At 45.1% G+C, this 122591-nt stretch overlaps 2 protein-coding genes across 3 annotated transcripts in view; both read left to right on the top strand.

The window, feature by feature from the left end:
- The first annotated feature begins 2320 nt into the window (after nucleotides 1–2320).
- Nucleotides 2321–91053, top strand: CORO1C (coronin 1C). The gene is made up of 11 exons (XM_027864347.1): nucleotides 2321–2396; nucleotides 39569–39768; nucleotides 68271–68393; nucleotides 79628–79757; nucleotides 82571–82752; nucleotides 84023–84142; nucleotides 84765–84869; nucleotides 87427–87572; nucleotides 88975–89032; nucleotides 89115–89363; nucleotides 90426–91053. The coding sequence occupies exons 2-11, from the start codon at nucleotides 39574–39576 to the stop codon at nucleotides 90543–90545; spliced, it is 1428 nt and encodes a 475-aa protein (XP_027720148.1). The 5' UTR covers nucleotides 2321–2396; nucleotides 39569–39573; the 3' UTR covers nucleotides 90546–91053.
- A 30107-nt stretch (nucleotides 91054–121160) lies between these two features.
- Nucleotides 121161–122591, top strand: part of SELPLG (selectin P ligand) — a 12707-nt gene continuing 11276 nt past the window's right edge. For both annotated transcript variants that reach the window (XM_027864733.1, XM_027864740.1), the window contains exon 1: nucleotides 121161–121342. The gene's annotated coding sequence lies outside the window, so the exon portion shown is untranslated. The remainder of the gene's footprint in view (nucleotides 121343–122591) is intronic.

Here is a 122591-nt window from a genome sequence, read left to right as displayed (position 1 = left end):
ATACAAGGAAAGGCAAAAGACAGTTCCCGTCCTGAAGGAGCTCACAATCTAGTGGGAGAGATGTCAGTCAGTCAGCATTCATTAAATTTTTCAAAACTTTTTCAATGTTTTTCAATAAATTGGCATCCTTTGTGATCCTCAATATTTTATTTTGTGCATTTAAAAATATGATTCCGAGAAGGGCTCCATAGACTTCACCAGACTGGCTGCCAAAGCGGACCATGACACAAAGCAGGGTAAGAGGCCCTGCTTTAATTAATGATTAGATGTGGGTTAGCAGGCTCTGCCAGCCCAGAACAGGCTTTGGTAATAATAACTTGACTCTTATGAGGCCCCTTAATGTTTGCCAAATGCCTTGTATGTAACATCCCTCTTAACCTCACTCTAACCCTGTGAGGTAGGGTCTTGGGATTGCCCCCTTTTACAGATGAGGAAACTGAGGCTCAAAAATGGTAAGGTGTTTTTGCTTTTTTGGTTTTTTTGCACATGGTCAAACAGTATCTTAGGTGAGATTCATACTGAGGTTTTCCTGACTGCCAGTCCAGCACGATAATCCACTCTTTACCACAATGCCTGGTAGGTGAAACTGTGCCCCTGCTCTGAAGACCTGGCAAAAAGGGAGCATAACCAAACCACATTTAGTCTTTTCTAGCTTCAAAGAGGTGAATCATAGCATTAGAGGATTCTTAAACGTCAGAGCTAGAAGAGACCTTAAAAATCATCTTGTCTTAGTATCATAGGGTCAGTCCATCAACACGTATTTATTAACCAAATACAATATGCCAGGCACTGTGCTAAATGCTGAGGATACAAAGAAAGGCCAAAAAAAAAAAAAAAAGAATCCTCTGCCCCCGACCTCAAGGAGCTCTCACACTAATGATTACACTTTAATCTGGCTGAGTTTGACACCTCTGATCTAGTCGGCTCCCCCTTACATTTGCAGAAGGAGAAGCAGAAAAGTAAAGATGCCTTGCCCATGGCTACCACATGGCAAGACAGCGTGGTGCTGTCCAGACTATAGATTTAGAGCTAGACAGAACACTGGGGAAATCATCTCATCCAGCCCCATTGTTTTACAGAAAAAGAAATTGAGGTCCGGAGAGGTAAATTTGGTCACCGCCAGACCAGACTATAGCAATCAGAGTTTATTTTTTATGTAGAGGGGAAAACAGGCTTAATTAACTTACCCAAGGTTACATATGTAGCAATAATAAAACATTTTAAAAAAATCTCTTTTGTCGGGGCAGTTAGATAGGGCAATGAATAGAGCACTGGCCCTGTAGTCAGGAGAACCTGAGTTCAAATGACGTCTCAGACACTAGATACCTACTAGCTACAGTGATCTTGGGCAAGTCACTTAAACCCTATTGCCTTAGGAAAAAAGAATAAAATCTCTTGTCCCTCAGTACCATCTTGGGAGGTAGGTGGCTCATTTTCCTCATTTTACAGATGGGGAAACTGAGGCTGAGAGAGGTCAAGTGACTTGCTCAGGGTCACACCCTAAAGCACCTGAGGTCACATTTGAACTCAGTTGGTCTTGTAGGTCCAGAGTGCTATCCTCTGCACCATCCAGGTGCCTCTAATAACCAAGGCAGGATTCGAACTCAAGGCCTCTCACTTAGGAGCCCCGAGTTCTTTCCAGGTTTACTAGTTTCCCACTGAACGGGGAGGAGCTTTGGAGAGCACTAGGTGTGACTGGGAAAGGAAAGGAGGGCGGGGTGGGCATGTGAGCCAGGGCGTAGGTCTAGGTGGTGGGGCACTCCCAGCTGCCCCATGCCGCTCCTTGGCTGAGGAGGCGGGGCCAAAGACTCAGTGGGAGGGGTTTTATGGAAGCAGTGGGCGTGGCTCTGAGAAGACGGTAAGAACGCAAGGAGGCCGCCTAGGGAGTTTCTGGGGAGAGTGGGCGGAGCTCCATGGTGCTGGGCGTGGCTTAGCCCTGGGGGGGAGGAAGGAGAGACCGGGAGTACGCGGAGCGCATGCGCATTATCATTTGCTAGAGCCTGGGGAAGCAGACAGGGCGGGGCCTGAAGCCACCCCTCCCCGTGATCCAGGGGCGAGGCTAAAGCAGGCGCTGTTCTGTCCCGCCCCCACCTCTGGGCAGGGCAACCCTTGGCTAGGGCGGTGGCCCTTGGGGAGGAGGCGGGGCTTGAGCGGGCGCCGTCTGCCATCGCCCCTCCCCTTGGGCGGGCCCGGGGGCGGGGCCAGGGGCCGGAGGCGGTGCTCGCGTCCCTCTCGGCGATCGGCCCCGCCCCCGGGCCGCGCGCTCCCCCGCGCGCCGCGCCGCCCTCAGTGCCAGGCGGGAGGCGGCAGCGGTTGGACGCTCGCTCGGCGGCTGCGGAGCTTGCGGGACTTGGGCGGCGGCGCCTCGGGCTCCTGGCGCGGGCACCTCTAGGCAGGTGAGCCGCGCGGGCAGGGGGGGAGGCCGGGGTCTGGCAGCCGGGCCTAGGCGGGGCTGCCGGGCTTGCTGCTGGGGGGTGGGCGCAGGTGGGGCTCTGCGGCCGGGGAGCCGGGCGGGGGCCGGGGGCTAGGGGCTAGGGACCGGGGGCCAGCCCGCCTGCCTCGGCCCTTTCCCTGCTCCGCGCTTCTGCCCGTCCCCTCTTTGTCCCCCCTGTGCCAGGGGGGAAGCTCCTCTCACTCCCCTTCCCTCTCCCCCTTCCCCACCTCCCCCTGACTCTCCTCCCTCCCCTCCCCCTACCCCGCCTCCTTTCCCCCTCCCCCCGCCTCCCTTCCCCCTTCCATGCCTCCTTTCCCCTTCCCTTTTTCCTCCTCCCTTCCCCTTCCCTTTTTCTTTCCCCTCTTCCCTGCTTCCTCCCCCTTTCCCTTCCTTTCCCCTTTCCCCTCCCCCTTCCCTTCCTTCCTTTCCTTTTCCCTTCCTCCCTTCCATTCTCTTTTCCCTCCCCCTTCCCTTCCTCCTCTCCCCCTTTCTTCCTTTCCCTACTTCCTCCCCTTTCCCCTCCCCCTTTCCTTCCCTCCTGCCCTCCCTTTCCCTTTTCCCCCTTTCCTTCCCTTCCCCTTTGCCCTTTCCCTATATCTCTCTTCCTTTCCCTTCCCTCTCCCTTTAACCCTTCCTCCTTTCTCTTCTCCTCCCCTTCCCTTTCTTCTCCCCACTCCTCCCTTCTTCCTCCTCTTTCATTTCTTCCCCTTCTCTCTCCATCCCTCTGTTAATATGTCTTGCCGTTTCGTCCTCCTCCTGCCCTTCCCTATCTCCTCATTTCTCTTCCTAGCTTCAGTGATTTGAATTTGTTCAGGGAAGCAGACTGACAGGCTCAGCAGAACCCCAGAAGAAAAGGGGGCCTTTCCAGGCCTCAGCCCCTTGTGGTCCTGCCCTGGGAAAGGAAACCCTGCTGAGTGTACTGCGTGCATCTTGGTGTAGAGCACTCACACACCCTATATTTGGCCTTAACTGTAGGCCGCCCATTTCGTGTAGTGTATGGAAGTGCCCGGCATGTTAAATACTCAAGTCTTAGTTGAAAGCAAATTGGGAGAGGTTCTCTTTGCTCACTCCTTAGGAGAATTAGGCAAAACTCCCTTTTTTCTGTACGATTTTTTTTTTATCAGAATTAAGTTTTGTTGTCCTTTTTCTTTTACACTGGTACAGAGTGACGATATTTATTAAGGGTGATAGTTATATAAAAAAAAATCATATCCTTTTATGGTGTAGACTTCATGCCTGAGACCACATTTGTCTTCTCTAAATCAGTAATGGCAGAAATCTTAGGCACTCTGAGAATGAATTTCATTGTCCTCACCCTACAGATCACTCACTCTCCTGACACCAACATCTAATATAATAGAGGGGGAAATGATTAAGTATAGGCAGTTGCTTTGTACCGTCTGCTCAGTTGCAGCGACTGCATTCCATATTCATCTATATCCACCATAAAACTAAGAAGGGGGGGGGTTGAATCCTCCACAATCCACAGACCTATTTCAGAAGAAAGTGACTTAGGAAGAGGTTTTATTCTCTTACTTGTAGCTGTGTGTTGTGGACTTTGGCCCTGATTCCAGTGGTTATGGGAATATGAGTAATAAAATGAAATAAAAGTTAATTTGATCGGATTGCAAATAGTCATTTAACTGAAGTATTTTGTCCTAGCCGTTTTTTTACAGATGATTTCTTAAAGAGTGGTTTAAAGGTCAGATACTCACATTTATTAATAAATTCAGAATGGGTTCTTGTGGGGTGTATGCATTTTTGATTGCTTGAAGTAAAGGCCTTTTGGATTTTAATTGATTGTAGAAATACTGCTCATGATAGTCAATTTTTAATAATCATTTGTTAAATTGCATTCTGATGGCTTTAATGAGCGTTTATGTCTGTTCCTTTATATATAGTTTCGGATCAGATTCTTTTTTAGCAAACGGCCTTTCCAAACGCTATTGAATTTTTTTTTTTTTTTTTCGTTAAATCTTCATGCTTACTGCATCTGTCACTTCTGGGATCTGCTCCAAGCATGAGGTGGAGATTCACTATAATGCCAATGAAATGGAATGCTCTAAAAGAAGGATAAGTGATCAGTTCCTAGTTCTATAGTGAGGAATGTAAAAGATGTTATTTGATAGTTTGCTAGATGCTAATTAGCATTTAAAGCATATGTGTGGCTTTTTGGACAGTTTTGCCTCTTTTTTTTCTCTTCCCATTTATCATGTGAAGATCAATTTGTACAGCCCTTATTCAGAGCCTGAGAAACCTTTCAGTCCCATTTGGTGACCTCAACATAGGCCACTCCCTCCATTTAAGAATGCTGTCTGTTATTTGTGAACAGAACCTTTTAAACCTAAGAAGTCTTTTGTAGATGGAAATCTTGAATATCTATGAATATTTCAGCACCTCCTAGTACCTTGGATGTTAAGTAATTGCATCTCTCAGGATTTTCCTTGCCCTAGTTCAGTTCAGATCCTTAACAGGGACGGAGCATGATTCCATATTTCCTTTTCCAGTGCTCACTTTGTACTTTGGTTAGACATTGTTTCAACCTTAAATCACAGCCTCGTCAACCCTTTGACATCAAAAGCCAAATGTGAACTTCATTTGGGTTAGCGGAGGCTTCATATTGGTTCCTTTTAATGCTGTGCCTTCGAAGAGAGCAGGATCTGTACCCTGAGGGCAGTGGACGTCACTGACTATTACTAATGAATGAATAAGCTACCCTTCTTTCTTAAGGTTGAAGGAGCTTGGGGGGGGGCAGTTTTTGTCCGGCTTTTTGCTTCCCACCTCAGCAGCCAAACCTAGCACTTGGAAAAAATTATTCAGATGTAAAAACCAAACATGGTAAGCACTTTCCCTAGGGCAGAGAATCCAATTTGTCTAGGTGTTTTTCACTTTATCAACAGCAATGACTGGCACGTAGCCTGTGTGAGGGCAGATTGCCAGGGAATACATTGAGTGTGGTACATTTCAGTGACCACAGAGAGGCTGTTCTGACATTGGGGTCACACCTGGTCTTATCTCGGGGCCTTTTCACAAGTGACAAAGGGTGTAAATTGGATTTTGCTAGCACATGTTTTCTCTTTTTTGGGGGGAGGAGGGTTAGTTTAGTCTTTTTCTCTGGTAATTTCGAAGCCATCTTTAGTGTTTTGCTTTGTTTTGTTTTACTTTTTAATGTGGCCTATTTTGAAATCATTTCGAGAAACGTTCTTTTGTCCCGAACAACATTCCTGTGAATTCTGAGAACTCGTTTGGCTTCTTTGGGGGCACATTTTCTTCTGATGGTTCCTGTACATTAAAGTGATTGGATACCCAGTACAATCAGCATCATCTTGGCAAATTGGGCCTAGTGAATTAATTATTGGTATTTTTAGAAAGTTTCTTATTCTGATGAAGGTTCACATATTTTCGCGATCATTGTTATGGAGGCAGAGGGTTAGATGAGTCCTGGGTTTGAATTTAGGGGTTCTTGTGGGCCCATCCCCAGCTTTAGGGGGGAACTTTAGAGGCTCTCTAGATAAGGGGTTCTTAACTTGGGTTCGTAAACATGATTCTTAAAAAATATTTTGAAAATGATTTCAATATAATCTGTTTCCTTTGTACTCTTAGTTTTTTATTTTATGCATTTAAAAACCTTATTTTGAGAGAGGGGTCCATAGTTTTTACCAGGCTACCACAGTGGTCCTTGACATCAGAATGGCTAAGAATCTGATTTAAACCTGAAACAGAATCCTCTCAACAGCAGACTTGAGAAAGCCATCCAGCCTTTGCTTAAAGTCCTCCAGTGAGGGGCGGCAGCACGTTGTCTCCCAAGATAACCATTTCAATTTTGCTTCCATCCAACCTGAATTTGTCTCTTCCTAGCCTTTGCCCTTTGCTCTCCTGGGGCTGGATTTAGTATGGGTCTTCTCTCCCCCCAGTTTGTTTGACCCCCTGCTCTAGGTTAAACATTCCTGGTTCCTTAAGCCAGTCCTTATATAGCATGGACTGGACGCCATTCAGCATCCTGGTGGCCATCCACTGAACAGTCTTCCTTCCTCAAATACGTCCAGAAACAAACATGCACAACTTCCTGAGCCTCAGTTTCTTCATCTGTAAAATGAGGATCATGATATCTGTAGCACTTGCCTCCCAAGGTTGTGGTGAGGAATCAATGATAGAGCATGTGTGTCATGTATGAAGCATTCTGTAAATGCTGGTTTTTATACCTTGATGATAGACCTTTAGACCTGAGAGGGGTCCATCTCAATCCAATGCCCCCTTCATTTTATAGCTGAAAAATTAGATAACATAGATGCTGCCATTAGAATAAAAGGCAAATGTCTTTTTTTCTGATGCTAAGAACTTGCTAAAACCAGAACCATGAAGTCTTAGCCCTCCTTCTGTTAGAACTGAAGTTGAATTGCTAGAGGATTATATGGGGAAGAGGAGGGAAAAACCCTTTAATATGAGGGAAGGAGAGAAATGTGGGAAGTGTGAGAGTATATTAAGCATGTCTGCAATGCATCAGTAGGTCCAAAGGAAAAAGGCTTCTCTTCCAGACAAACAACTCCAACTGAGAACGGACATGCATTTTAAGCTCGTGGCCAAAGATGGACACAGCCGTGGTTCGACAGGAAGTGGCAGTGTTGAGAGATAGTCGAAATTGTGGTTCTAATCATCAGGGCAGAAGCTTGGTCTAAAGCCTGTTATAATCCTGTGGAAATGCAGGCTGGCTGGGAGTGATATCAGGTTTTACATTCACATCTTTTGTAATTCAAAGGAATGAGAAGCCTCAGTGGGAAGGGGTGGGTAGACCTTTATACAACCAAAGGCATGAGTACGAACATAAAATAAACTTTGGGGGGGTTGGCTAAGTACATTTTACTTTTTGCATAATAACTCATGTGTTGTAGCACTTTATTTATTTATTTTTTTTTTTAGGCAATTGGGGTTAAGTGACTTGCCCAGGGTCACACAGCTAGTAAGTGTCAAGTGTTTGGTCTGAGGCCGGATTTGAACTCAGGTCCTTCTGACTTCAGGGCCGGTGCTCTATCCACTGCGCCACCTAGCTGCCCCCACTTTATTTTTTTTTTTAAAGTGAAGGCTTAGAATCCTAGAATGTTAACATGGGATGAGATACTCTGATCTAACTTTTTCACTTTATAGATGGGAAAACGGAGGGCCCAAAGCTTCTGTTTGCTTAAGGTCCCACAACTAGGCTGTGGTCAAGCCTGGACTAGAGGGCAGGTCTCCTGTTGGCCCTGCCACTTAGTGCTCTTAAAATACGCCACACTGTTTCCTGGGGTGTCTCAGTTCATTTGCATCTCTCCACTGATTGATCACATGCAGTTTGAATCTCAGTGTTCTCTTTCTCATCATTGACCTTCCTCCTCCTCAAAGCATTCCCAATCCACCGGCTTCAGTTACTTTCTTTTAGTTAATCAACTATAATTTTTAGAAAATGATGCTTTCTTTTGTATTGCATTCTGATTTTGGATCCAGATTTTCAAGGGCTTTGTTGAAATTCCGAAAATAGATTATTTTAGAAATTCTTACATTGAGCTTTACGTGGATTTTCTCTTTTGGGCATTTGGATACATCACATTAGTTTTAATGAAGTATTTCCTTAATTCCACAGTCTGACCACACACGAACACTGGTAATAATTGTAGCCTATTGGTTATTTAAAGGACTAATAATATTCCTGTGTTCTTTTGAGGACCCGTACAGCTCTGACACATGTATGATTCTTGGTTCTCTTCTGAATACATCCTATTTTGAGTGCTCAGAACTGGCAGTACTGTGTAGTATTGATAAGAAAAAAATATCAAAAATCAGACAGGAGCAGCTAAAGTCCAGTCCTGACAAACTATACCAGTTGTAAAAGACCTAATTAAAAGCACCAGAGATTAGGAAAAGATGGTAATTGGTTCAAAGCTGGACCAGGCAGGCTCTCTGGGGACTCAAACCAGACGGGGTGGACTGTGCACTCGAGCACTTCGGATTGAGAGTCTTTCACCAACATGAAGTTGAACATTTATTTCCAGGTCTGAGCAACTGTTGAGGTTTTAGTCCTTGATCAACAAAATCATAGCATTTGAATTATTCTGAACAACTATAAACACAGATTTTAGGTACAGGAAGCAAAATGGTGACGTATGACGTGGAGGTTTTTTCACTCAGAGTCCTAGGAGTAGCTTGAAACAATTCATACTTCCTCTCTTCCAGCAGGTCCCCCCCCCCAAAAAAAACCCAACAAAAACCAAAAACAAACAAACCCAAACCCACTTGAGACAGAAGTTTGGTGTCATTTTAGGTGAGAGTTTACATGATTCTTTAATGTCTAAAAGGAGTTTTTCATTTCCCCCATATATAAGCATAAGGTAGTATGTTTGCTAATAATTTTTGTAAAGTAAAAATTCATTCACTATTTGCTTCATAGTAAGATAAAAAACACATTCCTCCGCATGATTGTCAGACATTCTTACTTAACAAAGATCCCAATTCCTTTCATTCTCGGGAACTTAAAAGAATGGGAAGCAATTTATTAATTAAAAAACATAGCTATCTGATGCTGTAATAACATGTCGCAGCAGTAACGTTCACACATGCCTTGTCAGACATCTAGTAAGTAGGGGCATCTCTTAGGAAGCCCTGCCCCTTGAGAAGCTCCATGTTGTATTCATTTTGTGGTTCATCATGGTATCCTTCTCTTGCTGTGGGCATATTCATTTTTCTTGGTAAACGAGAGAGAGTGTAGATCCTCTTGGTGCTGGCCTCATCTTTTTAAGGTGGTATTTAATGAGCTAATGCCTTGTCTGCTTTGGACATGCACGGTGTTCTGTACCATGGGGCCCTTTTCTCCATGCAGCATGGGTATTTCTCAGTCATTGCACTAGAACTTCTGCATTTTAAAAACTGACTTCATTTCCCCTTCCTCCCCATGGTCCACATCTCCCTCATCCCCTTCTCCCTTTGCTTCTCCTTTGCTGGAAAGCACTGGAGATAAAGTCTTTGGTGGTGGTGGTTGTTTTAAACAGATCCGTAGTGGCTTTGGGCTTTTCCCCAGACTGCCAATTTGCTGGTGCATAAGGCTACAAATAAAGAAGTTTTAAATGTATTTGCTGAATTAAATTGTAAAGTTGATGGGAATGAAATAATATGCTGGCCTGGCGAAGGATGTATGAATCACAGAATTCTTCAGTAAAGATGGACATACTAGAACCCTGACGCAGTTACTATTTAGTAGGCAGCTTGGCCGGACTGCCCCCCCACTGCTTGTGAATGGATTCTAACCCGAGTTTCTTACTTATTTTTGTTGGGGATTTAGAATTTCTTTTCCCTTTGAAACAATGTTACCAATGGTGGGTAGGGTAGGCTGGGCCACAGAAACAGCCTGCTTTTACCCCTAACGTGACTGAAATCTCCCACTCACTTGAATTCTGAAACATCCATCAAGCTTTGTACCTTCAGATGGGAGAGCGAGAAAGTTTATATACAGTGCCATCCTTGCCCTCATAGACCTGCCATAAACACTGATGTTTCATACAGTAGCCCAGAATAAAAGTATGAGAAAGTTACCAGAAAAGTGCCATGGGAGATGCCAAGTGAAGGAAAGTGGCTACGAATGATTTCAGGTAAGGAACATGTGGCCTCTAGATCCTCAAGTGTGGCATTTTGACTGAGTCCACGTTTTACAGAACAAATCCTTTTATGAAGGGGATTTGTTCTGTGAAAAAATGAAAAAGCCTGGAGGCCGCAGGTTCCCCACCCCCGGATTAGATTTAGGAAAGCTTTCTAGGGGGTAGCTCTGGAGTGAGGCAGCAGGTAGAGGGAAAAGCAAGGAATCTATGTGGGAGGGCAGGGTAAGTAGTTTGCTTTGGTCCCAGTGTGGAATATATAAAGAGTTGAACCAAGAAATAAGGTGGGAAAGTCAGGCTGGTGCCAGATTGTGGAAGGCTTTGCCAAGAAAAGGCTGTTCAGCTGTTTTTGGAAATTAGTGTAATTTGGGATCCTGAGTCTTGTTCAGTACATGACCGGCCTCTGAGACCTACATCCTTCTTTTCTGGATGCACAGCTGGCCCTAGACAGAGTTTTGAAACAGGCCAAGTTTATATCTTTGTTAAACTTCCCACCTGTCTTTTTGTGTCCTAGTGTCTGCCAAACTCCAACAGTTTCTTGTTCCAAAATTATCTAACTCTTCTCACGCCTCCTCTGTGGATGATCATTCTCGTATAGAGGTCGTGTGCAGTGGGGCCTGCCTGTGGACAAAAACTCAGCCCTACTTCTTAGCATCGCTTTCTCTGTCTTTCACAGACTCAGAATTTTAGCATTAGAAGGGACTTTAGAAGCCATTTAGCTCAACCTGTACCTGAAGAATTCCTTCTACAACTCTGCTTCTAAGTAAAGGCTGCCAGTGAAGGGGGAACCCCGATGCTCCTTAGGCAGCCTTTCAGTCTTCTCACAGTGGACCTAACAGAAGATTTTTTTCCTTAAATCAAGCCTAAATTTGTTTTTTGGCAGTTTCCACTTCAACCTTAGTCTGGTCCTCTGAGACCAGGCAGAATGATTACATTTCTTCTTTCACATATCCATTCTTTGAACATTTGAAGACACTTGTCATGTTTCCCCTCTTCTCACTCTCTACCCCGTCTCCGGGTAAACACCTGCAGTTCTTTCAGTGAATTCTCATATGGCTTTGAGCAAAGCCCTTTACCATCGTAGTTGCTCTTCACTACAGCTTATCAACGTCCTTTCTAAAATTTGCCACCCACGACTGAATCGAATACTCCAGATGTGATATGACCCAGGCAGAAGACTATAATCACTACCATATTCTTGGAAGCTGTACTTCTCTCTGTCTCTCCTCTTTTTTTTTTTAAGCTGTACCTCTCTTGATGTAGTCTACAAGTGTGTTTCACTTTCTTGGCTGTCATGCCATCCTGTTGGCTCATTGAACTTAGGGTATACAGACCCCCCTGAGGCGCCCACTCCACCTACTGGAGAGCATCGTCCAAATTGACATCAGTTAACATTCTTCACTCAGCTGTCAGATTTATCTTCTAAAATGCAGAGTCATCTGCCTTTTCAGTCTACTCTAGTGGCTCCCTATTACCTCCAGAATCAAATATAAAACCCCCAATCTGGCTTTTAAAGCTCTTCCTTCCTTTCCAGCCTTACGCTTTACTCCCCTCTGGGTACTCTGGGATAGAATGACACCTGTTCCATGCAGTTATTGGAGGACACTCCAGTTCCAGTTTCTGTGCTTTTTCCCTGGTGTCCCCCATGCCTTGGAACATTCTCCCCTCCTCATCTTGCCCTCCTGGCTTCCTTCAGATGTCAGCAAAAGTCCCATCTTCTGTAAGTGGCCTTTTCCCCAGTCTTCCTTTGTGCCTTCCCTCATAAATTACTTCCCAGCTACCCTTTCTGTATCTCATTTGTGCAGTCCTTTGCATGTTGTCTCCTGCATTAGACTATACAGGGGTGGGGAGCTTTGTGGCCCTTTGATTGAATCCAAACTTCACATCCCTTAATAAAATCATCCTTAAATCCCTTAATGAAAAGATCAGTTCTGTAAAACTTGGACTCAGTCAAAAGGCTGCACCCAAGGACCTAGAAAGGAAGTCAGGGACTGGCTTGGCTTTTCTTTGTGTCCTCAACTGTTAGCACAGTTCCTGGCACATAGAAGGCCCTTCTTGACTCAACTTGACCCCTTGAGTCTGGCATTCATACCTGGCAGCCAGGTCTGAATTCATCTGATTGTGCCATCTTCTCTCATCCAGATCCATCTTTTCCATAAGAACCACATGGAAGACTTCTCAAGTGCTTTGCTAAGATCTGGGTGAACTGTCAGTGCCCCGTTTGGTGGATTTAGGGGACAGTAATCATCCAAAAGGGAGTGCAGTTAACCTGGTAGGACTTTGGCTTGCTGGAAGCCGTGCTGGCTCTTTGGGACCATTATTTCCTTTCACATTTGTTCCCTAGCCTCTCCTTGGTAGTTCCAGAATTTTGTCTGGAATCATGGTTAAGCGCACCGTCATGTGGTTTGCAGATTCCAGTCCCTTCCCTTTTTTGAAAGTTGAGGCCTTGCTCTTCTCCAGTCATGCCTCAGCTCTCATGTTTTCCACGATCCTCAAAGGTCACAGTGATGGTAGCTCAGCAGTCCCGTTTGCCAGTTCTTCCCTCACATACTATAAAAATTAGGGACTTAATGATAACGGTTCACTTGAAAAATGCAGACTTTGCAAAGTGTGTTTATTTCTTTAATTTTATTTTTTATTCCTAACGTAAGCACCAAAAAACATTTCCCTGTAGATGGCAGAACAGAAGAGAGGCCTGTGCTTCACGTGAAGCTGTGATTCTCCGTTTCGTACCTCTGGGTTTGATGGAGGTGATCATCCTGTGTGTTCTTTCACAGCCGCTCCTTTTTTGAACTTCCTTTTGTTCCCCTTTTTGGGGGTGTCATTATTCAGCTTCCCCTCCCCCTTTTCCCCTCCCTCCCATTAAAAACCGAGAGAAAGGAAAAAATCCCTTGTAACAAAAAAGAGTATTCCTGGTTCTACTTACTTTGCATCATTTCATATTCCTTATATTCAGGATTCTCTGAAATAGGCTTGCATTTTCTTTCCTGAATTTGGGCTCTGTGCTGTGCCTTCACTCTGGGTCTTCTGGGTTCTTGTGCTGGCCTCTGCTTCCTGGATCTTTGCAGTTGAATGTGTTGGATGTTCAGTGTCCTTTATTGTTCCTGGAGCCCCAGGGGCTGGGCTGTCTTGGTGTGAGTGCCTTCCTTGGGTCTTTCTAGGGGTTCCTCCTCTCGCTGAACTCAGACAGGGCCATATAGATTATACACGTGTCTCTATAGCCCTTGTCTCTGGTCTGTGCAATTGCTTGTGCAGTTCAGGTACTTGGGAGTCACTGTGGTTTTTTTTTCTTTGGATGTATTAATCATTAATTAGTCTGGTACAAATTTCAGGTTTTTGCTAGAGTAGATATGTGGGACTGGGATAAGGGGTCTTCTGTGTTCAGACCACCATCTTGGCTGGAAGGCCACAGAGAATGTTTCAGTGACATTGGTTTTTTTTTTTTAAACCTGCAGGGATCAAAAAGGCATTTTCCTTTGGTGTCTGTCTTGAGAATACAGTGGATTGAATTCCCTGTATTGGCTTTTTAACATAATAGAAACTTAATACAACATTTGAGACACTGAAGTATTGATATGTATGATATACTGATTCTTTAGGAAGTTACTAGTTTGTTTTCTAACTTCATAACATGCCCTACACGTGGATCTGTATCGCAAAGTAAATGTTCTGATGGGTTAGTTCTTTATTCCAGTGATAGTTAATGGCAACCTTAAAAGGCCTCAGGCTTTCTTAGTCTAAAAGTAAGCTAAAAAAAAAAAAGCTAAAAAATGAAACATTTGTATTGCTCTTTTGAAAATTTTACTTGATGTGAAAAAATGTCTTTGTTTAAGAGAGAGTATAATCTTGTAAATTGTCTGTCTTTATAGTGTAATTTCTCCTATTTGGAGCAACCTTTCTGCATTGTCTTCAAAATAGAATGTAACTCATTAGCCTGTGTACTCATGAGTCCTGTTTCCTCCCTCCTTGTGTTCTGTTTTTTTCTTTTTATAACACTGAGTGACCAGCCTGTTGATGAGGCGTGAGATGAAATTCCACTTTTGGGAAAGGTCTTTCTACCACTGTTGCAGGTGATATCATTTGTATAATTTGTGTCTTGTGGTTGGCTAGATTGTTAGACATATATGGTGATGAGACCATTCGGTTAGAGTGTAGTCATGTTCTACAGAGGGATTCTTTTCTAAAATTGGAAGGTGAAAATCATGTATAGTCAGAATTACCCTTCAGGATCCCATAAAGGGCAGTATCTGGTAACTGGGGTCTGGGACAGAGCCAGCTCATGTAGTGATGTCGACAAGAGTCAGCATCTAGATGTATCTTGATGGCCTGGAACATTGGGCTCAGTCTCAGAAGGTGAAATTTAAGAGGAATAAATGTTAACTCTTACATTACAGAATATCAGCTTCACAAGTCTAATATAGGGGGGTGTGGCCAGACAGTAGTTCTGAAAAAGCCTGTTGTGTATTCTTGGTTTGTTTTGAGGGAGGCTGTGAGTAGGATGATGGTAAGCCCAATAGCCTCTGTTCTGGTCAAACTCTTCTGTAGGAGTATCGTGTTTAGTTTGGACCTCTGTCCAGAGGAGGGTGACCAGGATGGAGAAGAGCTTTGTGTCCATGACATAGGAGGAGGGTTGGTTGGAGGGCCTGGGGATGTTTAGCTGGAAAAGATGCTATCCACATATCTGAAAGGCTGCCCTGTGGAAGAGGAATTTGTGTGTGTGTGTGTGTGTGTGTGTGTGTGTGTGTGTGTGTAGGTAGATATACACACGTATAAAATTTTGGGGGGGATGGGGGGATGGGGTGGCCTATGGAAAGCACAGAGAGGCTAGTTTAGGCTTGACGTCAGGAGAAGCATCCTGTCATTAGAGCTATACCAAAGTGTCCTGGGCAGCTTTGAGAGGTACTAGGCTTCCCCTCACTGGTGTTCTCCTCAGAGAGGTTGGATTACCATTTGGTGTATGTGATGGTGATTTCCTTTGTGTTTGGATGGCTGCCAATGTCCCTTCCAACTTTAAAATTCTGTGCTTCTGTGTCTTTAAGAGAAGGCAGTTTATAGCAGATCTGATATGGTGGCTATGGAAACAAATGGGTGTAAATTTTATTTTTTTTCTATACCTTGCTAAGCTATTGATGAAGAGGGAGAGGGGAGACCGGGACTTTGACTGAAATAAAAGAAAACAGAACCAAGTAAAGTAGCAGGAAAAGGGATGATACCCTTGAAAGGTCTTTAAATGCGTTTATATTAGGAGATGATCTCACCACCACTTAACTCTTTCTTCCTGCCTCACAAAGAGACAAAAGGCCCTAGGAAGTATTAGGGAATGAATGCAGCCTGAGACTTGTGGCTGATCAAGAAGGCCAGGTCAGGCTGCTGCTCTCCTTCGCTCCACAGGCCTAAACAGGGGAAACTGACTGCCTGTGGGCAGGGCGGAGAGGAGTTTGGAATTACACTGTGCCAGGAGAGAGGCGTTCACCAGACCGCAGACTACAGAGACAAGCCAACAGTAGATTCATGGCTACCGCCTCACACTTGTTCCCAGGCACATACAAAATTGAATGGTGTGACAGAATCACCTTCACTTGAAAAAATCCCCCCACCCCACCCCCAGTTAAATGAATGAATGAAGGCAGCAGCTCCTTTCTTACCAGTCTGTTGCTTAGCTCTCTTTCAGGCTGTAGAAAGCAAGTTCCTGTCCTCAGGAACCTTCCAGGTGAAGTCAGAATAATATGTAGCTCAAAAGAACACAAGAAAGAAAATAAGACTAGGGAGGCCGCCTGAAAAAGCATCATTTTGGGAGGCAGGATCCTTGGTTCTATTTTTGGTTCTACTCATTTTACAGTTGGGAAAACTGAGGCCTCAGAGAGGTTAGATAAACAATTTGTCCGTCACAGGTGTGAGTGGCAAAGCCAAAATTTGAACATAGGTCTTCTGACTAAAATCCCATGCTTTTTGCATTATATCATGCCAGAGGAATCCAGCAAGGGGAGCAGTCAGTATGGGTAGGCTAAGATTTCTTAGGTAAGGCTTCATAGAGAAAGAAGGATCTAACCTGAGCCTTAAAGGTTGGATAGGATTGGTTTAGGTGAACAGGAGAACAGAGGAGGCGGCATTTCGCCCAATCAGTCTCCTTTGCTGGCTTAGTAAGGATGGGCATCCCCCAGCCTCTGTCTCTGGGGCTCTTCTCGCTCTGCAGTTTCTCCCTTAGTGATCTCAGCCACTCTTAGCTCCCATTACATGCTTTGAAATTGAAGTCTTCAGCTCTAAACTCCAACCTGAATTCCAGTCACCATCTGCCTGCTAGACATTTCCACTGAATATCCCTTAGGTACCTTAAACCTCAACATACCCCAAACAAATCCAGTTTTATTCCTTTCCCTTTCCCCCTAAAACAATCCCTGTTCTGTTTCTTTGAAGGCATCAGAGTGCTTTCACATCACATCTCATTTCCAAACTTGGAGTCATCCTGACCATTCCCCAATATCCCCTTGACCCCTTGACCCCTCTATCCAGTCAGTTTCAAAAATCTTGTCCATTCTGCCTTTCCAGTCTATTCCCATCTGTCTCTTCTCCCCTCACAGCCTCTGCCCCATTTCAGACTCATTCTCTCTTGTCTGAACTCTTACAATGGCCTCCTACTTTCTATATCTTCCCTGTAATCCATCCTCACACAGCTGTCAACTTATTATTCCTAAAACAGACGTGACCCCATGTCACCCTCTTCCCCTACTCACAGATCACCAGTGGCTTCCTATTGTGTCTAGGATAAAATACACCCTCCTGGCACTTGCATCTAAGCCCCTCTCCAGGTGGCTCCCACCTAGCTTGTAGTCTTCTTTCAGTGACAATGAAGATAAACAGTTGTCCGAAGAGATGGATGTGGATGCTCAGAGAACTCATCAGCATCCTGGGGAGATTTTAAAAGATCTGCGGAGGGTATAGAAGGAGGGCAGGGCCCTATCTGAATACAAAAACACTTGGGTGGAGAGTGTTAGGAACACCTGGACCCAGAATGAATAACAAAAAGGGGATCTTAGTTTTTAACTTGGTAAAAATTGTATTTTATTGGAAGAAAGGAGATCTAAAGATGTGATAAATTGCTGAGTGGGTGATGGTGATCAGGCTGAACATATGTGGAAAGGCAGAGCTGCTTATTTCTGATCTTGCTTGGTTTTTTTTTTCTGCCAAAGAAAATGAATGACCTTTGGACTGAAAAGGACCGAGTGAAAATGGCTAATGGGGAGTTGGTAGCCAAGATAAGCACTGTGGTGGTAAGAGAACCTCAATATTCTTAGTGAGTCCAAGTCATCCAGCCCAGAGGAATGACGTGTATCCCAGAGGTCCTGAAGGAACTGGTAGGTGTGGGTGCCCGTCACTGATACTGAAAGATCCTGGGGAGGTGTATGGCACACCTGGAAATGGACCAGGTCTAGGTTTTGGTTTTGTTTTTTTTTTAAAAGAAGAAAATTCTAGACGTAGCAAACTGTATCAGCAAGTGAGTTTGACTTGGACCTTTTGCAGAATTTTAAGAATGACTGTTAGTAGTGGTAGGGAAACTCTAGAGAAGGAGCCGACCCCCACGAGCTCTCCTGGTGTCAAGGAAGCCCAAAGCCTGCAGATTTACAGTATGGCCCTTGTTGGTAAGATCCATACTGGGAATCTGGACATGTTCTATTATAGACAGAGTTTACTGAGATTTTAGCAGAGCATTTGATGGTGTTTCATGAAGCATTGTGAAAGATGGAGAGATGCGGTCTAGACAAGCCAGTCAGTTGATTTGGAACTGATTGGCTAGAGTCCAGGGGTGGGGAACCTGTGGCCTCCAGGCCACCAGTGGTCCTCAAGGCCCTCAGGTGTGGTCTTTTGACTGAATCCAAGTTTTACAGAACAAATCTTTTTATGAAGAGGATTTGTTCTGTGAAGTTTGGATTCAATCAAAGGGCCACACTTGAGGACCTAGAGGGCCACTAGTGGCTTGAGGCCCCAGGTTCCCCACCCCTGGGTAAGACTCAAAAAATAGTTTTTAGTGGTTCATTGTCAACTTAGTGAGTCTCCAGTAGAGTGTCTCAGGGATCTGTTCTCTTTGTTGTACAGGTCACCAGTACAGGTATGGATGGCATGATTTTCGAATTTGCAGATGACTCTGAGCTAGGACAGATAACTATCAAATTGCGTGAAAATTAGGATCCAAAAATACCTTGACAGACTTGATTACTTGATTTGGAGGTAGCTATTGGACCTGGTTCAAATACCCCCTCTCCCCCCCCCCCCCCCCCCCGTGACTTTGGGCAAATCATTTAACTTTATTTAGCCTTAGAGAAGAGAATTGATTGAAATGATCTCTAAGGCTCCTTCCAGATTGAAATGGTCAGTCTTTGAAGTTGATAAGATGCAGCTTCATAGGGGCAAGTGGAAAGCCTTACACTTGGATTCGAAAAATGCACATTTTTCGAGGAAGCTCTTACTACAGTGTATTGAGTAGAATTGGGGAGTGGAGGAGCTGGAAGGAGAAACATTTATCCAGCCATTAGTCAGCAAACATTTATTAAGTGCTTGCTGTGTGCCAGCTACTGGGCTAAAGAGGCAAGAACAGTCCCCATCCTCTAGAGCTCCCAGTTAATACACATAATGAAATCCTTACCAAATGGGTCCAAAGTAAATAGAATAGAGAGGGTCTGGGAGGGGTGTGGTGGAGTGGGGAAGACTGGGAAAAGCTGAAGATGGGATTGAAGGAAGCCAGGAGTTGGAGGGAAACAGAGAGAGCACAGAAGGCCTGGGGTACAGCAGTGAAAAATGGAAAGAGGAGATGGAGGGGCTTGTGAGAGGAGCAGCAAGCAGGCCTGTCGTATTTATTATAGAGTGCAATACAGAATGTTTAGAAAGCAGGAAAGTATAGGGCAGAGGTGGGGAACCTGGGGCCTCAAGCCACATGTGGCTGTCCCGGTCCTCAAGTGTGACCCTTTGACCCAATCCAAACTTAAAAGGATTTGTTCTGTGAAGTTTGGATTCAATGAAAGGGCTGCACTTGAGGACCTAGAGGGCCACATGTGGCCTCAAGGCCACAGGTTCCCTTGGTAGCAAGACTGGGAAGGACGGGGCCTGGGTAGAAAGGGCTTGGAAAACTCCAGGATTTTATATCTAATCTGGGGGCATTTGGGCATCACTGGAATTGATTGCATTAAGGGGGTGATGGGATCACAGACCTGGCTTTAGGAAAATCAGTTTGGCAGCTGAGTGGGAGGGTGGACAGGAGTAGGGAGAGAGTCGAGGCAGGTGGAGAGGTTAGAAAGCTGCTGCAGTAGGCTGAGCATAAGGTGATGAGGGCCTGTCAGAGCAGATGGAAGCTCTGGAGAAGGGGGCAGCTCAGCGAGATGAGGGGAAGGTAAGAAATGAGAAAACAGACAACAGATTGGATCTGTGTGGTGAGTTCAAGTGAAGTAGCAAGAAGGACACCAAGACTGGGCAGCTGGCAGGGTGTCGTGCCCTTGAAAGGAATAAGAAAGTAGGATAGAGAAGCGTGTTGCAGGCGGGGATGGTGGGGGGGGAAGATAACACATTCTTTATTGGACAGATTGAATTTGAGATGCCTCTCAAACATCCAGTTTGAGATGGACAAGAGGCAGTCTCGCAAGACTGAGCTCAGGAGAGAGTTCAGCCCTAGGTATTACTTAACCAGAGAGGTGCTAATTGTATATCGGCGCTGATGAAACCACCAAATGAGATAGAGGGAGAAGAGGAGAGGGACCAGGACGGAGACTTGGGCGAGACACACTAGACCATGAGCTCTGAAGAGCGCAGAATCGTTTTCCAATAGTGTTTTCAAATCTTCCTGAGTTATTCCATGGCAGTTGCCCCTCTTTGAAGTCCTGGAGTGTTTTTTAACCTTACTGGTTATTGAAAGAATCAAGACTGGACTCATTTACAAAGGGAGGCCAGGGATAAACCTAGGAGACGCTATTCCCATTTGACTGAAGGTAGGAGGCAGCATGGAGGAGGTGACGTGGCAAGAAAGCTGTGTTTGGAGTCAGACAACCATAAATAAATCATTAGCATCAAGATGGCACTTTAAGGTTCGCAAAGAGCTTTCCATAGGTTATCTTCTTCAATCCTCACAATAACCCTGGGAGGGAGGTGCAACTATCATGTTCATTTTACAGATGAGGAAACAAATGAAGTGACTTGCCCAAGGTCACACAGCTAAGTAAGGGTCTAAGACTGGATTTAAACTCCACCTTTTGTGCTACTGAGCTCCAGAGGACCTGGGTTCAAATGCAGGCTTGGCTTTTGACTTTGGTCAAGTCACTTGACCCTTGGGCCCTCAGTTTCCTCATCCCCAAAATGAGGGAGTTGGACTAAATGATGACCTCCAGGGTCCTTCCAGGTCTAAACCTGCAAACCTCTACATAGGAGATGCCCGGGTAAAGAGTCTCCTTTGTCCACACGGCTGGTAAGTAGGGCAGCGCCAGGCATGAAGGGAAGCAGTGCTGTTTTCCAGGAAACCTCCTGGCTTTTTTTTTCCCTTAACCTGTGAGAGAATCTCCTTTGGCAGTGAGTAGATTATATTTGGGAGGACATTGAATTTGGAGCCAGGGAAATCTGCTTGTCACTCCATGACATTGCTTTGTGACTATGAGAGGCCATGCCACTTCTGAATTTTCCCGGAATCCTGAATTTGATCTCTAGACCTAGAGGCCGATGGTAGCTCTGCCCCTGGGGATCTGGATGAGCGTAACCCTTCAGGGCCTCCTGTGCCTACCTCACAGCTAAAGTCCGGGGGTTGGGTGAGATAATCTCAAGGCCCCTTCCGTGTTGCTATCAACAGGGTGGACTCCACGTTCTCCCTCATTCCAGCAGAGCTCTGAAGTTCTGTGCTTCCCTATGTCTCTGTACAACAGTAACATTTGGAAAGCTTTGGGCACCGGTTGTTAAGTCCATCATTTAGCTATAGCTTTCCATAAGATCCTGCGCTGCCCTTGTTGTGTGGGACAGTTTGGAGGTGCCCTCGAAAGGACAGATGTGAGTACGAGCTCTCAGCAGCACCCGAGGCTTGAAACTTGTACTCCGCTCAAAATCTTTTCAGTATGAAACCACTGCCTTTGCTTTGTGGTAGAGTCAATTTTCTATTTTTGGTTAGTGCTGCCCAGTCCACTTAGTTTTAACTTGGAAATTTTGGTGCTGAAATTTTCTGTCCCGGTCTTGATACAACATGAAAAAGAAACTGAGGTCAGGGTAGTTGGGGCTGCAGTCTTAACAAACTGGGGTTTAAGATGCTATTGCTCTTACACTGGGAATTCCCCCTGCCCATAATGGGACCTGCAGTTGTTGGGGTTTTTTCTTCTTCTGATTTTCTCCTGGAGGAGGCAGCTCCTTTAGTTTTATATCTTTGGTGAAATTGGGTGATGTTTTCCTTGTAAAAAGCAGAGCTAGCCCATGTCAGGTGTTGGGGAGTGGTAAAGTATTTATTTGGTAATAAACTCTAGTTTCCCTCAGCAACAAGTTACATTCTTGAAGTTTTTAGTCCCTTGTAAACAAAAGGGAATGTAAACTGATAAGATAATATTTGGAAAACTTAATAAAAGGCATCAGGGGTATGTGTGTGTGTGAGAGAGAGAGAGTGATATAACACACATATGTATGTATGTACACACACACACTTTTGCTCTCAAATGAGTGTCAGAATGGTCTGTCTTCCTTCCAGTGGGCTTAGATTTGAGGAGCAGGACTTGCTGCGTGTTTAATAAGGGAGTGCCCTCTTAGGCTCTCATTCCTGTTAGTGCTGCGGCAGACAAGTCTTTCCTAAGCTGGTGAACGGGCACTGCCTCAGTCAAACTGAGACCCGGGAAAGACCTCAGCTTCAAAAGGCCGAGGTCCCCCACTGCGTCCTGGGCCGTCTGCAGTCGTCCTGATGGGTATCTGGCCACTGGACCCAGATGGCTCCGGGGGAGAGAGTGAGGCTGGTGACTCTGCACAGCCCTGCTTCACTTCAGTCCGGTTCACCTGCATGTCATGGCATCATCTTCCTGATGTCATGGCCCTCTTCCATATTGAGGGATAAACAACAGTAGCCAGTAATATAGGGCTTTAAGGTTGACAAAAGGTTTTCCTCACAGCCATCCTGTGGGATAGGGCTTAGGAGAATTATACCCATTTTATAGGTGAGGAAACTTGAGTCTTAGAGCGGTGAAGCCATTTCCCTAGGCTTACTCATGAAATTGCGGAGCTAAAACTCCAACCCAGGTTTTCTGGCCCTAAATGGAATGCTTTTTCTTCTTGGTTTAATTAGCACTTACGTAATTTAGTGCTAGCTGTCACTAGGCAAAGTGTGGGGTAGAGTGCAAGAACACTGGCCTGAAGATATTTAACAAAATAAATAAAAATACAGTAGGACATAGATGGTGTTAGTATGTGATCAGTCAATGTGAATTCCTTACGTACCGCCAGTCCTACTGAGTTTGACACTTGGATTAGATAATTGCGAAGGTCCTTTCCAGCTCTAAAATTCAATTTTATTCAATTTGCAAGGGACTGTGCGAGGTGTTGGGGGCACAGATAGGAAAAAATAACCTAGTCCTCTCTCCTGTAGATGCTTTGAATTTAGTAAAGAGATAAGAATGTATACAAATGGTTATTGTGAACATTTAGAATGTAATAAAGGCACAAGAGAGAGGTCCAGTGGAGAATCAGGACACTCCAGGAAGCAGAATTACTTGCTGAAGAAATGGGCAGGGTTTCATGGAGAAAGTGGTACCTGAGCTGGACCTCGAAAGAGACGTTCAGCCCATCCATTGTCAGGAGGGGGACTAGACTTGCCCAAATGCATGCTAAGGGGGCTAGTGGAAAAAGGGTGAGTGAAGAGCTCAGATGGCAGAGGGATTCCTTCCACAGTGGTCGGGGCCCCTGATGATTCCTGTTTTCTCTTGACATTGTTTTGATTGTCTCAAGCTGGGGAATACCAGAGAATCTCCTAAATGATGTGTCCAGGCACTATTCCAGGCACTGGGAATGCAAAGACAAAAGGGAAGGGAGGTAGTTCTTGCCCACAAGGAGATTATATTTTAACAGAGGGAACAATATATGTAAGAAAATAGGTACCAGGAAGCAGAGTTTTGTTCTGGGAAGTCACAGGGATGGTGACTGGACCTATTGGACAGTCCATTGTCATACGCTCCAGCATCAAGAGTAGAGGTGTTGACTTACTGAGCCCAGAGCCAAGGGGTGGGAGGTGGCCAGGTACTTCAGGATGTCTAGGGTGGACGTACATGAAGCATGGTCTGGGGCTGGCTAAATGTGGGCGTTCAGATGAGTTGGTGTTCCCTGCCGGCCAATAAACACAGCCAACTTTCCAAACTGCGGGGAGGCATCTCCTCATTGTGGGGAGCAGGCTTTTGTTCAGACTGTGATAGAAGGTGAACGGAGTGTCCGTAAACATCCGCTCCATCAAGACCCCAATCTGGGACAGACCTTGGCGTTGGGGAGTGAGCTGTGCAGGCCCATCGTGGAATAGGAAGGAGAGGGCTGCCTCATCCGTTCCATGCTCTCCAAAGCCCGAGGCCGTCTGTTTGATGTAGTCCTTATTTCCTGTTAGAATTCTGTCAATGCCCAGGGTCTTTGAGGTAGCCGTTTCTGGATACCTGCCACCACTCTGAATTCAACCTTGCTTGTAACAAAGAAAACCAGACAGATAAGCAGAAGCACCTGTCATCGTGCCCATGTGCAGACCCATGTTTGGAGCTGAGGTAAGTGGGATCTAGAAGTGATGCAGAGCCAGTCCAATCCCTTCATTTTATTGAAGAGGAAACTGAGACCCAGAAAAGGGAGGGGCTTGACCCAAAGTGCCTGGGGCAGAATTTGAACTTGGGTCCTCTTGTGTATTATGCCACACAGTCTTGCCTTCGTGTGATGCCCGAGAGATGATTCTGGAAGTAGAATTGACAGGATGGGGAAGGTGAGGAAACAGGAGGAGTCAGGTCTTCAGCTTAGGGAGCTGGTGGCCCTATCAAAGAGATGTGGAAGTTGGGAGGAGAAGGTTTTGGAAGCAGAAATGAGGGTTTCAGCTTTGGACTTGTGACCTCTTGCCCTGGATACCTGAGGGCTGATACCAAGCAGGCTGTGGATGATGTTGGGCTGGAGCGAACAAGTGAAGGAATCCTCATAGAAATGATGATTGAAGCCATGGGAGTGCATGAAGTCTTCCAGGGAGACAAGGAAGCTAGAGAAGGGAGGGCCTTGGTGCAGGAGTAAAGAGAGTGAAGAAGGAATGAGCCTCTCTTAAGGGCTTTCACGTGTGCCGGGCACTGCGGGGGCTAGAAATACCAAGACAGAAGTTAGCCGGTGCCTGCTCACGGGAAGCATGCATTTAAAACCACTTCTCTTTTGTTCTTCTTAACTTGATCAACATGAACAAACATGGACATTTTCATGTACAAGGACCAGAAAACAGGAATCGGACTTCTTGGGACACCCAGTGTACAGCTTGTTTTTTTGTAAAGTACATATTATATTATATAAAGTATATATGGAGTATTATAAAGTATATTATAAAGGCTATATTGTATATTATGTTGTATAAAGTATTATATATTGGTAGTATCAACACTCCAGCTTGTCTGTCTTCTTTTTCTTTTCTTCTCAATGTATTTAAAAATGTTTTATTGATTTATTTATTGTTTTATTGTTATTTTATTAATGTTTTATTCTTCGTCTTCCTTCTCACTCCTCTCCTTCCTCGCACCCCCCAATTTACATTCTATATGTACATACATAGATATAGGAGTATAGAAAGGGAAGGGACCGTTTGGTGAGTCATGGTCACAGGGATGATGAGTTGATCCTTCTGGCAGTCAGTCAGTTGACCTGCCCTTTCCAGGAACAGTAGAAGTAGTGATTTAAGTACTGAGCCCAGAATCAGAAGTTCAAGCCCTCTGGTCCTCTTGCCCTTTTATTCAGTCTATTGCTTTCACCTCCTATTTGATCAGACCTCCTTCCCTGTGCTGCTCGGTGGGGCAGTGCACAGAGTGCCAGGCCTGGAGTCAGGAAGACTCATCTTCCTGAGTTCAAATCTGGCCTCAGACATGTACTAGTTGTGTGACCTTGGGCAAGTCACTTCACCCCGTTTACTTCAGTTTTCTCATCTCTAAAATGAGCCGGAGAAGGAAATGGCAAATGACTCTAGTCTCTTTGCCACGAAAACGCCAAAGGAGTCACCAGGAGTCGGACACCAGACGACAGCAATGACCCTGCTTCAGGCCTCTTTCCTTCAATCCATCCATCCTTTTCTCGCAGCTCTGATCTCGTTTCCCCCCTCAGCAAACTGCAGTGGCCTCTTTTTGGCTTCAGGATCAAATGTAAACTCCCGGCATTTAGAACTCTTCACTACCTGGACTCCTTTGCCCTCACCAGGCTCTTCTCACCAGTTACTCTTCCATGATCCCTGCCTCATACTGGCCTGCTGCACGATGGTCCCCACACACAGGCACTACACTTCCACAACCGCTCATGGGACTGGAATTCACTCATCCCTTCCTGCTCTTTTGTCAGTATGTAAACATTCATTAAGCACCTACTGTGTGTCCCTATTGTTGCCTCCCTTGTTGAGAATAAGCCCCTTGAGGGTAGATACTGTTTCTCTTTTGTTTATCTCCATTGCTTGCCTCCGGGCCTGGCACATATGAATGCTCGATCCTGGGAAGGAATAACCAGCTGGCCTTGGTGGACTCCTGGAAGGGATGGGATGAGATGATCTCGGCTTGTGGTCTGGGGCCAGCTAAATTTAGTGGTTTATTTGGATTTGCTCTCATTAAGTTTCAAAAACGCTTCCACAATTGGGAGCATTTTTTCTAGATATGACTAGAGGCAGAAGTGGGGGCGGGGACCAAGAAAGAGCATCTATAAGTGGAGAGGTGGGAAGGTCTTGGCTTGAAGTCCCCAAACTTGAGATGGAATCCTAGCTCTCTGCCCTTGGCTTCGTAACTGCAAATGTAGGTGAAGCGCTTTACCTTGGATCCCTCCGGTCTAAAGTAAATGAAGCGTCTGGATGTTGATTCCAAGGGAGCAGCAGGTTGGAGAGTCAGATAAGACCTAAGGAAGGAAGACTCTAATTCTGTGACTTGCTCAAGAGCATGTGATATGATAATTAATAAAGTCCGTAAAAGCTCTTTTTTTTGTGTGTGTTTGAAATTTATTTTTATACTTTTGGCTCAGCTTTCCCTGAACCCTCCTTATTCCTAGATGGGAAGCTACAGAACATTGACTGAATGTCCTAGTGACTTCATTCCACGGTAGAAAAAAGACTAGCCAAGAATCATTATACTCTTATTCAGGAAGAAAAAGCTGTCTTTGAGCCAGGCAAACAAACAGTGCTGAGAACTGTAAGTTCTAGTCCCGTTATACACTGTAATCTTCAGTGAATTGTTGATAAGGAAAGTAGGTCATTGGTATAGAAAGAGGGTTTGTGTCTCTCGACCAGTGGTGGGATGAGTTTAATGAGATTGTTGAGTTGTTCATGACTTTGAAAGGTCTACATTTGTTGTGAGAATTCTTTGGGGAATAATGAGCTCTGAGGGGCCCTTTTTTTTTTTTCCTAAAGTGTAATCAAGAGTACAGGCTTTGAGCAGGGGTCCTCGTGAGAGGCAGTACTGTCAAAAGAGGGCACAGGCCTTTTCCTATGGTTTGGCAATGTTGGTAATTTTCCCTGTAGCCATCTGGATCAGTTTTCTCTCCTGAGTATTCTTAAAGGAGCTCCTTCACTGCAGAAGTCAGAGAAGTTGGGCGGTGAATTGGAGGCCTCTTTGTAACTGATAAGTTGGAGATGTTCTATTGAATTTATCATTTATTAGGGTCATCCTGTATGCCAGATAACTTGATGGAATATAAAAGTGCTTCCTTCTTTCAAATTATCTCCCCCCACTCTCCCCAAAAAAATCCTTCATGTTTTCTGCCATTTGTATTGTCAATGTGTATATCAGCACGAATATATACCACATTGAAATATGTCTTTAGTATAAATATTTGTTATATTTAAGTGTCAACAAACATTTATGTGTTTTGTGCCAACCCCCATTTTGGATGTGTGGAAATTTGCATTTTGCATAAGAAGATAATTACAATCATAGATAGAATTTCTGTGATGCCATTCTTTTTTTTTTATTTCTTGTTTTTCTGTCTTCTCCATTTCATCCTCGCTTTCTCTCTCACAGCAAAGAAGAGAAAAACATTCCAGAAAAAAATGGAGCCACATCTCCCCAGTGTCTTGCTGTGATCAAATGTGGGGTTCTTCTTTAGCTATAATCCCCTGCCTCTGTGCACAAGTGAGGGGAGATACCTTCTCATCTTTGCTTTGGGGCCAAGTTTGGTCATGAGAATTTTGCAGCATATGGTTTGTCCTGCTAGGTTTTTTTTTCCATTTACTTCATTGTCATTGTGTATATTTTTACCTTGGTTCCACATATTTCATTTTACATCAGATCATTTAAGTTTTCCCATGCTTCACTGTACTCATCATGTGCTTATGTCATTCCTTATAAAGCTTTTGTCTCAGTGTGGGGTCATCGAATTGAGGAACTGAAGAGTTGGAAAGGGCCTTAGAAATTTTGTGCGCACTTATGTTGTTTCCCCTGGAAAGTATTCAGGCTTCTTGAGGGGTAGGGACTCTTTAAAATTATTTTTGTCTTTGTATGCCCAGTGACTAACAGCCTGGCACATAGTAGAAGTTTAATAAATACTTACTGATTGGTGATCTAATCTCCTCATTTAAAAGATGAGAAAATTGAATCCCAGAGAGGTAATATTTGCCAACAGCAGAAAGAGATCTGGATTTGGAGGCAGAGGACCTGGGTTCAAACCTTGACGTTGAGTAAGTCAGTTCACCTCTCTGGGTCTCAGTTTCCTCAATTGTAAAATGATGGTAGCCTCCCAGAGGAGCTCAGAAGCTTATTTCAGCTTGAAGTCTATGATTCTGTGATTTGTCTGTAGTCTTATGACTTGGTGGCAACTCATTTGGCCCCAGAACTCAGGACTTCTTTTTGCAGGATGCCACTTTTCCCCCTCCCTAGTTTGTTTTAAACTGTGTGAAAGAGTTAAGTGATTTTACGATGTGACCCTTTTATCTTTGGGATCTCTTGGTCTGTGGTGTTTTAGCATTCATATCATATTTGTTTCGACTTGTTAGCAGCCATTTAAAAAGTTATAGTAGCCTGATCTTTAAAAAATCAATTTGGTCAGTGAATATTTATTTTATAATAGAGTAATGACATCATTTCTGTTATGATTTCTTTGTGTATTATTTTGCCTTACTTAAGTTTTCTGTTTAACCGTAGCTGTGTGAACCTGGGTAGATTCTCCCCATGCCTGTCCTGGGCCTCAGTTTCCTCACTTGTATAATGAAAGACTGCCCTTTACTTTCTCTAGATCTGACATTGTGTCCTCTAGGAGCCTGAGTATGTGTTGATGTTTTATTTTCCAGTTTTTATTTGGTACCTGTAAAGTCTCAAATATTTCAAGTATTCTAAGAATCTGGCCCAACTTTACATAGGAAAAACTAAGTGGATGAAGAATTCATCTGGTCCGGACTATATACAAGTGAATGAACAGCTTGGGGAGCCTGTATCTTAATCAGAAATTGCATCTGGACAGTGAATTGGGTCCAGAATTCAACAGGAGGGAGCAGGTTGGATTGCCTTTGGAAAATTGTAAAGTTCTTTGAATGATCCCAAGCTTTTCCTTGATGCAAAGGACTGTCTTTTGAATGCCCGTATCCTTTTGGTGAGGATGTGCGGCTGTGGTGTTCATGGAACACCACAGTCCCCGGTGCTTTGAAGTTGAACATCACCCAAAGGGCAGTAGAGAGGCTTATGATGGATGGGAACCAGCTGTAGCACCAGAAACACAAGGCCTTAGGAAGGAGAAGTGGTCTAAAGGAATCCTTTATATAAACAGAGGTCTGATCAAAAAAGAAGCTTGAGTAGTCATATGGAATAGTGTGGTGAATAAACAATGGGCAGACTGTTGGAGAAGATGCTGCACCGACGTTTCAATGCCAGGAACTTCTGGGGGTGGATACATGGGATGGATAATCATGGATGCGTCAAGATCTGTTTTGTTGGCAGAGTACCCATCTCTGTGAGGTTACAGATCCGCAGGAGCACGGAGATATTGAGGCACCTCAGAGTTCCATTGGAATACTGGGTGACAACTTTTGTGGTGAGTGTTTGCTACTTAGATGCATAGGTTTGATACTTTACTATAGTGAAGTGGTTTATTTCAGTAGAAAGCTGAAGCAGTAGTAGTAATGCAGCCTGGGGTTAGCCTCTCCTCTCTCCTTCATGGTCAGTTTTGGGTCCATTCTCATTATTGAAGAATATGCCAACATATTCTTTATGAAAGCCTTTGATGTCAAAGGACCTGTGTTCAGAGCCCAGCCCTGCCTCCACTCTCTGGCCCTTCCTTTCCTTCTTGGCTTCCCTTCCCTTTCTAGCTCTCTCTGTGATTCTGTGATAGCACTTGCAGAGGAGCAAAGGAGCAAAGGAGCACTTTCCTTCTGGTGCTCCTGTGCTCTGTCAGTCATTAGAATTCCCAAGGAGGTGCTCCCTGCCTTGTGGTTTTTATGAAATACTATAGGTTGTGCCTTCTTATCTTTCTCTTCAGCTACCAGATGACAAACTGGAAATGCCCCCCATATGTGGTTAGATTGAAGCCCTCAAATTTGACATGAAGTGCTTGTGTGTGGAGAAGACATCCCCGAAGGACTTTAAAGAGATTTTTTAAAATCTCTTGGTATACTTGATGTTGTTCTTTTCTGCTGTTTTTTTTAAAGTATTTTAAATATTCCTTTTTTTTTTAAGTACCAAATTCTCTCCCTCCTGTCAGGTCCCAGCCATTGAAAAGGCAAGCAATATGACAATATCGATTATACATGTGAAATCATGGACAACATACTTCCATATTACCTGTGTTGTGAAAAAAAAAAAGGCAAGAAAAGAAAAAATTATCTTTCAGTTTGCGTTCAGAGTTCATCAGTCCTCTGGAGGTGGGGTAGCGTTTTTCATCGTGGGTCTTTTGGAATTGCCTTTGATCGTTGTCTTGATCAGAATAGCTAAGCCTTTCATAGTTGATCATCATGACAGTATTGCTGTTACTGTGTATAGTGACCTCCTGGTTCTCCTCACTTCACTTTGCATCAACTCATAGGTCTTTAATAGGTTTTTTTTTTTTAAACCATCCTGCCCATCATTTCTTATAGCACAGTAGTGTTCTATCACAATCACCTTGTTCAACCATTCTTCAGTTGATGATGAGCTCCTCCTCAATTTTTAGTTCTTTGCTACCACGAAAAAAGCTGCTATAAATATTTTTTGTCCATGTCTTTTTCCTTTTTTTTTTTTTTTTGACCTCTTAGGGATACAAACATAGTAATGTTGTTTCTGGGTCAAAGGGTATTCACAGTTTTATAACCTTTTGGATGTAACGCCAAATTATTCTCCAGAATGGTTGGACTAGTTCACAACTCCACCAATAGTGCATTAGTGTTCCCCTCAGCATCTGTCATTTTCCTTTCGTAATGAGTTAGCTAATCTGATGGGTGTGTGGTGGTACCTCAGTGTTATTTTAATTTTCATTTTTGTAATCAGTAGTGATTTAAAGCATTTTTTAACATGAGTATACATAGCTTTGATTTCTTCTGAAAGCTGCTTATTTACGTCCTTTGCCATTTATTAATTGGGGAATGGCTCTTATTTTATAAATTTGACTCAGATCCCTATATATTTGATAAATGAGGACTTTATCAGAGAAACTCGCTGTAAAAATTCTTTCCTACTTTCTTGCTTTCTGCTTTTAGCTGCATTTGTTTTGTTTGTGAAAAACCTGAAAAAAAATTTCATATAATCACAATTATCCATTATACTTCCTGTGAGTCTGTCTATTGTTTGGTCATAAACTCTTTCCTTATGGGTAGATCTGACATGTAAAATTTTTCACTTTTATGTTTAATTTTTGTCTGGTATTATGATTGAAAAAGAAGAAGGGGGGGTCACGTGATGAGTGGATGATCCTTGTGCTCCACTGGTATTCTGTCATGTCAGGAGAAAGAGAGGTGGCCCCTGTGCACGGTAGAGGTACCTGGAGGCATAGCGATGCCCAGGAGGGGCAGGCTGCAATTCGAATTGTGGAATGAACCGTACACATTGAAGAGGTCCCATTTATCTGAGTATTGACTGCCTTGGTACTTTCAGTGGGGTATAATTTTTGCTTATAGACACGTTTGCCAGATTTGGACTCGGATATAAATCCTGACTCAGCTTTTTCAGTACCTGTGTCCGTCAGGCAAGTCATTCACCCTCACTGATCCTCAGTTGCTTTACTTGTAGAATAAAACACCTGGATTAGAAGGGTCTTTTTAAGGCTACTCCCAGCATTGAATCTGTGATCCCAAGCAGAACATTTCCATGTTTGTTTGAGTGATAATGGAAAGTTTTTTTGTTTTAGAATATAAGAAAATAATGGCTACACTGTGTATGTTAACCCAGCGGTACCATGGTACCACTACTTGGCAAGACCTCCTTCTTGTGGAGCAGCCAGAGGGCAGAAGGGAAGGTCTTGGATATAGGAGAATGCCAGTGGCAAAGCAGGTGCCCACTCTTTGGGGAATGACCAGACAAACTGGTAAATGAATGTGATGTAATGTATACATAAAATGAAGACTAGAAGAGGTTCAAAGTACCTTGGGAGCACTTGGTGAACTGATGCAGTTTAAAGTAAGTAGAACGAAGGCAACAGTCTACACTGAGGGTTCTTACCTGTTAGAAAAATTTGATACAAAAATCTAGTACAGGAGTGTGTGAAGGAAAGCCTTTGTTACGCTTCTCACGGCACACCACACCCTGGTGGCATGTGTGCACCCTTTACCTGTAGAGTCAACTTTTAAATGGTTAGTAAAATCCATACTCCTCCCGTTTGAGTTGGGATGGGACCAGCTCATTTGGATTGCACTCTTCCTGAACTGTCCATCCCATGTTCCTCCATGTTACTCCTTGTCACGTTTAACCCTTCCAGATCATACCTCCCATGTTCAGAAATGGCGGCTATCTCATTAAGCAAGCGCAGTGGAGAAAAGCCTTTGCTTGTCCTTGACCGGGAGGGGTTGCACCTGGTTGAGCCTCCAGGGCTCTGTCTTAAGGGCACTTTCTAATTGTTTGAGGGACTATCTGCAAGATCTTGGAAGTCCTCCCCAGAATTCCTGGGTTCTGCCCTGGAAGCCCAACTTCTACATTATTTCCCAAATTACCCTTTTATGTATTATGGACCCCACTAGGAGGCTGTTGACTCAGGTTTTTAAATGCACATTATTTAAAAAAAATCAATTTAACTGGAAATAGTTACCAAATTATTTTTAAGATAAGCTCAGGGACACCCGTTTTTTTAAGAACCCTGATGGCCATGAATACATAAAGGAGAATAACATTGAAAGATTTCAAAACTCCAATGAGTGCCATGATTGATCCCTTGTGACTTCAGAGGACTGATGGGAGAAACCTGCATCTGGGCCTCTCTCCATAGGTTCTGAAGGAGGAATCCCATTTTAGACATAGGAGATGCATTGATTTGCTGGACTATAGAGACTTTATTACTAGGTAGGGTTCTGGCGAAGGTCATTGGGAAGAAACAATGATGATTTTTTTTTTTTAAGAATCAGTAAAATTTTTTTTAAAAACAATTTATCATTCTATATAATTTTTTTCTTTTCTAAGTTTGGGTCTTCTGAAATGCTGTCCACTTAGGCTGCTTGACTTGAAAAGCTATTTCTGACCTGGGGGCAGGTTCACCCCTCCCAGGCAGGCACCCCCTCTCCCACTCCCACCCTCACCCTCACCCCAACTCCTCAGCCTCCCTGGTGTAGGGGATTACTGTTCTGTACCAGCACACCCAGCCACCCTGAATAAGTCTTAATGTATTTAGTCTTAACATATTTAAAATTCCGCCTTTGTAAATAAATAAATAAATGTTTCTTTGACTTTGTTGTTTACGTTTAATGAACTTACATTTCTGACTGGCTTTAGGAGATTTGCCTTCCAAGCTTTCTGAGATGTTGGCAGGCCTTCTAGCCCAACCTCCTCGTTTAATCCTGTTTCTATCCCCTGGGATAAGTAGTGAGTCATTCTGCCTGCTTCTACAGCTCTAGCTACCAGGTGGTCTGTCCTTCCCTCCCTCCGTTGTTGTACTGCTCTGACTGATAGAAGCTTTCTGGAGCACCACAGTTTAGGAAAAGTGATCTTGGGGGAGGGCAGAGAAGGTCACCCCAGAAGCTCCTTGAGGGCAGGGCTTGGGGTTTTGTCTTCAGCTCCCTACTGCCCATGCATAGAGTTCAAGAGCTTGCTGAATGAAGCACCTCAAGTCTGTGCTGAATGGGGATCTGCTGAATGCCCTGAGCTCTTTAGAGAAGACTGGAGGAAGGTGATCTTTAAATATTTGAAGGACTGTTAGATGGGCAAAGGATTAGATTTTTTTCTGTTTCTTAGGTCTGCTGAATGCCGGACCTTCTTTCTGTTGATTATCTCCACATTTTCCTGGCTCTTGTTTCTCCCCCCTGAGGGCTGGGAGTGTCTTTTTCATATTTGTACACCAGAGGTGCCCAATAAGAGTAGTTGTTGACTTGCTTTGCCTCAGAGAGTAGGATGAATCAATAAACTTATAAATGCCTACTTTGTGCCTAGCACTTAACTAAGCATCGGGCATACAAATAAGGAAAGGAAAGACAGCCTCTCCCTCTGGGAGCTTACAGTCAGGAAAGACTAAACAACACACAAAAGAAAACCGGAAGGGAAGTGGGGGAAGAGACCTCAAATAAATCCAAAATGACTAAATGTCTGAGAAATCTCTCCTGAGGAGTACCTGACTCCATCCTCTAAGGCCGAGAGGCAGAGGGCACAGATGAGGCTGATTGGATGCTGCAAGACGAGCTTTATCCTTGATGAGTTCACTTACTTGGGGGGCTTGTGTAAACAGATAAACAGTGGCTACAAGTCACAAAACGATCACCTTAGGCTAAGGGTCAAGAAGGACCTTCTGACAATTTAGAGCTGGGGGCAGGTGAAATGGGCTGCCTGTGGAAGGAGGGGGTGCCCATTCCCTTATTTTTCACAGTGTCTAGAGGAGCCTCTTCTCAGGATGTTGTCATTAGATTTCTTTTTGAGCTACGGGTTACACTGAGGGCTCCGCGGTCTTGCAAATCTGACATTCTGGGATTCAGTGTGATTCCTTGTTGAGCCAAAATCTGCCTCCTTGGAACTTCCACATATTGGCTGTGGTTCTGCTCGTTGATGCCAAGAACTCTTGGGTTTCACTGCACTTCTGTGTTGTAGTTTCTTTATTTGAATAATGGGCATCAGGACGTTGACTACCTGACAGGGTTCCCAAGCTCAGATGTGATAATGGAATAATAACTATTTCATATTTACTTAGAATTGAAGTTTGCAAAGCATTTTACATACATTAACTCACTTGAATCTCATAGACCCTAGAGAAGTCAGTGCCATTACTATCCTCATTTTACAATGAGGAAACTGAGCCTGGGAGAAGTTAAAGGAGGTATTTGCCCAGGGCCACACAGCGCTGGAAGTAGGTGTCTGAGGTAGAGTTCAGACCTGGGTCTTATTGGCTTCCAGTCCTTTGCTCTCTGTGGGAAAATGCTTAAAAAATATTAAAAAAATATACCGTTATCATCATGTTATTTGCTTCTATACTATATCTTCAGATCAGTTTTTCAGTTTAGTGAGATCAGTGTTTGTACACACTTTCTCTGGGTGTACAAAAATAAGCCTTGATTTTTAAAGTGGTTTATAATCGAATGATCAAATCTTGCTTGTCTTTTAAGAAGGGAATATACATTTTTTCCTCTTTAGGTGATTTGGGGTCTACCTAATGTGATTGGCTGGTCACTCCTTTTAGCCTGCTGCTACGTGCTTCTGAATAATTGGACCCTTGGAATAATCACATATATGCCAAGCAGGATTTTGCCATTAGCGGAGGGGTTTTCCTGTATGTGTTCGTAGCAGGATGCATTTCCTCTGGCATAAACAGACTGCAAGTTCTCGAAGCCCCAGAGGTACATCTGTTTGAATCTTTAGATGGATAGAACTTTGTTACAGAAAAATCGGCAAAACTGTGGCGATTTTTCTGATCCTTGATGTAAGTAGAGAAGGAAGTTAGATACGCAGACATTTCTCTCCAGGTGTTTTCAGTTTCTTTGTTGCCATTTAAACGAAGACAAGCCCCTGCCTTGCCCACATTTGTTCTCCTAAAATAGTTGTTCTTAACCTTTTTTTCTGTGTCCTGAATACCTCTGGCTGTCAGTGCACTGAATGAAGTATATGGGATTTATGAAGGAAACTGAGTATATTGTAATGTAGTTAGTTATCAAGGTATTTAAACAAACAAGCCGAGTTTATGGACCCCAGTGTGTAAGAAGTAAGGGCTCAGTGTCTAACTTGGTTTGGGCTGGGTAAGGAGGTGCAGATAACCCAGTAGCAGCTCTGCTGGGCACCAACCTTGTGACCTTGGATAAGTCAACTTCCCTCTTGTTGGCCTCTGAGGAGTGAGTTGGACAGTGCTAATCTCTAAGGTTCCAGGATCTGTGTACTTGGGCACTATCTTTCTTGGATCTCCTGAAATGCATGGACACTGCCAAGTGTCCCTGAATTGAAAAAGATCTGTCTTGAGACACTTGCTAAAAGAAATTGCTATTGGGAGAAGACCTTCAATCACATAAAAAGCAGTTTGTGTTAGTATATGAAGGTAGAGTCCTTTGTTATCTGGACACAGTGGCCCCTATTGTATCAAAAATGTTTAGTCCTTCTCAGTTTGTACACATAATTCCTAATCTCTAAGGAGACTAGTAGTAATAAACTTGTAGATTAAAAAATATTTATCTGACTGCAAAATAAGGACAGATTATCTGCTGATTTGAAATTGGTAATTCCTGGGTACTCAGGACTAATCTCTTTCTTGGCTTCCAGTATCACCTTAAATGATAAAACTTCTCTTGAAAAAGCAAACAGTTTTGTATGAGTTATCTTGACCACCATATTAATGACCTTTCATTAGTGGCCTTATTACAACTTGCTTATCTTTTTGTTTTTTTCTTTTTTCCTGGAGAAGAGCCAAAGCAAGATGGCCTTGATCCAAAGTAGTGTCATTCTCTTTGATATGGAAATTGGTGCCAGTAAATCTCTCCAGCTGGTGTTTAATGTACAAGATTCCTATAGAGAACAGTAAGTGGGGGTAGGCGACCCCAGTATGTACTTTGTGTACCATTCTTTAGATTGAATTAGGATTCTTAATTTTAATTAATTGGTAAAAATGAGGGTGACCTTTTTTCAGTCTCTTTTCTAAAAAGAAAATAGAAATTGAATAGAAAGACATAGAAAGAATGAGTTGGACAATTTCAAGTTTGGGGCAGTGCCTGGAAAATTGCAAATGGAGAGTGCTATTGTAATTACCCAGAACATTAGCTCATGTGGGTGAAATGGTTCTGTCACATCCCCAGATCTGCCAGCTTTCTGTATTCAGAATGTTTTGTTTCCTATTTGTAGTACTTTCTTTAAAAATTAGGGTTTAAGTTTGGGGAAACAGGTTTGCGTAGTTCATTGCATGACCCTGCTGGTTTAGGGGGAGTTTAACTGGACTCTTTTGGAAGTCTCCTGGTAATCAGTCCTTGCAGCTAAAAATTTCTGACTAGATGTTTTTAAAAAGGGGGAAGCTCCAATATGAACTGGCAGATGGGGACAGCTTCCTAGGAAAGGGAGTGGGGAATATTCCCATTCTCTGCATGCATGCCCCTATTGCTTTTCCAATTTGGGATAGTTCTCTTTGCCTTAAAAATTTTAAAAAGTACTCCTTTAATGCCCAGTTGCTCCAAAGGTGAGGTGGTCCCAAGCTTGCTGAAGGAATCGTTATGCTCCAGTCTGCCTGCCTTTCCTGTGTGGATACAATGCTGCTGACCCATTGTTGAGGTTTAGGGGTGCTGGGACCCTGAAATAGCAATGCAGGTCCTGTCTCAAAAGAATTCGACCCGTCTTTTTTCAGCCAAAGACAAGGTTTATTAGAACACTCATCAAGGTGAGTGTGATTTAATTGGGGAGTGGGGCTTCCCAGGGCCCATATTCACCCTCAGCATGGACCATTTCTCCTCCGGGATTTCCCCTGGTGCTCCCTTTCAGTGATTGTCATTCTCTGGTAGTTCTTTTGTGGCCCAAGCCACCTCATTGTGCCCCTAATTACGGACTACACTGAATCCTCGGGAGACCACAGGGTCCTTTGAACACTGAGATGTAGTGCTCATGGATACCTGGAAACTGGCCCATGTGTTTGCTGTGTTTGTCCTGGGAGAGGGCCTGTCATTTCTGACTTGTCATTGTGTCAGCCGACATTTGTACCTTGTGTGGTGGGAGAGGGCCTCTTTGGTCAGTGTAACCACTATGAAATAGCAAATTCAACAGAATGTCAGTGAAAGCTGACAAAAGCTAATAATGGTCATCCAGCACTCATCTGATTAGTGAAGGGACTGATGGCCAGAGAACCCCAGCTCTACTTAAAGTCTTTAAGACCACACCTCTTTGTTAGTTAGCTCTTTTGGGAAGGCTTTCTGTAGTTTAGAAACTGCATCTGTCTATATAGGTCATAGAATGTGGAAGTTGGAAAGGACCAAAGACATCACTCCTTCCGTGCTCCAGGAGCATGCCTGCCCCTCATGGGAGGCCCCTCAGCAGCTTGGAACCGATTCTTGCCCTGCACCACTTGCAGTTCGAGTGTGTGGATCTGTGCAAACTTTGGCCGGTCTATTTCACTCATTTAACTGTTCAGCACTGTTTTTTATTAGAAGTAATTTCTAGCCATATTTAAGCCTACAATTGACAATTTATCATCTTTTCATTGTTTTCAGTTGTGTCCAACTCTTTGTGACCCCATTTGGAGTTTTCTTGGCGGAGATACTGGAGTGGTTTGCCATTTCCTCCTCCAACTTGTTTTACAGATGAGGAAACTGAGACAAACAGGGTAAAGTGACTTGTCCAGGGTCACACAGCTAATAAGGGTATGAGGTCAGATTTGAACCCAGGAAGTTGAGCCTTCCTGACTCCAGGCTCAGAGCTCTATCCACTACAGCGCCACCTAACTTCTCTGTCACCTCTACCAAGTACTTAAAATCTATGATCACAGTAGGCAACTATAAAATCCTGGCAGCGAGTGAACTGAGAAAAGCAGATGTTCGGCTCCCTGCCCATGAATCTGTGGCTGCAGCCCAGCTGCATGCCACCCGAGCTGGAGAGGGCCTGCTTTTGCACATGACTCTGAATTGAGACAGTGAGGCTTGGGTGGAAGTATCTGGTCTGCTTTAGGGGTGAGTTCATGGCAGTCTACTGAAAAATCTAGGAAGAGAATCCAAAGACCTATTTCTGCTTAAGAAACCTGGATCCCAACTGTGTTTTTAAACTCTTACCATCATCTTTGCTTTCTCTTGCCAACAGTTAAATATCTCCCCTTGTCCCTTCATTGGGTGTGAAGGAGGGATGAGAGTGACTAGATTGAGAATTTTAATTTTATAGTTTAAAAGAATGTTTAATTTTGTTTTCTAAGTAAGCCTTTCTGTCTCTCCATTTTAGCCTAGCCAGTAAGGGAGGAATGACTTGTTTTGACCAGCAGCTAGAGCAGTAAAATCCAAAAGATTTAGCCCCTTCTCTATCCAGTCATTCAGGGTCCAGCTCCGGCCCTCTGTTGCCCAACACAGTCCTAGCTGTCCCCGTCTTTGACCTGCCATCGCCCCTGAATCCGGACTTTGGGCCCTTAGTTTTTTCATGCTTTCCTCTGTCTTCCTGACTCGCCCATAAGCTCTTTAGAGCAGGGACACGTGTTATGCTCATCGCTGTCCTCCAACACTCCGAGCACACTGCTAGGCCCATAGAGGAGGTGCTCAGAAACTTGGATAGAGCACCGGCCCTGGAGTCACAAGGACCTGAGTTCAAATCTGGCCTCAGACACTTGACACTTACAGGCTGTGTGACCCAGGGCAAGTAACCAACCCCATTGCCTTACAAAAAACAACAAAAACAAACAAAAAGGATGTGGTAGAGGAGTGAACCACTTTCTGGTTCACAGGTTCCCCTGGGTTTCCTTCCTCTCTTTGATGGTCTCTAGGGTGGTTTTGCTGATAAATCTTCTGGATTCTGATACAGAAAATGCTCCTTTCTAGATGACTTTCCCTGGCTTATTCTTTGCATATTCTACTGAAGGAAGTTTAGGTGGCAAGTTGAGTAGTTTGTGGGAGTAAGAGATTCGGGCCACCCCCTCTCTTCCCCTTCCCCTCTTTCCTCTCTTCCCCCTCCCCTCTTTCCTCTCTTCTCCCTTCTCTTTTCTCTGCTCTCCCTCTCCTTTTCCCTTTCCCTTGCCCCCCTCTCTTCCCCTGTCCTTTCCTGTCCTCTCCCTGGCACTCCAGGGGTGCTGACTGACTGATGCACACCCTGTTCTTCCTCCACAGAAACCATGAGGCGAGTGGTACGGCAGAGCAAGTTCAGGCACGTATTTGGCCAGGCTGTGAAAAATGACCAGTGCTACGATGACATCCGGGTTTCCCGAGTCACCTGGGATAGCTCCTTTTGTGCGGTCAACCCCCGATTTGTTGCCATCATCGTAGAAGCCAGCGGAGGCGGGGCGTTCCTCGTGCTGCCCTTGCACAAGGTAGGTGCCCTTTGGGTCATCTCGCCCCTGGTCCAGGTCCAGTCTTGGGGATGACGTCATGTTTGAAGTTGTTTGAATGCTGAAAACCCTGGATGGATGCTGGTGTACTGACGGACGAGTTCCATGCACTTTGGCAGCCACATTTGCTTTCCTCCAACAGAACTAATAATTAAATGGTTTATCGAGCTTGGTTCTAGAGATGAAAAGCTCTCCTTATTGAAATAACACTCGAGCCCAAGGAATATTCTGTTTTTGTTACTTCTTTTCTGGTCTTACAAATGTTTTCCTTTGGACTTAAAGTCGGCAAAACATTTGGATGTAATAAAATTGAGTTGAACTCACTCAGGCACTACAGCACCTTTTTAGGGAGTTCCACAAAGGACAAAGGAATGGTGCTTTTCATGGGCTTCTTTTTGGAGAAGAGGAGCCAAAACTTAGGTTTTTTAAGTATTAAAAACGATTTTGGAGATTGTGGTTTTTATCCTTGTCTATTGCTATGAGGCAGCGAGGATCCACATTAAAACTGAGAACCCCTGGTGCTTGTTCTAATCCAAATTTGCTTCCGTACTTTGTAGGCCTCCACCATCCTTCTCTTCTATAGAGTCAGGGTGACCTCAAGAAAGAGGTTTTGTGTATTCAATGGCCAGTTGCTAACGTTTCAGAGCAATATATATTTTGGCTTTCAGGGTTAGAAACAATGAGAGAATGTTGAAGGATGGAAGAATTAGTGAAGAAAAAGAAAGCCTAGAAGTAATATTTTCCTGATTTTAAGGGTTTTCAGAAGAAAAGATGAATTTTGCCATCTAGTCATCACATGTTATTTGTGGTGCTGGGCTTGAGGAGGAGAGTTGTCTGCTTGTATTCTGAAGTTTTATAACCTGCACAAAGTGGGAAAGTGGATTTTTTCTTTTTGATGAGGCAGTCAGGGGTTAAGTGATTTGCCCACGGTCACACAGCTAGTAAGTGTCAAGTGTCTGAGGCTGGATTTGAACTCAGGTCCTCCTGACTCCAGGGCCAGTGCTCTATCCATTGCACCACCTAGCTGCCCCTGGAAAGTGGATTTCAGTGAAGGGCTGGCTGTGCCGTGGAAGAATGAAGATTTAGCCTTATTCTGTTTGGCCCCAGAGGGCAGACCTGGGAGAAGAGAGATCCAAAGGTGGAAGGCCCTAACTCAGGAAGGTGGTAGGCTCCCCAACCCTGGTGATCTTGGATCAGAGTCTGGGGGGACCGTTTGTTGGGTGTTTCCAGAGGGAATCCTTTTTCAGGTCTGGATTGGACTGCGTGGCCTGTGGGGACCCTTCCGAAGTGGAGAATTACAGATTGACTGTAAAATGGATTTCTGTGAATTGAATCCCACTTGCTTATTGGAGATGAGTCCTTCTGGGAGAACTTGAGGCCCTGTGGTATCTGGCTGGTGTGCCAGTTCTGCTCGGTCCCCGGTTCTCTTCTAGCAGACATCTCGGATGTCTTCCGTGGCAGGTGTATCTGTGACGTGCTGGTCCTGTCTTGTGTTGCTGCTTTTGCTGTTCAGGGCCGTCCGATTCCAGCTGCTGTGAGGTGGAGGGGATCAAGATTTGAGGCACGATCTGCTGTTGTGTGTCTCTGCTGAGTGAATTGTTGACTAAAAGAGGGTCTGGAGTTGAAGGTTGCACTTGCATGTAAGATTTTAAGAGTGAAGGGTTGAGCGGGTGCTGCTGTTAGCAGCATCTGCCTCCTAATTACTGCATTTGGGTTATCTTTCAGGAAGAGCAAGTGACATTTAGAAGCCTGGCTTTTTAATGGTAAATTATTATAGAGTTGGATAGTTAGGTAGTGGAGTGGTTAGAGCGCCAGCCCTGCAGTTAGGAAGACTCATCTTCTCGAGTTCAAATCTGGTTTCAGACAAGTCAGGTTACTTTGCCTCAGTTTCCTCATCTGTAAAATGAGCTGGAGAAGGAAATGGCAAACCACTCCAGTATCTCTGCCAAGAAAACCCCAAATGAAGTCAGAAAAATTCAGACAGGACTGAAACAACTGAACAACAAAAATTACAGAGGGTAAGTCATGAAAGATGAGAATAATTACCACTTAACAGGGAGTTTCAGCTTTATCACCATGTAAGTGGATTTTTTTCAGAGCTGTGACTCAAGTGAGTTACACAGCTCAGAATAGCATTTGAAGGCTTGCTCTTCCTTCCCAAGTTCAGCCTATTGGCCGTTCTTTCTTAGAGAAGTTCATCCCTAACATTCAAAACAAGATGCATGAGTTTGACTTGGTAATGGCTTGCTGCATGAAATCAAGCCCAGAAAGGTCTCTTTGCAGATAACGTTCTTTTGTGTGTGTTTCATGTGGATAATTTCTCAAGAAGCCGATATTTTGGTCTTGCACTCAGTAGGCTTAGGTTAATGTCCAATAGCACAGCAGATAAAATCTTATAGTTTGTTAAGAAGCTAGAGTAGAGATATGGTGCTGTAGGACTGGAGCTCCACAGAGACCGGATGTGGCAACATCAGCGTGGAGATGCTAATTGAAGTCCGAGGAGCAGAGTAAGTGATACAGAGATAAAAGAGAATGAACCTAGGACAAAGCCTTGGGGAGCATTCAGTTGGAGCGAGTGAAGGCGGAACCAAGATGGTAGAGTGTTAGAAAGCAGTGCAAAAATGAGTTCCCCTCTACAAATGCTTGCAAACAGATATAGAAAATTTACAAGACTGAATCTTGATGGGAAAATCCAGGAAAATGTCACATTGAGGCAGTTGTCCAGCCCAGCTGGCTATAGGGAGATAGACAAGGTCTGGACACTGGGGTCAGAGATGAGCCAAGAGGATGCCCCCCATGGAGCACTTTAGCACCCTGGGAGAGGACAAGAGGAAGACCACAATCCATACCAGGCACCCCCAGACTCATACTGGGCCACTGCAATTAATGATGGTATGAGCTGGCAGCTTTGTCAGCCATTACCCAGTTTTACTTGCTACCTGAGGGACCAGCATCCTGGAGAAAGGAGAAGTTCAGAAGCCAGCAGCAACAGCAGCAGTGTTGTGGCAGAGCAGGGTCCAACTTCATGAATCTAACCCAGCCTGTAGAGGAATAATCAGGACAGAAATCTCAGACCAAAGCGGGGGCTACACTTCTGTCACTCTGAAACAGTAAAGCTTTCCAGTTGACTGATAGGGGCTAAGTCCATCAGTCTTCTTCCAGAAGAAGAGAATGACTCTGAAACATCTGCAAGCAAAGTCTTAGAGAAAAGTTACAGCTTGGGCACACAAACTCAACTAGAATCATTCCCTCCCCACTTTTTAACATTCGTTTCCACAAGATTTTGAGTTCCAAATTTTCTCCCTGTCTTGCCCCTCCCCCGCAAGACAGCATGTATTCTGAATACCCCTTCCCCTATTCTACCCCCCCTTCTATCCCTCCCCCCTTCTCTTATCCCCTTCCCCTTCTATTTTCCTGTAGGGCAAGATAGATTTCTATACCCCATTGCCTGTGTATCTTATTTCTCAATTGCATGTAAAAACAATTTTTAACATTTGTTTTGGGGCAGCTAGGTGGCACAGTGGATAGAGCTCTGACCTTGGAGTCAAGAGGACCTGAGTTCAAATCTGGCCTCAGACATTTGACACTTACTAGCTGTGTGACCTTGGGCAAGTCACTTAACTCCAATTGCCTAAGCAAAAAACAAAACAAAACATTTGTTTTTAAAGCTTTGGGTTCCAAATTCTCTCCCTCCCTCCCTTCCCCCGCACCCTCATTGAGATGGCAAGCAACTCCATACAAGTTATACATGTGTAGTCATGCAGAAGACTTCCATTGAACTAGAATTCTTGGAAGAAATAAAGCAAGAATTTTGTAAAAGAGTTCAAAAAATTAAAAAAAAATTTTTTTTAAATAAATGGAATAAGCACTTGAAGAAAAAGTTGGAAAAAAAGTGAGAGCTCTGGAAGAAAGAATTGGAAAGAGAATGAACAGCTTGTCAGAAGAGGCACAAAATCTTGCCCAGGCAACAGAATTCCTTAAAATTAGGACCAAATAGAAAGGCAATGACTCTGTAAGGTAAAAGAAACAATAAAACCAAGTCAAGTGCTGAAAATATAGAAGAACATATAAAATATTTCATAGGAAAAAACACCCGACTTGGAAAAAAGATCAAGAAGAAAAAAAGTGTAAGAAACATTGGACTGTCCGAATGCTATGATGAAAAAAAGAGCCTAGACACTGTTTTGAGAAATCTTATAAAATAAAAGCAAAATGAAACAAAAAACCTGCTCAGATGTTTTAGAACTGGAGGGCAAAGTGGACATAGAAAGAATCCAGTCATTTCCTAAATGACATTTCAAAATTAAAACTCCTAGGAACTTCATAGCCAAAATTCAAAGTTTCCAGGTCAAAGGAAAAAATATTGCTAGCAGCTAGAAAGAAACTTTTCAAGACCCTGAAGAGCCACACGCAGGGATCACACGTGATTTAGCAGCCACCACATCATAGGAGAGGAGAGCTTGGAATCGGATATTCTAGAAGACAACGGATATGTGCTGTCAGTCAGTCAGTAAACATTTATTAAACATCCACTATATGCCAGGTACTGTGATAGGCCCTGGAGATTTAAAAAAAGAAAAAAAAAGAGGCAAAAGACAGTCCCTGTTCTCAGAGAGCTAAAGAAACAAATATGTGCAAACAAGCCTTCTACAGGATAAATAGCAAATAATTAAGAGAAAAGAAGACACTAGAATTAAGAGGGGTTTGGAAAGGCTTCCTCTAAAAGGTAGGGTTTTAACTGGGACTTAAAGGAAGCCAGGGAAGGCAGTAGGTAGGAGGATAGCATTCTAGGCCTGGGGGACCGATAGGGAAAATGCCTGGAGCTGAGAGTTGGAGTGTCTTGTTTGAGGAACACCAAGGGAGGCCCGTAGATTGAAGAATATAAAGTGAGCGGGGGCGGGGTAGTAAGGTGTAAGAACACTGGAAAGTAGGAGGGTCTAAGTTATGAAGGGCTTTGAACACCGCAGGATTTTGTATTTGACTCTGGAGGTGATAGGGAGTCATTGGAGTTTACCTATGCTTTAGGAAAATCCCTTTGGTGACTGAATTGAGGATGGATTGGAGTGGGGAGAGACCCAAGGCAGGCAGACCCACCAGCAGCTACTGCAGTGGTCTGCCCCAGAGTGGTAGCAGTATTAGAGGATAATAACTTACCCAATAAAACTGAATCTAATGCTACAGGGGGGCAGTGAACCTTTAATGAAATTGAGGACTTCCAGACATTCCTGATGAAAAGACCAGAGCTGTGAAAGCTTGAATCACAGATAGTGGGAGTGAGGCAGATGGTGAACCAGCGAAAGAGACTGAGGAGAAGTGCTTAGAGTGATAGGAGGAGAGTCCGGAGATGCTGTCATGAAAACCCAGAAAGGAGAATGGATCCAGGGGAAAAAGGTGATCTTCAAAGAAGTCAGGAAGGATGAGGTTTGAGGAAAGGCCATTCATTAGATTTGGCAACCAAGAGATCATTGGGGAAGGCTGTTTCATTTGAATGAAGAGGTAGGAAGCTAGGTTGCAGGGTGGGGATTGATTCTAGGGGGAATTCACCCTTCAGGTGGGGGATGGTTAAGAAAACCATTGAGATCATTCTGTGATTCTGTTGTTTGGATTGACTCTGCTAGAGCTATGGGGTCTTTCCCAACTGGAGATAGTAGGTTCTTTCCTTTTCAAAGTACCTGAGAGTAAGTCTTTATGTTTTCCATTCCCTTGCCCTTTGTAAATTGGTATAGAGTCCATGACTTTGGTGTGTGGATTGAACCCTGGTGACCAGAAACTTGTTCGGGATGAGGAAAATGCTTGTCTTCTCGTTTAGGCGCTTGGGCTTTGTTATTGTCTAATGGCCACTTGCTGCTGGATCTGTTCGATGGTGATGCTATATTAGCATGTTCCTAGTAATTCTCCCCACCTCCGCACACCCCAAATGACTGACCTCTGTAGCTATTAGTGACTGCATCGTGGTAGAGAGGTGACACCTGAGGAGAAGTTGAATGGGGCTCTCTGACAGCCCATCTGTCAAGCTGCCACATGGTGCTGGAGGAAGTCACACCATGGTGACTGAGTCTGCCACAATTCGTGTGATCTCATCTCAATGAGGCTTCCAGCTGATACAGCAAAATTTCCTTTCTGGATAGAGTCTGTCACCCTTCACCCCACCCCCATCCCCACCCCAGTGGCTGTTCTAAACCTCTTTTCTCCTCCAACTCCCAGGCATCTCAGCAGACCTCCTACTTGGAGGAAATTGAAGCCATGCTCCCTCCCACCAAACCCGAGCTCTGTGTCTCCACCATCAGCCTCTCCTTTAATCCCTGTCTTTGAGGAAGTGGTAACCCTCTACTTTCCTCTTCCTTCCAGTACGAACCTTACTACCCAATGTCTTCCCCTCTCCTCTAGGGGTTTGGACACTGACCATTCTTTTTCTGCCATCTTCAGTGTCTTAGATCTACAGGTTCTTCCCACAACATAATTGCCATTTACCCCAAAAGTCTCCATTTGTTCCTGCCATTCTTTTATGTTCTCTTCTTATATCTCTCTGTTCACCGCTGCATTCCTAGGAAGAATAATTGTCTGCCTGCGCTTCTGTACCACTCACTCACTTTTCAGTCCTTTGCAGCCTGATTTCTAACACCACCACTTTACTGACCCACCAAGTTACTAAAACTACTTCCTTCAGGGTAATAAGTGATCCTCTTAATTGCTGAATATTAAGACTTTTTGAATCTCTTATCCACCTCCTTTAGGCAGACGACTCCATTTATTTAGTGTGCATGAGGCCAAAGGCTGCACTCTAGGGATGCCAAGACAAAACCAAAAGTCATCCTTGCCCTCCCGAAGTCGCCATATTCTCTCCTGCATTCTAGTTCTGCACCCTGAACTGCCTGATGCGTAGGGAGCTCTTCTTGCCATGTCGCTTAGGCATTTCAAAGCACTGGCCAAAACTTAAGCCATTGTCCTGCCCCTTTTCTGAACTTAGCTATTTCTCTTGAGGCGACCACCATTGTGGCCTCATAGACTCACTGATGGAGGCTATCAGATCCAACTACATCATTTTATAGATGAGGAAAGCGAGGCACAGAGAGGTTAAGAGACTTGCCATAAGCTGGGTCTTCCTGACTCCAGTGGGGTCTGGTGCCATCTCTACTCTGCTGTGTTGCCTTTCATCTTCTTAGTTCGTGACCTTGGAGTTATCCTGGACTTCCCTTCTGCCCCCCCCCCCCCCAGCCACTTTGCATTCATCCTTTCTCTATTCCCTCTAATTCAGTCACCCCCAAATTGATGTCTCCATTATTTCTGTCTACCTCCCACATAATTCCAAAATAATCTTCCTAAAGTGTGGGTCTAACCACTCTGAAACCTTCTGTGGCTCCCCTTTGTCTGACATTGAAGGACCTTCTCAGTCTTTATTCTAAATGCAGTGATTTCCCCCTCACCAGCCCTTTATGAACTAGTAGCCACATCCTGCCTCTCTTTCCTCATCTTTATCTCCCAGAAACCATCTGTCTTTGAGTCTCAGCTTGAATGCTACTTCCTCTGTGAAGCCCTACTGGCCCCAGTGGTTAGTGCTGGCTCACCTGGCTCCAGTTTTCCTGACTCAAGAATCTTCAAAGGTTCCTGATCATCTCTCGGATAAAGTACAAACTCCTTAGCTTGGTATCGAAAGCTCTCTTTATCTGGCCCTAGCCTGCCTTTCCAGACTTGTTTCATGTTACTCTCCTTCACATGCACTGTGTTTCAGCCAAACTGGTTTACTTGCTGCCTCCCCAGACTCCACATTCTACCTCCCACACGTTGCTCGCCTAGGATTTTCCCTAGTTGTTAGTGCTTCCTTCTCCAAATTAGCTTTTATATATACTTGTCTAGGGATTGCTTGAGTAGAATTTAAGTTTCTTGAGGGGAGGGACAGTTTTTTGATTGGCGATTGTATGTCTTGTGCCTTTCCAATTTGGAGATGAGGAGCTGCTCTTGGTGGGGTCCGTGCCTATGGGAAACTCTACTGCTGACTGGCAGCTCAGCAGTTTATAAAATTGCCTGGCATTAAGTGACTTGTCCATGGCCACATGGCTAATATCTGTCAACCTGGAACCCAAGGTGCCACAGTGCTATACTGCCCTCTCTCATCCTTACACATGGTAAATGTGCTTAATAGAATGCTTGTTGAGGAAGAAATCAAAGCTATCAATAGTCAAATGAAGAAATGCTCGACATCATTGTTGATTAGAGAAATGCAAATTAAAACTCCGAGGTATCATCTCATACTTATCTGAATGGCTAACATGACAGAAATGGAAACTGACAGATGCTGGAGAGGATGTGGGAAAAATTGGGACACTAATGCACTATTGTTGGAGTTGTGAACTGGTCCAGCCTTTTTTTTTTTTTATAAGGTAATTGGGGTTAAGTGACTTGCTCAGGGTCACACAGCTAGTAACTGTTAAGTGTCTGAGGCCAGATTTGAACTCAGGTCCTCCTGACTCCAGGGCTGGTGCTGTATCCACTGCGCCACCTAGCTGCCCCTAGTCCAGCCTTTCTAGAGAACAATTTAGAACTGTGCCCAAAGGGCTATAAAACTATGCCCACTCTTTGACCCAGCAGTACTAGATCTGTATCCCAAAGAGATCAAAGAAAAAGGAAGAGGGACCTATATGTACACAAATATTTGTTGCAGCTCTTTTTGTGGTGGCCAAGAACTGGAAATTGAGGGTATGTATGTTCCTTCATTGGGGAATAGCTAAACAAGTTGGGGTATATGATTGTGTTGGGATACTGTTGTGATATAAGAAATAACGAGCAGGATGGTTTCAGAAAAACCTGGGAAGACTTATATGAACTGATGCAAAGTGAAGTGAGCCCAACCAGGAGAACATAGTACACAGTGACATTGTACAGTGATCACCTGTAAAAGACTTACTAGCTACTCTGATCAAGACAATGATCCAAGACAATTCTGAAGGACTCATGATGAAAAATGCTACCCACTGCTAGGGAGAAAACTGATGAACTCAGAGTGCAAGTTGAAGTACAGTTTTTCTTTATTTCTTCTTGCTCTTTTTATTTTTGCAGCATAGCTAATATGGAGATATGTTTTGCATGATTTTGCAAGTATGACAGATACCATAACTGCTTGACTTCTCAATGGGTGTGGGGGAGGGCCTGGAGGGAGGGAGAGAATTTCGAACTCAAAATGTATTTTAAAAAAAGAACACTAAAGATAAAGAAATAATAAAAATTTAAGGGATAAAAATGTAAAAAAAAATGTTGAATGGGATTGACTATTATAAATCACCCTCCGTAGTAGAATACAAGTTTTTTTTGAGGGTTGGGACTTTTGTTTTCTTTTTCCAGCATCTGGCATAGTAACTTGCATAAAGAATTCATTATGTAGCCAGATGCTGTCATAGGTAGATCATGGGGCTGTGCAAGTGATTCCTGTCCTTCAAATATAGAGCAGAGCAGTATGGACACCCCCACCCCATGACATAAGGCCAGGAGACCCATGGCTGTACAGGGGCACTTCTGTAGTTCTTTGGTCTTCTGGGTGGGGGTTTCCTGCCTTTGGTAAAGATCACATCATCCATCTGTACCCCAGGTTGTTCTTGTTCATGGTCTCCCACTGATAGCTTCTACCCAAAGTACTCGAGGCAGTCAGGCCTCTCTCTTTGGGCCAGTACAGAAGACTGTGAATGAATGACTTTTTTACATGCATTACACACACACACACACACACACACACACACACACACACAAAATTATGTCTTGCCCACTGGATCAACAAACTATCGTGGTTTTAGGAGGGGAAGGGAATCTTAGAGGTCTAGGTACACTTCTAAAAGTTGTATATGAGTATTTTTGCTTTAATTGAGTAATAATGGTCTACTGACCATAATTCTGATCTGTGGTTTTGTTTTGGCTATGAAGGATATTAATGTTTTTTCTTAAATATGGATTTTTTGGGCTAAAATTGCAGAATTCTTTTCCTCTGGGGAACAAACAGGTTTTCAGCCCCCTCTGGACTCTTTCTTGCTTGGCTGAAAACATGTCTTTTCCTGTATGGAAGGTAGCCCACATTGATGATACAGGACTGACTCACCAGTGTGTGTTACTGGTGAGAACAGATAGGGCAGCCTGATAGCACACTGACACTTACACACCCTCAGTCTCCAAGAAGGAGCCTGCTCTGGGCTTTGTGTTTCCACGTGGAAGTGCAGGGGGTGGCTGGTGTTCTTCCACCACTGCTCCTTCCTTTGCCTCTGCTTTCCTCGTCCCTGCTTCCCCACCTGGAATGTCACGGTATGAGACAGAAATGAGTTCAGAGTTGCATTGATAGAAAATTTGTTACTCATCTAGGAGAAAGCAGCTCCTTCCAGACTACTCCCTTCTGGTAATTCTGGGTGTGGTATTGGCACCTGCCTTATTCCTTTGACTCCTTGCCCCATCACATGTTCTCTAGACAGATCTGTGCCAGTGTAAAGAGCAGTCAGAATCTTCTTTGCCTTCGTTTATTTTTAAGGTCGTCTGTTAGGATCATTGAAACCTGTTTTACTGGTCTCTTTAAAACTGTCCTTTCTGCCCATTTCTGAGTGGACTGGTGAGGATGGGCTCCCCAGGTAGCTCTGAGAGCCTGATGCTATCTATGGTGGCCTCCTATCGCAAGGCAGCCTGATGGAACCCACAGCACCTGATGCTGGTATGCCTGCCATCCCTCCTTTTCAAAAATAGCAGCAGACACTCGGTTAAGCTTCCAGGGAGAGGTTGTTATGAGGAAGCAGAGGGCCTTACCTGATAATAGCGCAAGGGAATCCTGTGCCCATAGGACAGGACTGATTTCACATGACTTTGTTTTAAACATTTGTTGTAAGGTTGTAGTATAATCTCTTTTTATGCTTAATATTCTTGTGAGTGTTACCCATCCCATAATAATGTGTTCGTTTTGTAGGTACGTACATACATAGATACCAGCATATCCACATGGACTCACTCATTCCTGCCTGTAAAATGAAGGCAGGACTTTTTTGTTTTTTTTCTGGGTGTTCCCAGAGCCTAGTGCTGTACCTGGCACAAAGGAGAGGTTTAACAAATGCTTGTTGATTGATTGAATTCAGACTATATGAACTGTTGCAAAATTGTGTTATTAGTACAGTGCTGCAAATTGTATTTCCTTTTGGTAGGTCCACATGCTCACTGGGTTGCTTATGAATACGTGTTCAGTACCTGGTAGGAGAAAGAATGCTGTGGTGCCACCTCTCAGCCCGATTCCTCCTCCCAGCTCTTATGGTGTCTTTTCTGGCGCTTGTGTTTGGGATGTTGGAGGTGGAGAGGGATAGGAGAGGTTGATGGGTAATTGTTGTTTGACTGGTAATTAGGGCTGTGGAATTGTAACAGCAATATTGTTTGAAGAACTGGGAATGACTTAGCTCTTCTCAGCAATACAATGATGGGGACAATCCCAAAGGACTCATGATGGAGCGTACTATCTGCCTCCAGAGAAAGAACTGATATTGATTGAATACAGACTGAAGCAGGCTATTTTTCACTTACTTTCATTGTTTTCTTTTATTTGAGTTTTCTTGTACAAAATGACTAATGTGGAAATGTTTTACATAATTGCACATGTATAACCTAGATCTGATTGCTTACACTCTCAGGGAGGGGGGAAGGAGGGAGGGAGGGATAGAATTTGAAATTCAAGACTTTAAATAAAAATGTTAAAAAATGGGGGGAAAATAATGAGGGCTGTGAAGAGAGAGCTCAGCTTCTGCTCAGCTCCCTTCTGGCTTCCAGGGCCCAAATCAGACAGGAGGCCCTAAAGCAGCCTCAGCCCCAGACTCCCAGAGATCAGAGATGAAAGGGGCCTCCCAGGCCTCACCTCCAGCCTGCTCCTTAACAAGAATCCTCACAGCCTCGACTGTTTACCCTGCAGAATTGTGGTTGACACCAAATCAAGAAAACATTCTCTTTGGGGAAGTCTGTGTCTGTAGTTTTGTTATAGGACCCTCCCATAATGATACACCTTTCATTTATCTCTATAGAGCTTCATAATTTTAGGGTTATATCCTTTCAAGTGCTAAGGACCCTTGTAATCATCTAGTCGTTGCCCTTCTTAAGTGGGATGCCTGAGATCACCCCATAGATTGTGTCAGAGGCAGGATGAGAAAGAACCCAAGCCTTCTGATTTAGATCCTGATACATATCCAGTGGAACCTCCCCCTTCCCCCCAGCACTTCCAAGATCCAGCCCCTGACCTACCTGATGGTAAGTAACATCTGCCCCCACTCAGTTTCTAGAGCTTCTCTCCTTCATTCACTCATTCATTCATTTACACTAATTTATCCTCACCACACACCTATAAGGAGGCAGGGGCCTGGGACTGCTATCACCCTCATTTTATAGAGAAGAAGCTAGAGATGAAGTGATGTGTCTTTGTCTCTGTCTCTGTCTGTCTCTCCCTCTCTCTCTCTCTCTCTCTCTCTCTCTCTCTCTCTCACTGTCTCACTCAAACACACACACACACACACACACAAACACACACACACTCACACACTTGCCTGTGAGCTCACTAAGGTCGACTGGATACTGGGATTTGACTTAAGGCTTATTTAGATAATTCGTGTGATGCTGGTACTAACAAGAAGGTTGGACAAGTATCACCTTCAAGCCTCCTTCCATTCTAATAAAAGTTTGTTATTTATGAACCTTAAAGTTCCTTTTCGAGCTAACGTTCTGTGAGGTCTGATTTCCGTGTTACAGATTGTGTTTATTATTATCAAAGACAATAAAGGTAGCACTTTAAGATTTGCTAAGCATTTTATTATTTTATATATAATCTCATTTTATACTTACAACAACCCCGGGAGATAGGTGCTATTATTTATTATCCTCATTTAGGATTGAGGAAGCAGAGGCAAATGGTCAAGTCATTTGCCTAGAGTCACACAGCTAATGCTGGTCTGAGGTCAGAGCTGCAGTCTTCCCGGCTCCAAGTCCATCTTTTTTATCTGTCATACCACTTAGCTGTGGATTGACTGATGCTAAATCTTTTATTCCAGATTTTTTTTTTAGGAAATTGGTTAAGTGACTTGCCCAGGGTCACACAGCTAGTAAGTGTCAAGTGTTTGGTCTGAGGTTGGATTTGAACTCAGGTCCTCCTGACTCCAGGGCTGGTGCTCTTATCTACTGTGCCTAGATGCCCCCATGCTAAATCTTTTGAAAGGCATTCTGAGCACTTAATTATAAAATCGGGAATGCAACATCTCAGTGATCTCCAGGTTCTTAAACAGATTTTTAACCAAAATGTGCCTTCTCCTGTAAAGAAACTTGGAAAGAATTGATAATTTCATGGTGGCACCTTTCCCTCTGCCACTACCTTCAGCATCGGCAGTGGCCACTGTGGTTTCCAAACAGAAATGCAGACATAAGGTCAACAAAAGATTTTTTTTAAAATTAAAAGTACAGTTCCTTTTTTTTTTTTTTTTTTTAAATCCAGGACTTTCACTATCCTGACTTCCTCAGAATCAAAACATAATTTTTAAGACCTAGAAAGGCCCCTCAGGACCCTCTGGAGAGTCGAGGGGTCCTTAACCTTGGGCTCTGTAAACTTTTTAAAAAAGTATTGACAACCATATTTCAAAAAATAAACTCGGTGGCACAGTGGACTCCAGCCTGGAGTCAGGAAGACCAGAGTTCAAATGTGGCCTCAGACACTTCCTAGATGTGTAGCTCTGGACAAGTCACTTCAACCTGTTTGCCTCAGTTTCCTCATCTATAAAATGAGCTGGAGAAGGAAATGGCAAACCACCCCAGTATCTTTGTCAAGAATCCCCAAAAAGGGGTCTCAAAGAGTCAAGACATAACTGAAAAATGACAACAAAAAATTTCAAAATATTGGTTTTCTTTGTGATCCTATGTGTTTTATTTTTGCATTTGAAAACTGTTAGAAGGGGTTCCTGGGCTTCCCTAGTGGAGAGGGGGCAGCTCCTGACACAATAAAGGCTTCGTCCAAATCCCCCATCCCCCCTTCTTGCACCCAAGTGTATATACAGTGCAGGGTGGGCAGAGCTGGTCCTAGAGCCTCAGTTTCTCAGCTCCTCCACAGTCCCGGGCGCTCTCCCCAGTGCCAGTCTCCTCTCTGCCGGCCCAGACCTTTTCTCCTTTCCCAAGCCTCCCGGTTCAGGGAGCCCATTCCCCTGGCCAGATCGTGGCGCTTCTGGAGAGGCCTTCGTAGGAAGGTGTGAAAACTCGGAGCAGATGGCCCTCCGGGGCGGGGCCGCCCGCCTGACGCCCAGATGCGCACTGGGTGCTCCCCTTCAGTTACTCTTGTAACGCCGGCTGTAGTCAGGTGGCACCTTGCAATATCCAATGGCCAGGATGAGAGGAGTGGGGGTGGGGGAGGGGGTGCAGAACAATGACTTCTGAATTATGACGTAAGCAGCAGCCCAGTGCCAGACATCCTCATTACCATAAGAAGGGCTGCGGAGGGGCTTTCATTTTCTCCCCTGGATGTTTACCCAGAGTTCACTGTGAGCGCTGGGTGCTGGAGGAAAGAGCCCTGTGCCCTCGGGCTACTTGGGATCGCTGCAAGGGGGGGGGGGGTGTGACTCCCGCCCCTCCCTCGGGGCTCCCGCCTCTCCCCCGCGGCCACCGCCGCTGCATTTCCCTGATTTGTCTCCCAGCCCTCGGCACTGCGGGCTTCTGGCAGTGGTTTTTACCTTATATGGGCATCAGGGCTCTGAGGCTGTCAGCATCCCGAGTCGTTTCCTCCCAGGGCTTTGATTGGCCACTCTTGGCCAGGCCCAGTGGATGGGAGATGTGAGGGTCTACTGGAAAGAGAAAAGCCACTGAGTGTAGTGCAGGGCACTCTTAACTCTTTCCGGCTTTAGGTGGAGATGTGCCTGGTCTGGTTTGTGCCTGGAGGCAGAAGCCTTTGAAATACAATGGTGACCGAAGCACCGGCCAACTGAGAATTTTGCTTACTCTTGGTTTATTTATTGGGTGAACAGTTTTCTGAACGTAAAAAGCTCTTCTGTAGAGCCAGGAGCTTAGTTGACATTTTACAAATGCATTTTTGCACCCATAACCTGTGGATTTGCTGTCACGTGAAGCAGTCAGTATGTGGCATTTATTTCTATCTTACCGAGGAAGACTTGGGTCATTCGGTACACAGAAAATGGTGCCAAAAGCCTAAGGCCCCTTCCTGCTTTGTCCTGGGGAAGGGTGACTTCTCATCCTCTTCCGGCCCAGTGATGAAAGGCTGGGCTTGTGTTGGGCACAGTGCTAATTGTTCTTAAGAGCAGCTGCTGCCCCTTAGGAGGGCCAGAAAGGGCTCAAACCTGGGCTGCTTGGTTATAGCAGCTCAGCTCATAGCTGCTTTGGGGCAGGTGAACTGGACCCCTGTTTCATTATCTTATCAATAAAGGGCTTGGACTAGAATAGTCTCTGAAGTTCTTTTAACTCCAAGACACCTTAGAGCAGGTTGGTACTTGGTCTTTTGGCGTTTTTCTCTCTTCCCTATCCTCCAGGAGTGTGAGGTTTTGTCCTAAGGCTTATTGGCTGCCAACCCCCAGAAGGAAGGAGCTCCTCATTCATGGAGCTCCCAGCAAGAGAAATCCCGAGTGTTGGGGCAGTTGTAGGTCTGCCTCGTAGAGCTCTTGTTTTCTTTTCCTGGCTTAATATCGGCCGCTTTGTCTTAATTTCCTGTTTTTACTCTCAAGTCTGTAGATCTGTGGCCAGAAGTTGACTTCCAGTGCTTTGAGAGCAGGGAAATTTTATTTTGACAAGGTTCCTACATTTTTATTCTCTGTTTTTGTTTGGCTTTGATACAAAGGCATCATATGGAAATGTAGAGTGTGTGTGTGTGTGTGTGTGTGTGTAAAACAATGTGGAGGAAAATAAGACCTTCATTTGTCATAGGCATATTAAAGCAGGGAAGCTAGGAACTATCACTTTGTTGTAGCCAGTGCTGTTTGTCGTAGCATCGAGGTGAAGTTGGGTAGGGAGAGCTCAGATTAATGGCTGTCAGGTGAACTTTATCTTGTTGGTCTTCAGACAGTCCTCAAGAACTTTATGACCTGTCTGTGCAATTCTGTTAATCCCATTTCCCCCAGAGGAACAGCAGTACCAAAGTGACTTAATGCCTCAATTCACACCAGTCACACACAGTGTGCAGACCTGCTCTGCCTCACTGGAGAGGACTTTGTACTTTGACTGCAGAGCGTTCTAGAATTCAGATTCACAGGACTCACATTCAGCAGAGAGAAGCTGTGGCTGGCCTTCAGCTGTTCATCTCCCTCTCTCCTCTGCTTCCTCCCCCTTCTTTTCCCCACCCCGCTTCTGTCTGCCTCTCTCTGCTCCTCTTTCTCTTCCCCTTTCCCTCTCCCCTTCTTTCTCTCCCCACCATCTTAAAGATGGCCAAGATCGGGACTTGGGCCAGCCACCTCAAAGGCTCTCAGAGGCATCAAATGAGACATTCTAGGCAAAGAATTTTTGGAAGGCATTACGTTGAGGTGCCACCCTGGGCAGCCAGCCTGGATTTGCTCTGCTACTAATTTGGGGGTGCTCAGTGGCTTTGGCTCCTTGGAGCGGGGCCTGAGAAGCCAGCTCAGAGCTTCTTGGAGCCTTCCTGGAGTTTGGCATGACTTTTGTCAGTATGAATAGTATTGTAAGAAGAAAAAGGATGTTGGAGAAGAAGGCAAATTGACTTCAATAGACATCCTTTTGACTCCTTTGAACTTGGTACATTGTGAATGGAGCCCTTATGCTGGAGCAGAAATTTTCTCCTTATTTCCGCAGCACATGTTGGCTTGCTATTCTCTTCGTGAGGACTTGAACAGTTCTATACAATTTATGGCCCCAAACGGCAAAGGCTTTATTGTTGATACTTAACAAAAGGCCCCAGTTTGGTGTATACTTTAACAGAGTTAAATTGAAATTTGGTTTGCCTCAGTGACTCTGGAACCATCATCTGTTCTAAACATCAGATTTTGTAAGAAAATGGATCTCTCTTTCTTTCATGGATCCAGTGTAGATGACCAGTTAGGAGGTTCTCCAAATAGAGAATACCATATTTCTGGAGTTGGGCACTACAAGATGACTTGTTCCTTGAAGCAGTGAAGCCTGAGGAAACTGGAACACCTTGGCATTTAGAAGCAACTTGGAGAGTGCTGTTCAGGTGTCAGTAGCTTGTGATTTGGAGGAATACTGGAAGAAGAGAGTGGAGTCATAATGGCCTGGCTACAGAAATGGGTTATGGAAAGGGATTTGAATCTTTTGGCAGGAATAGTGTGGGGCCTTACGTTACTGAACTCTGCAGGAGGCAGTAAGAACAAGGTTCCCTGGACAGTAAATACCAGGCTCAAGTGCTTGGAAGCTTTCATGTTGTCACTTGCGGGACTGGCCTTATTATGTAAAAAACAGATTTTTGTTGATAACCTTTGTTTTAATATTGCCTAGATTTCCCCGTAAGTCCTTCAGAATAGAAAAAACAAAACAATAAAATCTTCTCTTGAAGGAACTCGTAATTGGATCGGTGTCAATTATTCCTGACCCACACCCTGGCAGTGTTTTCAGACCAGCCTGTGGATAGAGGAAAGTACCACGTGGCTGGTCACTGGGCACCCTGGATTTCTCTTCATCCTGCTGGAATGATCCCACTGTGTTCTGAGAGGGACATGTTCACAACATCTTCATGTTCTGTCTTGAAGATTGGCTTGGGAGTGTGATAATTTCTGTGGCTGTGTGTGTAAGTTACTGAAGACATCATCAGTGATTCCAGAAAGCAGATCCTAGCAGACCTTGTGGCAAAAGAGATCTGTGGGGACTCACAGTCGTTATATATTTGTACACTTTGGATTTTAAAAATGAATAGTCGCTGGTTCAACACAAGGTCAAATGTGACTGTTCACAGGTTGTGGAGGCTGTGCTGACTCGTGGACACGAAGAAAAACAGCTGGAGTCTTTCGTCAACCTGCCCCGCAGCCAAAACGTGGCACCCAGAGCCCTCCACAAATGTGGCTCCTGCCTTCCGTAGCTCTGCTTCCCTTCACGTGCCCCCCTAATGGTGTTGCCAGCCCACTGAGCATACCTGTCCTTGCTAGCATGCCTCTGTGGTCCCTCCCTCACCATCAGGTGATCCTAGCTGTTCTTTGCCATCATTTCCACTGTTAAAATCATGTCTGAGGTTGAAACATTCCCACCGTTCTAAGGGGTTGAGAACTTTATTGTCTAGGTAGAAGCAGTTCCCGCCTTATGTAAGGGGACCATTCCGCAGACCTCTACATAAAGTGATTTTAATGTAACGTGCATATTTACCCATTGACACGAAGAAGGGAGGGAAGGAGAGAGGCCGGAAGGAGACTTGCACATGGTTCAAGGACACATGGGGGCTGGGGACAGAAAAGCAAGAGCCAGGAGGAGGAACGTGAGGATGGGGACAGACATGGGAGGGACAGAAGACAGATACAGGAGGGATGGGCAGAACAGGGCAAAGGTCTTCTCTGTTGGCTTGGGAGGTCTCAAACCAAGCTGGGCTTGGCTGCCCTATTCTTCTGCTTTCCCACGGAAGGCTTTTAGGGGTTTTGATGGGGGGTTGGGATGCCGCAGAGCGTGGAGCTGAAGGACAGGAGCACAGATGTATACAGGAAAGTTAACATAGCTGGTTTTACAGAACAAGACTTTCCTTCAGAATTCTTTACATAAAGTTGAATTTATGTCATGTGAATGTATGTTAAGTGAGAACTGTCTGTTTTTAGTAGTCCTGGTTGTGAGGAGACTGAGGCCCTAGCAGGTGGCGAATGGCAGAAACGACCACTGACCCAGCAGGAGGCTGGGGCTTGGGGTGCAGACTCTCGTGAGGCCGGCCGGGCTTTCCAGGAGCCAGCAGCCCTCTCCTTGGCATCTGGGCCAAGTTGTAGGTGTTACCACATCTGGGGAGCTTTCTTCCCCTCCCTTCCAATTCCAAAGTAAAGCCCAGCTCCTCATTCCTGCTACGTTTGGTATCATGTCTTACTTCTCTTTGAGGGCTGTGTCTGTGCCTCCGTATTTATATAACTCCTGCCACTTTGCATGTAGCTGGGCTTGTTAAGGTCACCATCTCTAAGAAAGTTGCTGAATGAAGTTTGGGTATTTTCTTTTTGGTTTCTGGATTTTCGAGAACTTTGAACACCAAGGACATGGCTCCAGGTCCATGGAAAGGTTTCTGTCCCTTGTGGTTTCCTCTGCTCTGTCAGCAGGGACTGTCCCTTCCTAGTGCTCAGCGTGGTGCTTTGCACACAGCAAGTGCTTAATAAATGCCTTTTTGTTCACTTGCATCTTCCTGTCTTTTTAGCTGCCTGTATTCAAGAGCTGTGGTCATTGTGCTGGGGATCTGGAAAGGACGGCAGATTGGGCCCCCCCCCAACACACTCTGTCACACACTCGTACAAGAAGGCAGCTGCCCATGATCTCACAGGTGCAGCTAGTAACAGAGCCCAGGCTAGGCCTCTCTCTCCCCTGGCTGAGCAGCTGTGCTGTTTGTGCCGGAGGTGCTGCATGATCCGATCCCCCCTGAGATCAGGTTGCCGCACACCATCCAGGCCACTGGATCCCTCTGATACTTTTTACAAGCCAGTGTTGCTGACCTTATTTCCATTCAGTCTTGAACTTCTTGTAGGCACTTTCTTGACTGGGGGCCATATGTGCTTTCTTCCCTTCCTTTTTCAGTGGAGTGTCTGTGCAGTAAAGGCTTGAAATTAAAAACGGGACTATCTTAAAGAAGCTGCTTTTTTCAATGAGTGTGATTTTTAGCTTAAGAAGTAAAGTTGAACCTGGCCTGTAGATTGCCGCCTTGCCTGCTATCATCTGTCACAATGCTGCTGTAGAGGGTGTTTGCACCTTAGGTAGCAGCTGGCTCAGAGCACCTTGGAGGGCCTTGGACAGATTATGTAATGCGATTGCTGCGTGGAATCAGGATTTGAACGGTCTTCTCTTCTGTACTTTCATGTGGAAAATCAGCTCAGGCTCCCATTCCAGTCATTTCAGTTGGTTGTCTCCTAAAAACAACACTGGTCTTGTAGGGTTCTTAGCCCTTTCCTTTTTAGGTCAGTTGTAAATACAGGGCTGAGAGAGGCTGAAGTCATTTGACTCCTATAATTGTTTTATCTCCCAGGAGTCTTTACATAAACCTGCATGTTGAAAGCACTTTGATCAGTGGAAATACATTTCTGAGAATAATCTGGAGGCTGTATCTCAGCTTCTTTGTTACCAAACTTGCTTACTGTACGTTTTCAGCAGGGAGGGAGCCCTGTGTCTGAGTCCACTGCCATGGGGCTCGGCAAGAGGGGATGAGCGTCTGAACTAAATAAGGTGGTACTTGTGTGAGGTGAGGGAAGGGGTCGGACAGAGAGACTGTGAGAGGGAAAATGGCAGAGATCTGGTAACTGAGCGGATGAACTAGGGGCTGAGGATAGTGCTGAGGCTGCAAACTGGGAGACTGAAATAATGGCGGTGCCTTCAACAGTCACTGGTAAGTTTAGCAGAGAAATATATTTGGGGGAAAATGAGTTCTATTTTGACATAATCCGGGTTTGAGGTGTCTCCAAGTAATCCAGTTCGAACATGCAGTAGTTGGTGATGCAGGACTGGGGTGAGGAAAGACTTGGCCTGAGAGAAAGTAAAGAGAATGGAGAGGAAGCCCTCCAACAAGCCTGAGGGACCAGCCATGGAGATCCAGGAGCAGTCAGATAGAGAGGAGAACCAGGAGAGGACAGTGCCAGGAAAAGCCCAAGGAGTCCAGGAGGAAAGGTGGTCAGAAGTCAGATGCAGTAGATGCAGGTCATGAGAGCTCATCCCAATCCAACTCTAAGTCTTATAGATGAAAGTCATTTGCCCAAGATCCTACAGTAGCAGGGGAATGACAGCGTTCAGGCCTTCCAGTCCCAGTAGTGGTCTCCTTCCTCGGCTATAATACACGGAAAGTGTTTTGCAAACATAAAGGACTGTGAATAAGAGTTATTATTGTTTGGGGAAAGGGACCATAGAAAGTCCCACGGCCCCACATCTTACTAGAGGCCTGGATATCTTTCCTTGGTTAACTCACACCTGTTCCCCTCCTCCTGTTAATTGCCAAAGCACTGGGACAAATGCTGAGGTCTAAACTGGAACTGACCATCTAAATCAGGCTGTAAAAGGAAGAAAACTCTCTCTTGCCCCCGAGGGTTGGAGAAAAGGCCCAGGAAATGGGGAGTAAAAAAGGATTGGGAGCTAGCCATCTGAAACACAGAAAGTTCGTGGTTAGAAAAAAGAATATTCGGAGAACAGTTGCTTCCTCTGGCTGTGATGTCCTCATAAATTCTGAAAACAAATGAAATGGGAAAAGGAGTATTATATTGCACAAGAAAAACTGTTTCCGCTGTTTGTTGATGTAAAGATTTCAAAAGCAAGTGGAGAAAAAAAATAGACGTAATAAGGGTTTGAAATGCAAATGAAATATGCCTAGAGTCTTTGATAGAATAATTGATCTGATCATTCCTCCCCAATCTCCCCAAGGAAGGAAGGGTCCCCACAAAAAATAGCAGCTGTACCTCATATTTCTATGGCACTTTATGGTTTTACAGAAGCAACTTTACATGTGGCATTCTTAATGGAGCACCTGTTCTGCAAATAAGGAAACTGAGGCACAAAATGGCCACAGAGCCAATAATGACAATGATACCCACTTACATATCTGTAATGCTTGAATCACCCCTTCAAGGCAGATGACATCATGCAAGTGTAAGGACAGGCTTGAGACTTGGAAGGAAAGTGAGAGTGCCCTCCTGGAGCCAGCTCCAGATCAAGAATCCCATAACCTGTGTCTTAGACCCTCATTCTGCTGCTTTCTACCTATGATACTTTTTCCAAATTTCTCCTTTTTAGGGCTCAAGTTTCCTAATCTATAAAATGAAGGGGGTAGAGTAAGATTCTTCTCAGCACTAAGCCTGGTGACTCCCATTTTACAGATGTTGAAACTGAGGGTCCAACAAGTCTGGTACTCTTTCCTTTACACTCTTTACAATACTACCTCTCTCTAATAAATTACCTGGTTCAAGTCAGGATCTGAAGGTCCTAATTCGATGCAAAATGTTCTGTTGCCCAACTTGGCCCTCTCTATCATACCAGGTTTCATTTCATTAAGTCAAAAATGGGCATTAAAAGGCAGAATTGGGCAAATCAGCTGCTTAAGACTCCCTCAAGATACAGGAAACACCTCTATATGAGCATAACCTAAGTATACCAGCATTTCTAGGATACAGATACGTGGCTGGCTCTAAGGAAACAACACATCTCACATGGTGACCGTGACAAATTCTTGTTTATCCCCCAGTAACTACCAAGGCATCCATGGCTAATTCTCAAGATTCCAAAGGGCTGCCCTCTGAAACAGCCACTGGCACATGTTGGGAGAACTATATATCACTTACCTGAAACCTCTACATGGCTAAACACAGCAAGTAGAAAATAGGATTTAGTTCATAAGGAATATTTCTGGAGTGCCTGACAAAGAGTTTTAGAATTTTTTCCCAGTAAAAAGTAACTTTTTTTAGAGTCATTTATGTACAGGGTAATTTCATTTTCATTCCAAACCAATCTATTTTATTTTATTGCAAAAGCATTCCTTAAATTGCTGCATCATCTTCATCATCATCACCACCACCATCACCAGCATGACAATACCGCCAGCTAGGATTTATAGCACTTTCTTTTTGCAAAGTGCTTTTCGTGTTATGTCATGTGACCATCAGAATCACCTGGTAGGTGCAATTTTATCATCCCCATTTTACAAATGTGGAAACCGAGGCTGAGAGAAGTTAAATGCCTTGCTCAGTATCACACAGCTAGTAAGGTGTCTGAGGCAGGACTTTAACTCAGCTCTTCCTGACTCCACATCTGGTGCCACCTAGCAGTCTAGAGGTGATGATTTTCCCATGTTAAATATCAATAACAATGATTGTGATGGCTCACTTCTACCAAGTGCTTTACTCCAGCTTTCCCACAATTCTGTCAAAGGTGCTTGATAGCAGCCAAAGAAGCCAGAGGCTCCCAGAGCTTCAGTGACTTGCCCAAGGCCACCCAGCTGTTAAGCGGCAGAGCCAGAAATGGACCTGCAGCCTTGGGACTCAGACACAGGGCTCCCTTCCTGCTGAAAATATACAGTAAGCAAGTTTGGTAACAAAGAGGCTGAGATACAGCCTCCAGATTATTCTCAGAAATGTATATGCCTAAAGTCTCCTCCCACTCCAGGCTATCCAAAGTGTTTTTTCTTAATCATGGAACTGACGGTAACACTCTCAGTGCACTCCAGTGGCTTCCTGTAACCTCTAGGATGAAATAAAAACTTGGGCCTCGAAAGCCCTTTGCAGCCTGGCCCCTCCCCTCTCCCCTCCCAGCCCCTCCTTCCCACACTCCATCTTCTCTCTGTACTTTTGCCACGGCTGCCCCCTATACCAGGATTCCCAGGCTTCCTTTACAGTGCATCTCCAGCCTCATCCTTTATACAGAGCACCCTGCCCAACTGCTTCTGCCTTCCCTCACTAATGTCCTGGTGGTTATCTTGTATTTATTTTGGATATTCTCATATACCTTGTCTCCCCCTCGAGAATATAACTTCCTCAAGGGCAATGATTATTTCTTTCTTTGTATTTGTACGCCAAATGCCTGGCACAGAGTAAGCTCTTACCATATGTTTGCTGATTGATTGACCTTGGTGACCCCTTTCCATTCCCTTGATTTTCTGATTCTAATCTTGGAACCTTGTCAGGTAGTTTGTATAGGTATTGTCCCCATTTACAGATGAGAAATAAAGTCCTTAGCTACACAATTAGAGACACAGACAGAACTAGCACCCATGTCTCCTGACACTAGCACCCAATGCTCCTCCTGTGGTGTAACTGTTTCAAACAAACGATTTGGGAGAGAAGTGACTGATTTTGAAACAGAGTTGTCATCCAGCTACGTATGGTGGCAGCTCCCAGGGTGGGGAGGCTTAGGGATCTCTGTGGTATTTGGAGAGCCCCAGGGAGCTGGGGCCTCCAGGTTGTTGGAAGGCAAGCTTCTTCTCTTCTGTTGTAGTGGGAAGTGGCGAGGGTCAGAGCAGTGGATCAGGGGCCCCTGCATTTCCAGCCAGCTCAGAGAGGGAGACACAGGATTTTTCCTCCTATTAAAATCATAGAATTGCTATTTGTGTTCATTTCTAAAAGAGAACACCTGGATTCTTTAAAAAGTCATTCATTCATGCTACATTTATTTAAGAAAACAGTTTGGTGAGATATTCTTGTTTTTGCGATTCCCCAGAGCTAATTTTTACCTAATGATAGGTTCCCTTGTAATTCCAGTGGCTTCATCCTTGTACTGGTCACTTGGCCTTTCCCTGTGTCCAGAGGCCACAGCTATGGGTATGGTCATCCAGAACAAACCTGCCTCTGGGCTATGAGCTGGCAAGAAGCCTCTGACTTTACTGGCCAGAGAGTTGGTCGTGCTGCTTCTGCTGCTTTGAAAAAGGCTCCGAACTGGATGGACTTGAGATTCGAGCACCATTTCAGCAGAGAGAGTCATCATTTTCCTCTGTTGAGCCTGAAAGCCCAAGCTTGACTGTTTTCTGTCTAAATAGAGGTGTCCAAATATAAAATTGCTCATTTGCCCCCCCAAAAAAAAGAAAGAAAGGAGGAAACCCAGCATCATTTGGTAGTTTAATTATCTATTTTTCTTTTCTATCTATTATTCAAAGGCCCTAAAGTCTTGACTCTACATCGAGTACCATGTTAGATACTGGAAAATAAAGGCGGATGGATGCAGGTGGGGCTGGCCCTTGTGTAGATTTCCTGGTTGGGAGAGAAACTGCTAAAGAACAGCGCCCAGAAATGGCCAGTCAGGCTCAGATGATTGAAGGGGAGAGAAGGAAAGGATCACTGTGGAGTAAGGTGGGCTGTGGATGGCTGCATGGAGGCTCCTTGAGAGATCTGTGGTTTAGTGATGGAGCGGCTTCTGCTGCTATTGCTAGTCTGGCGGTGGCCCCAGTTGGCCTAGGCAGGGCTCAGCCTTCTCTATTCCTAAGGTGGTGGAGGATGCGTTGTTTTCTCGAGGAAATATGATATGAGGCCCAGTCCCTTCCATTGGAAAGCTAGTGTACAGTTGAAGTCGGTAAGTGTCTCTCAAGAGAATGCTGCTGCTGAACATGTTTTGAAAGGTGAGGATTATCAGTATTGATTTTGCACCACTAAAGAGTGCCTGCCCTCACTTTGTGCTTTCAGGTTTGTCTTAAATAGGATTGAGGATTGGAAGGGATGGAGAGATCGGCCAAGCCAGGGCAGCCACTTGATGTTTTAGGAAGTTTAATACCTTGCTCAAGGACTCAACAGAACTGAAATGTGTTGGAATCCAGGGCTTTCCAACACACCTGCCCTTCTGGTAGTTGGAAGAATAAGGGAAGTGGTCTGAAGCTAACTGAATTTCACATTTAATTGTGAAATGTTCTGTTTGAGAGTCAGCTGCTTGTCATGGAAAGATCACACTGGCTTGTGGGAGTCAGGAGGCCCTAGCCCTCGTTTTGTTCCTCTGTGAATCGAGGGCTTGTGGGAGATGACTCCTCTTCCTGCTCCAGTATTCTGTAGATATGTGAGTGTTTTAGGAACATGCATGTCATGCTTCTGCTTTGGAAACTTTCCAAGCACCCTTTTTAAGTTGATTCTATATATTATGTTGCTTTTGTAACTTTAAAGATACATTGATTAGATTAGAGAGGGGGAGGGGTAAATAGAAGTTTTACTGTAATTAAAGTTTTAGAAATTTTATCAGTCCTAGTCTCCAACAATTCTACTTGGTTCAAAAGCACTTGTAATGTTAGAAGAAGCCATTGTGACTAAGGGCCCCTTTTTTTTCTCTTCTGAATTTAAAAACTCATTGTCCTGTTTCATGGTTCATTAACTAGACTTGACAATAAATACGCAAGTTCAGGATGCATTTCCCAAACAGGAAGTAGATAGGCTAGCTGGGCCTGGTCTTTGCCTTTTTGAGTTAGACTATCTTCTTTTCTCACACACCCTATTCAAATTTACATTCCCAATTACTCCACCTATCCCATGTATCTGGCTAGGAAGGGAGAGCTTTAAGGAGATCAGGAGTTAGCCTTTAAGGTAGTTAGAATAAATTGTGCTTGAACATCTCTTGGCCTAAAAGTGTGGCTGGTTGTAGACTTCTTTTAAGATGCAAGTAATTGCAGGGAGTATTGTGTCATTGACTTAGATACATGTGAATTCATTGGCTACGTTTTTCGGTAGTGCTGAAGGTAGAATTTGGGGAAGGGTGTGAGTGGGGAGGAGGAGGGAGAAAGAATGGGAGGCTTAGAAGCCTAACCGGCCAATAGGCCTAGACCCCAGTCTCTTGTGGCCAGAAGAGTCTGGGCTTGGACGGGTTAGTTTTTCAAGAGTCGAGGCAAGGCTATCCTCTGGGATAGTGTTGGGAAGAAAGAAGAGAAAGATTTGCTTGGTTTTTACTGTAGTTGTCTGGGGTGAAAGGCTTGATAGCACTCTTCATTCCTGTTGATTTATACTAGATTATAGCTTCTGTATCCCTCACCCCCACTCCTCTCCCCCTTTAATGCCTGGTATTGATTCTTATAGTTTGATTTTTCTCCTAAGGGCCCATCATTAATCTTCATAAATAAGTATAAATATCAGTGCTTTTGGGAAGCTAATGATTTGTTTTGCTTCCAAATTCTTTTGTAATTAAGACACTGGGAGTATCCTTTCTCTACTCAATTTTGTATTGGATCTTGCAAATTGCCAGTATTATTAACTATTATGCTATTTACAGAGTCAAAAGAAAAAAAAAAGAAAATGTGAGGTATTATAGAGTTTTGATAAATTGCAGAGAAGGAAAGCCTCATTTTGATACATTACCATCTAGTTGGAAAATGGAGTATCATGTTTGCAAAAGATAATCTGACTAGAAGTTGGTTTTTTTTTTTTTTTAAAGGCATTTGGGGTTAAATGACTTGCCCAGGGTCACACAGCTAGTAAGTGTCAAGTGTTTGGTCTGAGGCCGATTTGAACTCAGGTCCTCCTGACTTCAGGGCCTGTGCTCTATCCACTGTGCCCACCTAGCTGCCCCTAGAAGTTGGTCATTTAAAATATGTTGCTGGCTGCCTTTAGAAATGAGTATTGTTACCTCCTCCATAATGATCTTTCAGGGACCTTGGTATGTAGGGTACACAAGGAAGAACCTCGACTGATCTTACCTATTTTAAAATGGATAGAATTAGCTGTTTTAGTCGTAAGACTGCTTCTCTTAATATATGTCAGACTTAAAACAGGAACGCTGGCTTCAGGGGACAAGTTGCCTTTGAGGTGCATGCAAATGGTGATGCTTCTCTATTGGGTACATGAGCTCGTTTCAGTCTGGATGAGATTTGACAGCAGGTAACGGAGGACATCTGAAGTACAGCACTTGGTCCGTCTAATTGGCGTTTCTGCTGGTTGAGTTAGAAAAATAGAACTAGACACTTTTCTTGCACTACTTTTCACTCCTAATTGAAGCGTGGTTTTGTCTGTTTTTAAATAGCTTCAGTTGTACTTGTCCAGGCAAAAAGGGACATCAGTTTCCAGAATCTTTCAAAATAAAGTATAATCTGTTGCAGATGATGCTTTACGATTAGATGATTTCAGAACTTGTTAAATATTGGACTCAGAAAAGTAGTTGTTATCAATAATTTAGGTAAAGGCGTAGAATGGTCTGCTCATCAGATTTTCCCGTCTGGGTTGAGTGGGGAGGTTGGGGCAGGGGAGTACGTTGACAATCCATGGGGCAGCAGCTGGCTCTGCCTCCCAAAGGACTTAGGGGGCTTTGACAGCAGTTCTTTTTGGTGTTAGAACCTCTTTCCTGTCTAAAAATGATTGAAGTTTGTTGAGGACTTTAGTTATAAGATAGATTATAAGATAGAACTCCTCTATGGGTTATAATCCATTGATGTTTTATTGTTGCTATTTTAAATAAAGGATGTACTTGGAATTTGTAGTTTAGATTTCTTGAGCTGTTGCCGTTGTTAGCCATTATTGTGTGAGACAGTTTGATTTAATGGCAGCTGCGGTCTGATGTGGACTCTGAGGACTTGGTTGGTCATCCGTCATTGCAAAATGGGGCTCCCCTCTCCCTTTTTTGGAACTACTGTCCCTGGAGTAAAAACTCTGGGGACAGCACTTAGTGTCTGTTGCAGCATCTGCTTTTTATTATGTCTTCATTGGAGGTCTTAGGAACTGAGGACTTTGTGAGAATCATAATGGTTTCTAGTACTGGGAGTTGGAAGTACTCACCTGTGCTTTAGATATTTGCCATATCTAAACAGTATCAAGTATCTTCTCTCCTCCCCACCCCAGTTTATCCCTTTAATTGTAGTGTTACACATTTGGGAAGGGGGAGGGGTAGGTGTGTGTAAAGGTAATCCAAAATAAATCAAAGGTGTCTGTAATATGTTGTTCTCTCTTTTGCCATAGACTGGTAGAATCGACAAATCCTACCCTACAGTATGTGGCCACACAGGACCCGTGCTCGACATCGACTGGTGTCCACACAACGACCAGGTCATTGCCAGTGGTTCAGAGGATTGCACAGTGATGGTGAGTGTGAAAACCAAGTCTGGAATGTTTGCCTGCCTTTGGACGTCCATTGGTGCCCACCCTGGAGGCCTCTGAAGTGGGCACCTTAACTTGCACTGCGTATTTCCTTTGAGTTGAAACAACCACCATATTTTATTTCATTATAACTTTGAGTAATGCAAATCCAGATATGTATGTGCAAACCACTGTATGGGGATCGTCATTGTCACAGATCATCTGTGGCTGGAAGAAAAAATTGGCCTCATGCATCTTTGGTTCAGATAGCCCCAAGAAATAAGAAGGAAGAGTACGGAGATGTTATCTCAGAGTTTCATTTACTGTAAGGGATGATTCAAAGATTGTTGTGCAGGGAAAAGAAAAGGACCGTATTTCCTTCAACAAATCAGACAAACTTTTATTAAAGGACCTACTGTGTACAAGACACTGTCCTAAGCACAGGGGTATGAAACGGAATCTGCCCTTGAGAAATTTAGATTCTGTCGCTAACAAAACTTAGTGTGTGTTCTTATGTACTATCTTGTGGGTGTTGTCTGTTATATTTGAAGGGCTTTGCATAAATTTTTTAAAGATCTACTTTACTTTTCTCTTTCTAAAACCCTTTACGTGGGTCCTTAAAGTCAGGGTGCTGGTGACTTGAGAAAGGGTAGAGGTTAGACTAGATAGAGACAATCAGTGCCCAAGTTGGGCCGAGCTGAAATTCAGCCCAAACTGACTAATGTGGGTGAAGGCTGATTTCCTAGCCCGACCCCCCTCCTCAAAATGGGTTGTGGATTTGGGAACGTAAATAGAAGAGGAAAGGCAAATGCTGTGGTGGTGTGGTGGTGGTAGGAAGGACAGAAGGCCTGAATTAGAAAGTCATGGCAGGTGATACCCACTTGCTATGGGACCCAGGGACCATTTTCTCAGGACTGGATGGCATTCAATCATCCTTTCCCAAAATATAGTGTATTTCACACAGTATGACAAAGGTTCTGCAAGAATATGTTGATGCTATTGATATTTTTCTTTCTGAAATCATAGCTTGTAGGACTTAGATCTGAAAAGGGCCTTTCGAAACCATCTAGTTCCCCTGCATGGTTGTGCAGAGGAGGGAACCTGGGACCAAAGATGTGGAGGGTCCGAATGGAGGCCTTCTCACTTCACAATCAACTTGTTTAATGTGAAAATACTTACTTGGTAAAGCAGACTTGCATTGTGAAAATTTAAAAAAAAATCTCTGGTTCCCGATTTCCCCAATTCCCATAGAGGCATAGAATTTGAAGAGCTGGGAGGGGTCTAAGAGATGACCTAGTCCAACTTGCTTATTTTGCAAGTGAGAGACTGAAGCTCAGAGAGGTACCCATGACTAGTATCAGACACCTGGCTGGTGGCCAGGTCCCCTTATTCCTGGGCTTCTGGTATTTGGCACTATGTGCTTCATCATTTCTTATTCTGTGCAAAAGCTAAATAAAAATTTCTCATCTTTCCCCTACTTTTTTCCTAAAGGTATCTTATGCCCCCAGGCTTCCTGGAGGTGTGTGTACATATAGATTCTAGCAATATATTTCAAGCCACCCAGGGCTCTCTGCTACACTAGGTTGCCTGGTCTGTGATTCCAAGACTCTTACTTGGTTGCCTGTCATCCCTCTTCCATTTTGCAAGCTACTTACAGGTTTGCTTTAATTTTAAAAAATGCTTGTTAGAATCATTTGGAAGAGGTGGTAACAGATAAAGAACCCAGAAAGCTGTCATAGGAAGAACTGGGAGTGAGGGCATGCGTGTGTCATAGGGACTTGGAGTGAGGAAGCCCTTCCTGTGTTCTCATCTTGCCTCTGACGCTGCAGCCTAGTGGGCTCTGACCTCAGGCATTTTCCACATATATCCAATGGAGATCTCAGTCCTCAGAGTGCTCACTCGAGTGCCCCATGGTGTTGTCGACAGGTCCACACATGAACCACACCCAAAACGTGGTGGAGAAGTCACCTTCTCCTCCACTTGGTGTGTACAGACCCACACTTCCTCGTCGTTCAGTGGGCCTCGTTGGGTGAAATCTAGTTGGGACACAGACAGAGGAGTTCTTTCCATCTTTCTACATGGAGCATTTCCAGGATGACTCCGCCTGTAGTGAGGGTGTGCTGGCCAAGGCTGCTGCTCACCCGAAAACTGCTTCTGTTTTACACGGGACGTTCAAGGCAGGGTTCTGCTGGCTGCAGAAGAGGCTTGTGAAGAGATGGGAGGTCAGATAGAGCCAGTCAGTGCCTGAGCTGGGCCAAGCTGGGCCAAGCTGAAAGAGAAATTCCACCCTGCGGATGTTGGTGAGGGCCTCCGTCCCCCAGTGGAGATTGTACAGTTCAGAGTTTAGCTTGTTCATTTGATTTTTGAGGAATTCTTAATTTTTTGTTTTGTTTTGTTTTTAGCCCTTTCACTAAATTCTCTAACTTTAATTACTTACAAGTCATATGCAATCACTGCTGTAACCATGAAAAAGAAACTTTGTTGCTTAATATTGGAAATGAATACATTTTAAAATGAAGTACTTAAATGTTTCTTGACTGCCCCTCAGAAATCTAGAATTCCGCAAGAGGAGGCCCTGGATTTGCCATTTGGGTTTCTTTAAGCCTTCTAAAAATGTGCTTTTTAGCATTGTTTTAATTAAATGCAAAAACAAGTGATCACTTTGTAGTAGTGTCTCTCAGTCAAAAAGGCATTTACTAAACACCTGCTATGTGCCAAGCAGGCAGCTAGATGGCACAGTGGATAGAATGCTGGACGTGGAGTCAGGAAGACCTGCCAGCCTCAGACACTGACGAGCTGTGTGACCCTGGGCAAGTCTCTTGACCCTTCTTGCCTCAGTTTCCTCATCTGTCTGAGGACAGAGAGAGCTGTCTGAGCTGGAGAAGGAAATGGCAAACCATTCTAGTATCTCTGCCAAGAAAACCCCAAATGGGGTCATGGCAAGTAGGACGTGACTGAAAAATGACTGTGCCAGGCCCTGAACTAAGTACTAGGGATATGAAGAAAGCAAAAGACAATCTGGTGTTTACAGCAGACAAGTTGTGGTCTGACAAGGAGGCTCGTGAGCGCCATCTAACGAATGTCTTTTGACTTGAAGCAGCGACAGTACATGCTCTTGGTGAATTCTAGCAGCCAGAAAGGACTATGACCTCCCTGGCAATGGTGGTCGTAACAGTCCCCCCATTAAAGCCCTGCCTTGCCACCTCATGGGACTCGGAGTCGACCCAGGGCTATCAAAGGATCCCCTGGAATCCGAGCTCAGGCCATTCTCGTCTAGTCCCCACGGCACCCCCCCCTCCCCCCCACACACCTGGCCTGGGGATGGCCTGCATTCTTCTCTCGGGTCTTGGAAAGTTTGGAGAGGCACATTCCCTTATACACTCAAGTATTTGTTAATAAGTCACATGAATGTAGGACGTTACTGTTGATAAAAGGCTTTCCTTACATTTTTAGAGGGTTTTAAAGTTTGCTTGGCTCTTTCTTCACAATACAAGCCTGTGAAGTAGACAGGGCAAGGAGATCCTTGGTAAGTGTGAGAGCAGTTTCAGTAGATGGACGGGAAACCAGACTTCAGAGAGTTCAGAAGAGTGAGAGGAATGACTATTGTAGACAGCCTTCTCAAGGAATTTGGTCATGAAAGGGAGAAGAGATAGAGAATGGAGGTGGGGTTGGGGAGCTGCATCAGCGGATCAAAGGAAGGTTGTTTAGGAATCGGGCAGACAAGGGTGTGTTTGTAGTCTGGAGGAGACTGAAGATTAATGAGAGGGCATGTCAATGATAGAATCGGGGATCGTCTGCTAGAATTGGATCTCAGTGATTGGCTGGTTTTTTTTCTGTGAACTATGAGGCACTGCTTCTTGAGAGGAGCTGGAGGATTATGGGCCTTCGGAGAAAGGATGAAAACAGTGGAAAAGCTGCAGTGATTGGGAGACTGAATGGATTAAAGAGGGGGGCGGAAAAGGGATTGCCTGCTAGCAGTGAGAGCCCACTTGTGAGTCTGTGACATAAATTTGCAGCATAGCCAATTATCAGTTTCCTCATTTTTCTTTAGCTCCATTCAGTAGCCCACAAAAGGAGCAAAATCAGCAGATGGTGGGAATCATCCAAGGTTGAGACATGGCCAATTATTATTTGATTTCTATACTTTTCCCACAGCTGTCCTCTCAGTCAGTTTCCTCCTCCCAACCAGAGATACTTAGAATAGTGGAAAGAAAGGATTCTGGAATTCTGGAGGCCTGGATGTTAATCCTGTCGCATCCTCTGTCCTTTTGACCTTGAGCACATCACTGCCCCTCTCTGGGCCTCAGCTTCCTCATCTGTAAAATGAGGGTTAGAGTAGTTGATGGCTTTCAGCTTATCTTTGACTTCCCAAATTCAGAGATTTGGACCCACTCTTTAGAGGAAGAAATCTTTTGTTTAATTTAGGAATGCACTGACTTCTCTTCACACTTTGAAGAAAGGTTATGAAGTTAGTGGTTTCAATAGGGGAGTGGACTGATCTGCAGCTGCTACAAGATGGCACATGTTTGGTTGTTCATTACTGCTCCAGTGGAGCCCACTCTTTCTAGATTTCTCCTTGGTTTCTCTTTCTTTATATTTTAGTCCTTTTTTGGAAGGGTGGCTCGCGGGGTTAGTATGAAATCCAATGACACGTTCACAACAGGTAATTTTTTTGGGAAAGGTTTAGAGAGGAAACCAGAGTCTGTGTACAAAGAGGAAATCAGACTCTGTGTGTGTGCGCGTGTGAGAGAGAGAGAGAAGGGGGAGTGGATCTGAATGGTTTTGAAAAACGTAGCCATTGAGCCAATCATGCTTAAAAATTTCTTGAGGATCAGCCTGGAGAAGCCTTTCATGTTTTCTTGTTGCTACTATTGCTTTGAGTAGTTTTCTCCTCATTGATTCCTCTGATCCTGATGGATGAAGATGTGATAATAAACCACCCACCATGTCTCTCGAAACATCTTAGAGTCATCTTTTTTCCCAAAATGGAAGTTGATTTTTAAAAAATGGATTTATTCTCTGATTTCTTTCTTCCAGCTCCCTGTTCTGCCACATTTTTTTTTAAGATGGCTGGATGGGATGTGGACGCAGGTCAGTGACTGACATAAAGCTCGGACAGACCCACATAGTGATCATAGCCATGACTTTGACCTCATTTACACTCTCCTCAGATTACCAGGGCTAATTAACTTGGGCATCACTAAACTAGAGCAGACAGAAGCTTCTGGACTTGAGCAGGAATGAGATGTATTCCATAGTAAAGACTCAAAATACTGTGTTTGAAGTTGGAGCCAAGTGAGGAAGGAAATCCTCAATGTGCTTGGTGCCCAACCCAAAGGTGGAAGAGCGAAAAATGAAGGCCTGCTCTCGGTGTTCTTTTGACTGTATAAGGCTTGTTGTTTGATTTGTGTGTGCCTGGGCCCCCTAGGAGACAGGCAAACAGAATATCAGATTCCTGTCTTCGAGGAGTTACAATCTAATATATATAACGAGACAATAATGAATGACAAATTTCAAAATTTAAATTTCATATAGGATAGGGACTGGGCTTGTGATTTCATTGGTGTGTGGTCACTAAGCATTTTTATTTATTTATTTTTTTCACTAAGCATTTATTAAGTGCCTACTGTGTACCAGGTACATGGAAGGAGGGGGAATCAGCAAAACTACACACGGTCTGTTTGGTTTTCACATTTTTAGATAGAGTAAAATTTTTATTTAAAAAATGTAAAAGCCACAGCTCGCTGGTCCCTGGTATTTCCCATTTTCTCCGTAATTGAGCAGCCTTGGATCTTTGAGAGGTTGCCCAGGGTTCCATGGCCACTGTGTCTTCAACGTGGTACTTGAAGAAGCCAGCCCTTCCAGATTCTCTGATAGGCCGCCTCTCTGAGGCATCAGGCTTAGGCCTTGAAGCGCTAATAAATATTCATTGAGCTTGTGACACAGCGGGTAGAACGCTGGACTCACCAGCAGGAAGACAGGTTTGCTCTCCTTCCTTCTGCCTTGGTTTCTTTATCTGCTGTAGTACTTGTTGAGAGTCTCGAGCAAGATAGTAGCCTTTAAGGCTGGTATGGAAGTGTCAGTTGCTGATGATTACTATTGAAGTCTTTCCCATGGGCTCAGCCAGATCCTCCCAGTCTAAAAAGGCTTCAGGTATGTGTCACTTGACCGGAGTCACCCACCAGGGCCTGGATGTCAAGGAGTTGGGATCTGTCGGTGGGGAGGGGTCTTTCACCCAAAGGATACTTCACAAATCTTTGAGCACTTATAGTGATAACTTAGATCACCGTGACTTTGTAGCTGACAATATGCTTTCCTTACCAAGCACGTGGCTTATTGTCCCCATTTAAAAGGTAAGGAAACAAGCCCAGAGCCATGACTTGCCCTGTCCATGGTCAGCATGAGTGGTGAGATTGCGCCTTGTACTTGGCCCAAGGCTGGGTGTTATGTTTTCTATTGTCCCATGGAGGCTGTGGGTTCGAGGCTCTGCAGTGAGGACAAAGATGAAAAAGCCAAGGCCTCCATCATGAAGGAGGGATTGCTCTATGTTTTAGGGGTTGTATTCAGCAAATTCTAGAGTTTTCTCCCCCGTGATTTCCCTGTTAGCTCTTTTTCTACTATTTCTGTCTGAACTATAAGCACATGTTTGAAAAATGTAACTCATATTAAGTACTGATTTCTAGAAAGCCCCAGGAGCCAGCCCAGCCTGGTTAGGTTTGAGCACAGGGAAGGAGAGGCAGATGAATATGGGCAGGGGGACCGTGGCAGCCAGGGGAGGCATGGTGGCTGTCACCAGTGGGGACAGACTGATTCCATGGCCCTTCGGATCCTGGGAGAACAGCGAAGCTGGTGGCTCCTTGCCTGCCTTGCTGTGGTTGTCTTTCCACAAAGCCAGCCGCCTTCCAGCCAAGGGCTGAGCATCAGGCCCCTCCATCCTCCTGCACAGGTTGGTTCTAAAGGGTTTTGATGCTGTACAAGGCGGTTTGTTTTTTTCATCAATTCTTTGTGCCTTCTTGCAGCTTCTCCATAGACAAGCTTAGCTTTTCATACCACACACAACTTTGGAAGAGAAGTCAGTCTTCCAGAGATTAGGCCCTAAGTCCTCAAGCAGCTTTAGCACTGAGGCATCCAAAAGCCAAACTCATCATGAGTACCTCCACCCCCACCCCCCCAAGGGAATTGACCACCTCCCTGTGTTTGATGTTATGCTTTGTCAGATCAGCTGCCAGGCCCCCTGTTCCCCTTGGGGACAGAGAGGAAGGGACAGGCATGCACCTAGACGTCCTCCCAAAGAGGAGGCTTTGGATGGTTCAAGGAGGAAAGCTGAGGCGAGGGACTCTGAGACGGTGTCATCAGTGAGGTGACTGCTGAGATCTCCTTGAGAGGATGGGAAGGGGTCCTTGGGGAGGGGGGAAGAGCCTGCTCTGGGCAGAGCAAGCCAAGCCTCATTGGGACCTCATTGTGTGTCAGGTTCTCGTGGGCAGCTAGGTGGCTCAGTGTATAGAGTGCTAGGCCTGGAGTGAGGAAGACCTGAATTCAAATCCAGCCCCAGACACTGGCTGTGTGATCCTGGACAAGTCACTTAGCCCTATTTGCCTCATTTTCCTCATCTCTCAAATGAGCTGGAGAAGGAAATGGCAAACCACTCCAGGAGTTCTCCCTAGAAAATCTCAAATGGGATCATGAAGAGTCAGATAGGATTGAACAGCATATATTGTAGCAGCCAGGAAATGGAGGTTTGATCCGGGAAGCAAGTCACTGAGGTATATGGTGGGTTGAAATATAGGATGATCAATTGACGTGCCCTTTCCAGAAGGATGGCACTAACTGACTTGATGGGGGAGGGAGGGTATGTAGCAGATGGGGTGGGCCACCTGTGTGGGGGGCTTTTTGGATGTGTTCTGGTGTCTAGGCCCTGTCAGTGCTCATCAGGTGGACTAGTGGCCAATCAGCTGGACTGGGGAGCTGCAAGGTTGAGCCCCATAGGGACTGGGCCCTGGATTCTGTGCCTGGACTGTGGGCCCAGGGTGCTGAACTCTGCTCTTCTGGGGGAGGATCGCTCATGTAAGGTAGGCCTTCCTAACCCTCTCTGTGACATGAACCTGTTGGATAGTCTGCTGAAGCCTGTGAATCTCTTCTGAGAAGAGTGTATAAAATAAAATGCGTACGATTACAAGGGAAATCAGTTATATTGAAATGCTGTTATCAGAGAAGCGATTATAAAAAGGTCTAGACCCCAGGTTAAGAACCTGACTTTACAAAGAACTTGAAATTCTCTAAGTTGATCCTTAAAATCTTCTGGGTCAAGGGATTATTTTTAAAGTAAACCACAATTATTTTGAACCAAAAAGGGACTTTTACTTTGCCTCGGGCTTTCAGTATGGGCTTGAAATGAAAGTCCTTTCACTTCCTACTTTTGTGTCCCTGGGCCAGGGCCTTTGCTTCCAGACATGCACCTTGGGAATCCCCAGTCCCATTTTTCTGGCTTTTGTGCGTTTGTACAGTGAGCGTGCTGCCCGCAGAGCTGTTAGCCCAGACCTGGAGAGCTCCGCTTTGTGTGTGTAGCTCTGCTGCCACCTGGAGGGGACGGGGCGCCATGGCGAGGCTGACATCGGAGCCAGCTTTGTCTAGTGGTTCATGTTGCAGAGATGCTTCCCGTTTACTCATGGGAAACATGTTTCATGACTGCCCCGGTCCTGGCTCGATGCTTTGATAAAATAGCCTTGTTGTTCAGTCATCTTCAGTCGTGTCTGACTCTTCGTGACCCCATTGGGGGTTTTCTTGGCAGAGATACTGGCGTGCTTTGCCATTGCTTTCTCCAGCTCATTTTATAGATGAGGAAACTGAGGCAGACAAGATGAAGTGACTTGCCCAGGGTCACACAGCTAGTAAGTGTCTGAGGCCAGATTTGAACTCAGGAAGAGGGGTCTTCCTGCCTCCGGGCCTAGAGTTCTGTCTGCTCTGCCACCTAGTTGCCTATACATTTGTTTTCTTCCATACTTCACCCTCATCTACAGAAGAGCCCTATGACAAGTCTCATGGGACAGTGCCCCCCAAGCAAGGATCTTGCTCAGAGCCTTGTGCACAACAAATAGCCTGCTTTTTTTCAAGGCCTCTGTGTCTGTAGGTACTCTGACCCTCATGAAACAGTGGCCTCATATTGAGCAGAGCGCACACTAAAGCATTCCAGGAGATCACGACAGGCTCGACAGAAGAACACGCACCTTTAAGGTCATGAGATCGTCACCCCACGCTGTCCCACAGGACAAACGTTCTTTCCATTTTTCAGACAAGGAAACACTCTCAGAGGTGCGGCGCCTTGGCCAGGGTTACACTGCTAATAAGCATCTGGCAAAGAATTTGAACTCATGGCTTCCAACCCTCAGAAGGCACTGCTCTTTACTGCCTTTTGAGTAAGAGCAAGCCCAGGGTTGGGAACCAGAAGACCCACCTCTACATTGGTGGCCTCAGGCGCTTGAGTTTTCTGAAACTCCCTCAATGGTTCATCCACTAAGTAAGAGGCAGCTCTGGCATTGTGTGACAGGTCAGTACAGAGGAGGCTGCACCAGGAAATAGCTGGCATGAGCAGAGGCCAAGCTTGAATGCAACATGCTGCAGGGGCTGCCTGGCCTAGAGGAGGGGGACGAGGTGGCCGTGGCAGAGGCACCCAGCCCCTCGAGGGACGCGCTCTTTTCCAGGAAGCCGTTTCTCTTAGTAAATTTCCTGGAGGGGAAGAGAGGGAGAGGTCAAAGGGAACCATGTTTGTTCTTGGAAAGGAGTGACGAGAAGCCACACTCAGGGTCACAGATGGCAAGTGGGGCCTGTTTTGCAGCATAGCTACAATGTAGCTGTAAAAATGAGGACTATCAGATTAACTCTCGGCTTTTCCCACACTTTAGAGTGAGGGACTTTTTAGTTTAATGTTCATGAGACAGTAGTAGCTCCAGAAGGGACCTCTAGAGCGCCTCCCATCTGAATTCCTATCTACACCTGTCTACAGACAAGGCCGCCATCGGTTTGGAACAAGCCTTAGTTATCAGCAGGGTCTTCCTTGAGTCTACACGAAGTTGTTGTGCCACTTAGAACCTGTTTCTTTTTTTATCCCCTGCAGGCCACAAAATCTGAGATCAGTAGGCTTGGAAGGGTGAGGTGAAGAAAACGTAGGCCAGAGAAGGATGACGGCTTGCTCACTGGCTGAGTGACTGACAGATCTAGGCCTGAAACCCCGGTTCTTGTGGCCTTGTGGAAAATGACAGGTCCTCTTTCTGCTCCTCTATGGACTCCTGGAGCTTCATTGTGGTAGCAATGACCTTGTGGTCTTGCAGACTGGGCCCGCCTAGCAGCGAGTCTAGAAGACCTTCCCCAGTCCAGTCTGTCCATTCAGTCAGCTAGGGTTTATTAGGCCTCTCCTGGTGCTCGGTTGAACTCATTTATTAAGTACCTTAGGGAGTATATATTCTCTTGAGGGCTTCAGGGCTTTCTCTTCTGGCACCAGGCTGGCTGCGTGATGATTGACTTTCTCAGCCACAGAAGCTCATAAAGAGCCCCCACCAACTAAGGCGTCAATAGGGACGGTCACGTGTATCAGTGGAAGGGAGACTCCAGCTCAGGAAATCCTGGAGAAGTCAAGTATCAGATTGTAAGCTCCTTGAGAGCAGGGACTGGATTTTTCTCATTTGTATCCCTGGCACACTTTGAACTGAACTGAAGTATAAAGTAACCATACAAACACTAGTGGTCGCTGTATAATAATTTTTTGGCTTTTTTTTTTTAACCACAGTTTTGTATTCTTGTTGCTTAATATTGATGAAGGATGCACAGTGTTACTTAGAAGTGTGCTATTATGCCAGCCACAGGGGATTTGGACCCTGTCCTCTGTAGCGTCCAGCCCTAGCTCCTTTTCAGGAGAACATGCCCTGTTTTCTTTTAGTGCAGTGTTTATCTGTTGTCTTCTCTCCACCATTTCCCGGGGCCTCCAGATGCGGAGCCCTTAGCTGAGCACAATGCCCTCGGGTGATTGCCTGAGCAGTGGTAAATGAAGCAAGAAGAGGCCTGGGTGCTTTATGGGCCACATGCTAGTGGAGGCATTCCAGTACTGTGGTGAATTTAAAAAAAAAAATAACCTCACCATATTGCTGCCCTCCTGATGTGCTCCGCTTGTGCTGAGAAGGAGGCTCAGGGGAGCCTCATTGGCAGTAGATGGCGTTCTGAGTGTTTCTCTTCCTCTTTTCCTTGCACAGGTCTGGCAGATCCCAGAAAACGGACTCACTCTTTCCCTGACTGAACCCGTGGTGATTTTGGAAGGCCATTCCAAGAGAGTGGGCATAGTGGCGTGGCATCCGACTGCACGCAACGTTCTGCTCAGCGCAGGTATGCGCGGCTCTCCTGGCTGCCCTTGCTGAAGGCCTCCTCTGGCAGTTCTCCCCTTCCGGCCTGGGCCCTCCTTGTTGGCTTTTGTCTTTTGGTTGGTCCTCCCTGTCCAGACCTCTAGTCCAGGGTGGTGCATTACCATTCTCCGGGCCACCCAGACCGTGTCTCTTCTTCCGTCATTGCTAAAGCAGGAGGCTGCACGGAGCTGAGGTTTGTGGCCAAGAGAAATTTGTCTCCCGATGGCTCCCCTTCCTGTCTGCAGGCCTGTATTCAGAACCTTTCCAGCTTAGGGGAGCGTGCTGCCTCTCCTACGGACACAGCCTAGTAATCTGCAGGCACTTCCAGTCCACCCATGAGGCATCGGAGGAGGAAGAAATGCCTGTTGATCACGACACTCAGGAACTCTGCACCCCGTGTAGTACGGGTAGTGTGGGCCTGAGAGAGGCAAAAAAGCCCCTGCCCCCAAAGAGCCCTGAATCTGGAGGGGAGCTTACCTCCTCTCAGGGGAGGCAGCTGGTACATCTCTCAGTAGACACAGAGGGGATGCAAAGCACCTCAATACAAGGAAGTTTGGGAGAGAAGGAGGGCGTGAGAAGGTGGGGAGCGGAGGGGACTTACAGGGGCATCAGGAGAGCTTTATGTAGAAAGTTGTATTCAAGATGAATTTTTTTTTTTAAATTTGGTGAAGCAGGTGGGATTAAGTGACTTGCCCAGGAAGTGTCAAGTGTGTGGCTAGATTTGAACTCAGGTCCTCCTGACTCCAGGGCTGGTGCTCTATCCACTGCACCACTTAGCCTCCCCTGAGATGCATCTTGAAGAAAGACAGGGATTCTGGGAGGTGGGAGTGAGGAGAGAGGGCCTGCAGCCTGAAGGGCAGCTATTCTAACTTGGGAGGGGCTGCTTTTCGGGGGTACCCAGGCCTCGATGAGAATGCCACAGTGTCAGGTGGTAGACCTGAGTTCTCCTCCAAGTGCAGCACGCTGCAAGGTTGACATAACGTTTGTACTTTTAAAATGCTGAGACTGATGTAAGAAATGAGGGGTGAGGCAGTGTCTGTTTAATTGAGAGTGTTCTTTCCCAGTGAGGCTCCTGTGTCCGTGCCTGCTGCCCCATGGGTCTGCTTTTGTGCCACCACCCCTTTGTGTGTGCCCTCAGTGATTCCCTAATCTCTTACACGAACTTTTGTTTGAATATTTTTTGAGATCTTGGGGGAAAATAGCGTAGGAGAAAAGTATATTCTCACCAGTAAGAAACAGAATAATTGCTAACATTTATATATAACTTCCTCTGTGCCAAGCACTCTGCTAAACCCTTTACAAACATCATCTCATTTAATCCTTACGGCATCCCTGGGAGGTAGGTGCTATTGTTATAGATGTAGATTTTATAGATGAGGAAACTGAGGCCAAACAGATGAAGTGACTTTCCCCAGGGTCACACAGCTAGCAAGTGTCTGAGGCCACATTTGAACTTGGGCCTTCCTGACTCCAGGTCCGGTGCTCTATCTGCTGAATCGCCTAGCTGCCCCTGACCTTACAGGGAAGCCCAGTTGAATTCTCTTTAAGGTTCTCTTTAGCACTGAACCTTGGAGATTTGCTCTTACTTAGATGGACAATCAGGGCTGAGCAGGCAGTGACACCCAGAGTTCCTTTTTTCCCAATCTTGTATGGTGCTTTTCTGTTCTTTTCAGGTTTTACATTATGTTGCTCAACCTTTTTTGAGAAAGACACTAAAAAAAACATTGAGATATGAAATGCAGAGTTCATGGTGAAGTCTTGGAGCCCTTCCTGGGCTTGGCCCAGACACCTGGTCTTAAAAGAAGAGAGAGAATTCCAGAGGTGGGACTCCCTCCTGGCCACTGCCCTGTCCTTAGTGGCCATTCAGGTCAGACAGCGGCCGGGAGCAGATGGGCGAGCGTTGGTCTGATGGGCAGCAGAAGCCCCTGGGCAGCTCTCAGGCCCATCCTTGGACTCCGGCCTCTTTGTCCATTAGGCCTTTAGGCTCAGGGCCCAGTGGAATGCACGATGAGGAAATACTTTCTGGTCATTGCCCCGTCCCATGTACTCATATCCTGACAACAACAGACCTTCCAGCTCTCAGGCGTTCTCCAAACGCTTGTCAGTCAAGACAACTCAGGGCTGCCTTTTTCTTGGGGCATCTGTGCTGACAGTTCCAGACTAATTAATTTTGGGGTTCTTATGCACTGTCAGCCTGCTCCTTCCTCTCTCTCTGAAGATAAAGATCCTTGGTGAATCATAAATCAAATAGCTGCAAAGATTTTTGTCTTGCATTCATTCTTGGGAATAATTGATCCAAGGACTCATTTGAGAGTGTCATCATGGATTGAGACCCCCTTTCCCTTTGCTGAGTGGCTTCAAATTGATGTTCAGTCCCTGCTCACCCCCCCGCCACGCACACACGTTCTTTGCATTCCAACATTTCTTTTACTCTGAAAATAAAATATGCTTTCTCCTTTAATCATTCAAGAACCATCCAGCTGAGTTAATAAAAAATTGAGTGATTCAAGGGTTGCTGGCTTCTCCTTCACAAAGATCGTTGTTTGTTTATCAGTCAGTTTTGAGCCCTGAATAACCAAAACTACAGAATTAGAAGTGTTGGGAAAATACCTTAGACATCATCTAGTTCACGCCATCTGTTTTTATAGTTGGAGAAATGGAGGCACAGAGCCTGGTGGTGGAGCCGGATTTGGCCGGCCAGCCCCTTCCCCTTTTCAGTTCCTGTCACCCTCTTGTTCTGCTTGGGTTTTCCATCGGGTGTGTTCACACTTTAATGGAAGACATTTCTTCCTTCAGGTTGTGATAATGCCATCATCATCTGGAATGTGGGGACAGGGGAAGCCCTCATCAACCTGGATGACATGCACTCAGACATGATCTATAACGTCAGCTGGAACCGGAACGGCAGTCTGATCTGTACGGCTTCCAAAGACAAAAAAGTGAGAGTGATCGACCCCAGGAAGCAGGAGATCGTGGCTGTGAGTACCGGGGCTGGGTCTCCGGGGCTCTGAGACAAGAGTTCATGCTGTTCCTTCTTCATTTTTTTCCTTGCCATTTTTAATGGATGTATTTTGCTGTGCCCTCAATCACTTCCCAGTAAGCAATCTCCCCTGGTACTTTCCCCGTTTAAAAAGGTCAGTTAAACTGCCTGGTGTAGTGACGGCAGCCATCCGCGCCTGGCGTCATCATAGTAATACGAGTGGAGACCAGCCTGAGAGACAGCCGGACTCTCCTCCCTTGGCGTGCTCAGGCTCGATCCCGTGGGACAGTAATGCCTCCTGGCTTCCCTGCTTCAGGCTGAGGAGACTGCAGACGTCCAAAATGCTGGCCGATCGGGTCACTCAGTGCTCCTTCCTCTCCTACGGTTTAGGAAAATCTTTTAAAGTTTTATTCTTGTCTTGTTTTTGCATTATAATAACTTCCTATGAAGTCAACCTGCCTCCCAACTGAAACCCCACATATCCCCAAAGAAAGCCATTTGATGGGGGGGAAAACCACCCAAACCTCCAAACCCCAGTGGGAGCACTGGTCCATTTGGTCTCATTAGAGCCGTGGTGGTGTTCTCCTGGGACAGTCCTGCACCAGTGTATCCCAGACTTCCTCTGCAGCTCTGCCTGCCTCGTTCTCCCAGCACGGCGATCTTCTGTGGATTGTCTTTCTGTAGCACGGTGTGTTTAGACGCCCTCTGGTTGAGGACTGCCTACTGTGACCATTCTGGTCTCTATGAGCCCTTCTTTCTGCCTCTGACACCCTCAGATCCCTGAGTCAAGGGTGGGAATGGCCTGGTGACGTTTCTGACGCAGTTCCATATTATTTCCAGAATGGTTGGACTAATTAGTGGCAGTGTGTGACTTTATGCCCGTGTCTTCCCACAGCCCTTCCATTATTGACTATTGAACATCTTTGCCACATCTCAGGGTAAAGTTCCACTGAACGGAATGAAGCAAAGTAAACCGTGCCCCATTGTGAGAGGAATTCAGTGCTGTTGTCCCCTACCCCCCAGTTCACCAGGGGCCCAGGGCAGTGCTGGGTGGGCTCCAGTTTTCCCGCTCGGCTGCACCACCTTCATGGGACTGAGCAGCAGCAGCTCCTTAGGAATCTCGTCGTTCGTAGCTACATTGTCGCGGGAGTGCTGGGCCGGATTTCTCTTCCCCATCATTATGGCAGATCCCTCTTGTGTTGGTCACACGTTCCCCCAGGCAGCTGTTTGGGGAGGTGTCGAGATTTTTCTTGGTGAATGTGTTTCAGGAGAAAGAAAAGGCACACGAAGGAGCTCGGCCCATGAGAGCCATCTTTTTGGCAGACGGCAACGTCTTCACCACTGGCTTCAGCCGCATGAGTGAGCGGCAGCTCGCCCTCTGGAATCTGGTACGATCCTTCCCAGGCCACGCATTTGCCTCCAGGGTTTGCATGTGTATGCCCGGTTGTGATGGGTGGCATCAGGGTCTAGTGGCCCTACCTCTCACCCTTGACTTAAGCAGAAACCTCCCAAGTCCCCTGCTACAGCCCCACAACATCTCCAGGAAAATAAAGTCCTTGACATCACGGACTGTTTGGTCTCCATCCTCCAGTACCCAGAGCATACAACCAGCATTTATTAGTAGAACTCTTCACTGCAGAAAACTGTTAAATTAGCTGAATGATGAGGCCCTTTTTACCAGACCTGGCAAAATGGTCATTGGCCTGTGCTTGAAGACCTTCAGTGATGAGGAACTCATTACCTCCCCACCAGTGTGGCCAGTCAGAGTCGGGCTCTCTGTAATGCACGTGATCGTGGAATTAGAAGGAACTCAGAAGGCCATCTGGTCTAGCTGGCTCATTTTATAGATGAAGAAACTGAGGCTGAGAGGGGGGAAAGGGTCCCAGATTTCAGTCTGATTCCTCTCTTGCATGAGAACCTGTCACATATCTGAAGTCTGTTCCCATCTTCTCTAGCTAAAAATGTGGTGCCTTAATATCAGCTGTTAACCTTCTTCACATTTACTTGTAGAAAAACATGCAAGAACCTATCGCCCTTCATGAAATGGACACCAGCAATGGCGTGTTACTGCCCTTCTATGACCCTGACACCAGCATCATCTACTTGTGTGGGAAGGTAACCAGCGCCGCCGTGTGTGTCGTCGCTGCTGGGCCTTGGGTGGGCCCTCAGCCGAAGGGGTGTGGGCATAGCTTGGAAGGGAGTGTGAATCTGCTTTTAAAAACCAAGGGAAAGGCAGGAGGAGGGTTGTGGTGATGCCTGCAGGTACAGTCATGTGTCTTGGGCCGTGGCAGTACCCTGTGTGTCTTCACTGCTGATGATCCCAGTGTGTCAGGAAGGGCTCCGTTTGTCACATGCAGCAGAGGAGTCCATTGCCTGGCCCTCGGTTAGACGACATTTCATCCTGTTGCTTCAGGAGTTCCTCTTGAGAATAACACGTGTGTGTGGGTGGCATCACGGTGCCCCAGGGACCAGACAAAGCCACGGGCATTTAGTGAGTGCTGTGGTGTGCCAGGCACTGGGCTGGGCACCAGGGGTACAGAAGAGAGAGGCCCTGCCTTCAGGGAGCTGACATTCTAATGGAGAAAGGCCGCACATGAAGAGGAGGAGCTGAAAGGGGGGCAGGACTGATGAAGGTGCCCAGATGGGGGGCGCACAGGGCTCCAATCTGGAAAGCCAACGAAAAGTGGTTGGCCTGAGCTCCTCTCCAAAAACGGGGGCACTGAAAAAACTATCCAGTGAGAGAAGGGGTCCAGCATGGGAGGTCTCCAGTGAGGAGACCCCAGGCACTGAAGGTAGTTCCAGGGGGAGGTGTCAGGGTGGAAGTGCACAAAATCAGAAACACAGCCAGGAGAGGAAGGGCCCTAGAATGGGAGTGAGCCCTGGAGTCAGGAAGATCTGAGTTCAAATCCTGCCTCAGCCACTTATTAGATATGAAACCGTGGGCACGTCATTTCACTTTTGTCTGCCTCGGTCTCTTCATCTGTAAAATGGGATGATATCACCCACTTCTTAAGGTTGATGTGAGAGTCAAGTAAGATAATACGTACATAGCACTTTGCAAACCTTAAACCCCATAGAAATGTGAGCTGTGATTATTAAAGACTCGTGCACCGTCTGGGTGAATTGTGACCCTTCTTTTAAACCGGAAGAAATTAATTCTTGCCAGCTCCACCAGATCGTTCCTTAATGTCAGCAGCTCCCCTTCTGTGGATGGGGGATGACGGGTCTCTGTTTCTTCTTTTCACAGTGACTGAGCATGCCACAGAAATTGGCTTTCATTTTTCAGGGGCAGCAGCTGTTTGTCTTTGGAAAATAGTTCATGGAAAAGACTGATTATTATTATTAAGTGCCTGTGTCTGAACTTTGCTACCACCGACTTCACCAGCCACACGGCCCAAGATGAGCCATTTCTTGCACATCTTTATAATTTCTTGGGAAAGTATTTCCGATGTGCTTTTGAAAGTATTAAAGGCTCCTGTGTGCCAGGCACTGTACCAGGCACTGGGACACAAAAGAGAGTCCCTGACCTCAAGATGCTGATGGAGGGAAGGAGGAAGACAGTGGGTAAAGAGGAGCCACTGAGGGCCTGAGGGGCAGGGCTGCTGAAGGGGGAGCCTTTTCTCTTCCTTGACCTGTTGCTCCAGAGCCCTGTCCCCGGGATCCTCAGCAGCTTTATTTGTGTCTGTCTGGAGCTCCCTTCTCCTCCCCTTCCTACTCCTGCCCTCATCACTGTCCGATTCACTTTTTGGTTAGCCGCAGCAGCTGCTTAGAGGCCAGCAAGGGGACTCCCTGCTCTAAACTCACAGTGTGTCAGTTTAAATAAGCTGAGCCTCAGTTTTCAGATCTGTAAAATGGGGGTGGTAGTGCGAGTCAGTAAGTCACCATTAGTTAAGTGAGGCCGATCTCTTGATTGTGCTCCTGGGCTTCCAGACCTGGCATGGTCTGATCATATTCCGTCCATCTTGAATTTTTATTTGTGCGTCAATGTTTCATCCTCTTTATTTTGGAAGTCCCAGATGGGAACTGAACTCCAGTACAAAACTGTTGTCTTAGAATCCGCTAGCGTATGTAGTGTGGCAGTAATCCATTCCCTGGATTTCATCCCGTGCGCTGGCCACGTCGAAGATAACAGTATCCTTTCTGCTTTCACCTGAAGCACACAGAGTATTGCTTTTGTAGATAATCCTGGAGACTTGGCTGGCGGGAACATCGGTGTCGGTGCGGCTTAGCGCCACCCTGCGCATGAATCCCTGACCCTCACCTTCAAGGGACAAAGACTTCTAGGGGATGGGGATCTCACTACTTGAGGATGGGATTCTTGCAGCGTGTGCTTCCGATCTCCATCCACTGTCAGCCCTGGGCTCAGTGGCCAAGCAGGACAATCCCTCTTCCATGCCACCAGCTGCGATTGTCCTTTTCTTTTTTTAAGACTGAGGAATGCGTCCCCCCCTCACTTTCCTGTCCCGCAGGCTCAGATTCTGTGCTACATCCCGTAAGCTCTTCTGCGGCCTGGTTCTGAGCCTCTTCCCTAAGGGCTAGGCCTTGGAGGACAGACCCGGGCTGCCGTGGCGCTGGTGGAGAGGAGGAGCGGCAGCCAGCTCCCCTCGCCGGTGTTTGGGTGTGGGCTCTCGCCCACTGATGGGTACAGGGAGCTGTTCTTGCCTTCCCGCAGGGTGACAGCAGCATCCGCTATTTTGAGATCACGGATGAATCCCCCTATGTCCACTACCTCAACACTTTCAGCAGCAAAGAGCCTCAGAGGGGAATGGGGTACATGCCCAAGAGAGGGCTCGACGTCAACAAATGTGAGATTGCCAGGTAAGAGGTGCTGAGGCACGGGGTTGTCCTGCGCCGCGCACACCTTTCCAGGGTTCATGCCCGGGGCGGGTGGTCTTTCTTGTCCAAGCTTAGTTAATCACATGGGAGAATTTAGCTCTGCCTCATTGGTTCTCAAACATTCATTCACCAAACGTTGAGTACCAGTGACGTGCCCAGTGTGCTGTGCTGGCTGAGGAGAATGGGGTGAGCCGTGGTCCTTGGCCTTAGGGTGCTTAGAGCTAACATTTACATGGCGCCTACTATGTGCGGGGCTCTGGGTTAAGCAGCTTACAATGATTATCTCTGGGAGGTAAATGCTGTTATTATCTCCATTTTACAGGAAACGGAGGCAGGCAGAGGTCAAGACCCCAGTCTTGGTGCTGTATCCACTGAGCCACCAGCTGCCTTTTTGTAGTCAGATGAAATAGGGATACTGAAAACCGTGATACATATTCAGCTGGAGGGTGCAGTGGATAGAGGACCAAACTTGGAGGCAGGAGGACCCGAGTTCAGATCTGGCATTAAACACTAGGTGTGTTTGTGCAAGTCCCTCAATCTTTTTCTGCCTCAATATCCTCATCTATAAATGGGGCTCAGAAGAGGGCCTCCCTCCAGGGCTGCTGTGTGTGTGAAGTGCTTTACAGCTCTAGATACATGTAGCTCTTTGAATAGGTGGTGAAAGAGAGGGGCCTAGGTGGGTCAGGCTGGCTGAGCTGAGGGCATGGTTCTAGATGTCATTGGCAGAAGAAGAGCCAGTTAGATGTGCCCAGCCTGCTGCCCTGAACCCTGGCCCCATTTAAACTTTCTAATGGCATCAGCTAGCGTGACCAGCTGGACCCTGACCGCCTCAGAGCAGCTTTGGGCTAGGATTCAGGATTGAAAGCAGGAAGCTGTGGGCACAGAGAGGCCTCTGCCTGCGTGGGAGGTTCAGAGGGGCTCAGCGGGGAGGCCCCTCACTGTAGTCACACTAAAAAGAGGGTCACATTTCTGGGAGTGGGGCGCACTTGTCAAACAGCTGTTGTCCTCATCAATACCCAGAGCAGTGCCACCCCCCGTAGAAGTGTTGTTTTCTTGCACCCCTTGTTAGCTAGCGGTCAGTGCAGGCTCCCCATTCTCATTGCTGGGGGTGGTCCTGGAGGGCTCTGGTGATCAGGGTGAATGACTCGCTGGGGCTTTTTTGACTTAATATGTGTGTCTGTAAACCTCAGGGAGGCTTGAGCAGGCACAGGGCTTTGTAGAAATCCTGGATTGGGAGCCACAGCTCCCCTCTCCCCAATTTACTGTCTATGGGATGGGAATGGCGCTGCCACCAGCCTTGCCGCCCTCCCCCCAACATGGTGGGAGCTCTGGATGGAGTGTCAGCCTCCCTTTCTTTAACATTCTTCTCTTTCTTTCTTTGAAGATTCTTCAAACTTCATGAGAGAAAGTGTGAGCCCATTATCATGACTGTTCCAAGGAAGGTAAGGGGCTGTTTTCCAGGCGGTGGGGGTACGATGCCCACCCTGCCTCGCCTCTTGGCTCACCTGCCTTGCTCTCTTGCAGTCCGACCTTTTCCAGGATGACCTGTATCCAGACACAGCAGGACCCGAGGCCTCGCTGGAGGCAGAGGAATGGTTTGAGGGCAAGAATGCCGACCCGCTCCTCATTTCCCTGAAACACGGCTACGTTCCCGGAAAGAACCGTGACCTCAAGGTGGTCAAGAAGAACCTGCTGGACAACAAGCACTCAGTCAACAAGAAAGGCGGCCTGATGGGCCCCCCCAAGGGAGTGGCTGATGGCGTTGGCACCGTGGTGAGTGGAAGGGAGTGGTGGCGGCAGGGGGTTGGGGCCTGGCCTGGCCGTGCTGGATGGCCACCCCCACCCCCACCCCTCTCTCTTAGACCATGAGAGCTGGACAGGCCATCAAGTCCAGCACCCTCATTTTACCGATGAGGAAACAAAGGCAGGCAGTGGTGAAGTGAGGTGCTGGGTCTTCCAGAGCCCAGGCTTGCACCTCTGAGGGCTTCAGAAATAACTGGCATCTTTGTAAAGCATCAGAGCTGTTGCTTCAGTCCCGTTGTTCTGTTGATTGGGAGGCACGTCCTCTTGTGGGAGAGGTCTAAAAGGAGCTCTGGTTCTCTCGGGCTGAGTAAGCCCCTTAAGGGGTGACGTTGTCCCCTTGGCGGATGAGTGGGTGCAGCCCACCGGGGAGCAGCAGCCCCTCACACGCTGCCCTGCTCCACTTCATGTTCTGGTCTGACTAACGGGGCGCTGGTCACACCTGCCTCCGAGAAGGAGGGAGCTAAGGGGACAAGCCCCGCTGCTGGACTTGTCATTGTTGCCATGAATCCTGTCCAAGAGCTCCCTTCACCCCTGCCTGCCAACCTGCCTTCCTGGTAGCTCAGTCATCGAGACAGGCCTTCAGGTAGGCTGTGGCCACTCTGGTGAGGGGCCTAATTACTGACATCCTGGTCTTGAAGACCTAAAGAGACCTGGGGTGATGCCGAGCCCCTTCCCAGCTTTGGGAGGCCTTGTGGGAAGGGGAGCTGGAGTGCAGAAGGAAGAAAAGGATTATGAATCCTGAAAGTGTAGCTCAGGTCCCTGTTTCTGACAGCCAGATTTGGGGGGAGTGAGGTGCTGTTAGAAACCCAGACACTTTGGTGGGATTTACTCCAGAGTTCTAAAAACAGTTTTCCCTGTGTTTTCATCCTAGCCTTTAAAGACTTAACCATAGGCGTTGAGTTTCCCCAAGGCCATGGGGACCACTTGAATTTCAGGAGTGGGGCTTTTTCCCATTCATGAGATCGTGTTGCTAATACTTGCTCGTGGTCAGTTGCCCTTACAAGCTTCCCTTTTTGTCTTCTCCTTCCTTAGCAAAATGAAGCCAAGTTGGACGAGATCCTAAAAGAGATCAAGTCCATCAAAGACACGATCTGCAATCAAGATGAGCGCATTTCCAAGTTGGAGCAGCAGATGGCAAAGATAGCCGCATGAAGGCACAGGAGCTGGGAAAGTGGGAGGGAGGCAGGAGGCGCTGGGGGAGACCACCAGCCATCGGCCACGTTCCCACGGCTGGTGCGTGAGTGAGCCGCCATTTAAAAAGTGGAGCTTTTTATCAAAAGCCTTTCTGATGTTTTAAGTGTTCCGTGACTGTTTGTTGAACTTTAAAGAAACAAAAAAAAAAGTGCTACTTTTAAAGTTCCAGATATTCTGAATTTTGGAAACCAAACCATTCAGATTCAGTGTTGTGCCCAGGCCTCTTTTTATCATTATTGTTGTTGTTGTTGCAGAATAGGGACCAATGGATGCCACGTCGCTCTTTAGAGTTTGTTTTTTTAAACTTGCCAAAACCAAAAGGAGCTTTTTTTCCCCTCTGTATTTTGCTACTTTGCAGTATTTGTGTGTGTGTATTTTTCCTTAATTTGAAAGGGACAGCACTGTGTATGTTTATAAAATGAAGATAAAATATTATTTTATATAAACATTCATCTTAGAACAATCAGAGCAGTAGCCACTTTGTGCTGCCTTGTCTGTGGCATGAAGGGAGTCAGGGGAAGCGATCCTGAGGGCGGCCTGGCCCAGCCTCCCCCACTTGGGTTTTCTTGTTTCCCTTAGGGGGAAACCAGGCCCCATCCCCTTCTCTCACCTGCTCTAGACGTTGGGCAGTTTTATCATCGTGCCGTTGGACGTGGTGTTTGGTCGTCCCAGGCCTCGGGCTCTGGGGCGACGGCTCTGTCCAGGCTGGCGTGGCTGTTGGCGTCTTGGCCGTTTCTTACTTGAAGCATCATGTTTTCAGGCTTGGGGCTAGTGCCCAGCAGGCGTGGATGCCCCAGGACAAGGACGTGGAACCGTGCTGGGGCACTCACCTCACAAAGCTCAGAAGGGGAGCGTGGATCCTGTAGTCTTGCCTTTTCTGTTGTTTCCCAGTCTTGCTCTGATGCCATGCCAGAGGGAAAAAAAGATTGTCTTTCCACTAATGAAGCGCCCTTCCCTTTGCGAAGTCCACACATACAAAATGACTGTACTCAGGGCCCCCTCCCCCCCTGCATTTTGTTCTCCCTCCCTCTCTATTTCAGACATATTTCCCATTAACCTTCTGAGACCCATGGACAGACGGTGCTTGGTGCATGTTGAAGTGAGTGGTCTGTGACAAAGATAAGAGTGGTAAATTAGCTGGGGTCCAGTCAGGGCCCTCCTTCAGCCCCTCTCCCCATGCCCGGGGTTGCCCCTTTACCACCTACAGCACCGCATGTGCTGGAACGCTCATCCTTTCCCAGGGAGGCAAGTATCAGGCTCCCTAAGCCTTGGGGCAACTGAAGCCTGGGCTCTGTCCGTCTGTCTTGTGTGTAGTGGAAGGCTTCTGTGGAAGGACTGAGTGTCTCAGGTTGGATGTGGAAAGTCTGACAGTGGGATGGTGCAGGGAGCTTCCATGGCCGCTCGTGTTGGTGGGGAGAGAGAGCCCAGGGTCTGAGCAGAAGAGGGTGCTGGGGCTCGGCCAGGCTGGCCCCAGAGTCTGAGGACATCCAGGTGCGTGGTGTCTCCGCTTTTGTACGGAAGTGGATAAGGAGATAGTGGAGTGAGTTGGCTGCAGAGAGCTGTGTGTTCCATCCATGCAATCTTCCAGGACCCTTCCATTGCAAGATTGGGGCGCAGACCTGATTGCTGGTGGAGGCAGGATGCTAGGAATATCGTTCTGAGGTGGGAAGAGAGCAAGGAAAAGTCATTTTGATCGTCGTTTGTTGCTTGTGTCTTATTTAAGTGAACGGATGCCTAACTAGGCACAAACAGTCAGTGCCTGAAGCTGGGGGGTGGGCAGGGGGGTGGCTGCTTCTTTTTTTTTTTCCTTTTTTTTTTAAAGCCGTGATAGCCCAGAGGAGAACCGGTGAATTATCCCAAGATCGGCTCTTATAGAGCGGCCATAGTATTCTGTCAAAATATTTGCTTCCATTTTCAACGATAAAATCATTGATTACAAAATTGTCTCCGTGTTTATTTCCTGCCTCGACTTTGATTTTGAGGCTGCTGCCTCCATTCTGTTTCACAAAGCTGCTCTCTCGGGGTTACTGCATGGAGAACACCAACTGCACTTCTCTTTTAAGGGTAAGTATGAGGTGGGGAGGGGGTGTGTGTGTGGGTGTGTGTGGGGGGCGGGGTGCCCCGAACAGGAACAGCAGCAGGGTCAAGCAGATATCACCTGGGAAGTGGTGGCTCTTTGGACAACAGGACGGGACTGAGGCCCAGTGTCCAGGGCCTTGCCGCTCATCTGGCAGCGGGGGGAATGAAGGGATGCAGTGCAAATCCTACCTCTGACTTTGGGCTGCACTTTCCTCATCTCTGAAAATGAGGTATTTGGACCAGACCTCTAAGGTTCGAACAAGAGTCCAATGAGAGGAGGACTGTGTGTGGTTGCTTTATTCCTCCAGGGGGTTTTTAGCTAGGTGGGGTGGGTTTTTTCCCCCTCAGCCAGCCAGCACTTTCCATGGAATCTCAGAAAAGGACTTTTCCCCTATCCCAACGTGTTGTTTTTGGTTTTGATGGGATGAATGTCGGTACAGAGGGCTACGGTCTCAAATATCTTCTCAGGAAAGTGTTTTCGTGTGTCGTGAGGGCAGGGTCAGGCAGGAGCAGCCGTCCCACTTGTGACTGCGGGGAGGTGGGTAGGAAGGCTGGTCCTGGCTGTGAAGCCACTTGGCTCTGTGCCGATCAGCAGTGTCTGAGGCGGGGAGGCTGCTCTTGATCAGCAGCAGACAGTCGGGCAGACCTTGTCTGGGAGCACTTCCGTGTTTTAAAGTTTATTTCCCTTACTATGTTTAAAATCATCATCTATTAAAAGGCTGTTTGGGTTTGCTTTTTAGGAACTATTAACTCCAGGACCCCCTCAACCAAACAGTGTCCTAATAAAGGCAGTGAGTGCCCTTGACTCTTCAAATGCATCCCCCGCCCAAACCACTCATTTCCATAGGATCAATCACAGGCTCACAGAACTTAGAGATGACAGGAGTTAACCTAGTCTCCCCTCATTTGAGAGAGATCTGAGATGAGGAAACTGAGGCCCAGAGAGGGGAGTTGAATTAATTTGGGCCACCAAAGTCACACAGATTGAGAGGACTAATGACGTCAGCAGGGTGATGTCTTGGCTTGGGAGTGAATTGGATTTAAGTGAGGCAGGGCTCGGCAAAGTCACAAGCCTCACTCTGTCTTCCAAGGTCATCAGACTCCTGGAGCAAGACATAGGTCAGGGCGATAGAGATGACTGGAGATGACCCTGGATGCTGTGGGAGACCTCTGCCTTTTTGAACTAAGTTTGTCTGTGATTAAGGCTGGGTAAAAAATGGGACAAAAGGTGGCCTAGTTTGCCTATTGAAAAAAAAACAAACCCTGGGAGGTGAAGACCCTCAGGGTTTCTGGCCAGAGCAGAAACAATTGCTATTTACATTCACTGAGCCATCTGAACCCAGACAGTGAACCAGTGAGGCTTGGGCTGGGACACCCCATCAGTGAGAGCCAGAGTGATTTGAGTTTAAAGGCATAGTCGGTAGCTCCGTTTGAATCCCCATGGGTTTTATCAAAGCCTGGTTTACCAGAGCTGTATTTCAAGAAATCATGAATGAAAACTACATGAGACAAAAGAGTTAATTGTCCCAGTTGTTTTTTTTTAATTATAAAATTAATGGAGAGGGGAAAAAAATCTAGCCTTCAAACCCCAAGATATCTTATGAAGTATAAGCAATCAAAACCACATGTAAGGATATGACTAACCACCTGGGCAGAGGGAGGAAGAAGAGGGAGGAAATAGCAGCCTTGACCAACTGGAACCAGCTAGTTGGGTCCCGGGGGCAGCTACCACTCCAAGTCCTAAGTGTAAGGGCTAAGGGGTGAATTCACAAGGCCTCTGGCTTTTCCTTGGAACCAGAGGCTCATGGGAGACGTGCGGTTTGTATGCAACAGAAAGATTGGGTGGGAGGGAAGATGTCAAATGTAGGTAAGCAAGAGGACCTTGGAATCCAGTGTGAGGAATCCCAGTTTGGCGCTGAGACATTTGGAAGCTCAAGAATTTGGAGGAATCTGTTAAGATTGAAATTGGGGGTGAGCAATGACCTTAGAAGAGGCCGTGTGGTGTAATGTAAAGAACTCGGATCTGAATCCCTTCGCTGGTATTACCTTTGTGACCTTGGGCAACTGGACTTTTACTTAATGTGGGGGGTAGGGTCAGAGGTGGACTAGGTGATTTCTAAGGTCCCTGCTGGCTCTGTATCCTATGACCATGTGAATTTGATGCCACGTCAAAGCCCCTAGATCCTAGAACCAGATCCTACATGTGAGGCTGGGAGGGTCCTTAGAAATCATCTTATCCAATCTGCACCACATTTTAGAGGGAAAATGGAGCTCATGTAAAGAAGGGAAGTGATATGCCAGAGGTCATGCAGTAGAACCAACACCGTTGCACTCAACTCAACTTACCTGCCACAGGTTGGGATGTAGAGAGGAAACATTGACCTGGGATACTGGCTTAGAACAAATGGGATATGGGGCAGCAGATTTTAGGGGGAGACTAGAAAGAGTAGGGTTACCCATTGGACAAGAGAGTGAAAAAAAGGTAAGATTTGCTAGAGGCATAGTGTTGCCATCTCTGTCCTAACTTGCAGAGGAGAAAAAGGATCTAGTTCAGATGGCTGGTGCTGAAGGAGGAGGCCAGTCAGGGGGAAAAGGTTCCTGGAATAATTTAGTGTTACAGGAGAAGTATCTCCCACCAAGTCCATATGGTAGATTACTGCTGCCAGATAAGTCTGCCACAACAAATTGTAGAGGTAACACCCTAGGTTTTATTACACGTAAGCACAGATGTGGGATTCAGAAAACCCCAGACAAAGATTGGAATTTCTGATAAGCCTTTATGAGGAAAATGACAGCAGGTTGGAAAATAAATTCTTTTACATATTGCAATCTCATAAATTCATTCAGGCTATGCAGATTCATAATCCCATGTTTCCTTTGGTGTCTTTAAGGTTGAACAAATTAGTAAACAGTTACAGATTTAAGTACTGAGTTTACGAAATCCTACATTTGTAAAACTACAAGGCTGAGTTTTAAAGAAGTCACAATGGTTTGATTGAGAAGAAGGGAATTTACTTGTCACAAAAATAACCAAAAGTTTGGTCAGGGAAATTCTTTAAAAAAAAAAAAGATACCGTATTCCCTTCTTTCTGTCCTCAGGAATGTCAGAAGTCTTCACTTAATGCCATTATTTCATTTATCAGGTTTTAGCCCAATGAAGTTAATACTAAGAGGAAACAGGCTTCAGTTATGAAATGTTCCAGGAAGAATGGCATAGTAAACATTGGATAAAAGGGAAAATTATCATCATATTTAGCTCACAGGTTTTTCTGCTCTAAACTAGCTAGGAAGGATAAGAACCATGGGTGGTAATAACTGATTGATGTAAATGTAACTCAAGTTTGCAAAGTGTTTATTTCAACCTCACCTGCTTTTTGAGATAGATTTACAGGGCTGTTACTTCAATTTACAGGTAAGGAAATGGGCTTATAGATTGTGACTCTTAACTATAGTTGTGCAGTGTCAGAGGGAGGATTCACATCCAGATCGACTGACCAATTACTTTGGGTGGGAGGGTCAGCAGAAGAAAGCTCTTAAAAAGAACCAGCAGAGATAGATGGGAACAAGTAAGAGAGTATTTAGTGAGAAGCCTCAGGCTGGAAAGGGGTCACAGGGCTGTGGGAAGTCTCTTTGAAAGCTATTCAGCAGTAGCACAAATTCCATGGAGGTAGTGCCTCCTGTTTGCTAGAGCCTGGGCTTACACATGTACTGTATGTTTGATGAGTACTGCCTTTTGTACTCCAATCCAGAATCTCTGGGGGCAATGACTTTAAGGTGCCTTCAGAATGGAGACACACTTCCATACCATTCCTGACTTCTCTCCCCTCCAATTCTGTCTGGAAGATGGAAGGGTGGAGGAAAATGGGTTTTTGATGTTCTAAGTTGGAATTTTCAATAATGCATTGGCCCCTTAGAAGCAATTTTATAAATTATGCCTAGGTGTAATTTTCATAGAACTAGCTTTCAGGTGCTTTAGATTAAACTGGATTTTGTGAGTTGACCAGGAAACGCATATGGCATTGTTCCTATGGATAAATGTATTAGGGTTATGGTTATGTAGTGAGCAGTTATTACACGCCTACTATGTGCCTAGCATTGTTCTTAGCATTGGGGAGATAGAAGTTAAAAAGCATTTATTAAACACATTGTGCCAACAGGGTGTGTTTTGGCGGTTGGGGGTGCTATTAACAAAAAAAAAAAGGCAAAAGAACATCTTTGCTTTCAAGAAGCTCACAATCTTAACGGGAGACACAGCCCTCTGTGCAAACAGTATAGACAAGTTAAAGTTGGAGATAATCAGTTGCTGGCATTAGGGGGGATTGGGAAAGGAACATCCAGCATCACTGGACTATAGCATATGTGGATGCCGGGTAAGCGTGAGAAGGCTGGAAAAGCAGGAGGGGGCTGGGTTTGGAAGGGCTTTAAAGCCAGAGAGAGGATTTTCTATTTGCTCTTGGGGTTGATAGGGAATCACTGGAACTTAATCTGCATGAGGATACAAAGAGCCAGGGAGGGCTGAAGAATAAGAAAACCACAGGGTGGGTTGTATTTCATAGGCGTTTGAAGGAAACTCGCAGGTCGTTTCATCCCTTTATGACACCCAGTAAAATGTGAGCTCCCTGTAGGCAGGGACTCAAATTCAAATCTTTATATTTCCGGTACCTTTCACGATGGAGACTCTTGAATTGACACTGTTGAATTGAGTCACAAAAGGAATTTGAAATCAGATCTGCATCCAAGTGCAGCAGTGTTTCGTTAGGATTTCAGGTGTCTGCTATTATTAAAGGATGTACACCATTCAGTCATAGCAATTAAGAAGGCAAAGTTCTCCCCATGTAGAGAAGTGGATTGTTGGCTTGGATATGGTGAAGAACCTTAAGTGGCCATTACATGGTGACATTCTGTCACCAAAGAGAGGAAAAACCAGGTGTAGTTCGGGTATGCCCTAGATTTGAGAAAAGCAGATTTCAAAGTGTTTGCAGGAAAAATTGAATTCCATAAACCAGAGACTGGTGCTGATTTTCTGCCAAGTAGAATGAACTGAAAAGGCAAGATCTTAACTGGTGAATAAGGCGATAGTAAGAGAACACCTTACTGCCCTTGATGAACTCATCTTACCAGGTCCTCCAGAGAAAGAACTGTAAAGTGGGATTTTAGGGCCATAGTCCATATGCTTTGAAAGGCTGCCAGAACCCAAGAACTGTGTCAGAAGTGGAGGCGAATGGCCCAGTCTTTTGAAGAAGGAGAAAAAAAAACAAAACCAGCGAGCAAATGATAGGCCAATAAGCTTGCCCTTTGTCTTTTGGCCTGCTCTAGGAAAATGAGCCTGGATCACAAAAAGCCGGCATGGCTTCATCAGAAACAACACGCACCGGACTCACAGGATTTCCTTTTCTTTCTTTCTTTCTTTTTTTTTTATTATGGTAATCTTTATTTATTTTTTTGTTTTCAACATTTACTTCCACAAGATTTTGAGTTCCAAATTTTCACCCCATCTTGCCCCTCCCCCCACCCCAAGACGACATGCATTCTGAATACCCTTTCCCCTAGTCTGCCTTCCCTTCTATCTCTCCCCCCCTTCTCTTATCCCCTTCCCCTTCAATTTTCCTGTAGGGCAGGATGGATTTCTGTACCCCATTTCCTGTATTTCTTATTTCCCAGTTGCATGTGAAAACTTTTTTTTAAACATGTGTTTTTAAAACTTTGGGTTCCAAATTTTCTCCCTTCCTCCTTCCCCATCCACCCTCATTGATAAGGCAAGCAACTAAATATAGGTTGTATATGTGCAGTTGTGCAAAACACTTCCATAGTAGACATGCTGTGAAAAACTAACTCTATTTCTCTTAGTCCTATCCCCCCCATTTATTCTATTCTTTTGACCCTGACCCTCCTCAGAAGTACTTGCTTCTGATTACCCCCTTTCCCAATCTGCTCTCCTCTCTATCATCCCCCAACTCTCTTGTCCCCTTCCCCCCCCCATTTTCCTGTAGGGTAAGACAGATTTCCATACCCAATTGAGTGTGTATGTTATTCCCTCCTTAAGTCAAATTCTATGAGAATAAGATTCACTCATTCCCTCTCGCCTTCCCCCGTTTCCCCTCCACTGTAAAAGCCTTTTCTTTTCTGGGTTTTTTTTTTCTTTTTGTGAGATAATTTCCCCTGTTCTACCTCTCCCTTTCTCCTTCTCCTAGAATAATCCTCTCTCACCCCTTAATTTTATTCTCCAGATATGACCCCTTCATTTTCAACTCACCCTGTGCCCTCTATCTATCTATATCTATATGTATGTACACATAATTTTTTCCTAATTACCCTAATGCTGACAAAGGTCTCATGAGTTACAAATATCATCTTTCCATGCAGGAATGTAAACAGTTCAACCATAATAAGTCTCTTATGATTTTCTCTTTCCTGTTTACCTGTTCATGTTCCACTTGAGTCTTGTATTTGAAAATCAAATTTTCTATTCAGCTCTGGTCTTTTCATCAAGAATGCTTGAAAGTCCTCTATTTCACTGAATGACCATTTTTTCCCCTGCAGGATTATACTCAGTTTTGCTGGGTAGGTGATTCTTGGTTGTAATCCTATCTCCTTTGCTCTCCGGAATATTATATTCCATGCCCTGCGGTCCCTTAATGTAGAAACAGCTAAATCTTGTGTTATCCTGATTGTGTTTCCACAGTACTTGAATTGTTTCTTTCTGGCTGCTTGTAATATTTTCTCCTTGACCTGGGAACTCTGGAATTTGGCTACAGTATTCCTAGGAGTTTTCCTTTGGGGATCTCCTTCAGGAGGAGATCGGTGGATTCTTTCAATTTCTATTTTGCCCTCTGGTTCTAAAGTATCAGGACAGTTTTCCTGGATAATTTCTTGAAAGATGATGTCTAGGCTCTTTTTTTGATCATGGCTTTCAGATAGTCCGATAATTTTTAAATTCTCTCTCCTGGATCTATTTTCCAGGTCAGTTGTTTTTCCAATAAGATATTTCACATTGTTTTCTAATTTTTCATTCTTTTGGACTTGTTTTACAGTGTCTTGATTTCTCATATAGTCACTAGCTTCCAATTGCTCTATTCTAATTTTTAAGGAAGTATTTTCTTCAGTAATCTTTTGGACTTCCTTTTCCATTTGGCCAATTTTGCTTTTTAGGGCATTCTTCTCCTCATTGGCTTTTTGGATCTCTTTAGTCGTTTGGGTTACGCTGTTTTTTAAGGTGTTATTTAGTATTTTTTTGGGTCTCCTTTAGCAAGCTGTTGACTTGTTTGTCATGATTTTCTTGCAAAACTCTCAGTTTTTCCTCTACTTCTCTTACTTGCTTCTCAGAATCCCTTTTGAGCTCTTCCAAGGCCTGGGACTGGTTCATATTCTTCTTGGAGGCTTTGGATGTAGGTACTTTGACTTTGTTGTCTTCCTCTGGTTGTATGTTTTGATCTTCTTTGTCACCAAAGTAAGATAATATAGTCTGACTCTTTTTGCACTGCTTACTCATGATCCCGGCCAATTACTTGAGTTTTAAACTCTTTGTTAAGGTAAAAGTCTGCTTCCAATGTGGAGAATGTACTGTCTCAAGCTTCAGGGGTTTGTACAGCTGTTTTCAGAGACACTTCTAGGGACCTGAAAATTTTCAGTTCTTCCAGGGTGCTATGATAAGGGGCAAGGTGTTTCCTCTCCACCACCACAATAAGCACCACGCCAGCGCTCCTCCTCGCCCCAGGACCGCCCCTCAGAATTGTGACCCAGAGCCAAGCATGGGCAAAGCAAAAGATTCCTGCCTCAGCAGTGGCAAAGAGATCCCTGCAATCCCCCTCTTATCAGCCACTTGATTCCCCCTCAGTCTGTGGGCTGGAAGCTCAGGAGGCAGCCGCGACCCCGGGGGTGACTGAGACCTAGCTTCTTCTCTCACTGCAGTCACAGGCTTTTCCCACTGACCTTCTAAGTTGTCTTTGGCGTTCGTGGGTTGAGAAGTCTGGAAACTGTCACAGCTGCCCGCAATTCAGTCCTCTGAGGCCTGCTGCAGGTTCGCTGCGGCCTGCACACCCACGCTGAACTGCGCTCCTCTCCCCACCCAGCGCAATATACCTTTCCGATCAACCATCCAGGCTGTCTTTGGCTGGAAATTTGTTTCACTCTGTCTTTTTGTGGGTTCTGCTGCTTTAGAATTTGTTTAGAGCCATTTTTTATAGGTATTCGGAGGGGTTTGGGGGGAGAGTTCAAGCAAGTCACTGCTTTCCCTCCACCATCTTGGCCAGGATTTCCCTTTCTTGACACGATTTTTTCACTGATGATCTAATGTGATCTACCTAGATCTTAGCAAAGAATTTGACGGTCTTTCCTGCCAACTGGTTGAACGGTCAAACCCAAGGAACAGGCATTGACAGTTATCAACAGGGCAGGAGGTGTCCAGTGGGATGCCCTGGTGATCTGTGCTGTTGGACGTTTTTATCAAAGGTTTAAATAAAGGTACTAATTTCAGTCATTTTTCTTCTTGACCCTATTTGGGGTTTTCTTGGCAAAGATAAAGGAATGGTTTGCCATTTCCTTCTCCAGCTCATTTGACAGACGAGGAAACTGAGGCAAACAGAGTGAAGTGACTTGCCCAGCATCGCACAGCTAGGAAGTGTCTGAGGCCAGATTTGAACTCAGAAAGATGAGTCTTCCTGACTCCAGGTCCTGCATGAATCCTCTGTACCACCTACCTGCCCTAAAGGTACAAATAGTATATCACCAAATTTGCTGTGTAGATAAGGGAACTGAAATCCAGGAGGCAGTTAAAACTTTTCTGCTTGGCCAAAGGGGGCAGAACTAAGCTATGTGTGGATGTTGCAGAGAAAGCAAGTTTTAAGTTTGTAAGGAAATTTTCCTGACAATTACAGCAATTGGAATGTGGAAATGGCCTGCCTCAGAAGGCATAGGATTCTCCCTACTAGACGTAGTGAAAGCTGGAAGACTATGGTATGCTAAAGGCGGGGATTCTTGTTTTAGGTTGTACTCAGTGCCCTCTAAAATCCCTTCCAAAAGAGGCAGCTAGGTGATGCGGTGGCTAGAGCTCCCACCTTGGAGTCAGGAGGACCTGAGTTGAAGTCCAACCTCAGACACTTGACACTAGCTGCTGACCCTGGGCAAGTCACTTAACCCTGACTGCCTCACCAAAAAAAAAAAAAAGAAGTAAGAATTAAAATCCCTTCCAAAGCAGGCCCCAGAAATAAGGAGAACATTCTAGGCATAGAGAACAGTATGGACATGGGAAATAGAGCGATGAACTTGGAATGGTGTTTGGCTAAGTTTTAGCCCTTGTTTGGAAGACCTCTCACATGTTAGGCTGAAGAGATTGATCTTAAGGAGGCAATATGAGGCCATCACAAGGTTTTGAGAAGAGTGACATGAGATTTTAAAATTCACCTGTCAGTGATATGGGAGTTGTATTGGGGAGAGAGTGAAATAGAGGCAGGCAGATAGGATGATAGGGCCGTGGACCTGAGTGGCAATCTAGCCTTTTGTGGATGAAGAAATTGCTCAACATGGTTTATGTGTAAATCAACTAGTTGCCAGTATTAGCCATCATGTCACCAGATGACAGAGTAATTGTAATCTTCAGTCCTCACCAACCCAAAAACTAAAAAAGAGTCAAGGGTCAGCTAAAATAACTGAAGCCAATTCAATTAATTCAACAAGCTAAGTTGGGCTGCATAAGTCAGAAAATCTCATGAAATGATGTTGGAGAACCTATTCTACCCACTATCCCCCCACCTATATCTTTGAAAACATTTTTAATCAACTGAGAGTACAATTTTCAAAACTAGGCCCCCAACCACCCATTCTGCTTTCAGTTTAGTCTTCATAGCCATCATCTGGGGAAAGGGTCTCCAGTAGAGAAAGGGCCAGCCATCTCAACCAGCTGCCACTTGAGACAGGCAAGCCACATAGCTGAAACAACCCTGAGGGAGAGGCTGGAGGAGGCAGCGTGTGTCAGCAAAGTTGAACCGTCATCACCTTGACTGCCATTTTGCCTTGGACCCTAGATAGCCCAGGACCCTGAATGTGAAAGCCTTTGGAGTGGTAATGCTTCCAGTTCAGTGTCAAATGGCTTAACATCAGAAACTGATAAAATTTTATCAGTGGAAGTGAAAGAAAAGTCATTAACATGCTGCTGCACCCTAAGGACCATGGGACATTTCCCATCCAACTTTCCATACCTGTCATTGGTATGTGAGCTCCTGTATTCCCACCACAAAAGCACAGTGCTTTGTCCAGAGTTTAAGCACCTAATAAATGCTTTATTCGTTCAAAATCCAAAATAAGCACAAAAGAGGAAATTTTTTAACATTTGAAGAGAAATAAATAAGATGGAGAGCAGAAAGACTTCAGAGGTGATAAAAACAAAAACTGATTTTTTGAAAAGCTTTGTTTTAAAAAGAGAGGAAAATCAGAACGAACAAAATGCAATCATGAGAAGTAAAAATGATTCAGAACTATACATAATGACACTAGCAAAGGTGATGATTTAAAAGAAACCAAAGGTTGCCTAAAAAAATAAAGTCCCAAATGAACAGAACATGAAACACCTTAATTCAGTCATACACAATGAAATTAAACAAATAATAAAGGGGAGAGAGAACTAGTACAGATGGATTCGTAGGTGCATCCTCTCAGTCACCGAAAGCCTAATTAAAGCCTATATTGTCCAAATTAGTCTCAAAAACTGAGAAAGAAAATGGCCTTACTGAACGCTTTGAGACAAATAATAGTGCTCATACCTAAACCAAAGAAGGATGAAACAAAGCAATGAACCTAAAAACTAGTATCACTGATAATTACTGATGTAAAATCTTTAAATAAAATCTTAGCAAAAAGCCTGAAATAGTATTTTCCCCAGTGTTACTCATGGCAAAATTGTGTTTATACTGGGGATTAAAGGATGGTTTTACATTTCAAAGGCAGTTTAATCCTATTAAAAATAAAAATACCTCAAGCTATGATTATATCAAAAGAAACAGAAAAAGCCTTTGACAATGTAACTTTTATGCTAAAACAAAGCCATGAGGCATAGGCCATTTTAAAATATGACATGAGATGCTCTAAAACCTTAGAATGGAATTCTAAGTGTTATTGGCAATAGGAAAGTAACTTTATCAAGTATCAGAATAAAGCATGAATGCCCCCTTTTCCCAGTTCTTTGATGTGATTCTAGAAGGGCTAAAAGAAACCAGAGTCAAAGAACCAACCATAAGTGCAGCAAAGGGGACATAAAATTATTTGTAAGTGATGATGTTTTCTTAGAAAAACCCAGAGAATTTGAAAAGAAACTGATCAAGACAGTAGCTTTAATAAAGTAGAATACAAAATCCCTAAACTGTCAGCATTCTTATATCATAAAATTCAGGAGAAAATAAGGAAAATCCATTCAAACTAACTACAAAATGTATGTATAATGCCCCCCCACAGACCTATACCCCCAACTCCCACTAATGGTTCCAGGTGTGTCCCCAGAAGACAATGGGCTACTTTTCTCCAAGGGTCCTAGGGGATACCTGAGGGGAGGGGAGGGTTTTCTAATACTGTGACTCATGAGCCACCATTGGACATGCTTTCCATTGATAATTCACTGGTGAGCGAAAGGATATTTACCAATGTGGTATTGGTGCAGTGGATAGAGCACCAGGAAGAGTCAGGAAGACCTAAGTTCAAATCCAGCCTCAGACACTTACTAGCTATGTGACCCTGTGCAAGGCATACCTTGGCCTTGATTTCCTCATCTGTAAAGTAGGTTAATAATACCAACTACCTATCTCTGAGGGCTGCTGTGAGCACTTGGAAGATGTTAAAGTGCTATAAAGTGTTATAAACACCAAGCTCGAAGTACACACAGTGCAGGGGAAAAGGGCCCGGGTTTGATGAAGAATGTGTGACAAACATTACAAAAACACTGAGTTGAATGGAAGTTCTTTTCTCCTTTAGCAGAGTTGCTACGAAGTCCTGAGGTGGACTCTGCTTGACTGTGAGGTTGGACGCCTCTGTAGGGGTCAAGAGCTCCCCATACGGATAGTGCTCATGAAACTGCTTTTACTTGGTTCATCTAGTTAAGCCCCTGCTGGTCCTGGGACACTGCTGCCAGCCGTCATGAGAAACCCACACCTTTTGATTGTTTCAAACTTAAAAGTGGTCCTCTGGTCAAAGACTGGGGGATGATAAGACTCTCCATCAGCCCCGCCCCCTTTTCTGCTCAGGTACTCAGGTACTAAGGTACTAAGGTTTGGCTTCTCAAAAAACTCCCAAAGCTTAACTTCTGTTGCTGAAATTCTTTCTGCACATCTGCCCAAAGTCTTATTCTTTCAACCAATCCAGAAGTAGACTTACACTTTTGTTTGATTCAGTCTTGGGTCTAGGACTTGTTCGTGCCTAATTTTCTTTGATTGATTCTGCCACTCAATCAAAAACTTCAAATTCTAATATGAAGCAATAATCTTGGTTTAGGTTAAAAATGGACCATTAGACTAATGAAACAGTTAAAATAAGGAAGAATCAGAAATAATTAGATCCAAAAACCCAATACTTGACAAATGTGAGAACATAAATTTCTTTTTTTAATTATATTTTTTTTTAGTTTTTAATAATCGCTTCCATAAGCTTTCAAGTTTTAAATTTTCTTCCCCTTCCTCCCACCATCCCTCCCCAAGAAGGCGTGCAATCTGATATAGGCTTAGAACATAAATTTCTTGTGTAGGAGCTCCCTATTTGAAAAGACCTGCTGGAAGAACTGAAAAGAAGTTTGGCAGAAATTGGGTTTCAGTTGACATCTAACACCACATAGCATGATAAGATTTGTGACCTGAATATGAAAGAAAAAAATAGAAGAAAACAATATCAGGTAGTCTTCATAGCTATGACTAGAGGGAGAATTCTTTTTTTTTTTTAATGCTACTATGATATTTATTTAGTATTTTATTTTCCCCCAGTTACATGTAAAAGCAAACTTTATCATTTGTTTTTAAGGCTTTGAGTTCCAAATTCTCCCTCTTCCTTCCTCCCAACCCTGCCCCACCCCATTGAGAAGGTGATTCAAAATAGTTTATATATGTGTAATCATGCAAAATATTTCCGTAATAGTCATACTGCGAAAGAAAACGTAGGCAAAAAAGAAAAAAAATAAAGTAAAAATAGTATGCTTCAATCTGTATTTAGACACCATCGCTTCTTTGTCTGGGGATGGATAGCATTTTTCATCATAAGTCCTGTCTCTCCAGGCTTTTCCGAGAGTATCTAGGAGGAGAATTTTTTTTTTTTTTTTTTTTGGTGAGGCAGTCAGGGTTAAGTGACTTGCCCAGGGTCACACAGCTAGTGAGTATCATGAGTATGAGACTAGATTTGAACTCAGGTCCTCCTGACTTCAAGGCCAGAGCTCTATCCACTGCACCATCTGGCTGCCCCTAGGAGGAGAATTCTTAACCAAACAAGGGATAGAAGGTATCACAAAGACAAAATAAATAATACAGTTACATGACATTGAAAAGCCTTTGCACAAACAAAATCAATGTAGTTAAGGCTAAGGACAGCCATTGACTGGGAAAAATTTTGCTTGAAATATCTCTGATACTCAAGATTCATAGAGAATCAGCCCAAGTTTATGAGACCAAGAACTATTTCCCCATGAATCAGTGGTCAAATGATGTGAGCAAATATTTCTTAAAGGTATTGCAAAGTATTTAAAGTTGTATAAAAGATTGTTCCAAATTATTAACAATAAGAGAAATGGACATCAAAGTAACTCAGATTTCACCTCATATCCAACAAATTGTCCATGATGGCAAAGATGGGAATAATAAATATTAGAGGGGCCATGAAACACAAGGCACACTAATGGAGAATCTAAATGAAATTGAGCTACATGCGTGCAATGGAGTGTTACAGAGTTGTAGCGGGGAAGAGGACAAACATTTATTAAGCCCCTCCCGTGTGCCAGGTACTGTCTGTGCTAAGCTCCATGCCCAGCACTCTATCCACTGTGCCGCCTAGATGCTTAGGATGAATGAGAATTCAAAGTTTAATGGGAAGATTTATATAGATTGATATGGAATGGCAGGAAGGAGAATGGAATAAATATTTATATCCCACCTACTATTGATCTTGTTTTCTTCTAAGAAGTCAATTCTCTGTCCCTCATTGGTCCCCATGAGGATGATGCACTAGACCAGGGGGTCACCACCTAGGTTCCATGGACTTCAGAGGGGTCTGTGAACTTGGATGGGTAAAAATTACATCTTTATTTTCACTGACCTCCAGCTGAAATTGAGCATTTCCTTCAAGAATTTAAAAATATGTTTCTGAGAAGAGCCCTATAGGCTATATGCCAAAGGGATCCATGACAGGCTGGCAACAATTTATTAAGCACTTACTATGTCCTAAGTACTGAGGTTACAAAGACAAGCAAAAAGAAGGAGTCTCCAATTGCCTTGCCAAAAACCAAACCAAAGCAAAAAGGAGCTTACGTTCTAAAGGAAGCAGATTCTATAGTGTCTCCAGAAAAAAAAAAAAGGGATTGGAGATCCAGTTCTAAATCTGTGATCTTGCAGATCGACCCATGACCTTGTCACCTTGGTGATTTCCTCCATCCACTCCTTCTTGTGCTGTGGAGTATTTGTTCGTGCCCTCCCATAAATCCTCTGCCTCAGCTTTGATGGCTGAGCTAGGGGCTGGCTTCATTCTTTCAATACTTCATGGATACTTGGAATAACCAGACTATCTTGTTATCCCTCCCTCTTGCCCACCTCCCTTGTTGGCCATTCACCTTCTTTGTGCCTTTCCTGCCCCTTTGTCCAGGTACATTATTCACATCTGTGGTCTGCCTACAACCATCCAACATTCTTCTGTTGCTCTTTAGGACACCTATGGTTTTTATGCTTCTGAGATGGTGGCGTCCCATGGTATGTAGTCATGGAGCATCACTGTGAAGACATTAGCATTGACTTTTTCCATGGAGAACAGTTTGGGGACACTGAGGGGAAAGGGAGTGAGGGAGAAAGTATTTATTAAACACCTACTATGTGCCAGGCATGGGGCTAAGCACTTTACAAATATTATCTTATTTGATCCTCACAACAGCTCTGGGAGGAAGGTGCTGTTATTGTTGTCTCCATTTTACAGATAAGGAAACTGAGGCAAACAGGGTTAAGTGACTTGTCCTGGGTCACATAGCTAGTAAGTGTCTGAGGCCAGATTAGAAGTCAGGAAGATGAATCTTCTTGACTTCAGGCCCAGCTCTCTAACCATTGTGACACCTAGCTGCCCAATATGACTAATATGTGTATTGTGATATGACCAATCAGTATTTATTTGAAAAAGATCTGGGGGTTTTAGTAAACCACATGCCCAGTGAGTTAACAGCATGATATGGCAGCCTAATAAAGCCAATGGTATTCTAGATGCTGACAAGCTGATTCTCCTCAGTACGCCCAAATTACCTTGAATTTATTTTTTTTATTAGTAGTAATATAGTAGAATTTTCACTTTTTAAATTTTTTTCTTATGGTTTTCCCCATTTGTTCTGGTTCTTCTTTCACAATATGACTAATGTGGAAATATGTTTAATATGATTGTACATATATAGCCTATATCAGATTGCTGTCTTGGGTAGGGGGAGGGGAGGGAAGGAGGGAGAAAAATTTGGAACTCAAAATTATACAAAAATGAATATTGTCACCAGCCCTAGATCAGGAGGACCTGAGTTCAAATCCAGTCTGACACTTGACACTAGCTGTGTGACCCTGGGCAAGTCACTTAACCTCAATCGCCTCACCAAAAAACCAAACCAAACCAAAACAAAAATGAATGTTGAAAACTATCTTTACATGTAATTGGGAAAAAAATAAAATACTAGTAAGGAAAAAAAGTAGTATAGTAGAAAGAGTGTTAACTCTGAAGTCCAAGGACCTGCATTCTAATCTTGCTACTGGTGCTTATCACACTTAAGACCTTGAATGGTCTTTTTAGTCATATTGGGCCCCAATTTCCTTATATGTAAAATGAGGGCATTAAGTCTAATGGCAGCTAGGTGGCACTGAGCCTGGAATCGTGAAGACCTAAGTTGAACACATCACTTAATCTTTCTCTTTGCCTCAGTGTCCTTGACTGCAGAATAATAGCCCCTACCTCACCTTGTTGTGAGGGTCATATGAGATAATACTCGTCAAGTGCTTGTGCATAGTAAGTGCTTAATAAAGGCTTATTTCCTTCCTTCCTATACTCTATTAAATCTCTTCATCTTCCTGGTCTCAGTTTCCTCATCTGTAAAACGAGAGGGGTGGATTAGATGACCTCTGAGATCCCTTTTAAATCTAAGTCTACAACTGATAAATGTCTCTCACTCTCCTTGGGCCTCATTTTTCTCATCTGTAAAATAGGGACATTGGATGTAAAATGTGGACCTTGTAAAACAGTGGGGTTGAGTCCTCTGGGGTGCCTTCCACCTCGAGATCTATGAACTACAAGCTGGACACTGTTGTTTCCCCTAAAAGATTGTAAGCTTCTCGAGGACAGGGCTTGGTTTTTTTTTTAACCTTTTTGTCCATAGGCCCTGGATAAATGCTGATTGGTTGGTTGATTAAGCTAAATACACTAACATGGCACGTAGCCTAGCTCTGTTTCTGTAGGAAATTGCATCACTTTTACAGGCTGATGTTCTGAAAGCTTTTTCCCAGCCTAATAATGGTACAGATGTTGTAACAGAACAGAAAGAGGCCTTCCCGCTTGAAAAAAGAGAAGTCAGTTGTAGCTATTCATTTCATGTGGGTCATGTGGAGCTATCTCACGGCCTGGATTGGTTACCTTTCTCATGAAAAAAAAAAAGATGAGAAGGATTTTTCCCAGAATGAGGAAATTACCTAGCCAGCTTCCTGGCATTTTCAGATCATAGAATCCCAAAGTTGGAAAGGACCTCAGAGGGGCAGCTAGGTGGTGCAGTGGGTAGAGCATGGGCCCTGGAGTCAGGAGGACCTGAGTTCGAAAATCTGGCCATAGACATATACTGGCTGTGTGACCCTGGGCAAGTCACTTAACCCCAATTGCAACAACAAAAAAAAAAGGGGAAAGGATCTCAGAGGCCATCTAGTTCCCCTGTACTTAGCCCAAAAGTCCCTCAAGAACATCCCTGCCATGTGGTCAGCCATCGTTCATTTGAAAACCTCCAATAAAGGGGACCCCACTGCCTCCCAAGGCAGCCTGCTCCCCCTTTTGATGGAAGGAAAACTTCCCTTATACAGCTCCACATAAGCTCTGTGAGTCTCTATCCCAATGACCACTGGCATTGATGAGTTGAATCTTTCAGAAAGCTTGGCTGGCTAGATCTCTCTCAATGTTCTAGGGGTAATCCTAAGGGCTTATGGGGTTTTCTCTAATGTCACTGCCTTGTCTGCATTCCAGTGTGTTTTCCCCTAGGTCATTTGCCAGTAATTAGCACTCCAGTGTCATTTGACACATTAACATCAATTAACTTTTCACAAAAGGATATTTAGTGAGAAGATACAGTGAGAACAAGTATAAAGCATTCCTCCCTCCCCCCAGGGGTACATATATCATTGCCTGTACCATCCTGATCCCTGGCAAGAGTGACATCAAGGTCAAGTAGTGGCTATAAAGCATTGGTTCTACCAAGTTCACCTTTGTGATTGTGATTGTGACGTGGTCACTGGACAGAATTGGTTTCTTGTAGGACTCAGCATCTTGGCTGGGTCTCAGTTGCTCCTCAGGGCTGTGCTGACAGACTAGCATTGGTTATCCACAAATTCTCCCATGTCCTGCCTCCACTGGCTCACTCTTCTACCATTTGGAATCTCACAGGAGTTGACTGCTGCCACTGTATCTCTCTCTGTCTCTCTGTCTCTCTCCCTCTCCTTCCCTCCCCTCTCCTCTCCTCTTTTCTGTCTCTCTCTGTCTCTGTCTCTCTCTCCCTCCCTCCCTCTCTCTTCTCTCTCTCTCTCTCTCTCTCTCTCTCTGTCTCTCTCTCTCTCACACACACACACACACACACACACACACACTTAAAGCATCTTCCTTTGAACTCGGGGAGGAAAAAGACTCAGGTTGGCTACCTGGGAGTCTTTTGTACTCATGTTCACTTCTGGCTCAGGAGGCAATTCAAGACGCTTTTCATCTCTTCAACATTCAACCAACCAGCATTTATTTATCCAGGGCCTATTATACTCCAGGAACTGATGGCCACAAAGATGAATGTGAAATGAAATAATCCCTGCCCTCAGGAAGCTTACAGTCTTTTTAGGGAAACAATAGTCCCTAGTGGTAAGCAGACAGGAAATGATGTAGAACACCTGCTCTGAAGTGGAGAGCTGCCCCCTGCCTCTTCATTCAGCATCATCAGCCGTTTCCAGGAGCAGGTTTACCAAGCGTGCTTGCTCACAGGACTGTCTGCCATCATACTTACATCAAGCCCAAATCTGTCATCCAGCACTGCTCCTAGCTATGCCCTCTGGGTCAAGCAGAGCAGCCCTTAAATACAATTCTTGTGCCCCCCTGAATCTTCTTTTCTTCTTGAGGCTAAACTTCCTCAGTTCCTTCAACTATTCCTCATGTGAAATGGACTGAAGGCCCTTCATCAACCTGGCCTCCCTCCTCTGGACATGTTCCATCTTCAGTGAATCAGTCAGTCAGTCAACATTTACTAGGCACCTACTGTGTGCCAGGCACTGTGCTAAACACTGGGGGTACAAACACAAGTCAAAAACAACAACAACAGCAACATAAAACAAAAATGACAGGGCCTGGCCTCAGGGAGCTTACAATCTAATGGAGGAAGCTGAAGGCAGGAGGAAGGTGGTTCTTAAATGGAGGCCCTGGCACCCATGATTCTACCCTCCCATTAGATGGAGGACACATCTTGTTTAATATCATTCTTGAAATGTTCAAAAAGAAACTGACCTCCAGAGGGGATGCACGCCATGCTCGCTCACCGTCACAACATTAGTAAGAGGCAGAGCCTGGGATTCAGACTCACACCTTGTGCCTTCAAGCCCATCATTGTTTCCCCAAGGCCACATCGCCTTCATTTTTTCTGCTCTTTAAAGCAGGTCAAGAGAGCTTTCAACTTAGGGACAGGCTATGTTCTAAAAGTTGCTTTGAAAATAAATCTGGAAATTAAAATTAAGAAAAGAAATCTAGAACTTGGGACACACTCCCCCCCCCCGACATTGTGTGTAAATGCCAGCCTTACTCTCAGGCTCACCCACATAATCAATCACATTCAGCCTCTAACATCTAGTCCAGGGGTGGGGAACTTGCGAACTTGAGGTTCTCATGTGACCTCAAGGTCGCAAGTTCCCCACCCCTGGACTAGTGAGGAAAGAGACTGTCTCAGTTTTGGTTTTATACCTACCACAGTGCCTGGCATATTTTAGGTACTTAATAAATGTTTATTGATTGATTGATTTTTCTTAGAAAGTTAATAAAAACAAATGAAAAAAGATCTGGGGGTTTTAGTGGACTGCAAGCTCAAATAAGATAGAAGTATGATATGACAGCCAAAAAAAAAAAAAATGAATGCTTTCCTGGAAAGGCAACGTAGTGTCATGAATGGAGAGCAAGCCTGGAAGCTAGGAAGACCTGGGTTCAAGTCAGAGGCTGTGAGGCCCCAGGCAAGTCATTTCACTTCTCAAGACCTTCAGGTGACTCTAGGAAGGTGTTCTGGTAAAGGGAGTTCCCCTCTACTAATAAATGACAGGTCCAGCCCTGATCCTAAGATAAACAGTACATCCTCAGTCTCACTGCGGCTTTAAGTACATCCTGTATTATGTACAGGAGCAGGTAGATGGCGCAGTGGATAGAGCACTGAGCCCAGTGTCAGGAAAACCTGAGTTCAGATCCAGCCTCAGACACTTACTAGCTGTGTGAATGTGAATAAGTCACTTCACCCTGTTTGCCTCAGTTTCCTCTTCTGTAAAATGAGCTGGAGAAGGAAATGGCAAACCACTCCAGTATCTCTGCCACGAAAACCCCAAATGGGGTCATAAAGAGTTGGACACAACTGAACCACAACAGTATTATGTTCAGTGGTGATTAAAGCTAACATTTATAAAGTACTTCACAAATGTTGGCAAGCCCTTGAACTAGATTTCTTCCTACGACTAGGCCTTGCACCAGTCCAGAGAACTTTGGGTGCCCCTCCTGTGGGCTGCCTCCACTCTGGGCACTGGGCGTGCCCTGCTCCTCCTACCTGGGTCTGGAAACGTCCTCTGCCCCATGCTTTGATCCCAGGTTGATTCAGCTTGGCCTCCCAGACCGATCTCCATGCTTGTAATATTCAATGGATCAATGAGCATTTATTAATCAACATTTATTAAATGCCTACTATGTGCCAGACACTGTATTAAGCACATTACAAATATTATCTCATTTGGGGTTTTGTTTTTCTTGCCCTCTCAATGGGTGGGGGAGGGGAGAGGGGAAAGGAGAAAATTCAGATTTGTTGAATAAAATAAAATTTAATTTAAAAAAATAAGGTGGGGGAGGAGGAGAAACAAAAAACCCCCAAACCCAAATATCTCATTTGATAGGTACAATTATTATCCCCATTTTACAATTGGGGAAAATGAGGCAGACAGAAGTTACAGGATCTGTCAGGGTCAGTACAAGGCAGAGGCTAGTTTTGAATTTAGGTCTTCCTGACTTCCTGCCCAGCCTTTAGCCACTGCACCACCCAGCTGCTAGGAAATACTTAAATAGCTGGGGAATAGATATACAAAGACCACAAAGACGGAAACCAACCCAACATAACAGGGTGAGATAAATGCCCTTTTCTCTAAAACCCATGCCCTTTGGCCGGTTTGGTTGTGAAAGTAATGGCAAGCCAGGTGTCTGGTACTGACTGGGATGTATGATGGCTAGCTCAGCACAGGTGAGTGCACTGAATCTGGGAGCAGCCTCTCCAGAGGATCGTCACTGTCTCCACCCCCCCCCCCCACCACTTTTTCCTGCCACAGCCCAAAGACCAGCCCCTCAAGGCCAGCTCCTCAGCCTGGTTGTCTCCTTCTCTGTCCCTCTCCTCTAGATGCTTTTGCTTCTGAAAGTTTTCTTACAGTCTTTATGCTTGCTCCTCGTATGAATGAATTAAAACGCATCATGATACGAGCTTCCCATCTGCAGGCAGCAGAGGTCATTGAGTAGTGTGATTTAGCCACCCTCGGGGAACTAGACAGACAAGACAGCATAACACCTGGCCTCTGAGTCACAAAGACCTGGGCTCAATGTCACGTCTTGACGGGTACTGGCTGGCTGATCTGGGGTCACTTCAAACCTCTCGCTGGGCCGGACAACCCTCTAAGAGTTAGGGGCAGAGGAAGTGCCAATCTGTATTAAGAAGGCAGTTCCCTCCAGAGATGAAAACACAGATTTGATTTGATTTGATTTTTTAGAAAGGGAAACTTGGTCTCCCATTTCTATCTTGGTCGTAACAAACCAGTCTAAAGAAACTGAAAGAATGGGAGACTCTCGTCCTAGATTTCTTCTTTCAATTCTATGCCTTGCAAAGTGACTTTGGGCAAGTCCCTTCCTCTCCCTGAGCGTTACTTTCCTTTGCTGTAATAGGAAGTTGGCTGAGATGAGTTCAAAGGTCCTTCGCTATTCCATCGTTCTGAAAAGTCAATAAAGTTCAAGTGGGCACGTGGACTTTAGGGAGATGTCCCGAATGTCGTCTGCTCTGCTTTGCTGTCCTGCCTGGTTTCGACTTCACAGAGTAAGATGCCTTTCCCAGGATAAACCCAGCATCTCTAATCTCACTATCATGCCGTTAACTCTAGCCTTATTAACATCTCTTTCCTCAGCCTCTTCTCCCTTCTGATTGGAGGGCTGGAGGGCAGAGTACCAAATTCCTCCCAATGTCATCCTTTCTAGAAACTGGTACATCCCTTTCCTGACTCCTTTTGTGTCTTTAGATTGTAAGCTCCTTGAGGGCAGGGTCTGTCTTTCTTTTTATTGATTGTATCCCCGGAACTTAGCCCAGTGCCTGACACATGCTTAATAAATGTTGATTGGATTGGATTGGTTCTTCTCTCCTATTTGTTCCAGAATGACTTGGAAGGCCATTTCTAGAGATGAGAAGGACCTCAGAGGTTATTGAGTACAAACTTTTATTTTCTGGATCGAGAAACTGAGGTCCAGGCACATTAATCATCAGGCCTGTGATTTCATTGGTTTAGGGAACTCCTAGGAGAGGAAGCCTGAATGCAGGTCAGCACCTTCCCTGCAACTAAGACATTAAGTGACTGGGGGGTTTCCCAAGGTCTCGCTAGTAGTAAACATCAGAGGTAGGATTTGAACCCAGGGGTCCTATATCCAGATCCAGGGCTCTTGTCACTGTGCTGCATTGTCTCATGGGATCATAAATCTGGAGTTGAACCTGAGACACTTTAGAGTTCCTTTCTTTTACAGATGAGGAAACTTAGGCATAGGACAGTTCACTTTCTAGGGAAACAAACTGAAGTTTGTTTTGGTGGAGTTAGGAATGGAAGTAGGTAATATGGCCAATGGGCAGTGGGCAGATGTCTGTAAAACTTGGTGGGGGAGGTGGGGCAAAGCAGAAATCAAATCTCTTGGCTTGGAGTTGAGGTTGGAGGCAGGGAGGATATGGTAGGGTAGTACTGAAACTCCCACCCATGATGGCTTCCGACAAATTTTTCTTCAGCTGAGAGTACACATCCAGCTGCAGACTACACTGGACTGTGCCCCAGGCCTGAGCCTTAGTCCCAGGATAATCAAGGCTATTGGTTTCAGAGAAGGTGCTGACCTACATTTAGCAGGGTTTCCTCTCTGAGGAGTTCCCCAAGCCAATAAAATGACAGACTGGGTCCTGATCATACCAAGTGCTAGGTACAGTGTTAGGCACTGCATTTGCCATCAAAAATGAAATAAAACCCATTTTCACGAGGTTTTGGCCTCTGCTTTTCTTTTCCTTTTTTAGGATTGGATTTATCTTTATTTTATTTTTTAAGGAAATTTTATTTAGTATTTCATTTTTCTCCAGTTACATGTAAAAAACAATTTTTAACATTGGTTTTTAAAACTTTGAGTTCTAGGGGCAGCTAGGTGGCACAGTGGATAGAGCACTGGCCCTGGATTCAGGAGGACCTGAGTTCAAATCTGGCCTCAGAAGCAGAACACTTACTAGCTGTATGACGCCGGGCAAGTCAGTTAACCCCATTGCCTAGCCAAAAAAACCCCCCAAAACTTTGAGTTCCACATTATCTCCCTTCCCCCACCCCCCCATTGAAAAGGCGAGCAATTCGATATAGGTTTTACATTGGCTTTTCTTTTTTTAAATTCTTTTTTATTCTAAACTTAGCAAACACCCAATAAAATGAACATTTTCACATCCGTATTTGAAGAGAAAATGAAGATACTGTGTATCCTTCAATGTATCATTCAAATCTCTCTTCTCTATTCCTCTGCCCCGTAGTTTCCAGAGGGGGAAGTGAAAGCCCTGGAAGAGGTACCGACTCACCCCCAGTCACACAATAAGTGAGTGGCAGAACCAGGGAGAGAACCAGAGGCTCTTTGCACTGCCCGAGCTGCAGTCTTCCGCCTCAGCAGGAATGGTCCCTGCCACCCTGGTGATGCTCAAACCCAGACCCCAAAGCTGTCCTTGTTTGATCCCACTAAGGATGTGAGGGGTTTCAGTCTGAGTGGCAGAAGGCTGAAAGGGGAAGACCAGGCGTGAGCTTGTTCCCTTTACACCTTCTGTCCCACAAGGTAACTGCAGACTCAAAACAAGGAGCTGCCCTTCCGAAGTCACGGCACTTTTAGGTCTCAAAGACAAGAGTGGTGGAGGGCAGTAGAAGCATGGAACTGAGACTCTGAACCCCATACTGTCACCACCTTCTAGCGATGTGGCCTGGAGTAGAATCTTTAACCCCGTCTGAGCCTCGGTTTCCTCATCTGCAGAATGGGAATGAGAGTACTTGCATCACCCCCTCGGGGTTGTGAGAACTCTTTGGAAGCACAGAGGCCTGGGTGAAGGGGACTGTCCTTACTATTGTCTATTATTGTAGTTTTGGAATCGGGGGGGGGGGGGAGTCAGGAAAAGCTGGGAGCTGGCGCCTGAGTTGTGTTCAGAGGAGGCTAGAGATTCCAAAGGGATTGGAGATACTGTATAGTCCCCTTCTTTAATAGGTGAGGAAACTGAGGCTTAGGGAGGTTAACCCACCAGAGAAACAAGCTGGAGGATTTTTGGTGGAGTAGGGAATGGGAGTAGGCAATATGACCAGGGGTCAGGGGGCAGATGTCTGTAAAACTTGGTGGGGGAGGTGGAGCAAAGCTGAAATCTCTTGGTTGGGAGGTAGGTGGTGCAGTGGACAGAGTGCCGGCCTAGAGTCAGGAGGACCTGAGTTGAAATCTGACCTCAGACTAGCTGTGTGACCCTAGGCAAGTCACTTCACTCTGTTTGCCTCAGTTTCCTCATCTGTAAAATCAGCTGGAGAAGGAAATGGCAAACCACTTCAGGATCTCTGCCAAGAAAATTCCAAATGGGATCATAAGGAGTCTGAAATGAGTGAACATTTATTGAACACCCACTGTATATAAGGCCCCCAAAGTGAGCCAGTTGTGATTGCAGGGTCTGGGACTAAGAGTAATCTTAGAGTTCATCAGGTTCAATCTTCTGATTTTTCTGAGGGCAGAGAAGCAACCTGCCCAGGATCACAGAAATTGTAAGTAGCAAAAGTCAGGATTTGAACCCAGACCCTCTGATCCTATATCCAGGAGGCAACATGATACATTATAAAGAGTACTGACTCTCAAATCAGAGGACTTGGGTTCAGATCTCTGCCTCTGACACTCCTTGTGTGACCTTGAGCAAGTCACTTCATCTCTCTTGGCCTCAGTTTATTTATCTGTAAAACGAGGTTGGACTCAGAAGCCTCAGAGGTCTCTTCCAGCTTTAGATCTCTAATCTAATAAGTTATAGAGATGTGTACCAATGAGTGTTTCCCCTCAAGGAGCTTGGAATCCTGGGTAAGGGGGCGGAGGAAACAAGCATTTATTAAGTACCTACTGTGTGCCAGGCACTGTGATAAGTGCTTTATAATTACTCACTTATTTTTAAGTGGAAATAATTGCCGTACTCTTGTCTGACTCAGCCTTATCTTTTAAAAATTATTGTTATCTTTTGTTTTACTTGACCTTTATTTCTAAACATATCTCTGACTATTCCCACTGGGGGTGGGGAGAAGAGATGAAGCAGTTCAGCAAAATGAATCAACTCATCAATAGATCTGACAGTGAATGCGACATTCTACACCCATGGCCCCCCACCTCTCCAAGAAAGGGAGGGTCAATTAGCCACTTCTTCTGACTTTGCCTTCAAAGCCAGCCAGCTATTGCCTCCACCATATACTACACTACCCTACCTCACGTCTGTCTTTAGCTACAGATTGCATTTGACAAAGGCAGAGGAGTCCCTGCCTTCCCAGAATCAACTTCACCCTTCCCTTACCTCTGGTCATCTGAGTTAGTGTTGGGGCCGGTTCAAGGCATCAGGGAGTTTTTCCCAGGGATGTGCTTCCTGCCCCTGGGCCACCGCCCCTAGGATCCCATCACCGTTGGACCCTTCTCTTAGACTTGTTTACTGTCTTAATAAAACACACTGTGTGCTTAGCACAGTGCCTGGCAGGTTTCTGTTGTTGTTCAGTTGTTTCGGTCATGTCTGACTCTTTGTGACCCCATTTGGGTTTTCTAGGCAAAGATAATGGAATAGTTTTCCATTTTCTTCTCCAGCTCATTTTACAGATGAGGAAACTGAGGCAAACAGGGTGAAGTGACTTGCCCAGGGTCACACAGCTAGTAAGTGTCTGAGGCCAGATTTGAGAGAAAAAGGACAGTCAAATGATCATCCTTTTATTAATAATGTGCTGGCCTTATTAATAAAATGATGAAATTACCCAGAAACTTTGTCTCTCAAACTTTTTAAATCATCACAGGTTTGAACTCGGAAAGATGAGTCTTCCTGACTTCAAACCCAGCGCTCTATTTACTTCACCACCTGCTTCCCCTGCCTGGCATGTAGTAGGTGCGATATAAATGCTTATTCCCTTCTCCTTTCCACCTCTTTCCTCTTCCCAGGGGGCCATGAGCCCAACTCTGTGAGGGGGTACAGACAAGTGGGAACACACTGTGCTCTGGTCCTCCACCCCCACCCCAACCTCCACCAATTTGCCCCTGGCACAAGCCTTCTTACTTAGGGCTCTGCACGTTGGAACCCTTTGCCCCAACCGATACTGTCCTCCTGGGATGAGCCTTTCCTATCCTCTGGCGCATTAGCCCTGTGGCCAAGGGAAACCCTTCCTGAAGAATTCTCCTCTGGCTATGTGCTTAGCACACCTTAGCAAGCCCCATTCTGTGTTTGGAGAGAACTTGGGTGACAAGATAGAGGAAGGCAGGTGGATGCACTAATTGAGGGCTGTTTATATTGGCCTGTGTTTTCTGCCACGGCCCATGCTGGCCCAGTGGGGATCTCCACACCCAGGCTTTGAGGTTTTGCTATCGCTGGCCTGGGATGTGTTTGCTATTTAGTGCTGAGTCCACTTTTCGCCATAGTAATAAGAAAACAAACAAACAAAAAACCCCACCTCTCTATTTTCTTTCTTTCCTTCTTTCTTTCTCTCTTTCTTTCTTTCCAGGCAGGGGGTTGCTATCCTTTATTGCTGTAGGCTGTCTCTGTTTTAGCCCCTTCCTTCTGCTCTTTTCTAGAACCTTCTATAACCCATGCTTGTATAGCTCAGGCCTTGCTGGTCAATTTCCAGCATCTCACTACCTGTGACATCAGAGATGAGAAACTAGCAGTATGAGTCATGGTTTTGTTCATTTGCTTGTTTTTGTATCTCAAGGACTCAGCACAGAAACTAGCACAAAGTAGAGGCTTAATGAATGCTTGCTGATTTTAATTGAATTCTATAATCTAAGATTGCCTCCATCACTAACATTCAATATTCTAAGATCTCTCCCAACTCAAACATTCTACAGGTTAAGGCAAATCCTCCTGAGCTCTGACACTCTATATTCTGAGGTTCCTTCCAGCTCTGACATTCCACACTCTAGTTCCCACAGATAAGAGAGAGATCTGTAAGATCTCTCTCGACATTAATGTTCCGTGTTTTATGATCTTATTGAAATAAAAAGTAACCACTTGAACTGATCCAACCACTCTGGAGAGCTATTTGGAACTATTTCCAAAGGGCAACCGAATTGTGCACACATGCCCTTTGATCCAGCAGTACCATAAAAAAGGGGAAAGGACCTACATGTATAAAAAGATTTATAACAACTCTTTTTGTGGTGGCAAAGAATTGGAAGTTGAGGGGATGCTTATCAACTGGGGAATGATTATGAATGTAATGCAAAACTACCATGCTAAAAGAAATAATGAGCAGGTGGACTTCAGAAAAACCTGGAAACACTTATGTGAACTGATGCAGACTGAAATAAATGAGCAGAACCAGGAGACTATTGTACACAGTAACAGCAACATTGTGCAATGATCAACTACGACTGACTTAGCTCTTCTCAGCAATACAACGATTCAAGACAGTTCCAAAGGACTCGTGAAGGAAAATGCCATCCACATCCGGAGAAAAAAACCATGGAGTCTGAATGCAGATCAACACATACTATTTTCACTTTTGTGTGTATGTGTGTCTTTTCTCTTTTTTCTGTTTCTTCTTTTACAGCATGACTAATGTGGAGATGTTTCCCTGATTGCACATGTATAACATGTATAACCTATATCAGATTGCTTGCTGTCTTAGGGAGGGGGAAGGGAGGGAAAAAAATTTGGAACTCAAAATCTTATAAAAATGAATGTTAAAAACTATTTTTATATTTAATTGGAAAAAATAAAATACTATTTACAAAAAAAGTAGCAACTATATTTAACCACTAGGCCATAAATATTAATACAGTAGATACTTTTTAAAAGATTTATTTTAATAAATATATAAAAAACTTTTTAAAAAAATTCTCCATCTTGTCTTGCTCTTACATAACCTCAAAAAAGATTCTGGGTCTGATTTTCATTCCCATAGGCTAAAATAGAGAACTTGACCCTATTTCTTATCTGATTCTTCCTTCCCTTTGAGATAGGGGCAAATAGTTTCACTGCAGCACTGGGGTGCAACGCTCTTGCCAATGGGACTCTTTCTCCCTGCTCCATCATTGGGCTCCTCAGAAGGCCGGTACCAGGCAAGTCCCACCCCCCAATGTCCCTGGTGGTTTCTAAGCTGGCCCTCATGGTCCCCCAACCACTTCAATGGAAGCTTGGCTGATGAGCCATGCAAGGTGTTTCCAAACCCAGAGGTCTTTGCCACTGCCCCACCCCTCACCCCCTCTTCTCGCTTCCCTTCCAAGTCTTGCTCAGTTATGCCACAAAGGGTCTGATAAACAAGAAGGGGATGGGAGGATGCTGTCACATGGCCTTAAACCACAGTCTTGCTTCCTCCTTTCGCGCAGTGCTGGAGAGCAGAGACCCAGGCAGGTAGTGCCACCGATCCTTCCGTGGGCCCTCATCCTCATGGTCCCCTGCATGAGGATAGGATGTCGCCACAGCAGTGAGGCGGTTAGTGTGCAGCCTTTCCTGGTCTGAGGTCCAGAGCCACCCCACTGGTCTCTCCCTCCACAGTCTACTGAAGAAGGTAAGCTGGGCTGTGTGTGTGGAGGGGAGGGGAGGCCACCATGGGCCTCCATGCTGCAGGCAGGCATTCATAAGGCTCAGCAAACCTCAGCAGGGTCCACTGGGTCCTTTAGGACCACATGACCTTGGACTTGCTGTGATGACAGGGAGGGTGTTACTTTTTCTTTAGTCTGGTGAATATTCAGACTGAGTTCAGTGTCTCTACAAAGACATCTCCTGGAGCAGGAGGCAGGGTGAGCTAATGGGCAGAACACTAGACTTGGCGAGAGAAGTCTGACTGTGGGGAGATTGCAGTTTGCCACAGTAAAGGACTACTGCTTTATGCTATAGTGGATAGCACACTGGCCTCCAAACCAGGAACTCAGAGTTCACGATCCTCTGGGATGAGTTTCCTGAGTAAGTCATTGAATTTTTCAATGCCTCAGGCAAAACTCTAACATTATAAACTGCAGAGAAAACTGCATTGGCAGAAGGAGTTCCCTGTACCTGTGAAATCACAGGTCTGGTCTCTACCCTCCCTTCATGTATGACTGGTCTATCCTATTCTTGGCTTCCTCTTAGTCTTCAAGATTGGTAGAATGCCCGATGGTCTGGGTTCTGCTCCTTCCTAGTAGTGAGACTTTAGAACCCACTCCCTCTTCTATAAGTCTCCTATCTCTTCTCCTCGGGTCAAATGGTGGGGCTGGACCAGACCAATTGTCCTTAACCTTTTGGGTACAGTTGAAACCTAGGGACCCCTTCTCAGAATTGTATTTTCAAATGCATAAAACATGAGTTGACAAAGGAAACCAATTCAAGTGAAATAAAGATGGATTTTTTCCCCCATCAAAATTCATGGACTCCTTATAGTTAACCAATGATTCCCAAAGGAGGGACCTCAAAGATCACTTCCATCTGGGACATTTTCTATTCCATTACAGCCCAACCCAACTGGGTTCATGGACTCTGAATCCTTGGGAGATAGGCTGGGAGGTCCAGTGAGTATACCGGGCAACGCCCTCTGCACCCTCTCTTTGGGTGGACTCCCTTTCTTCCTCATTGTGGGACTCAGGCCCCACCCCTTCTTTGAAAGCTCCTCCCGTGGCACGGCTTCCTGGGAAGAAGGGTGGGACCTGCTCCCCTTGCTTCCTCCCAAGATATTGCCAGGCGGCCCAATGCAAGTGCTCATTTTTAAGCTTGCCCTCCGTCACCAGCCTCTTTCTCTGCCTAGTACGCTTGACTGCAAGCCAGGTCGATCAGGGGTGATTGAA

The sequence above is a fragment of the Vombatus ursinus genome, unplaced genomic scaffold, assembly GCF_900497805.2.
Source record: "Vombatus ursinus unplaced genomic scaffold, bare-nosed wombat genome assembly UNPS02001287.1, whole genome shotgun sequence".
NCBI classification, from domain to species: Eukaryota; Metazoa; Chordata; class Mammalia; order Diprotodontia; family Vombatidae; genus Vombatus; species Vombatus ursinus.
Note: the sequence above shows the minus strand (reverse complement) of the source record. Positions and strands in the feature narration are given on the sequence as shown.

What these genes read in the sequence shown, in the direction of transcription:
- CORO1C (XM_027864347.1), top strand. Translation starts at nt 39,574, where the DNA reads ATGAGGCGAGTGGTACGGCAGAGCAAGTTCAGGCACGTATTTGGCCAG. An exon ending in CAACGTTCTGCTCAGCGCAG is followed by an intron (nt 79,758 to 82,570) that starts GTATGCGCGGCT and finishes TTCTTCCTTCAG; the next exon opens with GTTGTGATAATGCCATCATC. An exon ending in TCATGACTGTTCCAAGGAAG is followed by an intron (nt 89,033 to 89,114) that starts GTAAGGGGCTGT and finishes GCTCTCTTGCAG; the next exon opens with TCCGACCTTTTCCAGGATGA.